Source organism: Notolepis coatsorum (genome assembly GCF_963971535.1).
Source record: "Notolepis coatsorum genome assembly, chromosome: 2".
In the NCBI taxonomy this organism is placed as follows: domain Eukaryota; kingdom Metazoa; phylum Chordata; class Actinopteri; order Aulopiformes; family Paralepididae; genus Notolepis; species Notolepis coatsorum.
The window spans coordinates 130,216,995-130,361,173 of record NC_140166.1 but is presented as its reverse complement, the minus strand read 5'-3'; the positions used below and the strand labels follow the sequence as shown (position 1 = coordinate 130,361,173).

Genomic DNA, 144,179 nt, shown 5'->3' with positions numbered 1-144,179 from the left:
CTAGCTATAATGCGTTAACGAAGGCCTGACTACACAGGCAGCTAACGTCTCAAGCAGAGCCACTATCAGTGTACTTACTAGTTATGTGCTTAAACGTCCGTTGTCCGGTTGAACACATGCATGGTAGATATACCTTGAGTTAGCTAGCCATTCAGGGGTAACTTAGGTCGCATTGTCTGTGTTGTCGCTGGCTAACACGAGCTAATACTGGTCTGCATCCCCTTAACAGTTGTGTGTATTGAGCCGTACTGTGTTGAACTTGTACCCATTCTGCAATCTGTTTTCAATCAATCAAAACACCCAAGGTAGTTCACATTGGTCTTGAAACCAATATTTCAAAGTACCATATAAATGTCTTGATTAATTGAAAATGGAGGACCCTTATGTAAACAAGACGAAAGTCTTTTTCTGGTCTTCATCCTCTTAGCAGTTTGTATTGAGCTGTACTGTTACTGTATTGTACCCATTCTGCAATCTGTTAATAAAGTTTTCAATCAATCAATGCATCCCCTTAACAATTGTGTGTATATTGAGCCGTACTGTATTGTACCAATTCTGCAATATGTTAAATACAGTTTTCATTCATATTGCAGCCTATTCCCAGAAGACAGAGTAATGTCACCTGAGCTCTGACCCCTGGACCCCCTCCGCCCCCGGACCCTGCTGTATGATTTGTGGCGAGGTCATGTCTGCTGTCAATATCACCAGAGGCATTCTGCACAGGCAGATCAGGGTGAGTCCTGGTGGTAACACTTCAACCTTGTAAACTGCACACAACTGCATGGGCTTTGAATCCTGGCTCTTGCTATGCTGTTGCATCTCCCTCATTCACTTTCTGTCTCCCTGATAAGTACATGGTTTGGATTATGGTTGATTGCTAACTGCCATCCAAAGAGAAATACATTTATTATTGTAGGCCTATATGCTTCCATGAAATGTATCCATCAAAATTAATCCATTATAAGAGATGGAATTTTGTGCATGTGACTTTGAGAGAAGGTGATTCTGCTGGTTTTCAGGCATTAATCAGGATTATGACTCGCTGCTAAAGCAACAGGCAACCACTGTCTCCGAGCCATTTATGTTAAAAACATGATCAGGTAGGGCGGCTACGTGGCGTAGTGGGCAAGGCGCTCGCCACAAATGCAGAGACGCTGGGCTCGCCTGCTCGAGCCCAGCGCTCCACATTGCTTTCAGTTTAGCTGGTCGTTCATACTAATACACATTGGCCGTATTAGGGGGTGGGAAACTGATGGGTGGGGATCGGGCGTTGTGGACATCGACTCCTACAGGTCGGTTGGTGCGCCTGCGCAGTGGAATCAGGAAGTGTCGGGGGCAGTGTGAGCCTCCCACGCGTTACTCCTCGCCACTGAGAGATCGAGCTGCGCAGGTGAAAAGATGCGACTGCTGTTACCTCAAGTACCGGAGGGGACTTGTGCTATGTATGACTTAGTCCACATTGCAGCCGGCTTGTGGGAGGCAAGAAACAGCGTTCGTGACAGGGGAGGGTTGAATTGGATGATATGAAATTGGGATGGGAGAAAAATATAGAAAATGGGAGAAAAAGTGGATTAAAAAAAAAATGTATCCATCAAAATTAATCCATTATAAGAGATGGAATTTTGTGCATGTGACTTTGAGAGAAGGTGATTCTGCTGGTTTTCAGGCATTAATCATGATTATGACTCGCTAAAGCAACAGGCAACCACTGTCTTCGAGCCATTTATGTTAAAAACATGATCAGGCACAGCGATGCAATAGGAGGTGTTTTTTTTATGTGGAGATGATGGAGGCTTTGATTGTTGTCATCAGGACAAGAAATCGTTGGCTTTCCAGAGGTCCTATCATGTGACTGACCCATTCATCAAGAGACTGGGACTGGAAGCTGAGCTTCAGGTAATTGGCAATTTTGCGTGTGTGTTTGAAAAAGAGAGGGAGAGAGAGAGAGAGACAAATAATGAGTGTGAGCGAGTGTTACTGTCTGTATCTGTGGCGAACATTTCTGACAATTGATATCACTTGTGTTAACAGGGTCATACCGGGTGTGTGAATTGCCTCGAGTGGAATGAGAGCGGAGAGTAAGTCTAGCTGAAACCAAGTTCCACTTTCATTGCCGAAGCTCTAGAATAAGGCCCATGTGCACAGGGCCTCTCGTTGTCTGGATATCTGGTTAAAGGTGGGGTAGGCAATTTCAGAGAAATGAGCTAAAGTGACCTTACATGTCCAGTTGAAATAGAACATAGCTCTGCATCACTTTCTCAACTCTCGGCAACTAAATGTTTCCACAGACTGCCAGAGGCACCAGCAGCTTTAATCAGAATTTCATGCTGAATCTTGGCAACCAATCGGATTGTTTTGGCCTACCAAGTAGTGTTCCCAGCCTTGCATCGTTGAAAAGTGCACATAGTGTGCAAAACCAGCTGCCGATCAGCTTTAAAATGTAAAACAAGTGCAAATTTGCAATTGCTGCGAACATGTAAGTGCATGCATCTGCACACACACACACAGGGGCATATGTTGTCCTTGCTCCATGATCAAGCTTTACATAAAGTTTGACCATGTTACCTGAATCCACTTGGACGTTATGCACCTTTTTGTTATAGGCCACTCCTCTTTTTTGTTATAGGCCACTCTCACTCCTCTTTTTTGTTATAAGCCACTCCCACTCCTTTTTGGTTATAGGCCACTCCCACTTCGGCATGACCAACCTTTCCACAAAACCTTGTGCAAATCTGTGAATACATTTGGAAGTTATGCGACTTTTTTTTACGATAGGCTTCTTCCATTGCCACTCCCATTGCCATCCCATTTAGCCAATTTGGCATGAACACACACACACACACGCACACACTGGACCTCCATGTTAAATTTCAGCCTCCTAGCCTAGCCGGGTGAAAACTGTGACCGCTAGAAGGTGGGGAATTTTGTCAACCGACCTATAGATCTATAAAGCTGCTGGTGCCTCTGGCGGTCTGTGGAAAACCTTAATATTATACCAAACCTTAGTATGATATTTAGGCTACGTTGACACTGCAGGCCTTAGTGTCAACGGATTACTGCAATGCGTTGTATATCGGCATTGACCAGTTGCTGCTTCGTCGCCTGCAACTGGTACAAAATGCGGCTGCCCGCCTGCTTTCCGGTACCAGGAAACGTGACCACATTACACCAGTTCTGGCTTCTCTCCACTGGCTCCCCGTCCGTTTCCGTATTGATTTTAAACTTTTACTGACTGTTTTTAAAGCACTACACAGGCTGGCTCCACTGTATCTAGCTGAGCTCCTACATCACCTCACCCCATCCAGAGCCTTAAGGTCTGCTGACCAGCTGCTGCTGGAGGTGCCTAGGACCAGGCTAAAAACCAGGGGAGATAGAGCCTTTGCTGCTGCTGCCCCCAGACTCTGGAACAGCCTCCCCCACATAAGATCTGCCCAGAGCCTAGAGGTTTTTAAATCCTTGCTCAAAACACATCTCTTCTCCCTGGCCTTTGACCAGAGCTAGCCCAGCATCTATACATGACGTCAGCTGTCACTCTGCATTTTTTATCAAACTTTCTTGTCTCTTTTATTGCACTTTGCCCTTGCTTTCCTATATGTACTGTACTCTACCTCTTTTCTAGTGTATTTTTATTGCATTGTATGTGTTTTTTATCATGTTGTGAAGCACTTTGGTTTGGCTGTTAGTCATTTGTAAACGTGCTATACAAATAAAACTGACTTGACTTGACTTGACTTAGTGCTCAATTCTGATTTATTGCTATTGTATAATGAATCAAGTGGATACAATAAGTGGACCAATACATGTCACACTAGAGAGTCTTCACATCATTCTCTCTCTTCCTGTTCAGTCTGCTGGCCTCGGGGTCAGACGACCAACATGCCATCATCTGGGACCCCTTCAAACACAAGAAGCTGACCACCATGCACACGGGCCACGCGGCCAACATCTTCTCCGTGAAGGTACGACGGTATTACCTGCTTAGCCCGGTCGTCGGGAGATGAAATAATATTAAATATATGAAATGTTTTTGTATTGAAGTCGTCGTTGTTTTGCGGGGCTACTGGGAGCTTGGTGCCTCTGGCGAGAGTTTGTATGGAACGCGCAAAAATGCTAATTAGCGTGCACGTGTTTATTTTTTGCTAGTATGGTCGTGAAATTGGTATTACATTTTGCTCTAAGTGGTATTATAGATTTTGATGACGGAAATCTATTACAATCCTTTTTTTAAATGGATTTGAATGACGGAAATCTATTAAAACCCTTTGCCTGTCTATAATTATGCCAATATCATGCTCATGTTATGCCTATGTCTATTTTGTGTCTATTTTGGGCTGCGATTCTTGTACGAAAGGTGCTAAACTAAATAAAAATTTTATTATTATTGAAAAGGTCTTAAATGAAACTTGTTGAAACCTGCGATAAACTATTCGGTTTCCGCCGCTTGTTCACCTCACCCCCCCCCCCCCCCCCCCCCCCCCCCGTCGCTCTCGTCCGCCCGTACAGTTTCTCCCCCACTCGGGAGACAGGATCCTGGTGACGGGCGCGGCGGACACGAAGGTCCACGTCCATGACGTGACGGCCAAGGAGACCATCCACATGTTCTCGGACCACGCCAACCGAGTGAAGCGGATCGCCACCGCCCCCATGTGGCCCAGCACCTTCTGGAGCGCCGCGGAGGACGGCACCATCAGGTCCGTGGGAGCGTTTAGAAGATTCTGTTTATCGTCGATGTATTAATCCCCTCGTGGATATTCAAGTGTCATGCATGGGGGGGGGGGGGGGGGGGGGGATAGAAGAAGAAGTCTTTATTCCTCTCATGCAGATTTTTTTTTAACACATGCGATGGGCGACCCACAGGAACACACACACTGCACTGAGTCGCTGATGAAATGTTCTCTGCACCTCCCATCCCGACGTCCTTCCCCCTCAAGGGCAGCCGGGAGCAGACGTCAGGGCTGCAGTGTGCGCCGCGCCCCGGGGACCAATCCAAGTGCTCCTGTCTGTCTTCGTCAGGGACGCGGCAGCGTTAGCGATCTGTTGTGCATGTTTTTCCATTGGGTTTATCTTATCGGGAGGGGGAAACCCTTGCGAGCACTGGGGAGAACATGCAAACAGAAAGGCCCGGGAGATACCCCCCACCTGGGTAACTGGCAACCTGGTCCCCAATCTGGAATTGAACCCAGGAGCTTCTAGCTGTGAGGCGACAGTGTTAACCACTACACCACCGTAGTAATAATAATAGAACAAAGTGCAAAGTAGTAATGATAACAGTAGCAGTAGTGAGTGTCGGGATGAAATCGGTAGTAATAGTGATGATGATGACACATGGTCCAAACCGTAGTAACACACACTGCACCAGAGTCCGTGCAGTGTTTATTATTAAGAGTCAGATAGTCCTTACAGTGTTTATTATTAACACATCCACCGCCATCCACGCTGTAAAGCGTTATTGCCCGCCATGCTTTGACCGCCAGATCTCGCTGTCCAGCGTTATTGAGATCAATATTTCATTTTTTTGCCATGGCATTCATAATTCATATATACACCTCCGACGCTGCAGCTGGACCCTACGGCTCAATACAACGACGGCTCAATACCGCCGCCTGGTGCATGGTCGGGCGAGTTACACTCGGAACAACAGGAAGTGGGGGCTGTGCGTCGATAAAATTCATCCGGCCATCAGACATTGTTGCAAGGCTCCCGACAGACACTATAGTACATATGGATCGCTTTATAAACTTAATAATCGATATGATTGTGGCGTTTATTGCGACATACAAACCGGAAATGGACCTAGGCGATCGACATCCTATACTTGGGATATTTCACGCCAGTCTCTTTGACACACTGTAAGAGGACACTGATGTTATTTTCAGCCCAATTGTTTATTCATTTCACTGCAAACCATCTGATCAATATATCACCCATACTACATAAAGCATTTACTGACGATCACGGAATTATAAACGACCCCCCCCCCCCCCCTTTCCTCCGCGCATGATGACGCATAACGTATATACGATCATATACAGTTGAATTTTTTAATATAGCGTGTCTAGGGAATAAACGGCAATCGATAATCTATATATGCGTTTAGGGCTATAACTCACGTTCTAGGAATTACTGCAGAAAACGATAAAAACATACTTATATTCTAGAAGGTATTTTTGTATGAATGAAAAAGTATAACGTTCCTACATCCTGAACGATAGATAATCGATGTTGAATGGGCCATAGTAATGTCAATTTAGCAATACAATTTAAAAAGTTATAGCCCTGGCGGTCAGGTGGCGTAGCGGAGATTGCGCTCGTCACCAACGCAGGAGATGCTGGGTTCGAGCCCAGCTCTCGACATTGCTACCAGCTTGGCTGGTCGTTCATACTAATACAATTGGCAGTATTAGGTGGTGGGGAAGCTGGCGGGTGGGAATCTGGCGTTGTGGACAGCGACGCCTACAGGTCAGGTCTCGGCGCTTGCTCAGCGAGGGCAGGACTTGGTGGAGATAGCGTGCCCTCCCACGCGTTACACTTCACCAATGAGAGTCCTCGCTGCCAAGTGAAAAGACGTCACTGGCAGTCGCCGCACGCATCGGAGGAAGCGTGCGGTCGGCTTCGGGACTCCCTTGTACCGACTCGTAGGAGAACATGCATACAGCAGCCAGGTAGGGGAGGGGGGGAAATTGGCACGGCGACTAAATTGGACGGGGAGAAGAACAGAAAATCGGAGAAAGGGAAATAAAAAATTAAAATAAAAAGTTATAGCCCTGCAAAGAAGGTGAACATCTCCATAGGCTTACAGTGGTGGCAGACTGGCTATATTGATGGATATAACCAATGGCAGGGAATGTGTTAAGAGTCCGATAGTTCTAACGGTGTTTATTATTAAGAGTCAATCGAGTTCTCTGCTTAATCAACTGACCCACTCATGACAGCTGACGCAAACCTATGTGCCATTACATTTTTACTGTCCTCATACTGTCTCTGTCCTCATACTGTCTCTGTCCTCATACTGTCTCTGTCCTCATACTGTCTCTGTCCTCATACTGTCTCTGTCCTCATACTGTCTCTGTCCTCATACTGTCTCTGTCCTCATACTGTCTGTCCTCATACTGTCTCTGTCCTCATACTGTCTCTGTCCTCATACTGTCTCTGTCCTCATACTGTCTGTCCTCATACTGTCTGTCCTCATACTGTCTCTGTCCTCATACTGTCTCTGTCCTCATACTGTCTCTGTCCTCATACTGTCTCTGCCACCGTGTGATCTCCCCTCCACAGGCAGTATGACCTGAGGGAGAGCAGTAAGCGCTCCCAGGTGCTCATCGACCTGACGGAGTTCTGTGGTCAGCTGGTGGAGGCCAAGTGTCTGGCTGTCAACCCCAGGGACAACAACTACCTGGCGGTAGGGGCCAACGGGCCCTTCGTACGCCTCTACGACATCCGCATGATCCACAACCACAGGTAACTGTTCCCAGGAGGTGTGCTGTGTTTTCCATCTCGTAGAGCTGAGTTCATCCTACTCCTGTTAAAGGCCTCATGAAATCAAAATAGATGTTTGTAATTTCCTGGAAAACGAAAAAGAAGACATTTAGAATGACATTTACAGCACATTGTAACTGAGCTAGCACTCTTTAACTAAATTGAACAACAAATGTTCAATGTTAGCTTGCTAGCTAACGTTACTAATGTTGCTAACATTAGCTTGCTAGCTAATGGGTAGACCGTAATGCACATTCAGCTACTATAAATGCCAATCAATATCCATGACGAGTCCCTCCCTAGCTTCCTGTTTTTACAAGAAAAACCTACAATATGTGGAAACAAATAGCATTCTGCTAGCCGTTTCATGGGGACTCTTAAGAGCCACGGATTACATTAGCTCTATTGACGAGCTTTGTGTGCGTTACTGAGGGTTAAGTCAAAACTTGTTCTAACTAATTATTGCAAGTTTGCATTGTGTTTCCGAAGGGATCAACGGAAAACTCAGAGTCTCCACAAAGGCTGATCCAGCCGAGCCTTCTGGAAAGCTCGACGAACACTCAGTGCTGCCACCACCGGTCGCCAATAAAACACATTGCTATCTCTGTTAACCTGTCGGGTCAAGGTGCTGATCTTATTGGCGATCTGTGGTGGATTTGAAAGGAGACTTCGGAGAGAATCTTCTTTTATACCGCATTTCAGCAGCAGCCTGTGTTTTCATTTTCACCCCACCAGCCTTTGTGGAGACTCCTCAGTGAGCTTTCTGTCGATCCCTTCAGAAACACAATACAAGATACAAGAGTTTTCACAGCATACAGGTATACAGTGAAATGCGGGGGGTCTTGCCCGCAACGATGTGCATAATACAATAGTAATAATATATAATAAGAATCCAACCAATTGAGCAACATTGTGCAATAAACAAGTAAACAAAGTAGGGCATATCGGTATCTGTACATGAGTTATTTACAGAGCATGGTAGGACATGCTAGGTCCTATGGTAGTGCAATACACTGTTAGCTACGGATGAGGCACTGGGTCTTTATGTACACACTGCTATACAATGCTATATTATACAATCTCAAGTTATACTATACTATTCTTAAAGTGACCTTTCCTTCTGTAAAGTGTCCATAAGTGTGAGCGTGTGCAGCATGAGTGTGTGTGTGCTCATGTTAAAGTGGCTGCTAGTGTGTGAGCGTGTACAGCAGGGGTCTCAAACTCGCGGCCCGCGGGCCAATTGCGGCCCGCTGGATGATATTTTGCGGCCCCCTACTTGACATCAAAGTGTAGTGTTAATGCGGCCCGCGCGCAACTTGTTGCCGAGTCGTTGCGCGAGTTGGGCGTTTTATTTATTTTATCACTTGTAGGCTACCATAGCGCAGGCTCATGGCAGCAACGTTAGTGGTTGAAACGTTATTCCGGAGTGATACCAAGTAGAAGGAAATATATCCTGTCATCAGTGCGTATAGCAGGTAACCTCGAAATTCTCTGCTATCTCCTCTGCACTGCTCCAACTGTCTGTGTCTGTCTACTGCTTTGGTCCAATCATATTCAGCGTCCCGTCAGCACCCCCCCCCCCCACCCACAGTCTGCGAATCAGAGCAGAGTAGGGCGGGTCTTCACGAAATGCGTGTTGTCTTTCAACGGGTCGGCGTCAGAGCGAGAGTTGACAGCGCATTTACAGGTAGTCTAATCTGCAGGTACTGTAGCGAGTAGCATAATTTTTACCAGCAGGCAGCTAGTAGAAAAATATGGCATGTTCAAAGATGGCTAGTAAAATAAAAGTCAACTGTGAAAATCGCTGCAATTCAAAGGTGAATGGACTGAAAAATATGCGTTCATCCTCCCTCCAACCAGCACAATGTGCCAAGAAACGGTAGCTCTTGTGAAGAGTGGCAATTTGAAACGCCAATACGAAACAAAACACAGTTATTTTGATGCAACCTTTCAGCACTAAGAACCACAAAAATAAATGGAATGAAATCATCATATAAGTATAAGTCTTTATTTGTCATCAGATTAACAGACACACACACATGCGATGGGCAACCCACAGGAACACACACACACATGCACTGAGTCGCTGACTAAATGTTCTCTGCACCTCCCATCCCGTCGTCCTTTATAGTATTACTTATTACTTTTGACTTCTTACGTTTAGTACTGTATTTTATTCATATTACTTTTTTTATCATGTCTATTTTTTTAATCTTGAATCTTTGATGATGATGAATGATTTTATTTCAGTCTTCTTTTACAAAGCATAGTAGTAGAATATTAAAATTAAAAAAAAAAAATGACCGAAAAGGTGTAGGCTGAAGCCGAGGCTTATAATTGCCTACCCTTTTTACATTACATTATTTACACACAAAAAATAATACAAAAAAGAAACATAATTCAGTAAATCATTTTGCAAAAACAAAAATATCAAGCTGCAAGCAGAATTATTGTTAAAGTTATGTCACAACGATAAAAAGCAACCAAGTGTCACTGCTCACTCAGTGGCATGGGTGTTGGCTAAACACAAGAAGCCATTCTCTGATGCATAAATAATAAAATAATGTATGACTGAAGTGATGGAGACCATGTTTGAAGGCAAACAAAAGCAAATCCTCCTCAGATAGCACAGCAACCAGAATAACTGAAATACTGGCTGTGATAGAAACAAAAAATGCACAGTGCATTTCCATAGCTGTGGATGAGTCCACTGACACCACTGAGAATGCTCAGTTGCTGGTGTTTTTGAGGTTTTATGATGAGGCAAAGGGGTAGTTTGTTGATGTATTAATACATATTTGGAATACTTGAAACCCTTTTTTTGTGGAATATTTGATGCGGCCCAGCCTCACCCAGACTCTACCTCCAGCGGCCCCCAGGTAAATTGAGTTTGAGACCCCTGGTGTACAGTGTGTGTGTTGTGTGTGTGCTCATGTGTGGAGAGTTCAGTGTTCAAGGCTCTGATGGCCTGGGGGAAGAAGCTGAGCCGAAGTCTCTCTGTCCTCGTTACTGGTGTTCGCAGGTGTTTGCCTGACCGCAGCAGCATGAACAGGCTGTTGTTGGGGTGGTGGGGGTTTTTCATTATCCTGCAGGCTCTGGATTTGCACCTCTTGTTGTATAGGACCTGCAGGGTTGGTAGTGCAATACCCGTGGTACGCTCGGCTGAGCGCACCACTCTCTGTAGGGCCTTCTTGTCCTGTGCCGTGCTGTTGCCATACCAGGCAGTGATGTTTCCAGTCAAGATGCTCTCTACAGCTTCGGAGTAGAAGGACTGGAGTATCTTCCCAACTTCCTTAACTGTCTCAGGTGGTAGAGGCGCTGCTTCACCTTTTTTACGACTGAGTCGATCAGCTTGTCCACCAGTCTGGTGGGGACTATGGTGTTGAACGCTGAGCTGTAGTCAATGAACAACAGTCTCGCATAGCCCCCCTTCTGGTGGTCCAGGTGAGAGAGGGTGCTGTGCAGTACTTGGGAGACCGCATCATCAGTGGACCTGTTTGGCCTGTATGCAAATTGCATAGGGTCCATATCACTGGGGAGGGAGGCACAAATGTGATCGATGCCAACTTGCAATCATTAGTTGGGACACGTTTTGACTTAAACCCTCAGAATCCACGGTGGTTCGTTATACAGGTGCATCTCAATAAATTAGAATATCAAGGAAAAGTTTATTTATTTCAGTAATTAAATTTAAAACATAATATTATATATTCATTACACACACAATGAAATATTTCAAGCCTTTGATGATTATGGCTTACAGCTAATGAAAACCCAAAATTCAGTATCTGAGAACATTCGAATATTACATAAGACCAATAAAAGAAAAAAAAAATATATAACAGAAATGTCTACTGAAAAGTATATGCACTCAATACTTGGTCAGGGCTCCTTTTGCATGAATCAATGCGGCGTGGCCTGAAGGCAACAGATATATTTCCTCAATATTCTAATTTATTGAGATGCACCTGTAGAGCTTTGTAGCTCGTCAATAGAGCCAGGACTACATGTACACATCACAGCGTCTCTATAAGTCTTCCAGCACAGATTGAGCTTTTATTTTGGTAACAGGGGGAAATGTATTTTGTTTTTCTCCGCCGTGCAGGAAGACCTTGAGTCAGAGTTCGTCGGCGGCGGTGCACACGTTCTGCGACAGGCGAAAGCCCATCCCGGACGGAGCGGGACAGTATTACGTCGCAGGTGTGTGTCTCGCTGTATCATCTCACTGTATCGTCTCGCTGTATCGTCTCGCTGTATCGTCTCGCTGTATCGTCTCGCTGTATCGTCTCGCTGCATCGTCTTGCTGTATCGTCTCGCTGCATCGTCTTGCTGTATCGTCTCGCTGTATTGTCTCACTGTATCATCTCACTGTATCGTCTTGCTGTATTGTCTCGCTGCATCGTCTTGCTGTATCGTCTCGCTGCATCGTCTCGCTGCATCGTCTTGCTGTATCGTCTCGCTGCATCGTCTCGCTGTATTGTCTCACTGTATCATCTCACTGTATCGTCTTGCTGTATTGTCTCACTGTATCGTCTCGCTGCATCGTCTTGCTGTATCGTCTCGCTGTATCGTCTCGCTGTATTGTCTCACTGTATCGTCTCGCTGCATCGTCTTGCTGTATCGTCTCGCTGTATCGTCTCGCTGTATCGTCTCACTGTATCGTCTCGCTGTATTGTCTTGCTGTATCGTCTCACTGTATCGTCTCGCTGTATCATCTCACTGTATCATCTTGCTGTATCGTCTTGCTGTATCGTCTTGCTGTATCGTCTTGCTGTATCGTCTTGCTGTATCGTCTCACTGTATCGTCTCGCTGTATGGTCTCACTGCATCGTCTCGCTGTATCGTCTCGCTGTATCGTCTTCATAGCTGTCAACATTGGCATGTGAAAAAACGTGAAATTTCTGTATACTGTATTGTGCCCATTCTGCAATCTGTTAAAGTTAGCAATCAATCAATGTATTACCATAGTGTCTTTATACCTTCATCACTGTAGGCTACATATTAATACTACAACTCAAGAAGAATCAAGAGGTTTATTTGTCACATACATACAGTGAAATGTGGGTGGTCACACCTGCATTTATTGTGCAAAAAAACTGGTTCCTATGTACACTACAATATACAATTGTAACTCTTAATGTATCTAAACTATACAATACCTCCTTCCTTTAAAGTGACATTTTGTTTAAAGTGATCTGTACTGTACATACATCTGATTAGTATTGTATATTACTATTGCACTTTACTGTTACATTTGCACTCTGGTTGGATGCCAAATGTCTTCGTTGTACTGTATAATGACAATACATTTTAATCTAATCTAATTTGATTTATCACTCTGGAATGGATGGGGGATACCACTTCATCCCCTGTGGGGGTCTCTTGCATCGTCGCACAATGAAAAAGGCTGAGCTTTACATTATGCTTGTAATGTCGTCATCGAACTCCACAGCTATGGCACCTGTTGAGCAAAAGAGTCCAGTGATTAGATTTGATTGTCTTTTATATTAGCAAAACAGTCTTATCTATAGATCCTTTTCACAGCAGCCATTTAACAGAAAGCAGGGTAAACCTAGGCGAGTATATTGTCTATTCAATAGTAACGTTAGCTGCTAGCTAGTCTGTGGCTAGTTAACAAAGCCACCAAATGGGGGAGGGGACCCTGATGTAAACAAGACGAAAGTATTTCTCTGGTCTGCATCCCCTTAACAATTGTGTGTATTGAGCCGTACTGTATTGTACCCATTCTGCAATCTGTTAATACAATTATCTGTTAAATCTGTTAAATAAAGTTTTCATTCATTCATCATCTTACCTTTGATGGCTTTGGTGGCTTTCGTTTTCCCAGCCGAGTACTTCTGAGCAGAGGCAGAGTCAGGGAACATATCTGCTACGCTCCGGTTGAAATCGTCGCAGAAACTGAAGGCCACGTTGGCTTTTGCACAAAGCATGGACATTTTAACTTCAGCTTTGGTGACTTGATCAACCTCTGATGTGTTTCTCGTCACGAACGTAGTAATACATTTCGTGCTAAACCCCTCCTTTATCCAGTCGCTCTTCTTCGGGTCGCAACCGTTTTCCGGTCTGACTTCCTGTGATAACGTTCTAATCTACACTGCTGCCACCTGTCGTCACGGAGGGGAATTGCAGCCATTGTGTAAAAATTAATAAACATTTTAAAAAACTTGAAAAATACGTGAACCGGGGAAGAGGGCGTGAAGAAGGTTGAAGGTCTCGCTGTATCGTCTCACTGTATACAGGGCTGTACGCTAAGCTTTTTCACTAGGGGCACACTTGCCCCTAAATGAGAAATTTAGGGGCACAGAATATTTTTTAGGGGCACATTTTTCAATAACAATTTTACCATTATATAGTGCAAAAAAATATGTTCCTCCTGCCTCATTACTGTGGTCCTTTTATTTAAAATTTAAGTGCATTTGTTTTCAGGTTTGTATCTTTTATAATGAACCAACTGAGAAAGTGTGTAAATCACTAATAGAACAAAAACAACCAACTGTGTGTGTGCACGCGCTTGTGTAGTGCTCCTTGAATGAGATCATCACAACACACACACACACACCATTGCATTAATCAGGACAAGAAACTGCATACATTTGTTTCACAATGAAAAGTGCTTTATAAATAAAATGAATTATTATTATTGTAAATAACCCCATGAAAGGTTTATTATTTTTATGGGTATTTACCTGCTTCATATTTGTGATGTTAGTGGTTTCAGGGTGTGCCTAAAGTGATCAATGTGTTGGGCCATTTATAGAGATCTATGCCAATTAATGTTTATGTACAGTATATCCGGGACTTTTTTTTATAAGAATTGAGAGGCCTACTACGGTATTTGTTATGTTACCTTTATTTTGAAAACCGTGTTGCGACGCAACCTTGTTTGCGCTTTTGACAGTGAAATGTTCAGTTCAACTTAGCTCGAAGGAAAGACTGTAATCAAAAAGGTTTAATTGACTCGTATGAGGCCATAGCTCTTACGGTAGGACTTTGATTGTTTATAGAAGATTAATGTAATACTATGCAAAACGAGAAATAAACAGTGATTTTACCAGCAGTAAGTTGCAAGCCACTTTCATACGGGGAACCGTGACAATTAGTATTATCTTATTTGCATATCGTCTCATTATTAGATAGATAGGTTGATACTTTATTGATCCCCGGAGGGAAATTTAAGTAGACAGTATTTCACGTCCTAACACCAGTGGGCTACTCACGGTTGAACGTTAGAAGTGTCCGTGTCAATCATCACTGCCAGGTCCGACTTAATTTCACCGGCTATGGTCTCTTATCATCTCTCCACATCGGACGTGGTTGTCATAAGATGGACTGATATCCGCTCCGTTGTTCTTGCAGAGCAAAATTAGTGGCTTAAACTTATTGAAAGGAAGTTGACATTCAGTTTCGATTCGAATGTTCGCTAGGAATTATGGGATTTGGTGTTGGATGTATGGACTCTACCAGACGGGGACATGGTATTTAATCGCACGATAGACTACAACTACCAAGTATATAGCGTGACCCACTTCACACGCAAATAATTTTTTTCCACACACGGGCTATCGCAGTAAATTCATTCATTGCCGACAGAATCAGAATCGGGTCTGTATTGCCAAGTAGTTATCACATACAAGGAATTTGATTTGGTCATTTTCGGTGCGACGTTGACGGGACAGACAATAACGGACAGATAATAAAATAAAAAGGTGGAATAAAATGGAATATAAACAAAATTAAAACAAGCACAATATAATATAATTATGAAATAAAATATGTGGTCAAGTATATACATTAATTTCAGGAGATGCTGGTATTGAGCCCAGCTCTCGCCGTTGCTACCGGCTTGGCCGGTCGTTCATACTAATACAATTGGCAGTATTAGAGGGTGGGAAAGCCAGTGGGTGGGGATTGGACGTTGTGGACAGCGACTCCTACAGGTCGGTTGGTGCGCCTGTACAGCAGAATCGAATCAGGAAGTATCGGGGGCAGCATGAGCCTCCCACGCCACTGAGAGATTGCGCTGTTCAGCTGAAAAGATGCGACAGCTGCCTCCTCGTGTACCGGAGGGGACACGTGATGCAAGGCTTGGTCCTCACTGCAGCCGACCAGTGGGAGGCATAGTCTAGCAACGTTTGAGACAGGGGAGGGGAGAATTGAAGGGAGAATTGGCGAGGCGAAATTGGGATGGGAGAAAAATAGAAAAATAAGGAGAAAAAGTGGATAAAAAAAAACCGATATACATACATTTTTATAAAAATAACAATACGTGGATTGTTGCTACAGTAAATGGATGCATTGCTACAATAAAGTCTGCCGTGGCTTTGGTGGAGTGACTTCCACCTAAAAAAAAAACAAAAACCTACCTTTTTAAACTAGCTTTTACATTTGTATTCTATTTTATTTAATCTATTTACCCAGTCAAGCTAGTAAGAACAAATTCTTATATACAAAAGCAGCCTGACCAAAAAGCAATGGCCTTTTGAGGGAGGCTGTAACAAAAACAGGTTATGTACATGCATACAAGTAAATAAAATACAAAATTACAGTAGCAATAGTATACAAGGACATTAACACTTTGGATGCCAGCGGCGCGTTTTGTCGTTAGTTCATGCTGCCAGTTGAGTGCCGGCAACGCTATATAGCGTTTGTTTGTCGTTTTTTTTATTTATTGGTGATTTGAATTCATATTTCATCAATCGAGCCTCACGCTAGTGTTGCAGAGTCTCTCTGAGCTCAATTGGGAAGATACCGCCCCCTATCGTCTCTCCCTGTGTAACTGCACCCCATTAGTTTAGACCAGGGGTTCTTTTTCAGCTCGAGACCCAAAAGAGAAATTTGGTGTTTCCCCGGGACCCAAACTTACAAAAATACATCATGAATTGCCATAACAGAGCGGTTAGGTGGCGCAGTGGGCAAGGCGCTCGCCACCAACGCAGGATATGCTGGGTTCGAGCCCAGCTCTCTGCGTTGCTACCAGCTTGGCTGGTCGTTCATACTAATACAATTGGCAGTATTAGGGGGTGGGAAGCTGATGGGTGGGGATCGGACGTTGTGGACAGTGACTCCTACAGGTCGGTTGGTGCGCCTGCGCAGTAGAATCAGGAAGCGACAGGGGCGGCGTGTCCCTCCCACGCAGACCCTCGCCGCTGAGAGATTGTGCTGTGCAGGTGAAAAGATGTGACGGCTGCCTCCTCGTGATGCAAGGCGTCGTCCACATTGCAGCCGGCTCGTGGGAGGCATAATCTAGCAACGTTCGAGACAGGGGAGGGTAGAATTGGACAATACGAAATTGGGGACGGGAGAAAAATAGAAAAATGGGGAGAAAAAGTAGATAAAATAAATGAATTGCCATAACATACATTTATAAACTACTGATAAAGAACACCACAAACTATGAATTTCAAATGTATATGAAATGTATTTATTTAATTATACAAGTACATCACAGCAATAATCAGAGTGTAATGTTAAGTTGCTCACCACCTCATAACATACAATTTTGTAACACTTTTAAATGAACAAACATGTTCTTCTATTTCTCACCCCTTTTTCAACTCTCCATTTCTTACCCCCTCCCTCAGTCCCATGAGAGGTATGTGGCTGGTTGAAGTGTTCAACCAGCAGATCTATTCTGGGCTTGGTTTTTGAAAGTGCTATTCTGAGGTCATGCTGAGCATTTAGTCTGTTTCTGTATTTGTTTTTCAGGTATGCTAGAGTAGAAAACCCAGATTCACATAAGTATGTGGTGCCAAACTGAATCAACACATCTACAGCTTTTTTATTAAAAAAAATATATATATTGAATATTAATTCTTTTGTTTTTTATTTTTTATTGGCGACCCAATAAAAACGGGTCCACGACCCATTTTGGGAAGCGCTGGTTTAGACTGATGAAGGGGGCGGGGCAGTTTCCTCATTTTACTTTTTCCGTCAAGCCAACTGAAGAGACCAAGTGATCGCCGGCCCTCAGCGTGGATTGTGTATTTCCAGCACCCAACGCTGAATCAATAAACGCGATCGATATGTGGAATGGCGATCAGGAATTGGAATAATCTTTTTGGGTAACATCTGATCTGAGGTAAGGAATCTATTTTACCAGTCTTGGGATAATCAGAGCTTTTTTCACAGATATATCAACGTGTGTGTGTGCGTGTGTGTGTGTGTGTGTGTGTGCGCGCGCGCGATCAATCAGGAAATGAGAGAATATACTTTTCAGATCGCTTCTATAGCGTGCATAAGTACACATATACTATCGATAATCTAGCGTTTATTTGAAAACGATTCATAAATAGGCCGAAAAATGACAACGTTTTTGTGTATGCCAGAATAGTCCAGGGCCCCGTTCCCCGTACCTGGCTAACTGAGTTAGCCGGATAATTTTCAGCATAGCTTGACTTAAGCCAGACATTTCCATTCCCCGACGTCGGATTTTCTAAATCGCCATGGTAACAGATCAGAAAGTTTGAACCTGATCGAGGGCAGGGTTAAGTTCAGTTAGCTGGATGAACCATGGCCACGCCCCCGCAAAGAAATGCCAGCTCGCTTCCTGAAATGATTCTCAGTCTAGATCTGCATTATTTAAGCATTACATCACGCGCAGGAGTGGTTTGTGACCAATAAACCATGCCTAGGGGTGGTCGTTAGGCCCGAGGCGCAGCCGAGGGTCGTTAGACCCCCCTAGGCATGGTTTATTGGTCACAAATCACGACTACAAGTGGTGTAAAGCTTTTATACAACTGCCAGATTCATCCAACCTTATTTCTATACAATAAACACACATTAATCGAAGATTTATTGAAAAAACCATCCGCCAGAAAAAGTAGTTCCCACAACTACAAAAAAGACAATTTGCCTCCATGTGGAAGCAGCTTGAAGTGCATCCAACCAAACTAACACATCCAACTGTGTATTATTGGAATGATTGAGAGAAGTTGCCTCATGTGGAAGCAGCTTGAAGTGCATCCAACCAACTAACACATCCAACTGTGTATTATTGGAATGATTGATTGAAAATTTTATTACCAGATGCAGAATGGGTACAATACAGTACGGCTCAATACACACAATTGTTAAGGGAATGCAGACCTACTTTCCATAGAACTTCATTCTTAGATGCTTCTATATAAAGTAGGTAAAACAAATTAAAACGTTTTCTTTGCCCTATAGGAAAAAAACGTTTTCTTCGCCCTATTTTTTTATTTATTTCTTTTAGCCTAAACTTAACCAGTTGGAAACCAGGGGTACAGTAATAAAATTAGCAATCAACCAATCAATCAATTCAATAGACCATGCTCACTTAAAACAGCGCTGCTTCTCTCTCAGTCTGACTCCCCCGCTGTTGCAGACAGGAGTGTGTGTGTGTGTGTGTGTGTGTGTGTGTGTGTGTTTGTGGGTACGCCAGCGTCGGACAGTGTGAGAGTGAACGCTGCAGTCAGTGGGAAGGAAGTAGAAATTTAAATCAATCAATTAATCAATCAATCAATCCGCGATTTTTCTTTTGTTCTAGATTGACTCAAGACCCATCAATTACATCATCCAACATTGTTTAAAGGACTAACACATTCCCCTTGACAGAATCGCTTCATATTTAGTCGTTATGGTGCTATCAACATATCCATTTGTTGTCCGCGATCTTGTTTTCTCCCGGAGTGAGCCGGGGAGTGATATGTGATTCAATTGTGGGCGGGTCCTGAGCCCAGGACCGTGGATTGTTGCCAATAAAGACGTGTAAATGGCCAATCAGAATCGAGAAATTTGCATGCCGTTGTATAAACCATTCTGAATTATGTTTTTGTGCTTCGTTTGAAATGTAAAATAATAGGTCTACCTAAAATGCTGATAATAAATCATATTCAGCCTATGAACTTACTTTGTCCTATATAATGCACGTCATATTTATACGGATACGGCGCTCGCGACACAGTTATTTTAATAACGGACTAAACGGATCATTGCAAATGTGAATCCCGCTGGGATATTTTTAATGAATGAAACCTATCGGGTGTTTGGCTCTGATTAGTTTAATATTCTTCGCTGTGTATTTGCTTAACGGAGCACCCGGATGCGTTTCATTCAAGCTGAAGCGTCTATGCGCGGATTGTGGATATGAATTATGAGGAATCTGAATCTGTGGAGTATTTAATTGTATCACTGTCACTGTGACAGTGTCACACGTTATTGTGATATTGTAACTGGGATTAAAATATATGAGGAGATGCGCTGTTTGATGGATTTGATGACGTGACGTGACTTGATAAATTGAATGAGCCTTTGACGTTTTTGATGAATGAATTTGAGAAAATGCATTTATCTTTTCAAGCACTGTTATCTGATGATGAACATGAGGTGTCACTGGTATAAACCAAAGGGTAATCAATTCAATGCATGTATGGATTAGGTCCGAAACAGATTAAAACCTGATTAATAGTGTTACTGCAAGCCTCCCTCCAAGCCTCTCTTTGGAAACCATGTATTTATATAGTACATAATACCTAAGCACATACAGTACAGATATCCTCATAATATAATTCGTATCAATTAGATATACTATTTGGGCTTGTTTTTATCCTTATTCTGAAAGAGTTGAACTAATTATTTTCGCTAGCAAGATCTCATTTGATTATTCATTCCATAAACCTACTGCCAGCAGGCACGTTTAAAGAAATATAATCTGATTGATTGGGGTAATGAGGGACTTAAAATTAGCATATAGATTATGCATTTAACTTGTCGTCGAGGCTATTGAGCCGTACTGCATTGTACCCATTCTGCAATCTGTTAATAAAGTTTTAAATCAATCAATCAATGCCGTTAGAAAATCAGGATTTCTGCGATCGACACCTGCTGTCTTTTCAGCTGAGGCGGCCGCGCGCAATTATCCTGAGTCTCAAGTCTGGTTCAAATGAACAAGACTGAATCCACCTTCGAGGAACAGGAAAATCCCGGATTCAAACATCGGGTTAATTGAATCTGGATAATGGGACTTTTGATCGACTTAGTTGAACCAGGTAAAAACGAGGGCTTTTCAAAATGCTATAAAACGGAAATGAACCGATTTAAAAAAAAAAAAAAAAAAAAAAAAAAAAAAAAAAAAATCCGTTTCGACAATGTTGACTGCAAACAAGTCATTGATAAGCGACGGGCAGATTAGACACAGCCATAATTTAAGACAGAGATTATGCGTTCACAACGCTATCATTGAAGTGGGTGCTGGCATTTAACCACGTTTTACCATGTTCACCAGTGGTAATCAAAGTGTTAATGAAATAAATTTCTATTTTTTACTTAAATATTTTATTATCGATTTTAGCTTTTTATTTGTAATTTTCTTTATCTCTCATCTTACCGTTATTAAATTTCTTTTTTTTATTGTTTACCGTCTCATTTTGCTATTCTTATTATTTATAAATTTTTATTATCCATGTTTTGTGTAAAACACTTTGAGCTGCAATCTGTATGAATGGTGCTATTATAAATAAAGTTATTATGATTATTAATCTGTGTTCTTTCTTCACCACAGGACATCTGCCGGTGAAGCTCCCCGACTACAACAACCGGCTGCGGGTCCTGGTGGCCACGTACGTCACCTTCAGCCCCGACGGCACAGAGCTGCTCGTTAACATGGGTGGGGAACAGGTGATGCTGCTCTGCTCGATGGGGGGGGTGGGGAACAGGTGATGCTGCTCTGCTCGATGGGGGGGGGGGGGTGGGGAACAGGTGATGCTGCTCTGCTCGATGGGGGGGGTGGGGCTACAAGTTCTCAGTGAGTCTCGGGGTATATATAGGGAGGTCAAGCGTTCTGCCTCGATAGAATCCAACGGGAGCTCTGTCCACAATGCTGTTCAGAAAAGACTGCTTTCGATTGGTCGAACAAACAACCACTCAGATTGTGGCCCTGTGGGCGTTTGTCGGTTGATGACCTGTCAAAATGGTGTCAGCATTTTTCATTCAAATGGCTACTCCCCTTTTAAATAGGAGCCAACAATGAGGTTTTTACATCCAAATGTTCCCCCGAGTCTTGACTACAACCGTGTGAAATTGGATTATTCTCTCTGTTTGGGACTTTTTGAGTTTTTAACCAAAAGGTGATGGGTGCGCCTTCACCTATTAGGAATTCATTGCAGCCAAAACGGCCTGAGCGTTCGCTCTATTTACAATCCTATCTGAGGCTCAAAAGGCTGTTTTCCATGATCAATTATAGTGGATTGAAGTAATTACAGGAAGTTGCAGTAAACAAAATGATTATTTCTTTATTTCGCCACTAAAAACAAAAGTTCTTTAACTTATTTTATGTTGTAGAACATCTCACAGAGGTGGAATATGCTCTTTATATAAGTATTGGGCTCTACCACTGATTAAAAAAAATATATATATATTTTTTTGATGACGGCAGAAAAACGCTTGACCTCCCTACTCTGGGTCTACAGTCTAACCATAGTTCCAATAGCTATGGATTTCACCTTGTCAAAAGATTATTAATTCCTTTTTGGTGCTTCCAGAAGTTCCGTCCTTTAGTTAGATAACTTCTTTTTTCTTTTGTTGTCTCTTTCTGTCCTCGTTTTGGCGGGGCCTATAGGTGTATCTATTTGATTTGACCTACAAACAAAAGCCATACACCTACCTGCTTCCAAAAAAGTGCCAATCGTCAACAGGTGTGACTGTCCTTACCTTTGTCAGACAAAGCTTATCAGTTGTTGGTGAAGCAATTCAAAGAGTGCGCAGGAGATTGCATCGGGACTCATGAAACCATGTGCCTCCCTGACAGATCCGGTTCAGAACGGGAAGACGACGACGACGACGACCAACGGAGTGTCGAACGGGATCCACCTGCCGGCCAGCCGTCTCCGCTCCGCAGAGGGCAAGATCTACTCTGGGTAAGATCTACTCTGGGTAAGATCTACTCCGGGTAACCACGACGATCCCCCCTTTCTACCCGACGTACATGTGTCCCATATCTAGAGATAGGATTTAGCATCTGAGTCATATCTATTAAGATAAGATATTCCTTTATTGATCCCCTTGGGGAAATGCAGGCATCATAGCTGGAGGGGGGAGGGGAGGTACAGGTAGTAGAAGACATGGGACAGGTCATAGAATTATAGTACAGTGGAGAAGTAAAGATAAAAATAGGCAGTGTAAACAATATTTAACTCTGGACATGCGCATATGGGCAAGTAAGCGGTGTAAAAATGTCAAGGTGCAAGATGAGGTTATGTATGCCCTCTGTTATATTTGCCCTACAATAAATATAGTTACAATATATATAATCTAAAAATGCTAAATATATGCTCTCATTTACAATACATTTATCATAGTCTGGATGTAATGAGTCTAAGTGGCAGAGTGCATTAACTTGTTCAGCGCCAGAGCTTAATCCGCGAGATGGCGCTAGTACGCCACCGCTGTAAGTCAATGGGGGATTGCGAGATTTGCGAGTGCTTAAAATATATCTTAAATTATAGCTATGGGTCTAATACACCTGTCGATTATCAGTGAGTTGCTTCCAGTCAACATGTACAAAATGGATAGTTTTTTCATCTGTACATTTCCGTTTTATAGCCTTTTGAATATGAGTATAGTTTGGGTGCTTCTGAGTAATTCCAGAGAAAGACGCGATAATAGCGTTTTAGTGGAATACACTAAACACTAGGTGTAACGGTACACAGAAGCCACGGTTCGGTACGTACCTCGGTATTGGGGTCACGGTTCGGTACGAGTTCGGTACAACAGGAAAAAAATATTTATAATAATTATTAACCTGTTAAGCCTTAAGGTCCACCCTGCTTTTCTTTATCATAAATCGATCAATAGAGACCGTATTAGATCCCCAATTATCATATCATGGGGTATCATTGGAAAGCCACACTGATTGGCTACAACCCTGTGCAAAGATTTTCGAGATCGCCAAATGATCGACGGAGCTAGAGCCCCGGGAGTCGGGGGTGGTAATGTGTACTTTTGCGTACTTTGGGGCACGCCTCACATATCGGCATGTAACTCGAGAACCGCTGAACGGATTTTGTCACCTGAAAGGGCAATCGACAGGCAACAAATAGGGCTTTAATTCTATCTATATATTGTATTAAAAGAAATGCACACCCGAGCCACTAGAGGTCGGCAAAGAATCGTCCACATGTGGGCCCTTGGATGTTAAGAGGTCAATGTTTTTAAATATATTTTTTTTGTAGCCAAGAGTAAAGACCATAACCCTATCAAAAACAGTAGTCAAAGTGTATATTTTCATTTTTACCGATGTTTTATATGATTTATCGGAAATAAAAATGTATCGGAATATGCTAATTATCGTAAAAAACGCAAGAAATGACTAAATCCAGATTCAACCCTGCCATTGGAAAGAGGAGCATTTTCTCTATCCATAGATGTACGATTTGGCCATAATAAGGTCAAGGTCAAGTTCAAGGTCAAATATGAATTTATAATTAAAGTCGATTATCATTAATTACTGTATCTACAAATCCTTCTGTTTAATCATCTTCCCGCGGTTCATTTGCTTAGATTTTTTGTACACATGATCTCAATAAGGTGGTGAATGAGCTCAGTGAGCATTTTCTCCTACCCGTATCAATTTTTGATCATCATCATCAAAATCATAAATCATAATTAATCATAATTAATTTATTCATTACAATTGAATAATTACTAGTAACAGACACAATATTTCTGACACTGGAAATACATACCCCCAGGTCCATAGATGTTCCTAGATACCAAGAACATGCTAATTGACCTTGCAGAAGTGGAGCAATCTTCCATTTACTTAGGCATGTACCTATTAACAGGTTAACACATTGGGCGCCAGGCATTGTGCCCATCATTATACCCAGTCTGCCAGCACTGTAACCCTATGGAGATGTTTACCTTCTTTGCAGGGCTATAACTTTTTAAATATTATTGCTATGGCCCATTCAACATTGATTATCTATCGTTCCGGATGTGGAAACGTTATATTTTTTCATTCATACATTGTTGTGTTAATACCTTCGAGAATATAAGTATGTTTTTAAGCTTTTCTGCTGTAATTCCAAAAACGCTAGTTATAGGCCCTGACGCGTATGATATATTATCGATTGGTGTTTCTTTCCTATACACGCTATATTAAAAAATTCAAATGTATATGATCGGTATACATTATGCTTCATGCGTGAAGGAAAGGGGCGGGGGGTCGTTTATAATTCCTTGATCGTCATTAACGGCTTTATTTAGTATGGGTTGATATATTGATCAGACTGATTGCAAACAAGGAAATGGACAATCGGGCTGAAAATAACGTTAGTGTCCTCTTACCGTTCGCCGATGAGACTGGAGGAAAAAGATCCCAATTATTGATCTCCTAGATCAATTTCCGGTTTGTATGGCGCAATAAACGCCGAAATCATATCGATTATTGCGTTTCGAAAGCGATCCAAATGCACTCTAGTGTTTGTCTGGAGCCACGTAACAAGATATGACTGCCGGAGGGATTTCCTCGATGCACCGACCGCCACTTCCGGTTTGACGTGAGTGTAACTCGCCCGACCATCCACCAGGCGGCGGTATTGAGGCGTTGCAATCTCAGACAGGGTGCCGCTGCAGTCCGGAGGGAGGCTGGATGAATTATGAATGCCATGGCGAAAAAATTAAATATTGATCCCAAAAACAATTTACGCCATTGTTGGCGTTCAACGCATGGCGGGCAATAACGACTTACGCAGATTATGGCGCACAATGTGTTAACACTATGGTCGCCAAAAACGCCTTACCACGTAATTTCCCGCCATGCTCATTCTGCCAAAGACGCCGTACCACGTCTTTGATAGCAATATTTCAAAAATCTGTGATCGCAATCATATTTCTCCCCCGGAGACTTGAGATCTACTGTTGATCCCCAACGGTTCAAGAGCGCCATCTGGTGGCCGATCGGCGGATCGCTCAAACCGGAAACAGGAAATGGAAGCTGGTGCTCATTCCAATTCGGTCCGATCACTCGCTAATAGTCCCAGGACTCGAGCTAGACACAATGGATAGCAATCCGTTACCAATAACTCGATAAACAACATGATTTGGACGTATATACTATTATACAACCTGGAGATGGATCGCATATTTCTACATCCCATAATAGGAATATTTCTGCTCCACGCTCATCGCCCAACGGCCCGAGGAAGCTACGGTTAGTTTCAGAGTTATTTTTTAACGTGTTCGATACAAACTGCTCTAATGATCATATCACCCACACTAGATGAATCATCTAACGTTGGCCACGGAATTATAAACGACCCCCCCCCCCCCATCCGGTCAACATCAGATGATAAGTAGTAACTTCTAGAAGCACGTCCATTTGAATTTTTTTTATCTCGTGCCGATTGCTATCAAACTGTATACAATCATCAATATAATGCATTTAGGGCTATAAATCACGTTCTGGAGAAAGCTGCAGAAAACGATAAAAACATACTTATACTTTAGACCGTATTTTAGTATGAATATGTGAATGAAAAAGTATAACGTTGCTACACCCTGAACAATAGATACTTGATGTTGAATGGGCCATAGTAATGTCAATTTAGCAATACAATTTAAAAATCTATAGCCCTGCAAAGAAGGGGAACTTCTCCATAGACAAATAGAGCTGGCGTGGGATGGTTTATTAAGAATATAAGCCTGGCGACCAAAGTGTTAATATAATATTTATTATTATGATTTATTTTTATTTTTTATATATATTATATTTATGATAATTATGATAATTATTATTATTAAATAGAATAATTTTCTATAGGAAAAGTATGTTTATTTTTTTTATTTGATCAGCTGTGCCTGTGAGTCCGGCAATGTATGTTTGTTGGTGTGTTTCTTTCCATTGGTTTCATTTGGTTAACATTATTGGGCGAACAAGAAAATGAAAGAAAACTGTAAAATTGTAATGACCCTGCAGCTGTTCCAATGTAAATGTGCCTTTCTCTGTGCACTTTCGCCCGCTCTGAAGTCGGACTTGTGTGCCCGGCCACGCACGCTGTTCTCGCACGGACCTCGCAAGTGCCTTCATGTGTGACTGGTGTGTTTGCGCTGTGAGGCGCATTCTTCGTATGGCTGCACATACCGCACCGTGACGGCCGTACCGTAAATTCGCGGGACGAATACACATACCGTTACACCCCTACTAAACACGTTGACATTTTTCGCCTGATTATCGAATCTTCCTGAAATCATCGCTAGATCATCATTATTTTATTTTTTTTAAACTTTGACCAGTCAGCTGGTTCTTTTAGCGTTTATCGCTTTTTTCTGGTCAAGCATGACCGACAGAAACAGGTTGAATGGGGTATAGATCGGGGGAAAGACACTCTGAGAAAATACGGCGAGTCCGGGAGTCGAACTCGTGTACCCCAGATCCGTGACGCGCACGGTTGTCCCCGACGCCGAAATAGCGTCCGAGGTACGCGGTGAGCTACTGGAGCTCCCCTAGATCATCATTATTATCCTTCCTCGTGCAAGCATGCAATGTGGTTTAGACCGGCGCCCGCCCCCCCCCCCCCCCCCGCTGCCATCAACGATCAAAAAAAATAAATTATCCACTTTTTTCTCCCCATTTTCTATTTTCCTCCCATCCCAATTTCGTATATCCAATTCTTCCCTCCCCTGTCTTTTTTTCTATCCACTTTTTCTCCCCATTTAAATTTTTTTTTCTCTGATCCCAATTTCGTATATCCAATTTCTACCCTCCCCTGTCTTGAACGTTGCTAGACTATGCCTCCCACAGGTCGGTTGTAGTGAGGACAGAAGCCTTGAATCACGTGTCCCCTCCGGTACACGAGGAGGCAGCCTGTCGCATCTTTTCACCGCAGCAGCTCGAACTCTCAGTGGCGAGGAGTAACGCGTGGGAGGCTCACGCTGCCCTCGTCACTTCCTGCTTCCGTCGCACTGGCGTCACCAAACCGACCTGTAGGAGTCGCTGTCCACAACGTCAAATCCCCACCCACCGGCTTTCCCACCCTCTTAACACTTGCCAATTGTGTTAGTATGAACGACCGGCCAGCCGGTAGCAACGCAGAGAGCTGGGCTCGAACCCAGGGTCTCCTGCGTTAGAGCAGGGGTTCCCAAACTTTTCAGGCCGGGACCCAGAAAATAAGGCGTCAGAGAGCCGCGGCCCATGCACATCGTCAGGCTTTTTTTTTTTTTTTTTTTTTTGCCAGGCGACCGATTTTTTTAGCCAAATATCACTTCAATCCTTAGTTAGTTCAAGTTAGTTATTCATTTATATGTGCTATTTATGAGAGGGCTAACTTGTTGCAAAATAATAATGATAATAATAATAGCCTCATTAAAATACTATTGTTGCTTCGGTTGTTTTCAGCGTTTTATGTGCATAATCTGTTATTTAGTTTGAAATGTTCGTTGAAATAAGTAGATTTTTCGTTTTTGTTTATTTATTAAGTTCATATAAAACCATATAGTCACATTTTAGAATACAATAGAATATAATTTTAGAATTCAACTAGAAACACTGTCCTGGCCTGCTTCTAAGTTCAGTGGCCTGACAAAAATTAAAAAAAAATATTAAAAAGAAAATAGTTTATTTTTTTTTATCATCTCGCGGCCCTCCCGTGGCTGCTCGCGGCCCACCTTTGGGTCGCAACCCCGACTTTGGGAACCACTGCGTTAGAGGAGCCCATCAACGATCAAATTTATATATAGTGTTCTTACCTTGTATCTGATGTAATGCAAAAAAAAAGAATCCAATTATCTGATCGCCATTCCAAATACTGCTCGTGGAGGTCCGCACCGTAATGACGGACGGGCAGGGTTACTGTTCATCATTGTATCTGCCCACCTCGCCTGAGTATCTAGACCCCGCCCGCACGGCTTGGATCGTCCGGAGGTATTTGCCCTTTTGCGAGTTCAGACCCATTCCCAACGATAACATCAGGCTGGATGGATGAAACCCGACTATACTTGTGATTGGCGCTCAAGCAATGGCGAGTTAACCAGACTATCATCGTGACTGGCGCTGAATGAGTTAACACTTTGAGTGCCGACAACGAGATTTCTCGTTAGTTCATGCCAACCGTTGAGTGCCAGAGAGACGAGAGATCTCGTTTTTGATTGTTATTTTTTTTATTATCGATTTCCATTCATTTTCAATCTAGCCTCACGTCACCAGTGGGGAGCTGTCTGAACTCGAACAGGGAAAATACCGCCCCCTATCGTCTCTCCAGATGGTACTGCACCCCTTTTGGATTGGATTGAATGAAACGCATGGAGAAAAAAAAGAGTCCTGCTTCCACATTTTACTTGTCAGACAAGTACCCGGAGACGATCCAAGTAATCACCCACCACCAGAACAGCGGAAAATGTGTGTTTCCAGTACCCAGCGTTGGATCAATAAACACGATCGATATTTGGAATGGCGATCAGGAATTGGAATAATCTTTTTGGAGAACATCTGATCTGAGGTAAGGAATCTATTTTACCAGTCTTGGGATAATCAGAGCTATTTTCACCTATATATCAGCGTGTGCCATATGTGTGTATGTGTGTGTGTCTGTGTGTGTGTGTGATCAGGAAATAAGATAATCGATTTTTATTTAATTTTATTTGAAAACTATTCATAAATAGGCTGAAAAATTACAACGTGTTTTGTGTATTCCAGTAAAGGGAGATTATCACAGAATCTTCTGAAATTTTCTGAAACTTTCAAGAAACGAGCGTTTTTCAAAATGGTATAAAACGGAAATGAAAAACAATCCGTTTCGAATCTTCCCGTCGCTTATTAATGACTAATTTTCCAGTCAACATTGTCGAAGCGGATTGTTTTTTTATCGGTTCATTTCCGTTTTATAGCATTTTGAAAAGCCCTCGTTTTCAAGGAAAATAAAAAAGATTCCGTGATTATAATGAGCTGGACAGGTGTGTAATGTGTGTGTGTGGTGACGTGAAAGCGTATCTGCCATGCGAGACTAGGCGAGAGGCTCTCGTGAAATCGGAAGTGTCCGCCTTTTTAACTCCTCCCCCGGCTTCACTCGGCTACTCATCTACTTTCGAGGCGAACCGAAATCCATCTCGAACACGCCTAAGGTTTCACTCGGCTGCGCTGCCTGGGTGCAGTGGGGCTGCTCTCACAGCCAATGACATGACATTACATAATTATGTTGCAAACTTCGTCTATCTATCAAGCAAACAATTATATAAATATTTATATGTAGTTTATAGAGACAAAGGCAGAATTCGACTTAATTAAGCACGTTTTATTAAGACATATTTTTATATGGGTCGGGACACTTTAAAAAAGCAGCACAATGAACATAAATCTGTCCGACAGTCTTAAATAACAAACGGCATTGCTTCGCTTCTTTGTCGACATGTCTGCTGCACATGTCCTTGTTGTTTTCAACACAGATAATCTCCACGTGCTTGTTGTAGAGAGGTGGAGTTGAGGCGCCGCTTACTTTCGTTTCATTGGAATGGAGGCGCAAGATTTTGGAGGAAAAAATTATAAATAAAAAAAAGTATTTAAAAAAAAGTAAAATTATAATTTTTTTTGACTTCGATTTTTTTTTATGTTCCAATCTTGTACCATCGAACGAAGCTTCGAAGTATTTAAGACAGCCCTAATTAATTGTAATTAATTATTGTATTTAGAATAAATTTATATAAATAATAGAATAATTGATATATTTTAAACCCAGTTTTTTCACCTCTACATCGTATATATTACTATTACACTTTACTGTTACATTTGCACTCTTTGGTTGGATGCCAAACTTATTTTCGTTGTACTGTACTTGTTCTGTATAATGACAATACATTTACTAAATCAGCATTTTGCTATGATACCCCTCTAGCTCATGGAATGAACTCCAATAGTCCTTAAAGCTTGAGATTCTCCCCTCTGTCCTTACTTGTCTTATTGTTATGATTTTATATTGTGTGTGATTTTATATGCTTTTTTTTTTTTTGCTTAATTCTGTATGTGCACTCGATGTGACTGTAAATGAGGGAAACCTCAGTTTAAATAAAGATTTGAAATGTAATTTGAATGTAATCTAATGTAATGTTGTGTGTTTCTCCTCAGTGCTGGTGACCTGCCCCCTCACCTGGAGAGGGTGAAGCAGCAGGCTAACGATGCGTTTGCACAGCAGCAATGGACGCAGGCCATCCAGCTGTACAGCTTAGGCATCCACCAGGCCGGCCGCAACGCCATGCTGTACGGGAACCGCGCCGCGGCCTACATGAAGCGCAAGTGGTAAGGCCTCGTCGCACCTCCTCCACCCCTGAACCAACATCTCCAGGGTATCTGCGGGGTATTAAAAAGTCTTAAATGGTAAATGGCTGCATTTATATAGCAGCTTTTATCCAAAGCGCGTTACAATTTGTTCCTCACATTTTCAATGCTACTTGTCCTTTCGGACAAGTTATGTTTTTGTAGGTTTTTATTGATTTTTGCTAACGGGCGGTCCGGTAGAGAGAGAGGCGGAATGGGAGACGGACCGGGGAAGACACATTCAGCAGAGATCAGCGGGTCCGGGAGTCGAACCCGGGTCGGCCGTGTTGCACCGTAGACGTGCTGTATGCTGTGCGCCACTCGGGCGCCCCTGTTCCTCACATTTTACCCATTCACTCACACATTCACACAGCGACGGCTGGAGGCGACCATGCAAGGTGCCAACCTGCTTAGAGTTGAATTGGTACCCAAACTCCTGTATCCAATAATAATAATAATAAATATATCTGATAGACGGGTACGCAGGACCCGTACTGTAATAAAGTTTTCAATCAATCAATCAAACGTCTAGAGGTTAAAAAGTGTCTTGCTCAAGGACACTTCGACACGCTGCCTGGGAATAGCGGGAATTGAACCGGGAACCTCTGGATTACCAGACTTCTCTACCTCCCGAGCCACTGTCGCCCCGAATTTAAGGCTTTAATAATAATAGGTATTAAAAAGTCTTGGGAACGGCACTCGGTAACTCACCTGACTTGGCATCAATCTATTAATCAAAGAAACTGATATTATTGTCTGAGCCTATAAAACACAAGTAAACAATCAGACTGGTTTTCTTACCGTCCCACAGTCAGCACTGGTAGAGTGAAGTCCCCCTAATCTGGTAGAGTGAAGTCCCCCTAATCTGGTAGAGTGAAGTCCCCCTAATCTGGTAGAGTGAAGTCCCCCTAATCTGGTAGAGTGAAGTCCCCCTAATCTGGTAGAGTGAAGTCCCCCTAATCTGGTAGAGTGAAGTCCCCCTAATCTGGTAGAGTGAAGTCCCCCTAATCTGGTAGAGTGAAGTCCCCCTAATCTGGTAGAGTGAAGTCCCCCTAATCTGGTAGAGTGAAGTCCCCCTAATCTGGTGGAGTGAAGTCCCCCTAATCTGGTGGAGTGAAGTCCCCCTAATCTGGTGGAGTGAAGTCCCCCTAATCTGGTAGAGTGAAGTCCCCCTAATCTGGTGGAGTGAAGTCCCCCTAATCTGGTGGAGTGAAGTCCCCCTAATCTGGTGGAGTGAAGTCCCCCTAATCTGGTGGAGTGAAGTCCCCCTAATCTGGTGGAGTGAAGTCCCCCTAATCTGGTGGAGTGAAGTCCCCCTATTCTGGTAGAGTGAAGTCCCCCTAATCTGGTAGAGTGAAGTCCCCCTAATCTGGTAGAGTGAAGTCCCCCTAATCTGGTAGAGTGAAGTCCCCCTAATCTGGTAGAGTGAAGTCCCCCTAATCTGGTAGAGTGAAGTCCCCCTAATCTGGTGGAGTGAAGTCCCCCTAATCTGGTGGAGTGAAGTCCCCCTAATCTGGTGGAGTGAAGTCCCCCTAATCTGGTGGAGTGAAGTCCCCCTAATCTGGTGGAGTGAAGTCCCCCTAATCTGGTGGAGTGAAGTCCCCCTAATCTGGTGGAGTGAAGTCCCCCTAATCTGGTGGAGTGAAGTCCCCCTAATCTGGTAGAGAAGTCCCCCTAATCTGGTAGAGTGAAGTCCCCCTAATCTGGTAGAGTGAAGTCCCCCTAATCTGGTAGAGTGAAGTCCCCCTAATCTGGTAGAGTGAAGTCCCCCTAATCTGGTGGAGTGAAGTCCCCCTAATCTGGTGGAGTGAAGTCCCCCTAATCTGGTAGAGTGAAGTCCCCCTAATCTGGTAGAGTGAAGTCCCCCTAATCTGGTAGAGTGAAGTCCCCCTAATCTGTTCTCTGAATAGATTTCTTACAGGGTATCTGCAGGCTATTAAAAAGTCTTAAAGTCCTAAATTCATAATTCTCAATTTAACCTGTTCCACCGTGGAATATTTTCGCCTAAAATATATACCGTACTTTTCGGACTATAAGCCACGGCTTTTCCCCCCATTTTTCGACCCTGCGGCTTATATAACGGTGCGGCTTATATGTGGACAACCCGAAAATCGAAATATAGCTTTTTTTTACTGCATTGAAATGTTATTTATCTGTTCCCTTATTTACTTAATACAACTTGTAAATGAGTTAATTCTTGTTATTTGTCCGACAGTATTGTGTCCCAATGGGAGTCATTCTCTGTAGAGGTGGGAACTTAAAGCTCAATATAAGAACGGCTATGCACCACCACCCACAGAATCGAGAAAGAGCAATCAATCTGTCAATCCTTTCTGTGTCCGGGCCGGGTGAGGTTTCCCGTGTTGAGTCAAATTAAGCCGCAGGCTCCACTCCTTACATATGGTAATTAAACATTAAAACACATGCGGCTTATAGTCCAGTGCTTTTTATATATGTACACATCATTCAATTTAGCTGCTGCGGCTTATAGTCAGGTGCGGCTTATAGTGCGAGAAGTACGGTACATAGGTAAATGGAATATTGCTCCACTTCTCCCAGTCAATTTGCATATTCTTGGTATCTAGGGACATCTATGGACCTCAGGGAATGTATTCACAGTGTCAGAAATATTGTATCTATTACTAGGCTTGCTTAAATTGTGATGAAACAAAGGAGAATTTGAATTATGATTTTTCTTTGCTTCTTTGACAGTGAATAACACCATGATAATAATGACCAAACATAAAAAAAACTGCCACTGATGCCGGGCTGTTGGAGATTAAATAATGTTAGATATATGGCGGCTACGTGGTGTAGTGGGCAAGGCACTCGCCACGAAATGCTGGAGATGCTGGGCTCGTCAGTTCGAGCCCAGCGCTCCACATTTGCTTTCAGTTTAGCTGGTCGTCCGTACTAATACACATTGGCCGTATTAGGGGGTGGGAAACTGATGGGTGGGGATCGGGCGTTGTGGACAGCGACTCCTACAGGTCGGTTGGTGCGCCTGCGCAGTAGAATCGGGAAGTGTCGGGGGCAGCGTGAGCCTCCCACGAGTTACTCCTCGCCACTGAGAGATCGAGCTGCGCAGGTGAAAGATGTGACTGCTGTTACCTCAAGTACCGGAGGGGACTTGTGCTATGTATGACTTAGTCCACATTGCAGCCGGCTTGTGGGAGGCAAGAAACAGCGTCCGTGACAGGGGAGGGTTGAATTGGATGATACGAAATTGGGATGGGAGAAAATATAGAAAATGGGAGAAAAAGTGGATCAAAAAAAATAATGTTAGATATATGAAATGTTTTGCAGGGGTACCGGGAGCTTTGCGTCTGGCGAGAGCTTGTATGGAACGTGCAAGAATTTTTATTTGTGCACAAGTGCAGCCACCATTTCAGTGTCGCTATGTGTTTTTTTGCTATGGTTGTGAAATTGTTATTTAATGTTTCTCTAAGTGGTGTTAAAAAGATCTTAAAGTCTTAAATTGAACTTTTGAAATGGTATTTCTTTATTTAATTTCAAACCTTTATTTCAACTTGTAAGACACTGAGCTCACTGAGGCTCATTTACAGCGACGACAAGCTTGCAAAACAAGACCGTTTATCAGCAATTTCTTTTTTTTTATCTACTTTATCTCCCCATTTTCTATTTTTCTCCCATCCCAATTTCGTATTATCCAATTCTACCCTCCCCTCCCGTCTCGAACGTTGTTAGACCATGCCTCCCACTGGTCGGCTGCAATGTGAACCAAGCCTTGCATCACGTGTCCCCGAGGTCGGTACACGAGGAGGCAGCCGTCGCATCTTTTCACCTGCGCGATCTCTCAGCGTCAAGGAGTAACACGTGGGAGGTTCACGCTGCCCCCGTTGCTTCCTGATTCTGCTGTACAGGCGCACCAACCGACCTGTAGGAGTCGCTGTCCACAACGTCCGATCCCCACCCACCAGCTTCCCACCCCCTAATACTGCCAATTGTATTAGTATGAACGACCAGCCAAGCCGGAAGCAACGCCGAGAGCTGGGCTCGAACCAAGCATCTCCTGCGTTAGTGGCGAGCGCCTTGCCCACTGCGCCACTTAGCCGCCCAGTTTATCAGCAATTTCATACATACCGGTATAGACACACCTAGTATAATGGATAATGTATATCATGCCAGTTAGGGTACCTTATGTATACCTTTATGTATACTGTTTACATTAGTTACTCATAATATGTATTCAGATTCTAATTCTTTATTGCCCATATATATTAATTTGTAACGTATAATATAACTAATAGGGCATAAGAGACCCTCATCTGCACCTTTGATTACACTGGTTACTTTCTCATATTCTTACATTCAGAGTTAATTAGATTGTTTACACTGTTTATTTGTATCTTTATTATCATTTCATTGCCTTTATTTATGTCTCTACTATTACCCTGCCCATACCTGTACCCCCCCTCCCCTGTGCTGCTACGACGCCCACATTTCCCCCGAGGTGATCAATAAAGGAATGATCTTATCCAATCTTTTTTTTTTATATATATTATCTTTTTCCTCCTTTTTTCCGTTTTTCTCCCATCCCAATGTTTAGTCGTTATGCCAATTCCCAATCCCCTTCCTGGTCGTTGCGCACTCTACCCCCTACCGTCGGTCCGCGAGGGCGGAGACTATCGCATGCTTCCTCCGACACATGTGTACCCAGCCCACCGCTTCTTTTCACCTGGCAGCGCGGACTCTCACTGGGGGAGTGTAACGTGTGGAAGGTCACACTACCTCCCCCAGATCCTTCCCTTGCTGTGCAGGCACCCCGACCGAACTGTAGGAGTCGCTGTTTACAACGACCAGGACCCACCCTCGCCGGGTTTCCCACCCTCTAACACTAAGCCAATTGTGTCAGTATGGACGGTCGGCCAACCCGGAAGCACCACAGCTGGATTCGATCCCACTGTCTCTGTGGTGGTAGACAGACGCTTAGTCCGCTGCACTACCCGGCCGCCCGATCCTATCCAATCTTAAAGGGAGTTTTGTTTGTATGAAACCCCCCAGGGACGGCGACCACTATGACGCTCTGAGGGACTGCCTGAAGGCCCTGACCCTCAACCCAGGGCACCTGAAGGCTCACTTCAGGCTCGCCCGCTGCCTGTTTGAGCTCAAGTACGTCCCAGAGGCTCTGGAATGTCTGGACGACTTCAAAGGGAAGTTCCCCGAGCAGGCCCACAGTAGTGCCTGCGACGCCTTGGACAAAGACATCAAGGCCGCCCTCTGCTCCAAGACGGAGTCAGGTAGGAGAATGCTGTCCAGGTGGCTGTAGAGTGGCTGATATTCCATACATCACAGGGATGGGCATCGATTTTTTCGATTATATTCAAATAGTCGTTAAATTAAAAAAGATTTTAAACATATTTTCACCTTGTTTTTACCAGCAACTACACTGTGTAGTGCATTGAGAGTGGACCCTATTAAGTGTTACACCGCTGAACGGCATGCTGGGTACAGGTAGCTAGCTAGCCAGGTAGCATAACAGTCTGTTAACGGCTGAGGGAACCGAAAAGAAAGATGAAGAAAGAGAGACCGGAAATGTTAGATTGTAGCAACGTTTTGTACGTTTGCCGTGTTGTTTCACTGTTTCGGTGATGTAGCGTTCAGAATGAATGCTTTTGTTCCCGCAAATACGCTAGCTTGGTCCGCTAGCGTTAGCAGTTAGCAATGACAGCAGCCAGCTAACTCGCTTGTTGGATTATCTCACGTTCACTATTAAGTAAAAACAAAGCCATAGGGTAATGTGGAAGCACAGACATTTCAAGTATCAACGATCTAACTTCCAGAATTAATGCTTTTGTTCCTGGAAATAACGTTAGCCTAGGGATGGGAATTGAAAACCGGTTCCCGTTGGGAGCCGGTTCCTAATTGTCCGATTCCTGGAATCGCATGCCTCCGTGACTATCGATTCCTCTTATCGCTGCCAGGTTTTTTCGACAGTTGCGCATTTTAAAACAATAACGTTAGCGCCAGCATGCAGCCATAGAGCAGACTATTTGATTCCTCTTGTTTCTATGTGCAGTGAAAACTACTCCAATGCTTTAGAACCTAGTCATTAATTTAATTCGGTGTAACCTAAAGTTAGCCGCGGAGCTAACACTAGCTAACGCTAGCTAACACACAGCGACAGCTCGGGTAGAAAAAGGGTGGGGGCGAGCGGGGACCGGGGAGGGGAGCCGTCTCTGTGTGTGTGTGCACGCGCTGGTCTTCTGAAAGACCAGAGACGGAGAAGTCAGAGGAATAACGACCTGTTGAATGCAACTACGGTTCAATAGATTAAATTAGTTTAAGATATTGAACTGTAGTTGCATTCAACAGATCATTATTCAATAGATTAAATTAGTTTAAGAATAAAAAAATTCAAAAAATAAATAAATTAGTTTAACCGATTCGGGGCCAACCACGTATATACACGTGATTGGGCGCCATCCTTTGAAGGCCAACCACGTAAACTCGTTTTTGCTTTTATTCCATTTTAATATCCTACTCAATGTCACGGAGCTGTATTTTGGCTGGAAAAGGCATATTGGGACTCCGAAAGTGCAGTACCGGCCAGATCCTGGTATTGGCGCTGTCTCGAGAATGCAGTTTCTCCTGTTGCAGACCGGGTGTCACTTTTTTTCCGCTCCGGGTTAGCTTTTCTGTTAGCCTAAAGCTATGGCCTCACCAGATCGCCTGGAATACTTTTTGCGACGCCGAATTCAGTATGCAGTAAAGGAATATAGCATCAGCCAATGGACATATCGATCTACCAGATGGCGATCAAATAACTGGGAAATTCTTTTTGGAATCCAACCGGCCACAGGTAAGAGCGATTTGACGTCAATTTCAGCCTGATCGGGCCTTGTTCTCATAGCCATCCACCGGTCAGTGTATGATGTTGCAATAACGAATGCCGTTATTGGTAATCAATAATCAGAAACGACTTCCCCTGCCCCCCCCCTCCCCCCTTTCATGCATTCATGGTGGAACATGATACCGATCATATGCATTTAGATTTTTAACTCTAGCTTGTGTAGGGCCGAAACGCCATCGATTTAACGTTATTAGCTTAGCGCCCTATAACTAGCTTTGCAGGAATTCCGATATAAAGTTCATATTTACGACACTATAAAACGGGAACGTATTGATGAAAAAATTATTTCTTTATGGCATATTGAAGGGAAGGTTTATACTGTCAATTGACAATGACAATGAACACATAGCAATAATATAAAATATAGATTTAGCTCTACAAACAACCTCACGCACAGTGAAAACTTGTAATGAAAAGCTGACCTCATAGAGTGGGGCCCGTCTAATCCCAATAGCCGGGAATGTGTTAAGAGAATCTCAAATACATTATTTAATTTAAGTGTATAGTTAATTTCTTCTTTTTACAGTTTTTGTATTTTTTTGACATGGGGGCTCAACAATAAATGACAAATCAGAAATGTCAAGTTGCATGTTGTTATTCTAACCAGCTTAGTTCTGTTGCATTTCCAATTTATTTATTTAAATTATAAATTAATCAGGGATTGATAAGGGTCAATTAAGAACAAATTCTTGGGCCTCTCAAAGGGTAACAGGGAAAGGGGACAAAATAATAAAATAAAATAGAAAAGAGACCGACAACGATACATACATGACAGAGGTAAAGGAGATAATCAAAACACATCAAACAAACAACCGAATATAATTACAAGATATGTAATACATGAAGCAGAATAGACACATTACAGTTAAAAGACTTGATGACAGTTGCCGGTGTCTGTAAACAACTTTGCATCTCATTTTTACTGCTGGGAGCAGCAAACTGGAAGGAGTTTTATCCAAAGGAAGTGTTTACACTGGGAACATCTAGACGTGATGGCCTACTTTTGTAAATAAGAACCCAAAATAAGTTGAAATGAGATGAGTGTGTTTACACCCTCACCATGTTTGTGATTAACACTTTGACTGCCGGGACCCGTCTTTAGACGTCTTTGCTGGCCATGCTAAAGTTGCCGGAGGACGCGTTACGTCGTCCTTATATCAATATTTAAAAAATCTGCGATCGGATTCATATGTCCCCTCCGCTGGCCTGAGATCCACCAGCAGGACCCACTGAGCTCTCTGGCGGTTCAGGAGCGCCATCTGGTGGCCGATCGGCGCAATCGCCAAACAGGATGTTGAATAGAGGTTGTCCTAGACGACCGTAGTACTTCCGGGCGCTCGCTATAGGTCATGGGATGGGACTCTGGCTCGTCACGCTACACGGTGATCGATTGGCAATAACTCGATAAACAACATGATTTGGACGTATATACCATTATACAAGCTGGAGATGGACCGGGTAAAAATATATCCCATAATGATAAGATTTCTACTCGACGATGATCGCCCAACGGCGCGCGGAGACTGGGGTGAGTTTCAGCGTGTAACGTTACCGTCTTCGATACTAACTGCTATTATCAACATTTGACCCACATTAGATGATTGGTATAACGCTGCCCACGGAATTATAAACGCCCCCTCGCCCATCCGGTCAACATCAGATGACGTGTAGTAACTTCTAGAAGTACGTCTAGTTGGAATTTTTTATATCACGCTGATTGCCATCAAACTGTATTTCATCATCAATATAATGCATTTGGGGCTATATATCACGTTCTGGAGAAAGCTGCAGAAAGAGATGAGAACATACTTATACATTAGACCATACTTTACTATGAATATGTGAATGAAAAAGTTTAACGTTGCTACACAATGAACAATACATATAGGACTTTGAATGGGCCCTAATAATGGCAATGTAGCAATAGAATTTAAAAAGTTATAGCCCTGCAAAGAAGGGGACTTTCTCCATAGACAAATAGCGCTGGCAATCTATGGTATATATGGTATAATTTAACCTTAGGCAGCCAAAGTGTTAACGGAAGTGTTCATGTGATTGTTGCAGCTGTGTTTACCATCCAGGGAACAAAATTAACTTTATGACTTACCAGCCATTTGGCTGGTAGATTTTAAAAACTACCAGCCAGGCAGTTTTTTTACCAGCCAAAAATTATAAATAGCTTTTTAGTATATCGCCATGTGTTATTATTACTATATAATACTCTCATATGCTATTTTCAATTAATATCATAAACAACATAAGGAATATCAACATAATTTTGAGTGGACTGAAGGAATGAGTCAGCGTTAATAGTTTTAAATGCAAATAATTTATTGAAACATAGAAGTGGGATCGGGAGGGACACACACACTGTTTCAACTCACCACCCCCGCATCATATTGTAGTCTAGTCTGTCTTCAAACTTCCACTCCTCTCAAAACTTTTTTATATTTGAATATCAACATTATCTGTCCATCCTCAGTAATCCTCAGTTTACTATAATATACTCCTGACTGACTTCATCGTCTTTCCAAACGCACGCACACACAGAGAAAGGGAGAGTGCCCCCCCCCCCATTTCCCTTTACCCAGTCCACACTGTCTGCTGTTCTCTATGGCTCTGCCTCTGATCAGGATTAGCTTGTTAGCTTACGCTAACGTAACGTTCATTTCGGGCGATGTGGGCATAAAGGAATGGCGACGATGCAAAGCGTGTTAGATTAATTTGACCCGTTGTGAGAGAAAAAAAACACCACAGACTTATTTCGGGTCGCAAAATAGGGGCACTGCTGTGTAGCGCTGCTCGGCTTTAATGCGAGCAGAAGCACGGACTGGGGCGGATATGACTCGCGGAGTTGCCACGGGTTTTTTCAAAATAAGAGTATCATATGAACCGAACGTTGGTAGCTGCTGGAGCCATAGATATTATGACTGGAGCTGTGCCTGGGGGCGGAAATGAGACCCGCACAGGATTTTCAAAATAAGAGTATCGACCTCTCATTGTTAGTCGCCAAACCTTAAATCTGCCCGCCATTGGCGGTTGGCGGGTACTTATTTTGTTCCCTGTTACCATCCCTGTCCCACCGTGTTGCAACTTGTTTTCGGTTGGTATTTATTTATTTTATTTATTTTTTACTCCCGGCCCTTTTTTGAGGGCACTCCATCGACCTCTCCTCTTCGGAGGACAAATTTATAATTTATTTACAGTGCAAAATGATTTTTTTTTGTAGAATAAGAGATTTTGACATTTCATTGCCCTCAGGGGGGGGGGGGGGGGGGCACGTCACTGTATCAATAGTCTATGAACGCTACGCAAAGTGGGCGGTGGGTGCATTGTCGGCACAATTTGGAAATGCATGAACACACAAACCGCTGAGTCTATAATACTAAGCGCGCTTTCAACGTTTTCGCGGTACGCTCTCACAGCTGACCGGTGTTGTCTTCCTGCAACTATCTGTCCGAACTCCTGCACCGCCACACCCCCCACCGATCCCTCAGATCAGCTGACCAGCTGCTACTGGTGGTGCCTAGAACTAGGCTCAAGACTAGGGGAGACAGAGCTTTCTCCACCGCAGTGCCTAGATTGTGGAACAGCCTCCCCCTCAGCGTACGGACCGCCCAGACCGCTAGACCCCTGGCCCTTCTATCCTCTTTGTTTTACTGTGTCCTACCTGTTTTTATTACTTTCATTGCTTTACTATGTTTTTAATCTTATATCTTGCATCATATTATTTTGTTTTTATTACTTTCATTGCTTTATTATGTTTTTAATCTTATATCTTGCATCACATTATTTTGTTTTTATCAACCTGCCTGTGAAGCACTTTGGTGCCAGCTGCCGCTGCCTGGAAATGTGCTATATAAATAAAATTGACTTGACTTGACTTGCAACAGCTCCAGCCTCGCGGGTTTTCCGGGTCTTTTGGGTCAAAGTGTGTAGAAGAGTTCAAACAGGAGCTTTCTCAGGAGGACCCTGTCGTTGGACAGTGGTCACAGCGAACACCCTTTCCAGGGTATCTGTGGGCTATTAAAAAGTATTAAATTCTCAATTTAAGGTCTTAACACTTTCGCGGCCACTGGTATCGGTCTAATCTATACGGCCAGTTTATCATAACAACCTTTCATTGTAGAGCTAAATCTATACTTTATATTATTGCTATCTGTCCATTGTCATTGTCAATTGACACTATAAACCGTCCCTTCAATATGCCTTAAAGAAATAATTTTTTCATCAATACGTTCCCATTTTATAGCGTCGTGAATATGAACTATATACCGGAATGTTCTGGGGTAATTCCTGGAAGGCGAGATACAGAGCGCTAAGCTAATAACGTTAAATCGAATGGCTTTTCGGCTATAGACAAGCTAGAGCTAAAAATCAAAATGCATTTTATCTGTATCATGGTCCACCATGAATGCATGCAAGGGGGGGGCGCGGGACGTCTTTTCTGATTATTGATTACCAATAACGGCATTAGCCTCAGTAGCCTCATTCGCTGACCAGGTGGTTGGCCATCAAAGCAAGGCCCGATCGGGCTGTAATTTACGTGAAAAAGCTCTTACCGTGGGCCGGTTGGATCCCAAACAGGATTTCCCAGTTATCGATCGCCATCTGGTAGATCAATATGTCCATTGGCTGATGCTATATTCCTTTACTGCATACTGAATTCAGCGTCTCAAAAAGTGTTCCAAGCTACATGCTACAGGCATAGCTTTAGGCTAACAGAAAAGTCCACCCATGATAAACATTTAAAAAAAAACACTGGTCTGTAACGGGGAACACTGCATTATCGAGACAGCGCCCCTACGAGGATCTGGCCGCTAATGCACTTTTCCGAATTCCAAGAGTAGGGTAAACCTGCAGTGCCGCTCGGTGACATTGAGTAGGATATTACAATGGAATAAAAGCCAAAACAACCTTACCACGTGTATATATACGTGGTTGGCCCTCAAGCGTTGGATCCGAAACACGTATATATACGTGGTTGGCCACAAATGTGTTAAAAGGTATTCAAAAGTCTTAAATTGGATTTGCACAGGTATTAAATTTTTTTTGGGGGGGGGGGGCAGTCTGGAAATTAAATAACATTAAATATGAAATGTTTTTGTATTCAAGTCGTCGTTCTTTGCGCGGCTACTGGAGCTTGGTGCGTCTGGCGAGAGCTTGTATGAAGAATTTAAATCGGTGCTCAAGTGCAGCCGCCAGTTCAGTGGAATTGCTATTGAGTTTTGCTCTAAGTGGTATTAAAAAGTCTTTAAAAAGTCTTAAATGTAACTTGTTGAAACCTTTCTGTGTTCTTCCACCAACTCCTTATATATATATAACTCAGCGTGTCTCTATTTCTGTGTCTCTGACCCGACAGAAGACAAGAAGGCCAACAGCTCCATCCGCTTCCACTCGTTCAGCAGGAAGGAGTCAATCCCAGAGGACGAGGTGATCTTGAGGGAGCGCAGCTTCGACTACAAACACCGCTACTGCGGCCACTGCAACACCACCACCGACATCAAGGAGGCCAACTTCTTTGGGAGGTCAGTGAAGCGCCGGGTCGAGGTACCGCGCCGTGCCATGAGGGGGCGGTGCTGCTACACAGCAACTCGAGGGAGGGAGATAGAGAGAGAGAGAGGGAGATTGATTGTTTGAAAACTTTAATTAACAGATTACAGAATGGGTACAGTACAGTACAGCTAAATACACACAATTGTTAAGGGGATGCAGACCAGAGAAAGACTTTCGTCTTGTTTACATCAGGGTCCCCCATTTTCAATTCATAATGCAGAGGGAGGTAGTGAAGCCCATGGGGGCAATTTGTTGTGATTTCGGGCTATACATTTGATTTGATTTAGGGAGGGGAGAGCGAGAGATAAGTACAGTATAGTCTACATGACACAAGTGTATTATTTTGTAATCTGACCCCTTCTTCCTACAGTAATCTGTCTCCTTCTTCCTACAGTAATCTCTCCTTCCTACAGTAATCTGTCTCCGTCTTCCTACAGTAATCTGTCTCCTTCTTCCTACAGTAATCTGTCTCCTTCTTCCTACAGTAATCTGTCTCCTTCTTCCTACAGTAATCTGTCTCCTTCTTCCTACAGTAATCTGTCTCCTTATTCCTACAGTAATCTGACCCCTTCTTCCTACAGTAATCTGTCTCCTTCTTCCTACAGTAATCAGTCTCCTTCTTCCTACAGTAATCTGTCTCCTTCTTCCTACAGTAATCTGTCTCCTTCTTCCTACAGTAATCTGTCTCCTTATTCCTACAGTAATCTGACCCCTTCTTCCTACAGTAATCTGTCTCCTTCTTCCTACAGTAATCAGTCTCCTTCTTCCTACAGTAATCTGTCTCCTTATTCCTACAGTAATCTGACCCCTTCTTCCTACAGTAATCTGTCTCCTTCTTCCTACAGTAATCAGTCTCCTTCTTCCTACAGTAATCTGTCTTCTTCCTACAGTAATCTGTCCCCTTCTTCCTACAGTAATCTCTCCTTCCTACAGTAATCTGTCTCCGTCTTCCTACAGTAATCTCTCCTTCCTACAGTAATCTGTCTCCGTCTTCCTACAGTAATCTGTCTCCTTCTTCATACAGTAATCTGTCTCCTTCCTACAGTAATCTGTCTCCTTCTCCCTACAGTAATCTGTCTCCTTCCTACAGTAATCAGTCTCCTTCTTCCTACAGTAATCTGTCTCCTTCTCCCTACAGTAATCTGTCTCCTTCCTACAGTAATCTGTCTCCTTCTCCCTACAGTAATCTGTCTCCTTCTCCCTACAGTAATCTGTCTCCTTCCTACAGTAATCTGTCTCCTTCCTACAGTAATCTCTCCCCTTCTTCCTACAGTAATCTCTCCCCTTCTCCCTACAGTAATCAGTCTCCTTCTCCCTACAGTAATCTGTCTCCTTCTCCCTACAGTAATCTGTCTCCTTCCTACAGTAATCTGTCTCCTTCTTCTTCCCACAGTAAAGCCCAGTACATCGTCAGCGGCTCAGACGACGGCTCCTTCTTCATCTGGGAGAAGGAGACGACTAACCTGGTGAGGATCCTCCAGGGGGACGAGTCCATCGTCAACTGCCTGCAGCCCCACCCCAGCCACTGCTTCCTGGCCACCAGCGGCATCGACCCCGTGGTCCGGCTCTGGAGCCCCAGACCAGAGGTGAACAATATCTATTTCTCTTTTTTTTTTTTTTTTTTTTAATAATAATAATAACTTTGTTTTGTATAGCGCCTTTCATAAAACCCATGGTCACTTTACATAGGGCGAAAACAACAATAACAAGTTCAAGTTCAAGTTTCTTTATTAGTTGTCATACAGAAGTACAGAATACTTTTATAGACGGGGTACATTTTCAGAAAATCATAACCCTGAAGGCATTTTGTGTTTATTTTTGGTACACAACATTTCTAGGGGTATTAAGGTGTGCTGAATCCAACCCTGCTGTATATCAAGCTCAAACATGTCAGATAAGGCCTCAAAATTGAGAAATCCAACATGGCCGCCAGCGCCAGGCTGAAATCTATTTAAGTGCATATCTTTTTGAGTAAACAAGGTAGAAACATGGATGAAATGTGTTTTTATATGTTTGCATACATGAGGAATTTAAAATCATATCCTGATTTTTAGATCAGTTGTGAAAATGTTGCTTGAAACTCATATTTATAGCAGAAACTGTGGTCGTTATTGATGCATAACTCATCAACCAAAGAAAAGCAGGATGATCCCAGGTCATGGATTTATTCATCAAACTCTTTTCTCTTGAATTTTTTATCAACATGCCATTTATGCAAATTAGATAGGCCTTAATATGCGTACAGTAGCTTAGGTACAGTAATTTATTGTCAGTCATCATCAATCGTATTCAGGCTGGTGTCGCAGGTGTCTTGCAGTTGCATGATTCATCCAATGCCACTTTTCCTGAATAGAATAGAATAGATTATAATTGTAGCTGAGGGGTACAATTCCCTGACTGTATTGTTAGATATGATATTTAATACCACTACCTCATGTACTTTAACTTCTGGCCACCCAGTACAAGATATAAGTATGATGAACACTTTCCCACCTGATGAAACGAACCAACACAAATGGACCAAATCGAATATTTAATACAGCAAAGGGTGTACACAATATTCACTTAATTACATTTATGATTTGAAATGTTAAGTATGCACTTTTATGGCAAATGAGTATTCGTAGGTAAATCAACATTGAATGTCCAATCTCTGGTTGCGCAGGGAGTAAGTATACAACCTGGAATATTTAGGAAACGATAGCGATAGTACTTAAATAATTATAGCTGGATACACTAAGGGGGGGGGGGGGTCCCGCTGGTTGTAAGACAGTAGGAGGGGGGGGTTAGAGAAGTCGCTGGCGGTATCCCATATGGCCGACGGTGTCTTGGGAGAATCCAAAGTCTTAGACCCAGTGCCCACAGAACCTCGGGCCGTAGACGAACACAGCTGGACCCTCTGTGGAACGGTATCTGCCGGTCCACAACGAAGAGACGTGGTGCGACCTCACGTGTAGAGCGCCGCCTCACCTGTAGTCCTCTCCGGGGGGTAATTCCAACACTCGACAGTGTTGGCCTTTATCCATGGAATAATCAAAGCACATAAAGCATAATCCAAGAGCCGTGGAAGGCTCGCCGTCGTCGGGTAGAGTAATCCAATATACAGGTCCAGTCGCTCTTGACCCGGAGCTCCTCGGATGCAATCACCACTAGGGGTCTGACCAGCCTGGATAAGCGTCCAGATAACGTCAGGAACGATGGGGGTACTGATAACTGTAGAACTCGAACCGAACGACCGAACGATGAAATAGACTATTATTAGCTTAATAGAATACGTCCAACTCGACGGTATGGTGCCAAACTATGACCATTCAACTATTAATCTACACGATATCTCAATGCCTATTCTGGGCCAAGTAGGCCCTACTACACCGCACGTGCTTCGTGAGGAGGCTTTTGCGTCTGTCACTCTGTTGGAGGGTAAAGAACTGGACTAAAAGAAAGTTCTACTTTACGAGCGTCATATATATATGCGCTATGAACAAATAGTACCACACGTATTTCGCCCGGCATATTACTGCGCGGAACCGGGGGCTGCCTCGACATGTTAGGCGGCACGATTGAACTTGAACCTAGGGGGTATGGCAACCTGGCGCCAGGTTCTAGTCCAATGGTAGAATGAAACTATTATGGGCTGTTTAGTAGAAACGGGGATATTCAATGCATATTGTACAAGGAATATACAGGGGATATCAAACGATATACAAATACAATTAAATATATATATATAAATAAATATACATATTCGGTTTAATCTGATCCTTCACAACAATAATATAATACAATAAACATTTTATTTTACCATATCAATATAAGTGAATGTTCAAGTTTCTTTATTAGTTGTCATACAGCATACATAATACTTTGCATGAAATGTTTCTTTCTGTGTTGCTCCTGAGAGTGCTAGATAATAACAAGATAGTATAAAATAAGTATAAAATAGAAAGTCAAGAAGTCAAGTACGTAAACAAGTGTAAACAACAAAATTGTTCAGTGTATCTATATATACAGTATGTACAGCTGGTACAAAAATGGTGAGGTATAGCTTAGCTTGTGGTGCCACCTTGTAGTGGTGAGGTGCAATAAGGAATGAGAATGATGTGCAATTTCCTTACCAATAATATAAATATAAATATAAAATGTAAAGTGTGTCTAAAGTGGTAAAGTGGGTGCTACAGTGTGTTGTTTATTTAAGTGAGTGTATGTGCGCTGTGGGTGTGTTGATGGTTTGCTTATTGTTCATTGTTCATTCATTGAGCATCCTGATGGCCTGGGGATAGAAGCTCCTTCTGAGTCTCTCTGTGCTTGCCATGAGACTCCGGTATCGCTTGCCTGACCACAGCAGTTCAAAGAGGCAGTTGTTTGAGTGGCTGGAGTCTTTGATTATTCTCTTAGCCTTGCCCATGCACCGCTTGTTGTAAATGTCTTGGAGAGTGGGAAGCCCACCTTCAATTGTGCGTTCGGCTGAACGGGCCACTCTCTGTAGTCTGCTGCGGTCTTGTGCAGTGCTATTCCCAAACCAGGAGGTGATATTGCCAGTCAGGATGCTCTCTATTGTGCACAAGTAGAAGTTCTTGAGGATCTTCTGACTCACGTTGAACTTCCTTAAGCGCCTAAGGAAGTAGAGGCGTTGTCGTGCCTTCTTGATAAGACTGTCAATGTGTGTGGTCCATGTCAAGTCCTCGGATATGTGGACTCCGAGGTACTTAAAACTGTTCACTCTCTCAACCGGTGCCCCGTCGATGCTGAGGGGGCTGTAGTCCCTGACCCCGACCTCCTAAAGTCCACAATCATCTCCTTTGTTTTGCTGAAGTTCAGGGAGAGGCTGTTCTCTTGACACCATCCCCCTAGAACCTTAACCTCTTCCAGGTAGGCCCTCTCGTCGTTTGCAGAGATCAGGCCCACCACTACTGTGTCGTCAGCTAATTTGATGATTGTGTTGTTGTTCCGCTGTGCCACACAGTCATGTGTGTACAGGGAGTGGAGGAGGGGACTCAGGACACAGCCCTGGGGGGCCCCTATGTTGAGAGTGATGGATGAGGAGGTGCAGTTGCCTGCTCTCACCACCTGGGGTCTGCCCGTCAGGAAGTCCAAGACCCACTGGCAGAGGTCATAGTTCAAGCCCAGGTCCCTGAGCTTGGCTATGAGTTTGGAGGGGACTATGGTATTGAATGCTGAGCTGTAGTCGATGAATAGCATTCTCACATAGTTTTCCTGCCTCTTGTCCAGGTGTGATGCTGCTGTGTGCAGCACATGGGCTATGGCGTCCTCCGTGGACCTGTTGGGGTGGTATGCAAATTGCAGGGGGTCCAGGTTGATGGGGAGGGAGGAACAGATGTAGCCCTTCACTAGCTTCTCAAAGCACTTCATGGCTATGGAGGTGAGAGCTACAGGGCGGTAGTCGTTGAGGCAAGCAGGCTTGGATTTTTTGGGTACAGGGATAATGGTGGACTTCTTCAGACAGGTGGGGATGACAGCCTGTTCTAATGACAGGTTAAATATGTCAGTGAATACCGGGGCCAGTTGGTCGACACAGACTTTTAGGACGCGGCCGGGGATACCGTCCGGTCCTGCTGCCTTCCTGATATTCACTTTCTTAAACGTCCTCCTCACCTCATGTTCTGTTATCCTGAACACTGAGTCTCCATCAGCAGTGCCCCCCCCCCTCCATTGCAGTGGTTTGTAGGCTGGTGCTGTTATTCCCAGCCTCAAACCTCTCATAGAAGGTATTGAGATCATTTGCCAGTTGGATGTCACTGTTCAGTTTGAGGGAGGTGCCTTTGTAATCTGTCATCGTTCTGAGCCCCTGCCACATAGCTCTAGAGTCAGCCTGTTCATATTGAAGTTCAATTTTATCCCTGTAGCGCCTTTTTGCTTCTATTACTGTCCTCCTAACATTGTATCTCACCACCTTGTGGTCATTCATGTTGCCTGTCACAAGCCTGGCATTGTATGCTGAGGTGCGCGCCTTCAGAGCTTCGCGGACGGATTTGTCTACCCAGGGCTTTTGGTTTGGGTAAACTCTAATTGTGGTAGCGGGGATTGTTGTAGTACAAACAAAGTCCAGCACTGTTTCCGTGTAGTCATCGCGGAACACCCCCAGTGTGTACATTCTAGTGCAGCTTGGAGCGTCTCCTCCGACGCCACCGTCCAGCGCTTCACCTCTCGCGATACTACGTCCTGATCAGGGGTGCAGTCGTAATATGGGCGGAGGCCAAACGGTATCCTCTTATTATGCAAAGTCTAGGCACTTATCACACGTTTGACCGCGGTTGCCCAGCACTGCACCACTGGTCCTGATGGCCTGGGGATTAGGGATGGGTATCGTTAGGATTTTATCGATACTACTACTCTTATCGATACTGCTTAACGGTTCGGTACTTTATCGATACTCTTATCGGTTCTTTTAGATTATTATTTAAATATATTTAAATTTTAAAAAAAATTATAAATTATTATTTGAACGGCTTAAGGCTATATCTGTACTTGATATTTGTTTGTTGTGTTGCATATTTGAAATAAACTTCAATCAAATCAAACCCCCGGCCCCCTCTTAAAAAACAAAAACCTGTGTTTAACCTGGCCATCTATAAAACATCATGCTAAAACTGTGAAACAAATGTCCTACTCCCCTAAAGAAAGAAATACATAGCAAACATGACTCAGTTATGCAATAGTGCTGCTGCTTTTTATTTTGTTAAAATCTTTTAGTTAATAAGACTACAAAATGACTACAACAATTTCACGACGTTTTCCTGTCCACGCCGGAAGTGCATCGGATACCTACCTTAACGTTACATTTTCAACAACAGAACAGATTGTTGCTAATTAAACACTTCATGGAAACGGAGTAACGTTAACGCTATGTCGAGTTCATACGTGTAGTGTAGTATGAACTCGGCGAGTCGGCATAACGTTAACGTTAGTCAGTTTCAGTGTTGCTGGATGTACACTCCATTAGCTCCGTAGCTAACGTAGCTAGCCACGTTAACGTTAAATGTTCAACAACAGAACAGATTGCTGCTAATTAAACACTTCATGGAAACGGATTAACGTTATCGCTATGTCGAGTTCATAAGTGTAGTGTAGTATGAACTCGGCATAACGTTAACGTTAGAGTGTACCATCCAGCAACACTGAAACTGACTACTAGCTCCGTAGCTAACGTAGCTAGCCACGGACAGGCACCTCCAGTCCCTACCCGTGTATGTGTGAGTGGCTCGCGACAAGTGTGTGTAATGGCTTGCTGCGGCTCGCTTCTCGTGCAGAGACAGAGAGAGGATCGTTCGCAACTTTTAAATAATAATAATAATAATAATAATAATTTCTCTAGAGTATCGATAGCAGTACCGAGGACGTCGGAGCTTATAAATACTCCGGTATTTTCTAATATAGTACCGGTTCCCGTTCAAAACCGGGGTCCGGGGGGCATCCCTACTGGGGATAGAAGCTTCTTCTGAGTCTTTCTGTGCTTGCCATGAGACTCCGGTATCGCTTGCCTGACCGCAGCAGTTCAAAGAGGCAGTTGTTTGGGTGGCTGGAGTCTTTGATAATTCTCTTAGCCTTACCCATGCACCGCTTGTTGTAAATGTTCTGGAGAGTGGGAAGCCCCCCTCCAATTGTGCGTTCGGCTGAACGGGCCACTCTGTCTGTAGTCTGCTACGGTCTTGTGCGGTGCTATTCCCAAACCAGGAGGTGATATTGCCAAACATGGTAGACAGACACACAACATTAAATGTAGGAAGTTAGGGGTCAAAGGTCATGTTGAAGAGGTGAGTTTTGAGGAGTTTTTTGAAGGAGTTCAGAGTTGGGGTAAATGGTAAATAGTGCATTTATATAGCAGCTTTTATCCAAATCGCTTTACAATTTGTTCCTCAAATAAATTTTTAGCCATTCATTCACACCGACGGTGGATGCAAGGAGCCAACCTGCTCATAGGGAGCTGTTAGGGGTTAAGTGTCTTCTTGCTCAAGGACACTTCGACACGTTGGCCGGGAGGAGCGGGAATCGAACCGACGACTGCTCTATCTCCCGAGCCACTGTCGCTCTGTGTGGTCGTTATAGGCTTTAACAAGATATCAGTGATTTATTGGATCGAAGATTTCTTTTGAAGTCGGGATTAAAAGATCTTAAGCCTCTGATTGGGGTGGCGTTTTACAACTAACTAACTTTGGATAGTTGTAAAAAAAAATCACAAATAAGAATCAGAATAAAAATACAGTCAAAGATATACATTCTAAAATATGTATATACATTCTAAAATATACAGCCAAAAATATACAGTGATGTACAGTCAAATGTACAGTACACATTTAAAATGTAGATGTAATATGTCCAGGGAGCACTGTGCTGAGAATAGACGGCCAATCAACACCGTCTTCGGGGGAGTAGGAGACGAGGCTAGCGTTCCAAAATATATACATACCGTAATTCCTCTAATAGTAACCGGGTCTCAAATACAAGCCGGGTCTCTATTAATGGCCGGGTGCGCTCTTGAGCTAAGCAATTATAAGCCGGCCTCCTAATACAAGCCGGGTTACTAATATACTGGGCTGCATACTGAGCTAGTTACTTGATTTCACTTTGAAAACGTTGAAATGACCAGTGACCACCTGTAATTGCACTGTTTACTATTTCATACAGTACTTGGTTGGTTTCAATAAATGAACCCAGTACATTTTACTGGGTTCAAACTGACACAAAATGTTGATTTATTCATTATGATCGGTTTGAAAATTAGAAATATAGGCCTCTCTCTTATACATGCCTCCTCCTAATACAAGCCTGGTATCCGCTACAGTTGAAACAAATACAAGCCGGGGTTACTATTAGAGGAATTACGGTATATGAATATACCCAACGTTTAGATTGGATAAATTACAGATAGTCGTTTTAAAGGAACACGGCAACATTATTGTAAATGTGCTTAACGTCTTCTCCAGAGTCAGACGGGAAGATTGATACCAATTTCCTCTCTGTGCGCCGTTCAGTGATTAGCACAGACGAATGGAGCTTTAAGCTCGGCTAGTGGTCCGTGTACCACTTCCATTAATTTGTGCTAAGCTAGGCTAGCTTGCAGCCGGATGGCTCTCTACTGAATGCACAGAGAGAAAATAAGATGAGATATTATTTTGTTGATCCCCTTGAGTAGGGCTGGGCGACATAACTATAACGATAAATATCGCGATATATTTTAATAATCGATAATATCGAATATCGGAAAAAATGTTTTTTTTTTTTTTTTGTGACCTGCAACAGGGCAGTTTTAAAACCAGAGACAGTGGACAGACTTGTCTTTTTTGCCTGCAACTTAAAGTAATGGCTTTGCTTGTCCAAATGACAATACTGACCAAATTGAGATTTCTTTTTCTTTTTTTAAACTTAAATTTTTAGAGATTTCTTTTTCTCTTGTCCATTTATTTAGTTTGCTTTCTAATGTAAAATACAGTTTTGAAACAGTCTGTACACAGTAGGCTATGTGTGCTAGCAGAGCTAGTCTCCAGTCACGAGTCACGGTGCACATGTGCGGTGGTTTGTCCACCAAAAAAGCGCCAAAAGATCGAAAATAAACTAGCAGAGCCAGATCTGTTCAACTCCCCTGGAGCCACAGCCAGCAGAGAAGCCGGTTTACTTTAGTTTTTAAACCAGCTGCAGCCTGAGAACTGGAGTGTGAGGGGCTGTAACACTAAAGATGGCGGCAACGACAAAGAATTGCTGCAAAATAAACATACATCTGTTGTTAATTTTTTTTTTTTTTTTTTAATACTTATAACAATTCAATAATTATCGATATAGAGAAATATGATAACATTATCATATCGTTATCGCGATATGATTTTTTTCCATATCACCCAGCCCTACCCTTGAGGAAGGTCGGGTGTCATAGCAGCATGGGGGAGGGGGGAGGGGAGCTACAGAAGAAGAAAGACATGGGCAATACAATTAGATGTGAATATGAGAAAAAATAAACGGTGTAAACAATATAATTAACTCTGAATATAAAAATGATAAAAATAAATAAAGGTGCAGATGAGGGTATATTATACGTTACAATAAACATAGGCAATAAAGAATTTGAATATGAATTTGAAATTGGTATCCATCTTCTTGTCTGGAGAAGGCGGTGAGCGCATTTCCCATCACGTCAGCACGTTCCTTTAAGGCAGCGCAACATCAGGACACGTTACATCTGTGATTTTAAAGTGACGTTGTCCCTCCTCTCTCTCTCTCTCTCTCTCTCTCTCTCTCTCTCTCGGCCCGCAGACGGACATGGAGAACGGCCGCGTGGTGGAGGACATGGAGGGCGCGGCCCAGGCCAACCAGCGGCGCATGAACGCCGACCCGCTGGAGGTCATGCTGCTCAACATGGGCTACCGCATCACGGGCCTGAGCGGCCACGGGCCCGAGGGCTCCGACGACGAGGACAGCTCGGAGGGGCAAGTGCAGTGCCGACCCAGCTAGGCCCCTCCAGACATTCTACGCAGGGGGGGGGGCAGGAAGCGAGGCACTCTCCTGTGTGTGTGTGTGTGTGTGTGTGTGTGTGTGTGTGCGCGCGGAGGGGAAAGCACCGTAGATATTCTGTTTCAATGTTAATTCTCCCTTTGTCTAAACGAAAGCAACATTGATCGAGTGAATGTCATGTCACACATCTCTGCACTATGCACCACCCTCCCTCCCCCCGCCCCCCATCCTGAGAGAGAGAGAGAGAGAGAGAGGGAGAGAGAGAGAGGAGCGGAGGCCACCTTGGATGTCTCCCCATCCACACTGGGGGGGGAATAAGAAGCCCTCTCTCTCACCCCTTCAAAACACCGACGCCTCGGCCTCCCTCCACCCGCGAGGTCGGGGTGCACATTTTGAAAACGAAGAGGAGAGCACCTTCCACCTCACTTGCCCCAACCACCCCCGATCTCTCACTAAGAAGAGGGTGCGGAGCACTTACGGCATACCTCCTGGGGTACGTGTTGGGAGAGGCGCGGCCCCCTCGGTCGGGCGACCTATTTTCAGGTCCCCCCCCTCCCTCCCCCCCCCCACACGATCACGGCGGGTCGAGCCGCGGACCCGGAGTCCCCTTTTCCAGCCGGGAGCAGCGAGAGACCCACGGGCGCCGGGCCCGTCTCCAGAACGGCCGCAGAACCCGAGTCATTGATTCTGAGTTGGACTTTAAATCGTATTCTTAAGTTGTTGGTCAGAGGAGGTCACAGGAAGTCTCGAAAAGATAATTAGAGCTCTGTAAAAAAAAAAAAAAAAAAACGTTTATTGAAAGTGTTACCCAAAATGAATGTGTTGATAAGATTCTTTCTTTTTTTCTTCTTCTAAATACCCCGTCACAACAACAAGTCTTTCATTTCATGAAATTCGAGTGGCCAAGGATTAACGTTGCATTTGTTTTCTTTGATTAAGTACTTCTGGGGGTCTTGTACTTCTTTTAGCGAGGGGTAGAGTTTGGCGTACTGTTTACCATTAAGTACGGCGGGGAGCTGTACCGCATGCAGTGTGTCGTGGCTCCCTCGTCGACGCCGCTTCTCGGGGAGACGAGGGACTCTCTCTACGACCTGCTGCCTGGCCTATAGGCACAGCGGTACCGGTTTTGAGAATGCCGCTTTGGTATGAAAATCAACGTCTATACGGGCGTTGAAAGAAAGAGAGAGGTTCGCTCCGCCACACAGACATGTCTTAGGGGGCGTAGACGCTATGTTTGATAGTATTCGGTAACTAGGAACATGTGAACACTTGGGGCTCCCCCCCCGGGGTAAACAGAAAGGGTTGGGAACTTTCCAATCCTGGTAGAGGCGTGGAACCCGACGCTAGTCCTCCACTAGTCCTCCGCTGCAGTCGGAAGGAGTCCCGCTTAACGAGGTCTATCTGGCCGCTGTCGTGGGCAAACGAGGAGCCGTCGACCCTGTTCACGCGACTGCTGTTTTGCTCTTATGTCATGCTCAGTTTGGGATTCCCGAAAGGTCACGGTTCTGATAAAAACATTGGGAAATCATTGATGTTACTGTTCCTCTACGAAAAGTAACATAAGAGATGAGAGCGAAACGGAGATGGGATTGACGTCCGTTTTGCTCTTGTGTCGTGCTCAGTTTGGGATTCCTTTTTAAGAATTTCGGAATCCCAACCTGAGCATGACATAAGAGCAAAACGGCTGCCGTGTGAATATGGTCTCGCCCCAAAGCAACAGATAACCCCCAAAAAAAATGCAAAATATGTAAAAGAATGAGTCCTCTGTTTAACACTAGGCTTCCATGTGCTCTTTTGCTGTTTAAGATAATTTGAAATTCTGTTTATTTTTTCTTTGAGGAATCCTGTGATAAAAGTTTGCTGCAAAATAAAAATAAAAGAAGAAATATTGTCGAACACCTTATTGTCTATATTTCCACTCTTTGGTTATTTCACTTTTGTCTATGTCCTATGGTGTCGATACGGCCCGTCTGGCGCGTTCAGGTGGCCCCCTGCCTCGCCTAGGCACGACTAATCTGGCCTGTGATACAAATCAAACGCACCTCGGTCTCGCTGCGCGGCGATACAAATGTCTCGACTTTTCAAGCGAACGCACGGAGCGTTATCTGCACCTGTATCATGTTTTTATTTAATAGAAAATGCATCTGGATCGTGGACCATTGGAGGAGGACTTCAGTTGTACCAATGTTTTTATTTACTTTCTCTTTTAAAAGCTGGTCAGTCATCCGTTTTCACTCGACTCAAGCCGTGGTATTATTCGGTTGCATCCAATATGTTACTTTATCAAGTGGATTATTGCTAATTCATCATACCTACTCTAAAATCAAATGCGTGGAAATTATTGTTTTTGTGGTAGAAAGACGTGTTGGTTTGTGTGTGTGTGTGTGTGTGTTCCACTTAGTTCAAGGAGTATTTTTACTCAAGTACTGTACTTAAGTCGGTACACCAGTTACTAGTTACTTTGAAGAAAAAAGATTTTGCATAGAAAACATGGCAGAAATGTATGAAGATTATATACTTTCTCATTTGAAGCCTGTCAACTTCAAAATGATATAATCATAGCAGCATAACTGGACCACATACCACTTTGACATAACCTTTAACCAGAGCAGCATAACTGGACCACATACCACTTTAACACAACCTATAGAGGTCAATGGATCGCGGCTTGAACGCTCCCAAACACTGGAATACACAAACGTGTAGAATGCATACTTTTACTTTAGATACTTAAGTACATTCGTTAGCAAATACTTTTATACTTTTACTTTTTTTTTTTTTTTATACAGTTTTTCTTTATTTTCCCTTTTCAACATGAAACGACAATACAATACAATAACAATACTAATAAACAAGACATCACAGGACAATAACAGTAATAATAATAATAATAATAATAATAATAACAACAATGACAAGACCATCAGTTAAATCAGAATAATGAAAAATAAAATAGTCATGTATAAATTAAATATATAAATTAATAAGAATATATATATATATATACACACATACATATAATTAGGGATGTCCGATATTATCGGCCGACCGATATTATCGGCCGATATCGGCAGTAAAATGTGATATCGGAAAATATCTATCGGTTTAAAAAAAATAAAAAACAATAACAATATTTGTTATATATATATCCAGTGAAATTATTAGTTACCTGAAATTATTCAGTTTTTTGGACGGGGAAACCCTGCATATATCGGTATCGGTTGATATCGGTATCGGAAATTAAGAGTTGGACAATATCGGAATATCGTTATCGGTAAAAAAGCCAATATCGAGCATCCCTAATATATATACATATATATGCATATACCCACATGTATGTACCATAAGGCGAGATTACTTGAGCACCCGTCATCTCCAGTATCGACAACCAAGGTCCCCACCCCGTGAGGATCCCAAATCCGGCGCCCCAGCGAGCCAGAGCATCATGCCTCTGTAACACTCCGACTCACCAAGACCTCGAATCAGGGGCCCCCACCAGTCCGAGACCGCGTCTTGTTTGCTTTTCTCATATTCAGAGTTAATGATATTGTTTACACTGTTCATTTTTTCTCATATGTATTTTTAAATAAACAATAATAAATAATAACAACAATGACAACAACAACATCATTGTTATACAACAGACAGGCCTCTTACGCGTCTGTTGTACAACTTCTTCCACTAGGGAAACCCACCTCCAAAAAATACACAACCGGGGATAGACATCCCAAGACCCCCGGCCCCCACCCCTCCCCCAACCAAACAGCAAAACCACCAATCGACACGGCCAGCGACAGCATGCGGATATATTCACATACCGCCACTAGCCGTATCAATCAACAGCCCCTCTGCTCAATCGAGAAAACAGCGGAGACCAAAGGTCCCGGAACATCCACCCCCGGCCGCGCTCCTCCAAGGTCAATCTCTCCAATGGAAGAAGCTGGGATATCTGATCTTGAAACATCTCAAAAGTGGGCGAAGAGTCATTTTTCCAAAACAGGAGAATACATTTCTTGGCAAAGTATGTTATAACAATCAGCAGTCTATATTTTTTTGGATCCATCTGGATCTCTGGTAATTCAATACTTTTACTTAACTAGAATTTTGAATGGAGGACTTTTACCAGTGTACTATTTTATCTGGTATCTCTAAAGGAACTGTGTACTTCTTCCACCACTGCACCTTTTTTTTAGTTTTTATTATGTGTCCGGCCTGTGAAAGCACCTGTATTTTTCTTTTTGCCCCCTTGGTAATTGAGTTTGACACCTGTATAGCAAACAGCTTTGACTTAACACCACAGAGCTGCGATTTATGCAACAACACACAAACGTGGGGAACACCAATCCATTCAGTAGTCTCACTAACTAGGTTAGCGAGAGACGCGGTGGACGAGGAGGAGGAGGAGGAGGAATGCCCAGGCTACCGTGCATGGACTCCCATATAGTTCCCCCATCCATTTATCCACGTCCTTGGCTCCTGCTGACTGTTTTGCTTTAGAATGTGTGCATAGTACATCACCAGAAGACGCCGCCCGCGTGGTGGGCGGAGCTGTGGCGAACGCGTGGCCTATATGCATTAATGAGGTGACCCAGCTTCCAGGAGCCGTATATATAGGGGTCACGGTGATGAAGCATGTGGCTAAAGCCTGTCAACGGTAGGCCGCGTCGGCCCATAACTCTGCATTCTGACAGGGCGGCTACGTGGCGTAGTGGGCAAGGCGCTCGCCACGAATGCGGAGACGCTGGGCTCGCCTGTTCGAGCCCAGCGCTCCACATTGCTTTCAGTTTAGCTGGTCGTCCGTACTAATACACATTGGCCGTATTAGGGGGTGGGAAACTGATGGGTGGGGATCGGGCGTTGTGGACAGCGACTCCTACAGGTCGGTTGGTGCGCCTGCGCAGTAGAATCAGGAAGCGTCGGGGGCAGCGTGAGCCTCCCACGCGTTACTCCTCGCCACTGAGATCGAGCTGCGCAGGTGAAAAGATGCGACTGCTGTTACCTCAAGTACCGGAGGGGACTTGTGCTATGTATGACTTAGTCCACATTGCAGCCGGCTTGTGGGAGGCAAGAAACAGCGTTCGTGACAGGGAGGGTTGAATTGGACGATACGAAATTGGGATGGGAGAAAATATAGAAAATGGGAGAAAGGTGTGGTCATGTTTGTTTATGTGTTTGTTTAAAAAATAAGAAAATAAGAAAATACAAAAAAAAACAAATGGGAGAAAAAGTGGATAAAAAAAAACTGCATTCTGACGACGGAGGCCTCGCGCGGATGTTTGTGCTGTTCTCTTTCCTCCAACACGGCTGCCTGCCTGTAACCGTTGGCAACCAGCAATTCTTTGCAGTGGTGAGACAGTAGGTAAAACACTGGGAAAGCATTGATGCTCCACTATGACCTGTTTACAAGATCCTGTAATAAGACGGCAAATTGTCTTATTGTCATAACTGCCCCACACTAATCATAATCATAACTTCCTACCTCATACTATAGTCTACCCATACAACTCTGATGGCATGTAAAATAGTGCTGTATATATACATTTATATTTACCATATATATATATATATATATATATATATGAATATACCTGCATATAATCCTTCTATATACCTACTTATACACCTGCATATAACTCATAACTGTACAATAATGATGTACATACCTTAGATTTTTCTTTTTTTTGCATATCTATATCCACATCTGTCTGTACATACAGAAACCTTTTTACATATCTGTACTATACTATATATCTGTACATATCTCTTACCTACTATTCTTTTTTTTTTATCCACTTTTTCTCCCATTTTCTATTTTTTCTCCCATCCCAATTTCGTATCATCCAATTCAACCCTCCCCTGTCACGAACGCTGTTTCTTGCCTCCCACAAGCCGGCTGCAATGTGGACTAAGTCATACATAGCACAAGTCCCCTCCGGTACTTGAGGTAACAGCAGTCGCATCTTTTCACCTGCGCAGCTCGGTCTCAGTGGCGAGGAGTAACGCGTGGGAGGCTCACGCTGCCCCCGACACTTCCTGATTCTACTGCGCAGGCGCACCAACCGACCTGTAGGAGTCGCTGTCCACAACGCCCGATCCCCACCCATCAGTTTCCCACCCCCTAATACGGCCAATGTGTATTAGTATGAACGACCAGCTAAACTGAAAGCAATGTGGAGCGCTGGGCTCGAACAGGCAAGCCCAGCGTCTCCGTCATTTGTGGCGAGCGCCTTGCCCACTACGCCACGTAGCCGCCCATCTCTTACCTACTCTTACTAGTTATGCTTGATTGAAAATTGTATTAACAGATTGCAGAATGGGTACAGTACAGTACAGCTCAATACACAATTGTTAAGGGGATGCAGACCAGAGAAAGACTTCCGTCTTGTTTCCATCAGGGTCCCCCATTTTCAATTCATCATAACATATATGACATACATCTAGACATTTATGACATACCAGATCTACAAATACAGTACTGTTTGTGATACAAAAAAAGAGTCTAAAAAAGAGTAGGCCTATATACATTTGAGAGGGAAGAAACTGTACATTGGAGGAGGTTGGGTAGGTGGGGTGGGTAGGTGGGGCAACTGTACATTGGGGGGGGGGGGGGGGGGGGCGTTGGGTAGGCGGGGGTGGGGGGGTGGTGGTGGAGGGGAATTGTACATTGGAGGGGGTTGGGTTTGGACATTTACAGGGGCCCCCCAGTGCTGGGCCCTTGGAATCATCCTAAGCTACCCCCCCCCCCCCCCCCCCCCAGCTACGCCCCTGGGGGTGGGGGTGTTGGGTAGGAGGGGTGGGTGGGGGACACTGTACAACTGTACAAGCAAAACTGTACATTGGAATATTGACGAAACCATACTTGGTCATTTACTGTACATTGGAGGGGGTTGGGTTAGGACATTTACAGGGGCCAGTTTCGAATTGCAGTCTCCCGTAGGTGTTCTTTGAGAGTGGTTTTGAAAGTGGGTAGTGATTCACATTCCTTTACAGCTGTGGGTAGGGCGTTCCACATTGATGTGGCATAATTGAGAAACGTGTTTAGTCCCTTGTTTGAGCCGAATCTGGGTTTAACATGATTTGTGGAGCTCCCTCTGGTGTTGTGGTCGTGGTATTCACTGACCGAACATGCTCAGTCGAATAAGATTAACTTTTAGCTCAACTTTGACAATCGCTATTTTAATTTTGATAATGTACAGGATCATATGAATGTAGATAATGTACAGGATCATATGAATGTAGATAATGTACAGGATCATATGAATGTAGATAATGTACAGGATCATATGAATGTAGATAATGTACAGGATCATATGAATGAAGATAATGTACAGGATCATATGAATGAAACGCATAAAACAGCTCGAAAAAATACGTGGATTATCTGCTCATGAATGAATGAAAACTTTATTAACAGATTGCAGAATGGGTACAATACAGTACGGCTCAATACATACAATTGTTAAGGGGGTGCAGACCAGAGAAAGACTTTCGTCTTGTTTACATCAGGGTCCCCCATTTTCAATTCATAGTGACATTTATGACATACACAACATACATGACATCATGACATTTATGGCATAGGGACATACATGACATACAGGTATATAGTACTGTTACATTTGTGACATATACGATATACAAATAGGGAGAGAGGGAGAACTCTGAGGCTCTGAATCTGCGTTTTGTGAACATTACAGAGGAGGGCCGCGAGGGTAGAGAGACGTCACCCATCTTATGTCTCAACTGATTCCTGAGCTTCTGGGGAGAAAGAACTTCCCGGAGCCCCTGGCCATTGCACCCCTAACCCTAACCCCAGACAGCGGCACAGCCTCATTACACCCTCCAGGTACCAGGATAGAGCCAGGATCAGGAGTCTTGCCAGAGAAAAGAAGGAGTTGCTTTACATGGGACATCGCGTCTATATTTCCCCGACTACAGTAAGGCAATGCATGACAAACACCGTAGTTTCATCATCACTGTAAAGAAGAAACTGCAGGGATGGGGGTTCGAGTCGCCCTGCGTGGCAGCACACCTGAAGTGAAGACTGAGGGCAAATGGAAGAAGTCCAACTCTCACGAGGAGGCAGAGGCCGTCTGGATGCCATCATCAGTGAACTCTTCCTTGAATTCCACAGGATAAACTACACTACCTAACTATTCCAATAGCAATGCTGGTTTAAGTATAGATATCCTCCCTCCAATTAGCAGCAATTAGCTTCTCAAATATCCGTTTACATGTTTAAGGAAAAATATGAAACGGTCATGAATTACCATTGAAATCCAATAGCGTTAAATGAAAATGACTTAGAGTTGAAAACGGTGCTGAAGTGTGCAGGTGGGAGGAGCTCTGAGACTAGTTCTGAGTCCATTTATGAACCACATGAGAGAAAAGCTAGAGGTCACACAGGCTTAAGACAGCTGCCTGCTGTTTATTCTTTTGACTGTTTCTTTCTTTTCTTCTTGATGTTTTTATTATTTGTATATGTTGTTGTTTAAAAGAAGACTTGCTGAATCTATAATAAATGGTTAATAAAAAAACATTTGAAACAATAACTTCTTTGAGCAAGGTACATCAATATTTTGTAAAAATGTAAAAAAGAGAATATGAAAATATTTAGTTTCAGTGTAACATAAGTAACCTTCAAACTGACTATAGGGCTTAAACCACTACAGCTTGTATTCAACATCCTTATATTTAATGGTTATCGTGTGCAGTATCACAATTAATAAAACGATAACACATCATTCACCAGGCCAATATACAGATTACAAAACATACATTCAAAACCAAAAATAGTACATTTATAAACCAATGAGCTTCTAGATAGACACTAGAAAGATATGCAGCCAGTATGAGCTTCTAGAGAGACAGTAGGATCTATCAAATATCAAATATCCACACGGGTCCTTCTGGGTTTAGATTTATTTAGTAAGAATAAAAGAACAAAAGACAAAATGCACAATATTCAATGAATGGTGATTCTTCCTAAGAGAAGAGACAGACCCAAATCACACAGTAAAGACAAAAATAATCAAATACAAAGGTTGCATATTGTTGTCCAACAGTCCAACCTACCCACTACCCAGAGTATGAAAATAAAGAGTTTGACTTCCCCACATGCAAAGGAACAGAGGTATTGAAGATGGGAATCAAATATGTGAATATGCAAATATCCAATCAGACAAACTTTACCCCGGTAGGCTATAAACTGTGTCCCTCAGAACGATAGAGTGACTGAGTGAATGTAACTCCTAATAACCTCATCTTTCACAACTCAGCATCTTCAAGATCAATTTAAATCCAAAACCCTGGGTAGAGGAGCCGTGAATGTCACTGATCTCTACTTCAGCTCACAAAACTCAGCAGCCTCCCCAACGTCTAACCCAAGTCCAGGATAGAGAGGCTGAGTGAATGTGGTGTAGACTCTGTGCAGGAAGGTCATGGTGTCAGAGACGCTGTAGAAGGACAGAGTCCCTGCCCTGTGATCCAGGTACACTCCTAGTCTGGAGGACATGGGGCCCGGTACTGTTATGCTCTTGTTCTTGTGTTTGAAGATGTAATCACTTTGTCTGCACTCTAAAGCCCAGGATTTGGAATTTAATCCAAATACACAGTCCTTCCAGGTGCCTGTTCTACTAATGTCTTTGTAGGAGGCTGCTACAGAAACCCCTTCACTCCACTCCACCTCCCAGTAACAGCGTCCGGTCAGACCTTCTCTACCCAGAACCTGAGACCATCCAATAAATCGTTCTGGGCGATAAGGATATGACTGATCTTGCTGCATCCGTGTTGCTTTTCTGTTCCTCTCAGACAAAGACAGACTTGTGTTTGTTGTGTTTGGGTCCAGTGTGATCTGAGAGGAATATTGTAAGAAGTCAGCTCTGGTCTTGTGCTCTGGTGGCAGTAAAACATTAATAACTGCATTCACTGGTGTTGAGATTCTGGGCCACTGCTCTTTCAGAACGTCCTCTAGTTTGTCTCTCAGTTCAGATACGACCTCAGTCATATCTGCAAAGTACAGGAGAGGAAGGACACCGATGCTGGGTAAGTCTGTAGACTCACTGGGACTGGAGAGGGAGGGGTAACTCTGTAGAAAGTGGATGTGGTCCTCTGTGTGTGAGAGCTGCTCCAGCTCAGTGTCTCTCCTCCTCAGGTCCGCTATCTCCTGCTCCAGTCTCTTCTGCAGTTCTTCAGCCTGAGTCACTGTGGTCCCCTGTTGGGCTCTGATGACCTTCTTCAGCTCAGAGCGTCTCGTCTGCAAGGAGCGTATCAGCTCAGTAAATATTCTCCCACTGTCCCACACTGCTTTATCAGCAGAGCGATTGAGAGAATCAACAGCCTGTTGGGCCTCTTTGAGTTGCTTCTCTCTCTCCTGGACTCTCTGGTGGACCTTCTGCTGACTCATGCCAAGCTCTTTCTCTCTCTCCGTCCTTTCTGCTGCAGCTGAGACTGTATCATGGCCTTTATGTTCATCCATGGAACACAAATAACAGATGCACTGCTGATCAGTACGACAGAAAACATCCAGAATCCTGTCATGAAGAGAGCAGGGGTTCTCCTGAAGCCGTGTGGAGGCTTTGACCAGCTTGTGTTTCTTTAACGGAGCTACAGTATGATGAGGCTGGAGGTGAGTTTCACAGAAAGAGGTCAGACATACCAGGCAGGACTCGAGGGCTTTCCGCTTTCTCCCAGTGCAGAAATCACAGGCCACATCTGCAGGTCCAGCATAACAGTGATCAGGAGGAGCAGCTTGGGGTCCTGTCTTCATTAGTTGTTCTATCACTTGAGCTATTATATTGTTTTTCTTCAGAACAGGCCTCGGAGTAAAAGTCTCCCTGCACTGGGGACATGTGTAGATCCCCCTCTGATCATCGTGATCCCAGCAGTCTTTAATACAGCCCATACAGTAGCTGTGTCCACAGGGAATAGTTACCGGATCCTTCAGTAGATCCTGACAGATACAACAGCAGAACTGGTCCCGGGACAGATCAACTCCTTGCTGCGCCATTTTATTCTACAAAGACAAAGACAAGAGTGAACTCTGACCGTGTGGGTGGGAGCCGCTTCCTGGTTGTAGAGTGAACTCTGACCGTGTGGGTGGGAGGTGCTTCCTGCTTATAGCTCTGGTTATAGCTGTCCAGGGGAGGAGTCGCTTTAAAGAGACAGTGTCTACTTACTGTGATTCATAGATAGAAGATGTTTTAAATAGTTCAGGACTTTCTCTCGTCATCAACTACCTCTCATTTGTTTACTTTGTCAAGTAAAACCACTAAAACTCATAAGCACAAAGAGACAATGGATATGGTATACATACATACATACATACTCTCTCTCTCTCTCTCTCTCTCTCTCTCTCTCTCTCTCTCTCTCTCTCTCTCTGATTGATTGAAAACTTTATTTAACAGATTGCAGAATGGGTACAATACAGTACGGCTCAATACACACAATTGTTAAGGGGATGCAGACCAGAGAAAGACTTTTGTCTTGTTTACATCAGGGTCCCCCATTTTCAATTCATCATAACATAAATTTATGACATACCAGATCTACAAATATACAGTACTGTTTATGAGTACAAAAATAGTCTAAAAATAGAGTATATACATTTGAGGGGGAAGAAACTGTACATTAGAGGAGGTTGGGGGGGGTCTCTCTTTCCTTTACACTTCTCTCTCTCTCTTGCTCTCTCTCTCCCTCATTATGAAATGATAATGCAATGAAAACCTATAAAACCCATGATTACAGTTGTTAAAAGGATATCTAGAGAATAACTTGATGTTACCAAATATGCATTAGTAAATAGGTACAGTACATAGGTACGTTTAGCAATTATGCCACAACAATGTGGAACGGCCTACCCACAGCCGGGAAATAATGTGAATCCCTGCCCTCCTTCAAAACCGCTCTCAAAGAGCACCTACGGTGGCTGCAATTCCAAAATGGCCCCGGTAAATGTCCAAACCCCCCCAGGCCCCCACCTCCAAAGTACAGTTTCTTCCCCCTCTAATGTATATATTTTGTATGATCTCTTTCTCTTAAACAATACTGTATATTTGTATATCTTGTATGTAATAATGTCTGGATGAAACAGTACTGTATATCTGTGTGTCATGTATGTCATAAATGTACGAGGATAATTGTGTGTTGTTAGATGTATGATAATTGTGTGTTGTTAGATGTATGAGGATAATTGTGTTGTTAGATGTATGAAGATAATTGTGTGTTGTTAGATGTATGATAATTGTGTGTTGTTAGATGTATGAAGATAATTGTGTGTTGTTAGATGTATGGGGGTGGGAAACTGATGGGTGGGGATCGGGCGTTGTGGACAGCGACTCCTACAGGTCGGTTGGTGCGCCTGCGCAGTAGAATCAGGAAGTGTCTGGGGCAGCGTGAGCCTCCCACGCGTTACTCCTCGCCACTGAGAGATCGAGCTGCGCAGGTGAAAAGATGCGACTGCTGTTACCTCAAGTACTGGAGGGGACTTGTGCTATGTATGGGAGGCAAGAAACAGCGTTCGTGACAGGGGAGGGTTGAATTGGATGATACGAAATTGGGATGGGAGAAAATATAGAAAATGGGAGAAAAAGTGGATAAAAAAAAAAGATGTATGAAGATAATTGTGTGATGTTAGATGTATGAAGATAATTGTGTGTTGTTAGATGTATGAGGATAATTGTGTGATGTTAGATGTAAGATAATTGTGTGTTGTTAGATGTATGAGGATAATTGTTTGATGTTAGATGTATGAGGACAAGTGTGTGTTTAATTGTTTTACTTACACATGTTGGTTTCTGTTGGTATTGAGTGATGTTGAGGAAAAAAATTGGGCCCCCCCCCCCCCCAGTGCTGGGCCCTTGGAATCATCTTAAGCTACGCCCCTGAGTACACATGTATATATCTTATCCAGGTTTAATCACCTGTACATTGTATATTACTATTGCACTTTAATGTTACATTTGCACTCTGGTTGGACACTTATTTTCGTTGTACTGTAGGCCTACTTGGGTTGTATAATGACAATACATTTTAATCTGATCTCATCTAAATTTCACAAGTACGGTAAACCTATGTATGCATCAAAATAAGTGATGGCACAAAAAAGTTGCAGCCGTTACACATCAAGGGATGTAATTTATACATCTAAATGTGACATTCGCCTATATACAAGTTGTGGTGTATAACTGGTTTATAAATGCACGCTGTTCTAAACGTGGGGTTGTAAACCGAAGCCGAAGCTATCCACATACCGTGGAGTTCAGCGACTATGGAAACAAAGGAGTGACAGAAGTATTTGAATTTGAGCAGACACCGAATTTATAGCTTTGAAAATAATTACTTTGAAAACATGTATCTGCATTTTTTCACAGACAACGAATTTATAGCGAATTACTTTGAAAATCATGTATCTGATTTTGCTCCGAATGTACCTATGTGAAATAAAAATGCGACACTACTCAGGAATTTTGAGTAGCCTCCAGCTGCAGCGGTTAGTTTACGTTCGTCGCGCTTGTCTATGACGTCACCGGCTGTGATGGCGGAGGAGACAGACCAGACAGACGACATAGATATCAACAACATGATGAATTATCACGGGGGGTTCGACAAATTGGACCGAAAAAATTGCCGCTACCCCTATTGCGTAGTTTGGACACCGATCCCTATTCTCTCGTGAGTATGGTCTGGCTTTCTATCTTGCTAGCTAGCTAGCTACTGTGTCACCCTTTTGTTTTTGGCAAGTACTCAAGGCGTTTCTCTCCTGGTGCACCTGCAGGTGGCTGCTCCCTTTCGTCGGCCACATGGGGATATGTACCTCTTCAGGAGTCATTCGAGATTTCGCAGGATCATACTTTGTCTCTGTGAGTAACGTTAACAGTATGTATAATAACCTTCTTACTGTCTTTTACTATTATGTACCTTACTACTATTGTAGTAGCTAGTAAGGGGCTACACAACCCTGACTGTATTTAAATGATGAGCTTGACAACTACTAATTATTAATTAACCAGATATTAAATATACACAAAATGGCGGACACTCTATTAACTGTGAGGGGACAGTGATACCAAGTTCAATAATCACTTTAATGTTTTTTTTATCCACTTTTTCTCCCATTTTCTATATTTTCTCCCATCCCAATTTCGTATCATCCAATTCAACCCTCCCCTGTCACGGACGCTGTTTCTTGCCTCCCACAAGCCGGCTGCAATGTGGACTAAGTCATACATAGCACAAGTCCCCTCCGGTACTTGAGGTAACAGCAGTCGCATTTTTTCACCTGCGCAGCTCGATCTCTCAGTGGCGAGGAGTAACGCGTGGGAGGCTCACACTGCCCCCGACACTTCCTGATTCTACTGCGCAAGCGCACCAACCGACCTGTAGGAGTCGCTGTCCACAACGCCCGATCCCCACCCATCAGTTTCCCACCCCCTAATACGGCCAATGTGTATTAGTATGAACGACCAGCTAAACTGAAAGCAATGTGGAGCGCTGGGCTCGAACAGGCAAGCCCAGCGTCTCCGTCATTGATTGATTGATTGATTGAAAACTTTATTAACAGATTGCAGAATGGGTACAGTACAGTACAGCTCAATACACACAATTGTTAAGGGGATGCAGACCAGAGAGACTTTCGTCTTGTTTACATCAGGGTCCCCCATTTTCAATTCATCAGGACATACATGACATACAGATAGTCAGTACTGCTACATCTATACATTTATGACATACCAGATTTGCAAATACAGTACTGTTTGTGATACAGAAGGAGTCAAGAAAAGGGAGTATATACATTTGACGTAGAAACTGTACATTGGAGGAGGTTGGGTGGGGGGGGGGGTTGGGTACTTTGGGATATTGACAACCATACTGGGTAATTTACATTGGAGGTGGTTGGGGGGGGGGGGGGGGCACACTGTATAACCAAGTAAAACTGTACATTGAGGGGGGGGGGGGGGAGGAGACACTGTACAAACAAACAAAATTGTACATTGGACTATTGACAAAACCATACATTCGTGGCGAGCGCCTTGCCCACTACGCCACGTAGCCGCCCCATAATCACTTTAATGTTTAACATAAACACAAATATAATATGTAACACAGATTTCCCTTTACTAATATAATTTCAATGCAACAATGTCCGAATTAATTATAGTTCCTAAACTACTGGTACCAGGTCGTTGGAGCTCTGAATGGAGGGGGACGGAGTGAATAGCAAGGGGGGGAGTGAGAGAAGGATGGAGACGATGTTCTGCAGACCAGCGTGGTATAATCCTGTCGTCGCTGGATAGGGGGTCTCGTACGGACCTGGTTCCTGTATTCCAAACGCCCGATGGCAGGTTTAATAGCTAATATTCCAAACGCCCGATGGCATGGTCACTAGCTAGTTAGCTAGTTAGCCCTTTCTGTCTGTAGTCCGTAGTAGTTGGTTGAATCCAGAACGCAGCTGGGTTCAGCCCAAAGTCTCTCCACGATCCTTTATTATTTGCCCGTCGGCAAATCTATAGAAGTTATTATTAATTCACTTCTCCCAAGCCTATGTCACTCTGCCGTTTCCAATGGTGGCTCGACAATATTGTTGTTACATCTAACTAGCCGACCAGCTCTCTTGTAAGATACGTTGTGGTCTGTTTACAACTGCGCCAACGCACGCTCCCACGCACTATGCCCAGGCATGTCCTGAACACGCGCATGCGCTCACACTGTCTACAGGTGCATGCGCGCGCGCCTACGGCACGATGAATTAGGGGTGGACGGTATAAACGGTATACGGTATAAACGGTATGAATTTGCTCTACGGTATGGATTTTGCCTATACCGTGTAACCGGTAGTGCAGCTCTAAAATAGCAATGACGTCATGTAACCACAGCGCGACTATTTCACTCGCATTTGCCCCTAAAAATAGATAGAATTAGTCATAGATAATAGATATGTGCGAACTGGAAAAAGTTATTTAGGAGGCTTCGCGCAGTGGGCGTGCCAGCCCCTCCCGCACGCATGTAAACACGGGTCTACTAGTAGTGTCTAGTCTAGTGGGACGGGACGTCTCCCTGAGCTAACGTTAGCTTAGCTACCGTTACAAAATGACCCAGTCAACTATTCACTTTTAGTTTAATACATGATGAGGCATTGTCTAACCGAACGGTATCTAGTCGGCCAGCTAACGATAGCTCCTGACATCAACAAACGCTCCATCAAGTCTAGTAGAGAGTAGACGTGTATGATAGCTCCGTTAGCCGTTAGCTCACGCTAACACAAGTTAGTTCACCGTTCAAAACGAAATGTCCCATTGAACTAAATAATTCACTGAGGCGTTGTATTAACGTTATATATCCGGCTAGCAGTAGCTACAGATAGCTCCTGATATCAATGTCTTATAACACTGATTCGATGCGTATTCGAGCTGAGGGCTTGTGAATGTGATTTAACGTTATACCAATACTAGGGCCCAGCTGCAGCGCCGGTGAATCCTGGCCGTAGCTCGAGGCTACTCGAGTATAGGTCCAGCTGCAGCTCCGGAGAATCCTGGCCGTAGCTAGAGGCTACTAATGTACACACAGACAGTGGAGCTTGTTGCGTGGTGGCGATGTCTCGCAGATAATACAAGTACAAGTCTAATTATATAATATATATATTTTATATAAAAAAAAAAAAAAAAAAAAAATTATATAAAATTAAAAAAAAAATTTAATCAAAAACGATGATACCGTGATATATACCGTTACCGTCTATGCTTCAAATTATACCGTGATATAAATTTTAGACCATACCGTCCACCCCTACGATGAATGGAACATATGAAAAGAGGCAAATGATAAAATACTGTTAGGTAAATAGACGACGTGAAATATATATCTTATACAAATAAACAATATATAAGGTATACAAATAATAAACGTGGACTTTATGTGTTAATCTGGACCTTCAGAACAACTATTCTACTATACCTTTACTACTACTTATCATGCTAATATAATGTCTGCACTCAAGAGTGTAACACTCAAGTTCAACACTATTTGACAAACAATGCCACTGACCCTTAGCTGCCAAAGTTATACCCCTCCTGCTGACTTGTTCACAATTTGTAAAATCGCTTTGGATAAAAGCATCAGCTAAATGACTAAATGTAGATGCAGCCAGGCTCTGTCTTCTATGCAGCCAGGCTCTGTTGATGCAGCCAGGCTCTCTCGATGCAGCCTGGCTCTGTCGAGTGTCGATGCAGCCAGGCTCTGTTGATGCAGCCAGGCTCTCTCAATGCAGCCTGGCTCTGTCGAGTGTCGATGCAGCCAGGCTCTCTCGATGCAGCCTGGCTCTGTCGAGTGTCGATGCAGCCAGGCTCTGTTGATGCAGCCTGGCTCTGTCGATGCAGCCAGGCTCTGTCGAGTGTCGATGCAGCCAGGCTCTGTTGATGCAGCCTGGCTCTGTCGATGCAGCCTGGCTCTGTTGATGCAGCCTGGCTCTGTCGATGCAGCCTGGCTCTGTCGATGCAGCCTGGCTCTGTCGATGCAGCCTGGCTCTGTCGATGCAGCCAGGCTCTGTTGATGCAGCCAGGCTCTGTCGATGCAGCCTGACTCTGTCGATGCAGCCTGGCTCTGTCGATGCAGGCTCTGTCGATGCAGCCAGGCTCTGTCGAGTGTCGATGCAGCCTGGCTCTGTTGATGCAGCCAGGTTCTGTTGATGCAGCCAGGCTCTGTTGATGCAGCCTGGCTTTGTCGATGTAGCCAGGCTCTGTCGATGTAGCCAGGCTCTGTCGATGTAGCCAGGCTCTGTCGATGTAGCCAGGCTCTGTCGATGTAGCCAGGCTCTGTCGATGCAGACAGGCTCTGTCGATGCAGGCTCTGTCGATGCAGCCAGGCTCTGTTGATGCAGCCAGGCTCTGTTGATGCAGCCAGGCTCTGTTGATGCAGCCAGGCTCTGTCGATGCAGCCTGGCTCTGTCGATGCAGCCAGGCTCTGTCGATGCAGCCAGGCTCTGTTGATGCAGCCTGGCTCTGTCGATGCAGCCTGGCTCTGTCGATGCAGCCAGGTTCTGTCGATGCAGCCAGGCTCTGTCGATGCAGCCAGGCTCTGTCGTTGCAGACAGGCTCTGTCGATGCAGACAGGCTCTGTCGATGCAGGCTCTGTCGATGCAGCCAGGCTCTGTCGATGCAGCCAGGCTCTGTCGATGCAGCCAGGCTCTGTCGATGCAGCCAGGCTCTGTCGATGCAGCCAGGCTCTGTCGATGCAGCCAGGCTCTGTCGATGCAGCCTGGCTCTGTCGATGCAGCCAGGCTCTGTCGATGCAGCCAGGCTCTGTCGATGCAGCCTGGCTCTGTCGATGCAGCCTGGCTCTGTCGATGCAGCCAGGTTCTGTCGATGCAGCCAGGCTCTGTCGATGCAGCCAGGCTCTGTCGATGCAGCCAGGCTCTGTCGATGCAGCCAGGCTCTGTCGATGCAGCCAGGCTCTGTCGATGCAGCCAGGCTCTGTCGTTGCAGACAGGCTCTGTCGATGCAGACAGGCTCTGTCGATGCAGGCTCTGTTGATGCAGCCAGGCTCTGTCGATGCAGCCAGGCTCTGTCGATGCAGCCAGGCTCTGTCGTTGCAGACAGGCTCTGTCGATGCAGGCTCTGTTGATGCAGCCAGGCTCTGTCGATGCAGCCAGGCTCTGTCGATGCAGCCAGGCTCTGTCGATGCAGCCAGGCTCTGTCGATGCAGCCAGCCACTGGCCCAGCTCATCAAAACCTGGGAGGCCAATGTTTATGGATCCCCATTATTAGTCATTTCCAACTATTCTTCCTGGGGTCCACACAAAAGACAAAATAAAATATAACCATCACATTACAATTATCAATAAAAACGATTGAAATGAAAAGAAATCTACGTGTATATATAATAATAATAATAAAACAAAGAATATAGGAAGTTCTCTCACCAGAATAACATTTTATGCTGCTTTTCTTTATCATAAATCGATCAATAGAGACCGTATTAGATCCCCAATTATCATATCATGGGGTATCATTGGAAAGCCACCCTCATTGGCTACAACCCTGTGCAAAGATTTTCGAGATCGCCAAATGATTGACGGAACTAGAGCCCCGGGAGTCGGGGTGGTAATGTGTACTTTTGCGTACTTTGGGGCACGCCTCACATATCGGCATGTAACTCGAGAACCGCTGAACGCATTTTGTCACCTGAAAGGGCAATCGACAGGCAACAAAAGTGGCTTTAATTCTATCTATATATTGTATTAAAAGAAATGCACACCCGAGCCACTAGAGGTCGGCAAAGAATCGTCCACATGTGGGCCCTTGGATGTTAAGAGGTTAATGTTTTTAAATATATATTTTTTTGTAGCAAAGAGTAAAGTCCATAACCCTATCAAAAACAGTAGTCAAAGTGTATATTTTAATTTTACCGATGTTTTATACGATTTATCGGAAATACGAATTTATCGGAAAATGTTAATTATCGTAAAAACCGCACGGAAATGACTAAATCCAGATTCAACCCTGCCATTGGAAAGAGGAGCAAGTTCATTTGCATTTCACTCCTAAATTAATCCATACAAATTGGATAAAAAAATTGTAAAACATTACCAGGGCTGTACAGTGCGACACAATGTCGTGGTGCTATGAAGCCGCCCTAATAATAATTGCTGTTCTTAATATCTTTTTAAAACTGATCTTACTTGTAATCTGGGTTAAACACAGTGGTAGTCTGTTCCAGTTTGACATAGTTCTATACATTACAGTTTTCTTTAAAGCATTGGTTTTAGGTTAAGGGTAACGTGGAGCATTTTGTAAAAGCATGTCTTGTGTCATAATGACGTCTATCGTTTGTGTGTCTTATCTGTGTGTACAAGTATGTAGGACTAGGTTCTGGCACAAATGTTTGCATTAATATAAAAAAATATCCTTGTTTTTCAGGAGGACAACATGGGTTTCGGTCGACCAACAAAGTAAGTTGATAATTCACGTTTTTACTAGGTCACAGGGGGCGACAGTTGTCAGGGGGTAGAGCGGTTGTCTGGTAATCAGAAGGTTTGATTCCCGCTCCTCCCGGGCAGCGTGTCGAGGTGTCCTTGAGCAAGACACTTAACCCCTAATTGCTCCCGATGAGCAGGTCGGCACCTTGCATGGTTGCCTCTGCTGTCGGTGTGTGAATGTGTGAGTGAATGGGTAAAATGTGAGGAACAAAAATTGTAAAGCGCTTTGAATAAAAGCTGTTATATAAATGCACCATAATAATACATTTTATTTGTAGTGCACTTTTCGTTCACTAAGATCCCAAAGTGCTACAGGGTTGAAACATAGTTACAAACATAGTATAAGCAGAAAAGTAAAAACAAGAAATGTAAGAAAACACAAGAAATAGATTGTATCACAATTTAACATTTAGGTGGGTGATCATATATCAAATCCTACAATTGAATTAAAGCATATAGATTTGTAAAAAAGCAGCACTTTCCACAGGTATTGGAAGCTGGATGTGGACAAGGTGTGTGGGAACGGTCCTGCAGCGTGGGACAAGGCGGTGCACGATGCGTCCGAGGAGTACAAGAGCAGACCGGTAGGACATCTTATTGACAGGACAGGTCATACTGGCAGAGATAGTTTACAAATATAGCCTACATGTTTCTAGATCTTAATTAATACATTTCTAGTTTGGGATTCACAATTTTACTGTCGGTGTATATTACTGTATATTTTTCAGACTGTATATTCAATTTAAATATTTTGAATGTATATACATATCTTAGAATGTATATCGAAGCTGGATGCAATCCTACCTGGAGGGGAGAGAGCAGATGGTGGAGGTAAACGGTACCCTACCCCCCCCCCCCCCCCCTCACAGTGAGCTGTGGTGTTCCACAAGGAAGCATACTAGGACCGCTACTGTTCCTAATTTATGCAAATGACATGTCGTCAGCTTGTGACTGCAACTTGTTCCTGTTTGCGGACGACTCAGCCCTGCTGGTCTCTGACAAGAACAAGTTACAGGTTGAGAGAACCCTCAGCTCGTAACTAGGCAGAATCTGCATATGGCTCGCTGATAACAAACTATCATTACACATGGGCAAAACAGAGTCCATTCTCTTTGGTTCAAATAACAAACTCAGCAAGACCGACGACTTCTCAGTTACAGTGGGTGACAATATTGTCACAAGGAAAGAAGATATTACCTACCTGGGTTCCATCCTAGAGGCAAATCTTTCCTGTGACAAAATGGCATCCAATGTAATAAAAAAAGTCAACCAACAAACACGATTCTTGTACCGGATCTCCTCACTGGTAAACAAGAATAAGTTCAAGTTCTTTAATAGTTGTCATACAGAAGTACAGAATACTTTCATACAAAATGCTTCTTACTGTTACGCTCCAGAGACTGTGCTAGACAAGATAGTATCAAATAACATAATAACATACCCTGAGAAGACTCTGGCAGGAGCACTCATTCAAGGGTACTACGACTATGCTTGCACCTCATGGTACCAAAGCACCTCAAAGGCGCTAAAAACAAAATTACAAACATCTCAAAACAAACTAGTCAGACTACTGCTTGACCTGACTCCTAGAACCCACCTCACCCCTGCCCACTTTGACAACCTAGGATGGCTTAGAGTAGACGACAGAGTACAGCAACTTGCAATGGGCCTGGTCTACAAGATACACTACACGACCAAGGTACCCATGTACATGTCAAAATACTTCCCAAAGGTCAGTGAATACCACGATCACAACACCAGAGGGCGCTCCACAAATCATGTTAAACCCAGATTTGGCTCAAACAAGGGACTAAACACGTTTCGCAATTATGTAGGGCTGACCTTCGAAGTTTTTTTTGGCAATCGAAGCTTCGGGCCGAGCTTCGATTTTAATTGGAAGCTTCAGAAGGATATACATTTTTTATTTTATTTTTTTATCTTATGTTGTGGGACTTGTACAGCACTTTGGTAAACTTTGTTGTTTTTAAATGTGCTCTATAAATAATGTGGATTGGATTAATTAATTAAGTAGCCCCTTTCGTGACTGTGACGCAGCCAACAAGGTTTCACTCGGCTGTGTGATTTAATTCAAGGTGGATCGCTGTTGTCGTTTGAACAACTTCAGATTTCATGGGAACTACCAATCCCCCAAATCAAGAATGTTTAACACTTTGACTGCCGGGAAACGCTGTACAGCGTCATTCCCGGCCATGCTCAAGTTGCCGGAGGACGCTGTACAGCGTCCTTATATCAATATTTCAAAAATCTGCGATCGGATTCATATTTCCCCTCCGCTGGCCTGAGATCCACCAGGAGGACCCACTGAGCTCTCTGGCGGTTCAGGAGCGCCATCTGGTGGCCGATCGGCGCAATCGCCAAACAGGAAGTGCTATGGAGGTTGTGCTGGTCGGCCATATTACTTCCGGGCACTCTGTTTGGCTCCCGGGACTCGATCTCGACACAATACATAGCGATCGATTGCCAATAACTCGATAAACAACATGATTTGGACATATATACTATTATACAAGCTGGAAATGGACCCGATATTTCTACATACCATAATAGGTAAATGACTGTTCCACGCTCATCGCCCAACGGCGCGAGGAGGATACGGTAAGATTCAGCGTTATTTTTGATCGTATTCCATATAAACTGTTATGATGAACATATCACCCACACTAGATGAATGATATAACGCTGCCCACGGAATTATAAACGATCCCCCGCCCATCCGGTCATCATCAGATCATACGTAGATCATTCTAGAAGTACGTCCAATTGAAATTTTTTATATCGCCCCGATTGCCATCAAACTGTATTTCATCATCAATATAATGCATTTGGGGCTATATATCACGTTCTGGAGAAAGCTGCAGAAAGAGATGAAAACATACTTATACATTAGACCATACTTTACTATGAATATGTGAATGAAAAAGTTTAACGTTGCTACACAATGAACAATACATATAGGACTTTGAATGGGCCCTAATAATGGCAATGTAGCAATAGAATTAAAAAAGTTATAGCCCTGCAAAGAAGGGGAATTTCTCCATAGACAAATAGCGCTGGCAATCCACAGTCATTTTCCGGATTTCTGGCCGGCACCCATAGTGTTAAGATGAATGAAGTAAGATTTTGATTATTTGAAATATGGCCTGTGTAGACTAAACTATGCACAGAATTATGTCAGTCTACAAGGTCCGGATTCTACATGGTCCGGCAATGTAGACCTTGTAGACTCCACTACAGACCAATTATCAGTGAATGTTCATGCATTTTTAAGAAGGGCTACTTCCACAAAAAAACAAAGAACTCACCAAAACATCTCAGTAGCACCTTATCTAAATGTTCTATTTCATATATTCATATTTATTTATGTATTGCATGTATTTCTACATTTTATTTCCTATTTTGTTTATTCATCCCAGTATCTTTCTTTCTTATGTGTGGAATTCTACAAGGCATGTAGGTGTATATGTGTTTGAGGATGATATCCTTGATGATAAAATAAAGTGTGGATTGGCTCCTCCTCCTTTGTCCGGTTTCATCAACCTCAAGTCTGCCTCAACCAGGAACACTAGAGGTGCGGCAAGGGGGGACTGTACAATCCCTTTCAAAAAAAGTGTATTTGGCCAGGCAGTCTCGTACAGAGCATCCCACCAATGGAACTCAATTCCTCAAACAATTAGAGTGTCCACATCATACCATTCATTCAAGTGCAGGGTTAGGGAATGGCTCATTGAAAACCAGAACTGTCAACACTGAGGTGTCTGTGTGTGTGTGTGTGTGGATATGGTGCGTCTGTGTATGTCTGGGTCTCTTAATATGTCATGATGTGCTCTGTCCTTGTGTCCATGACTGTATTGTGACCTGTATCCCTACTATGTCTATGTGCTTTTGTTGTGTTTTTATTCTAATGTTATTTATCTTGATTTTATTCTGTTTTTATTGCTAACCATTTTTTTTACACAGGATTTTAGCCTGTACCTTCTGGCAGGGGGACTGCCAATGGAAATTAGCCCTTTGGCTAAAATTGGGTGCATTTACATCTGTAAAATGTTTTATTATGTACACTGTCCCCCTTGAACAAATAAAGTAAACATAAACCTAAACAGGCAATAGTGATGATATAATTTGGGCAGTGCTGAGCTGGGTTACTTTCCTCCAGTGTATTTGTCCCCCGGCCCCACCCAATGGCCCCATGCACACACACACACACACACACACACACTTTTTTTTATCGCTTTTCTGGTCAAGCATGACCGACAGAAACAGGTTGAAATGGGATGTAGAGCAGGGGAAGACATTCTGAGAAATGACGGCGGGTCCGGGAATCGAACTCGTGTCCCCCAGATCCGTGACGAGCACGGTTTTCCCCGATGCAGAAATAGCGCCGAGATATGCGGTGAGCTACGGGAGCTCCCTTCACACACACACATTTTAATACTTTATTTGGTTCCACAAATTATATTACATAAACAGGGAATCAAATGTATCGGGGCCAAGCAGCACTGAACACTTAAGGGACACATAGCACCTCCTTCTCCACGTGGCTAAGCTGCCAATAATAGCTGAGACAGAGCAATATTTGGCAATTTGTTTGGCTTTTCTTTTAGACATTGCAGCAATTCTCAGACCGGTCATAGTGCATTTGTGTACATGGCCAAGACTTCCGAACACAAGTACACTATATCTACACCTATACCCAAGGTCAGCCATCACACTGAGCAGTGGTTGGTATTTGATATACTTGTCCCGGAAGGCCTGGTCCATGTACAGATCAAAGGCACAGCCTACTTCTATGACCAGCACCTCTCCGTGGCTGGTGTCAACAAAAACAACGTCCGGTGTATTTGGTATGTTAGCAAAAACATCGTTGGTAAGGCCAAACCACTCTGGTTTCACTCTGGCATGTTTGTACATTGCTGCACTAGATGGTGATATGTTCCGTACCACATCAGACACAATGTCCACAATACGGTCATGATGAGCGATGTACAGGTGTTTGTATGCATTACATCCGTTTGTTATGTGTGCAATGGATTCTAGGTGTTGTGAATCCTGATGGTTTAGACAGAATGGACTGAGTTTGAGGATACCAAGTGCACAGATTGTATTGAGTGGGTAATATCTGCAGTCTTGCTTTGATGTTAAATTTTAAAACATCCTCACCAACAGCGGCGTTCTTATACACTGAGTGTGAGACTGAGTGGTCAGCAAACTCCAAACAAGCTAGCTTTCCCTGTAGTCTGAGTCCACACCAGTGCTGCCTGATCTCAGACTGCTTCATGCTAAGCAGAACCCTCCTTGCAGAGTCTCTGTGCAGTTCGACAGTCTCTTCACACACACACACACACACACACACACACACACACACACACACACACACACACACACACACACATCGAAGTAAATAAAATACAAAAATTGAAAAAAATATAATATTTTTTATTTTATTTTAAACTTTTTTTTATGTTCGAAGCTTGTGCCATCGAACGAAGCTTCGAAGTATTTAAGACAGCCCTACAATTATGCCACATCAATGTGGAACGCCCTACCCAAAGCTGTAAAGGAATGTGAATCACTACCCACTTTCAAAAACACGCAAAAAACACCTACAGGAGACTGCAATTCGAAACTGGCCCCTGTAAATGTCCTAACACAACCCCCCCAATGTACAGTAAATGACCAAGTATGGTCTTGTCAATATTCCAATGTACAGTTTTGCTTGTTCAGTTGTACAGTGTCCCCCACCCACCCCTCCTACCCAACCCCCCCCCCCCCCCCACCCACCCAACCACCTCCAATGTACAGTCCCCCCCACCCCCCCCACCTACCCAACCTCCTCCAATGTACAGTTTCTACGTCAAATGTATATACTCTCTTTTCTGGACTCTTTTCGTATCACAAACAGTACTGTATTTGCACATCTGGTATGTCATAAATGTATAGATGTAGCAGTACTGTCTATCTGTATGTCATGTATGTCATATATGTTATGATGAATTGAAAATGGGGGACCCTGATGTAAACAAGATGAAAGTCTTTCTCTGGTCTGCATCCCCTTAACAATTGTATGTATATAGCTGTACTGTACCCATTCTGCAATCTGTTAATAAAGTTTTCAATCAATCAATCGAAAGGTTATCCTATAACCTAGTTATATGAATACTGGCAGAGCGTCTCGCTCTTTGCCATTATGAGATATCTCTTATCTCTTATCACCTACTGTGCTCACGAACAACTGCACAATTGCACTCACATGCACGTGACCAGGCCACGCCCCCGGGTCCTACTATATGACACCGGACATGGTCACACTCTACCTTCCTCAGAAAAAGTTTCCAACACTGAAAACCCAACCAAGGGACCTCAGGGCGCTAAGAGCGAGACGCTCTGCCAGTATTCATATAACTAGGTTATAGGATAACCTTTAGTTATATTATCATACTCGCTCTTTGCCATTATGAGATATGGGACAGAGCAGACGCGTGACCTGACAAGTGTACCCCCTGAGGGCCCGTAAGCCCCACTACCAGGGAGGAGGGGAGTCCCGTCCACCCGCCCGTCATAACGAAGGGGGGGAGGCAGTCAACTCCACCAAAGTGCGAAAAAAGGGGGAACCAGAGACCCCTGAAAAACGCACAGCACAGGCGAGACCACGTGTGACACATCACCCCGTGGCACACACCTACACACCCCTGCTAGCCCACCAAAGGCGGGACGCAGGAGAGGTCCCAGACCTCAGAACCGCCTGGGAGACAGAACCCCCAGTCATGTCCACCAGGGAAAACTTAACGAAGGGACCCGGGGAGGACCAGGAGACCGCAGCACAGATGTCCTCCACCGAGGCCCCCCCTAACAGGGCAGCAGCCCGAGGGGGGACCTGTCCAGCCAACGTGCAGCAAAAGGCAACGCCCCCGCACAACCAATGTGACAGGTGCTGCTTGGACAGCGCCTCACCCGCGCAAGGGCCACCGTAACAAACAAACGGTTGAACGGAAGCCCTGAGAGCCAGAGTCCTGAGGTAAACCCCCAGTGCACTGACAGGACACGACAGGTGAAGGCCCGCCTCCAACTCACTAGCGTGAGGAGGCGTACGAGCGCCTGAACCACAATATCCCTGGAGCGAAAGAGCTCCGGATATTCTTTGGCACGAAGACTGGATTAGGCCTCAGAGTCGCACCGCTATCGGCCGAATAGACAGGCACTCAGGCCGCACCGAGAGAGCACACAGCTCACCCACGCGTCTAGCGGAGGTGATGGCCAAAAAGAACGCTGTCTTCAAGACAGCAGATCCAATGGCGCCTGCTCGAGAGGCTCAAACGGGGCCTCCGACAACCGGCCCAGGACCAGTTGGAGGTTCCACTCGGAGACAGAGAACGTTCCACAGGCTTGAGACGCCGAGCGCCAAGCAGGAATGTTCCACGAGAGGGTGGCTGAACAATGTTCCGCCCCCACACTCGACCATACGCCACTCCTCAGCGTAAGCCGCGGTAGAGGACGGAGCGCGCGCGCCGCAGGTACCGGATAGCATCAACCACAGAATAGTCAAGACGCATCCCCACCAGATTCACACCGTCAGCAGCCAAGCCTAGAGGCTGCCCCAGAACAGGAGGCAGAATAGAGTTTTGCGTGCCTGAGAGAGGGCCCGCGGTGACCACACAGCTGAGCCCCGGCCCGGCGCGACCAGGACCAAGTCCCGCGCTCCCGACGTACCCGCCCCAACAGCTGAGCTCAGGTGTAAGGGGGGGAATGCGTACAGAATCCCGGACAACCACGGAATCGGTCCCAGACCTGCCTGTCTGGACCTAGTCCCCACTTGTCAGGGTGAGGACCGCCCCGCGACATCACACCTGCACCCACATTCTCCCTGCCGGGGATGTGGAGAGCCCTCAGGCAGAGCAGATGGAGAACGCCCATAGCCAGAGCCCGACCGCTGCCCGGTGCAGACAGGGGGAGCACACTCCACCCTGTCTGACAATATACAACGCTGACGTCGTGTTGTCAGTCCTGACCAAAACATGCTTGCCCACCACAAGGTGGTCGAGCCGTTTGAGGACCAGAAGGACTGCCTTCAATTCCAACACATTGAATGTAGCACAGACCGGGCAGCATGGTCTTGCCAGCTGCCCCCTACTGCGTTGGCCCGACACGTCACCCCCCCCCCCCCCCCCCCCCCATCCCATGAGGGAGGCGTCGGTGAAGACCGTGCCCACGGGGACCCCGCAGGTGAGGGCACCAGACCCTCTCCAGAAGACATGGGACCCCTCCCCAGTACTGACATGGGAACCTTCAGCCGCTTCCACATGTCTCACACCGGGTCCATTTCCATACTGGAAAAAACCCACCTCTGTATCCTCCTCATGAAGAGGAGGCCAAGAGGGACCCCAGCAGCAGGCGTATCACGGACAGCGCCGTAACCATCCTAGGACGGAACCTCCCAAGCGCGCCGAGAACCCAACCACTCGCCGCCGCTCCGAGAGGGATGCCCATATAGACCTTGAGCTTAGAAAAAGTACTCCACCCGTTGACTGGGAAGAGGAGAACTCTACTTCCAGTCTACAGCAAAACCCAGGCTATGAGACCTGGCGATCTACCCTGACCGGCCAAAGGACCAGAACGTCGTCCAGGGCAGAATACAATTCGTAACCCCTGACGACGCAGAGGCCCCAGCGCGGTCTCCACGCACTTGGTGAAGATGCCGGGAGCCAGGGAGTAGCCGAACGGCAGCCTCTGGTACCCGTACGCTAAGCCCTGCAAAGGAAGCGTAGGTAAGCCCTAGGATGGAAGATCGGGATGCGAACACGCATCCTACAGGTCTATGGAGGTGAACCAGTCCCCCACCTGACAGCGTCTAACAGGCGGGAGACGGTCAACATTCTGAACCTTCCATGGGACAGGTCCAGTATGGGTCTGACACCCCCCGACCCCCCCCCCCCCGATTTCTCGGGCACGCATTGCGTCCTCCTTTGGGACCACGACGATGGCTTGCTTCGCCAACAGAGATTAGATCTCGTCGGCCAGAGCTGTCACTGCTGTTGACCCTGACAATAGGGTCTGTACCAAACCTGAAAACGGAGGGTGGGGTTGTGCAAACTGCAAGACAAGTCCCCGCCTCAGCGTTCTCTCCATCCACCTCGACATATGGCACTGCTGTAGCCATATGTGATGATAATCCCAAGCGCACCCGCCGCCACTTGGCGCTGGTCCACCAGGAACCGTAGATAGGCGGCCCGGTCCCACCCGCTGTGCGTTGCCAACCCTGGACTCTCCAACCGCGCGAGCAGGGCGTCTCGTGGAGCTGGGATATCGCACCCTGACACTACCAACGAGGCAATTGCACCCAAGGGGGGACCCCGACAGAAAGGGCCGGTTTGATACGGGGGAAGCTGACATCACACTGGGTGACAAAAGCTCCCCCAATGAACACCTCCCCGACATGGATTGCTGAGGAACTGTTCTACAGCTGGACATGCAAGGCGTGAGGTTCCCACACTGCCCGATAGGGTGGGTTCCTACACACCGTAGCCCTGCAGTGATATTACTACCACCCAAATCACGCGCGCCTGACTGACCACCGCCGGTCTTCCGGCCGTGGGAGGCACTAACGTGATACCCAGCCTGGCGGGGCTGGGGGAACTCGCGATGCGACCCCCTGGGCCTCGAGTTCCCCCGCTGACAACCTTCGTCGTTGACAGACACAACACCAGGCTCACCAAACACAGACGCAGAACGTGTGGCGTGGGAGCCGCTTGACAGCACAGCATTCTCACGGACAGACCCAGGTCTAGCCAGCAACTGGGTGTCAGCCCCTGTCCCCATGAGGTATAGGCTTTAACAGCCCACCAGCCACCTGCCGGGCCGACTCGCCTCATGGCGTCGGCCGGGCGGGACACCGTTCCACCATGTCAGAGGCAAAGGACTGATGCCACCTGCTTCACAAGCACGGAGCACCAGTGGTGGCTGCAGACAAAAGACTACTACTAGTGAAGCACTAGTGGGAATGCAGCAACCTCCACTGTGGTGTGCACCCATGAAGGGGTAAATTAATAAATGAACGAAAACTCCACTAACACACTGCAGAATGGGCTAGCCCATACACACACTTGTTTTTTTTTAATCCACTTTTTCTCCCATTTTCTATATTTTCTCCCATCCCAATTTCGTATCATCCAATTCAACCCTCCCTCTGGATCAATAAAGTACTTATTCTATTCTATTCTAATATACCCTTGTTAGTTGTTACCTCTGCCAAGGAGGTTATGTTTGGGCCTCTGTTTGCTGTTGTTTGTCTGTCTGTCTGTCTGTCTGACTGAACGAGATATCTTGAAATGTAATGGCTGGATTGCTGTGGAATTTGTTGTGCACATGCATGGCCCCAAGAGTGGACTACACGATAGTTTTGTCTTGCATGATGGATGTCAGATTAGGTTATCATAGCATTATGAAATCCTGCTGTGTCTCGGCAGGGAAATGTGTCGGTCATGACGAGATCTGTGTGAATTTGTGTATTCTGACGAAGACACCCTTTCCTCTAGTGCCACCATCAGGTCAAGCCGCTTCTCATTCACTTACATTCAGTGGCTACGCTAAAATCTAACACGCAGCCAGATGGCTTTCTACTGAACGCACAGAGAGGAAACTGGTATCTATCTTGTGGTATCTATAATGTATCTATAATGTGGTATCTATAATGTATATAATGTGGTATCTATAATGTATCTAATGTTTGATATCTATAATGTATCTATAATGTGGTATCTAATGTATCTGTAATGTATCTATAATGTATATCTTGTGGTATCTATAATGTATCTATCTTGTGGTATCTATAATGTGGTATCTATAATGTGGTATCTATAATGTATCTGTAATGTATCTATAATGTATATCTTGTGGTATCTATAATGTATCTATCTTGTGGTATCTATAATGTATCTTTCTTGTTGTATCTATAATGTATCTATTGTGGTATCCATAATGTGGTATATATCTTGTGGTATCTATAATGTATCTATAATGTGGTATATATAATGTATCTATAATGTGGTATCTATAATGTATCTGCAATGTATATAATGTATCTATAATGTGGTATCTAATGTGGTATCTGTAATGTATCTATAATGTATCTATCTGCGCCGCCCCCTATCTCCCTATCTATCTGCGCCGCCCCCTATCTCCCTGTCTCCGGCTGTCCCTGAGCAATGACCGGAGTGTTGAATGTCCCGTGACTAAGACGGGGAGGACGTGACCCTCTTTGCGCCGCCCCTGTGCCTCAAATAGATCCGCTATCAGCTCTATCTTCAATCTTTCAAAATGTTCAGTCGCTATCGCTATCAGCTCTATCTTTAATCTTTCAAAATGTTCAGTTGCTATTGCATGCACTCATCTGTGTTTCACTACACACTTGAGTGCATGCTTACCAACTGTTAAGTCTGCAACACTACTATCACAGACATCTAAGAAGGGAGATCCCCGGGGAGCTCCAGTAGCTCACCGCGTATCTCGGCGCTATTTCGGCGTCGGGGACAACCGTGCGCGTCACGGATCTGGGGTACACGAGTTCGACTCCCGGACTCGCCGTATTTTCTCAGTGTCTTCCCCTGATCTATATCCCATTCAACCTGTTTCTGTCGGTCATGCTTGACCAGAAAAAGCGATAAACGCTAAAAAAATGAAGTAAAAAAAAAAGAAGGGAGATCCCCCCTTGAATGGCCCTTCTAAGGTTTCTCTCCTCCACACTGCCTGTGGAGCTTTTTTCCCTATTGTTAGGTTTTAGTGAGTTTTTCCTTACCTTCGCGTGGGGTATGTCTGGGAGTGCTTGCATTCTTTCATTTATTTGCATTTATCTTAAATTTTTTTTGGACCTTATGGTGTTCTTGTTTTGTTCTTGACTTATTGTTATGTTTTCTTCGTGACTTGTTTAAAGAAGACCTGTACGGCCCATGGGGACATTAACGTGTGTTGTCGGGCCTTATAAATAAATTTGATTTGATTTGATTATCTTGTGGTGTCTATAATGTATCTGTAATGTATCTAATGTATCTATAATGTATAATGTGGTATCTATAATGTGGTATCTAATGTGGTATCTGTAATGTATCCATCTTGTGGTATCTATAATGTATCTGTAATGTATCTATAATGTGGTATCTGTAATGTATCTATAATGTGGTATCTGTAATGTATCTAATGTGGTATCTGTAATGTATCTATAATGTGGTATCTATTATGTCTGTGTTCCTGTCACTCCTTCAGCACAACCTGTGCTGTGATAACTGCCACTCCCACGTTGCCATGGCGCTCAACCTGATGCACTACGACAACCGCACCTCCTGGAACATGCTGAACCTCTGTCTGCTGTCTCTCATCCATGGAAAGCACATTAGGTAAGCTGTCTCCCATCCATGGAAAGCACCTTAGGTAAGCGTTTTAGATTTAGACACCTCTGGAAGGCTCAACGGTTAGTTCCAGCGTCCCAGAACCACCCCCTCCATGCTAGCTCCCACTTTCTCCATGATATCCACACGCCGAACCTCCCTATGTTATCCTATGTCAAAATACAATTCCTGATACCAATATCACACATGAAACGGCAACGACAGACAAGAAGAGGAATACTCTTACACTTTGTTTACTTTGGCCCCCAGCTGACATTATTTCTCCTCAACCAAATCCGCTGACTTCCTTACGATGCTTCTTCCGACATCTCATTTACCGCTTTTCTCAAACTCCGCCCACAAATCCCCAACTCTTCCAGTAATGATGAAGTCGATCGTGCTATAAATCCTCTGCATCCTACTTCCACCGGACAAACCCTAGCTTTCCATCCTCGCTGTTCAGTTTCTGCTGCCAAGTCTGCATCTCTTTCCTTTCGTACGCCTCCTCCACTGAATAAAATATATTAATAAGAAAATATTTGATTAGAATAGATTCAAATTTATTGTCATCATACAGTAATTTTAGTGGTCGATCGATATGGGTTTTTCAATGACCGATGTCGATATTTAGAGAGCAGGAAGGCCGATGGCCAATATTAGATTAGATTCAAATGTATTGACATCATACAGCACAAGTAAAGTACAACGAAAAGAAGTTTGGCATCCAACCAGAGTGCAAATGTAGCAGTAAAGTGCAATAGTAATATACAATGTACAGGTGATTAACCTGGATATGAAATATATAAATGAGTACTACAGAGTATAGTGCTAATCAGATGTATGTACATAGTTGTAGTATTAATATGTACAGTGATACAGGTATAAATACAATATGGTAATAAGTCATACTGACCAGCAGCGTAACTAGTAAGAGATATGTACAGATATAGATAAATTAGTACTACTGAGTAAATAGTGCTAATCAGATGTTTGTACAGAGTTTGTCGACAAATATATATCTTTTTTAACTCTGCCGTAGGAGAAATACAGTATGCTTTCTGACGATATTGAATGAAATGCGTTAAAATCTGAAACTCTGTGGTATTCGTTATGTATATGTTTAGGATCCCCATTAGTTGTTCTTCCTGGGGTCCACACAAAAGATACAATAAAATATAACCATCACATGATGAACATTCACACAGTTGCAAATATCGATAAAAAAATAAAGAAAAGAATATAGGAAGTTCTCTCACCAGAATAACATTGTATGCCTAAGGTAAGCAGTAAGCACCACAATCAAACCAGCTTCGTAGCAAAACCTGCGCAGCTCACTGACGGAACAGATCCCTGTGACTAACGTGAAGAAGCATGCGGTTCCGAGAACAGATCCCCGTGACTAACGTGAAGAAGCATGCGGTTCCGAGAACAGATCCCCGTGACTAACGTGAAGAAGCATGCGGTTCCGAGAACAGATCCCCGTGACTAACGTGAAGAAGCATGCGGTTCCGAGAACAGATCCCCGTGACTAACGTGAAGAAGCATGCGGTTCCGAGAACAGATCCCCGTGACTAACGTGAAGAAGCATGCGGTTCCGAGAACAGATCCCCGTGACTAACGTGAAGAAGCATGCGGTTCCGAGAACAGATCCCCGTGACTAACGTGAAGAAGCATGCGGTTCCGAGAACAGATCCCCGTGACTAACGTGAAGAAGCGTGCGGTTCCGAGAACAGATCCCCGTGACTAACGTGAAGAAGCGTGCGGTTCCGAGAACAGATCCCCGTGACTAACGTGAAGAAGCGTGCGGTTCCGAGAACAGATCCCCGTGACTAACGTGAAGAAGCGTGCGGTTCCGAGAACAGATCCCTGTGACTAACGTGAAGAAGCGTGCGGTTCCGAGAACAGATCCCCGTGACTAACGTGAAGAAGCATGCGGTTCCGAGAACAGATCCCCGTGACTAACGTGAAGAAGCATGCGGTTCCGAGAACAGATCCCTGTGACTAACGTGAAGAAGCATGCGGTTCCGAGAACAGATCCCCGTGACTAACGTGAAGAAGCATGCGGTTCCGAGAACAGATCCCCGTGACTAACGTGAAGAAGCATGCGGTTCCGAGAACAGATCCCTGTGACTAACGTGAAGAAGCATGCGGTTCCGAGAACAGATCCCCGTGACTAACGTGAAGAAGCATGCGGTTCCGAGGGACCCCCTCATCAGTCTCTGCTGACCCCGGTGAGCACTGTCGTCTGTTTGTGCTGCCTGCGCGTTCCGGTCCCACGGCACCGTGTCTTTAAACAGCAGGGAGCTCTGTGATTCATCATCATGCCAGGAGCGCCCCCTCCTCGTCACCCCTGGAGGTCACCTCTCTACTGGGGCAGTAAAGACACAGACTGGGGCAGAGCCACAGGAGTGGGTTGGCTGCGGGATGCCGTCCCGTGTCCTTGGCCCTGTCCCTGTCCCTGTAGATGATTAATAGCGGTCGACCGATATGACCGCTGTTTATTCTTCTCATATTTTTATATTCTTATTTTATTTTATTGCCTATATATATATATATATATATATGTCGTCATTCTATTACCCTGCCCATACCTGTACCTCCCTCCCCCCTACTATGACGGTCGGCCAAATTTCCCCAAGGGGATCAATAAAGGAATATCTTATCTTATATTTAGAGAACAGGGTGGCCGACGGCCGATATATAATGCAGATGTTTTTTTTTAGGGCTGTCAGTTTATCGCGCTAATTAGATAAATTTATTACACAGCAAATGATCGCATTATGAAAATTAACAAAAAATTCATAATAAAAAAAGAAATATATATATATATATTTGTTTAATAATTATTATTTTAATCTCATTCATTCCATAAGAACATAGAATACACATTTACAGACTTTTTTTTTTAAATGGTCCATTTGCATGTTCTTGGTATCTGATTCTAGGGACATCTATGGATCTCGGGGAATGTATTCCCAGTGTCAGAAATACTGTGTCTGTTACTAGGCTTGAGTAAATTGTAATTAACCAAATGAGAATATCAATAAAACATTTTTTTATCTTTGACTGAATAACACCATGCTAAAATTGACCAGACCTGAAAAATCTAAGCAAATTAATAAATGGAAGATGTGATTAAAATGTGATTAATTAGATTAATTAATTACAAATCCTGTAATTAATTAGATTAATCTTTTGAATCGCCTGACAGCACTAGTTTATTTTTATGATTTTTTATTCATTCTAATGAAGTAGAATTATGCTGTATATTTCAGAACATGGCTAGTATTTAAGGGGAGTGGGGTACAGTGCGTCATTCAACTGCATTACAACATAATATATATTTAGCGCTAGTAACGGTTTTAGATTAGATTCGTTGGCATTTAGGACAGGAGCAACGTGTCAACATTCAAGCTCAAGCTCTTTATTGTCAAATACTCAACAATACAGGGACATTGCAGGTAATGACATTTTTGTGTTTCAAGCTCAGACTCAATAGTGCAGAGTCAATTATTTACAGAAAGTGTTGTGTATATAGCGTATAGTATATGCGTATAGTGTATGTGCATGTTAATGTCACCTGGTGCAGTGCATTGTGTGTGTATTTAGAAAAGATGATGGTAACTGAGGACATTTAGGCAAACGTTGCATGAGAGAAGCACAAGGCTCAAAACTATTTCCCAACCTTCGTCAAAATTGTCCCGAAGCATGTTTTGTGAACCCTGTAAGCTAACGTACTGGTAGCTTGTTGAAGGTTTGCTAAAGTTATTTGTGTTTTCTCGCTAAAAGACCGGAATCAATCTAATCGACAGTAAACATTGCTTATGTTATTAACCCTTTTCTCGACAATGACGTGTTAAGACGTCATTCCTCGCCATGCGTAATCTGCCAATGACGTTTTACAGCGTCTTTGAGATCAATATTTCAAATTTCTGTCATGGTATTCATATTTCACCCACGGATCCTTGACTGGTGCTGTAGGACTCCGCTCAACTCTCCAACGCTTCAACACCGCCACCTGGTGGCCGATCGGCGAGTTACAACCGGATGTTGATAATTGTGACGCCGGTGTGTCTCCCTATTCCCTGGACTCCATCTTGACACACTGGATAATCGATCCGTTGCCATAACTCAATAAACAACATTATTTGGACTTATATAGTATTATACAACCTGGAAATGGATCGCATAGATCAACATCCCATAATAGCGATCTTTTTGCTCCACTCTCATCGCCCAACGCTACGAGGAGACTGGGGTGAGTTTCAGCGTTTTTCTTTACCATTTTCGATACAAACTGCTCTGATCAATATATCACCCATACTACATAAATCATTTAACGTCGGTCATTGAATTATAAACGACCCCCCACCCCTCCGGTCACCAGCAGATGATGAGTCATGACGTTTAGGACCTTGTACAATTGAAATTTTTAATCTGGCATCAATCGCTATCAAACTGCATTTGATGATCTAATATATGCATAAATGGCTATAACTCACGTTCTATGAAATACAGCAGAAAACGATAAAAACATATTTATACTCTAGACAGTATTTTTGTATGAATGTGTGAATGAAAAAGTAAAAGGTTCCTACATCCTGAACGATAGCTAATCGATGTTGAATGGGCCATAGTAATGTCAATTTAGCAATACAATTTAAAAAGTTATAGCCCTGCAAAGTAGGTGAACATCTCCATAGACAAATAGAGCTGGCAGACTGGCTACAAGGATGGATATAAGCGTGGCAGAGAAAGGGTTAAGAGTGGCCAATTCAATTATTGAGCTTTGAAAGCTAGAAATGTAAACCTAGCTTAGACTGGCAGAATTGAGACGAGCCGGAGCGCTAGCTAGCATCTCTCCACAGCAGCCACACGGGCTGGTGGACGGATGTGTCACCAGACATGTCTTGTTCCTCAGCCTCGTGAACTCATGCAGATCATCTCAAATATCAAATCAAAACAAATGTATTTGTTTAGCCCGAAATCACAACGAATTTCCCCCATGGGTTTCATAGATCAAGAAGAAACATCACAATAGATCCACAACAAAAAACACCATAAAATCCACAATTTTGCAACACCCACAGATTTTCCCCAATGAAGATGAGGAACGACTCCCTGAAACCTAGCAATAGGAAAATAAACTTGGGGAGAAACCTCAGATGGGCAGCGATATATGGTGTTGCTATAGATGATAGAGGGATAGAGAATAGAACAAGCTAGGGCTGACCCCGATTAGTCGAATAGTTGACTAATCGATCGAAAGGAGCCGTAGTCGACTGCCAACCTCTTAGTCGAATGCAAAGAAATATATATTATATCTATTTATTTTTGTATCATTCTTTCCAAAAGCAAAGAGGCCTAGAAGCGTGGCTAACGCTAATGGCGTGCATACGATTGATTGAAAATTGTATTAACAGATTGCAGAATGGGTACAGTACAGCTCAATATACACACAATTGTTAACACTTTGGTTGCCACTTGTTAACATGGTAAAACGTGGTTGGATGCCAGCACCCACTTCAATGATAGCGTTGTGAACGCATAATCTCCGTCTTAAATTATGGCTATGTGTCTAATCTGCCCGTCGTCAATGACTTGTTTGCAGTCAACATTGTCGAAACGGATTGTTGTTTAATCGGTTAATTTCCGTTTTATAGCATTTTGAAAAGCCCTCGTTTTTCAGGAAAATATATAGATTCTGTGATAAACGGCATTTACTGGAATATTCTGGCATACACAAAAAACTGTAATTTTTCGGCCTATTTATTAATCGTTTTCAAATAAACGCTAGATTATCGATAGTATATGTGTACTTATGCACGCTATAGAAGCTATCTGAAAAATATATTCTCATTTCCTGATCAACGCGTGCACACACACACACACACGCTGATATATAGGTCAAAACAGATCCGATTACCCCAAGACTGGTCAAATAAATTGCTTACCTCAGATCAGATGTTCTCCAAAAAGATTATTCCAATTCCTGATCGCCATTCCAAATATCGATCGCATTTATTGATTCAGCGTTGGGTACTGTAAATATGTATTCCACACGTTTTCCGGCTTGGTGATCACTTGGGTCTCTTCAGATGCCTCGCCTGAGAAGTAACATGAGGAGGCTGAACCCCCCCCCATCAGTCTAAACCAATGGGGTGCAGTTACACAGGGAGAGACGATAGGGGGCGGTATTTTCCCAATGGAGCTCAGAGAGAGTCTGCAACACTAGCGTGAGGCTCGATTGATGAAATATGAATTCAAATCGCTAATAAAAAAAAAATACGACAAACAAACGCTATATAGCGTTGCTGGCATTCAACTGGCGGCATGAACTAACGACAAAACGCGTCTGTGGCACTCAAAGTGTTAAGGGGATGCAGACCAGAGAAAGACTTTCGTCTTGTTTACATCAGGGTCCCCCATTTTCAATTCATCATAATAGAGTCTAACTGCCTAAGAAAACAGGCACAGAGGCACTGAAAGAGGATTTCACCCATCTAATGAACACACTAGACTAGACAAATATCAAGATGTATCCATCCATGATAAAAAAATATATATAAAAAATATATATATTTGATTATTATTATTATTATAAAAAAATTTGCATGGGGGGGGGGGGGTTGCATCCTTAGTCGAGGTCAGCCCTGGAACAAGCTAATAATTGGTATGCATATATACATGAAATATAAACACATATACATACATAAATAGTAGCAATAGTATCTGTATTTTATTTTTATTCTTTTTTAAACAAACACATAAACAAACATGACAACACACGATAAGATATACAAGCATTAATTGTCAGAGCACATCCAATGAAATCACATTTTAGTTAATTGTCTTATATAAGATATACCCCTAATACCTGTTATCTAAAAACCTACACACATATGCTCCAGCTCGCACCCCCCCCCTCCCGGACCCCACCTTGGGAAGTACCTCCATTATCCCTCGCACCTAACCAGACACTACCAGTAGCAATAGTATCTAAAGTATATACGAATATTTTAAATTCAAATAATAATGGAACTAAGAACAAAAAACCATAGGAATACAAGCGCTGGTATGAAAAATAAGATGGCTCAAGATCACTCTCCCCAGGGGGCAGGAGAACCACTCAGATCCAGTAGAAGTAGAGCGGCACGGTTAGACGCTGTGGGTCAACTGAGGACGGCGTAGAGCAGATCCACCGCGCCTGTGGTGCTCAGATCCAGTTTGAGGTAGAACAGCCTCTGCAAGCGACACTGTTGGCCACAACGAAACAATTTAATTTAGTTCAAACCTTTATTTCAACTCATAAGACACTGATGTTACCCTCATTTACAGCAACGACGAACTTACAAAACAAGACAGTTTATCAGAAGTTTCATACATATAGACACAATAACTAAGCTAAGACAGTTACAAGTCAATGGGGAGCGACAACGCCTCTCTCGTGGACAAACTCAACTCTTTCTACGCTCTTGTTTGGTGTAGACAGTGGCGCCGCTAGCTCAACGGCTAGTGACGTCACTGGCGCGCCGGCTGTTGTGGAGGGGGGGGCGGGGACGCTCTCTCGTTGTCGGAACACAGTGTGAGAAGAGCATTTATGCAGGTGAACACCAGGAAAGCGGCTGGCCCAGATGGTATAACAGGACGCATACTTAAGTCCTGTGCCAACCAGCTAGCCCCTGTGTTCACCGCCATATTTAATCAATCCCTGGCGGAGTCAGTGGTCCCTGCCTGCTTCAAGATGTCTACCATCATCCCTGTACCGAAGAAACCCTCCCCAACATGTCTCAATGATTACAGACCGGTGGCACTCACCTCTGTGGCCATGAAATGTTTCGAGAGGCTGGTCAAGGATCACATTTGTGCCTCCCTCCCCAGTGATATGGACCCTATGCAATTTGCATACAGGACAAACAGGTCCACTGAAGACGCGGTCTCCCAAGTACTGCACAGCACCCTCTCTCACCTTGACCGCCAAAAGGGGGGCTATGTGAGACTGTTGTTCATTGACTACAGCTCAGCGTTCAACACCATAGTCCCCACCAGACTGGTGGACAAGCTGATCGAGCTGGGTCTGAGCTCCGCTCTGAGCGCCTGGGTACTGGACTTTCTGAGTGAAAGACCCCAGGCGGTCAGGGTGGGGGGTCAGACCTCCAACACCATCACCCTGAGCATCGGGTCCCCCCAGGGCTGTGTTCTGAGCCCCCTGCTGTACTCACTCTACACACACGATTGTGTGGCCAAGTTCAGCTCCAACTCCATAGTGAAGTTTGCAGACGACACGGTGGTGGTGGGGCTGATCTCGGACAACGACGAGAAGGCCTACCGGGAGGAGGTTGAGGTAGGAGAGGACAGCAGGAGACACACACCACTGAGGATAAACGGGACTACCGTGGACAGGGTGAGCAGCTTTAAGTACCTGGGGGTCCACATCTCAGAGGATCTGACATGGTCAACACACATAGACTCAGTCGTAAAAAAGGCGAAGCAGCGCCTCTACCACCTGAGACAGTTAAGGAAGTTCAGAGTATCTGGGAAGATACTCCATTCCTTCTACTCCAGAGCTGTAGAGAGCATCTTGACTGGAAACATCACTGCCTGGTATTGAAACAGCACGGCACAGGACAAGAAGGCCCTACAGAGAGTGGTGCGCTCAGCCGAGCGTACCACGGGTATTGCACTACCTCCCCTGCAGGTTCTATACAACAAGAGGTGCAAATCCAGAGCCTGCAGAATAATGAAAGACCCTCACCACCCCAACAACAGCCTGTTCCAGCTGCTGAGGTCAGGCAGACGCCTGCGAACCCCAGCTACTAGGACAGAGAGGCTTCGGCTCAGCTTCTTCCCCCAGGCCATCAGAGCCTTGAACACTGAGTGCCACAGAACACTGAACTCTCCACACACAAGCACACATGAGCACACACACGACACGCACGCTGTACACGCTCGCACACTAGCAGCCACTTTAACATGAGCAAGCACACACTCATGCTGCACACGCCCACACTTATGGCCACAAAGGAAAGGTCACTTTAAAAATAGTATAGTAACAGTAGTGATGCACGATATATCGGCCGCCGATATAATATCGGCCGATATGGCCGTTTTTTTACACATCGGTATCGGTCCGATATCAAGATAGGGCCGATATAAAAAAAAAAAAAAAAAACATTTTTCTAATATTTTTTTTTTTATTATTATTTATCTTTTTTTTCTCCTTTTTACATGTTTTGGCGTTAAATAGTTTCAAAATATCAGTCATTTCTGAAAATAAGTTACAAAAGTAAAAAAAATTATGCGTTTTGGAAAATAGCTCTTTATTTGATTATCATAAAAAAGTGTTTTCTATACAGAGATATCGACATCGGTAAATATCGGTATCGGCCAGAACAGCAATATTAATATCGGTTATCGGTATCGGCCACAATTTTCACATCGGTGCATCACTAAGTAACAGTAACAGTGTATTGCACTACTATTGTACAAATACCGATATGCCCTACTATGTTACCTGTTTATTGCACAATGTTGTTTTATTGGATTCTATTATGTTGTACTACTGTATTGCACATCGTTGCGGGCAAGACCACCCGCATTTCATTGTATACTTGTATGCCGTGACAAATAAAACTCTTGACTTGACTTGAAGTCGACACACAGTGGTCGGAGGTCATACTTTTAAATGCAGAAAGAGAAGGAAGAACCTTCAGCTTCAGAGTCAGCTGGAGGGCGTTCCAGGTGTTGGAAGCATCAAAGGAAAAAGCAGTTTTTCCTAGTTCAGAGCAAACTGGAGGAACCCTAAGAACCAACCAGTCATTTGAACGTGTAGAATAGGTTCCAATATTCCATTCCAACGGTGATGTGATGTAAAGAGGGAAGTTTACCAATATGGGCTTTAAAAATAAACAACTAATCTATCTCATGTGGGCGGGAAAAGGTAGATTAATCGGCCGACTGATTAGTCCATCCAAAAAATAATAATAAATTAATTAATTATAATTTCTTCTTTAAATTTTTTTTTATGTCACTAAGTCATAAGGACGTAGAATAAACATTTACAGATTTTTTTTTAAATATCCATTTGCATGTTCTTGGTATCTGAATCTAGGGACATCTATGGATCTCAGAGAATGTATTCCCAGTGTCCGAAATATTGTCTGTTACTAGGATTGAGTAAATTGTAATGAACCAAAGGAGAATATCAATTATATAAAAAAATATATATATTATCTTTGACTGTGAATAACACTGCTAAAATTTACCAGACCTGAAAAATCTAAGCAAATTAATAAAGGGAAGATGATTAAACAGAAGGTTTTGTCGATACAGTACTGAATTCTGCCATATCTTTTATAATGTAAATTTCTCCACCATTTTTCATCATATTGCAACACCGTTTTTGCTAGACATTCACAGAAAGGTAGAGAAACTAAATGCGTTCTGTTTATGGCAATAACCTTCAGGTTTGTGGGAGATAATCCCAAAAAATAAGAAATAGAAAAGTAAATCCAGAAGTCAGATGATTGACGAGGCTGGCGTGAGCTGGGTAGGGTAGTTTTTCGAAATTCAAAAGCCCAGAGTCTCTTCCTTCAAAAGACTACACTCACTTTTGGCTGCTCCACTTCCTCCGGTCAATATGCGCCGGTTTCCGACTCAATGCCCTGAGATTTCTATAATCTTATATTTCACTAATAAGTTAATAACAGTTAAAATCATTGGTAAACAAACGTAATGCTGAAAATATACACTTTTACTGTATATCTCGGACTTAAGAGGTTAACCCTGTGAGGCCCAAATTAAAAAGACATTAGCAACTTCAGAGGCCAGAGGGTGGGACATAATAAACACATGAAGGGTGCCGTGACTGAAAAAAAGGTTGAGAAACGCTGGTATATTGTGTGGCTCTTTGTGGTACCACAGTAATTTTTGTGGCTCTTAGTCTCTGACTGGTTGGCCACCCCTGGATTAGTCGGTCTAATGTTCTATGAGTACAACAGGAGAATGTGGTTTTACCTCTCTGCCTCGAGTAAAAGTCAATTTGAATGATTGCACTGACTCCCCCCTCTCCCTCTCTCTCTCTCAGCTGTGCGGCCTTCCTGAAGACCTGGCTGCCCTTCCTCATGCTCACCGGTGTCATCGTCACCTTCCTCCTGACATTCAACCTGCAGTAATCCCTCAGGACACGAGAGAGAGGCGGTGCAGAGAAAACGCCTCCCGGACCTCCTCCTACACTCACAACACTCTTATCGGCCGACGGGCCGGGCGATCTCTTCCGTTTGGCCGGGACACCTCTTCATACATATAGAGGCCGCAGGACCCCATCGTGATCGTCGGTGATGGGAGGATCGTGGCGGGGGCGAGGCGGGGGCGAGGCCCTGCTCCTTGTGGCTCGTTTAGGAACCCTGTAATAACATTTATTTCACGCTCAATCAGGAAAGCAGTTTGAACGTGATTCCCTTGTTGACAGTCCCGAAGAATATCTTTATTTTCTTAATTTGCTCGAGTGTAAAAAGCACTTCCTAAAAGAATTTTTTTTTTTTTTAAAGACAATGCTAGCTTTTTTCCCCCCCACAAGGGTTTAGTGGTTTACTTGCTTTGGCCAGTGGTTTACTTGCTTTGACACTTTGTTCTGCATATTTCTATGTTGTTTGTCTACATTATGTTGTTTATTTATTTATTGGTTATTAATTCTGTGCTGATTGAACACGACCATAGGATTCAAGTAGGAATAGGACCTCGGGAATCCATGAATGCGCGTAGGTTGACAACAGGCCAATGACCTGAATTCTTGAATATTTCTCAAATCGGTCAACAACAAGTATTTTAATCATTTGTTTCCACGATTGTCCATTGGAATCAGTATTGAGGAACGCACAATGTCGATACTACACAAAGCCTCGCCTAGGCTTGAGACTGGTAATCAGCCCTCTGGCACCAGTATACAATAACCTCGTATTGTAGTTAATATACCTATGCAGCAAATATCTTGGTTACAATAAGACTATGCTAGCTAAGCAGTATTGTGTTTATAGTTGAAGTATTTACAATGTTTGCTATTTGGCCAAACAAGACAGCTAGTCCTGGCAGAAAGCCTTCTCTCTTTCTCACTACACTATTCTACACAACCAAGGAGAGAATCCTAACCAGGAGGCCATGTGTTCATTTAGCACAAAATTAAGAATTCCTTAATACTATGGCTGGACAACATATCGATGTTTGTCATTCGTCTATGCTATCAACATTGTGGGATGTTTTTGTATTGTGAACAATAGTAATATAATTCATGTAAACAAATTATATAAAGGAAATATGAAGTGAGATTTCTTACAAGATTATATCTGAAAGATTTGCAGATGTTCAGATTGATACTGAATCACACTAACTGACATCCAATATGAGGATCAACTGGGTTATCCAATGTGTGATTTTCCATACCTGAGAAGATATAATATATATCATGATATTTATTTTTTGTCAATATCAATCAGCCAGCCCTACTTCACACTAAGGAGCAATATGTTGAAGTTTTACAGGGTGTCTGCAGGGTATTCAATTTAAAGTATTAAAGTATTAAATTAATAATTCTCAATTTAAGGCCTTAAAAGGTCTTTAATCGAAGATAAAATTGTGGTTTTATCTCCAATATCCCCTATCATCTTCGGTATGCACACGTGAATATTTTATACAATGATACAATATGAATTTTAATTTGGGATGTATTCTATCCAATGCCACTTTTTTTTTTATTCACACCGGTGTAGATCAAAGACGAGGCTGTGCCGGGCCACTGTACCTTTAAGACGGGACCACTGTGCCGTGCTCGTCCGCTGTACCTTTAAGACGGGACCGCTGTGCCGTGCTTGTCCGCTGTACCTTTAAGACGGGACCGCTGTGCCGTGCTCGTCCGCTGTACCTTTAAGACGGGACCGCTGTGCCGTGCTCGTCCGCTGTACCTTTAAGACGGGACCGCTGTGCCGTGCTCGTCCGCTGTACCTTTAAGAGAAGCTCACACACCTATTCCACCACGAGATTCTGTGTGATATGAAGTACCATGGCTTTTTGCCCGAGCGGTTATTCTCAGAGTAGAGCAGGTGAGAGGATGGACGCCGAAGCGATCTCTGCCCCACGGTAGCATGTGATTAATTTGCGAGAACAAAGGATGTATGCATCATAAAGCAAGGTCTCAGAAACAGATTCAGACTTGTTTATGCGCATGGATTCCAGAATCTCTGCATCTCATGCATATTATGCAGATTTTTTTCTTTTTTTTTTACCAAAAAAAATCAACCTTGTTATTATTAATAGGCGATAGTTTTAGATATGTGCATTTTTGCAATCCGTGTATTTCTGGGTGTGTTGCTTTGTGCACCGTGCCGGTGTTTGGCGTGTCCTTTTGGCTGCGAGTGTTTTGCCGCCACGCGCACAGTGAAATGTGTCTCCCAGGACCTGCGCACGGTGCCACAAGGTATCCCTGGATACGCGAGGACCGTCATCATCACAGGGAACCGTATATACCGACTTGGACCCGACTCATTTACAGAACTGGAGAATGTCACCGACATCACTTTAGGCAATAATGGGTGAGGATGTCATTACCGTGTCGTTGATGTCTGTTCATTGATAAAAAGTACATCTTGATTATAATTTGGACCATAGTGAGATATTAGAAGTGTCATTACCCTGATCTGTATCTGAATAAATAAATCATCATGCGCATGTGTGTAGATGTGGATTTATTCTCATCAGTTTACCTCAATGCTGTGAATATCGACACAGGAATTAAACAGGCGTTAAGTATTTATGTCTAGCTGTAATCTAAACAGAGTAATAAGTAGAAATAGTCTGAGAGCAGACTTTACAGTGTCAAACCAGCGACAGTGGCTCAGGAGGTAGAGCAGTCGTCTGGTAATCCGGAGATTCCCGGTTCGATTTCCCGCTCCTCCCGGGCAGCGTGTCGAAGTGTCCTTGAGCAAAAGACACTTAACCCCTAACTTAAGGGTCGGCACCTTGCATGGTCGCCTCTGCCGTCGGTGTGTGAACGGGTGAATGTGAGGAACTAAATTGTAAAGCGCTTTGGATAAAAGCTGCTGTATAAACGCACCGTCTACCGTCTCCCCAGGATCACAGAGGTGGCGTCCCACAGTTTCTCCTCCCTGTCCGACCTGCGCCTCCTGGACCTGAGCGGCAACCAGCTGGCACTGATACACCCGGAGGCCTTCAGCATCCCGGGGAGCCCCCTCCGGGAGCTCAACCTGAGCCGCTCGCTGTACAACTCCACCTCCCTGACGGACCTCGCCACCGCCCTGCGCTGGGGCCATCTCGGGGGGCTCCTCCGCCTGGACCTGTCGGGCAACCGGCTGGCGCTGCTGCCCCCGGGCCTGCTCTCCCACCTGCCCGCCCTGCGCCACCTCCACCTGGCCGACAACTCCCTGGGGGTCGTCCACAACGGCACCTTCTCCGGCCCGGAGCGCCTGGAGGCGCTGGACCTCAGCCGCAACGCCTTCCGGACGCTGGGTGCCGACGCCCTGGGGGAGCTGGGGAGGCTCGGGCCCGCCGCCCACCTTCTGCTGGGTCAGAACCCCTACCACTGCTCCTGCGAGATCCGTGACTTCGCAGCGTGGCTGAACGGCTCCCAGGCGGCCAGGGCGGAGGACACGGAGGCCGTGAGATGCGCGTCCCCGCGGGCGCTGCACGACAGCCTGCTGCGGGGGCTCGGGGTCGAGGCCATCGGCTGCGACGTCGTTCCCGTCCGGAGAGAGGAGGAGGAGGAGGCGGCGGACAACAACGTCTCCCTGCACACGTCCTACGTGTTCCTGGGGCTGGTGCTCGGGTTGGTCGGCATGGTCTTCCTCCTGGTGGTCTATCTCAACCGCGGCAGGATGAAGAAGTCCATCATCGACATCAGAGACGGCTGCCGGGACGTGCTGGAGGGGTACCACTACCGCTACGAGCTGGACTCGGACCCTCGTCGGGCACAGCTCTCCGCCGGCAGAGCACAAGGGAACGTCGGTTTGGGAACGGGCCCCCCGGCGGGGACGCCCTCCGACACCTGTGTCGCTCGGATGCCTTCCGACGACATGCAGCTTGAACGGGGTGACGACCCCCTGAGCTTGTGAACTTACGACCCCTTGCGACGAACTGACAAATATGATGTGTAATACATGTGTACATTTACACTGTTAGTCCATTTTTATGTGTGTGCATTTCCTGACTCGTCATAACGGATGGAGGAAGCATACAGTCTGATGTTTGACACAACGAGTGCCTTTCTATTCCTGAGGCACTGCAGTGTTCTATCCATCCTTAAAGGAACACGCCAACTTTTTGGGAAATTCGCTTATTTTTTGCCATCTACCCTGGAGTTAGACAAGCAGATACATACCCTTTTCTTTTTTTTTTTTATCCACTTTTTCTCCCATTTTCTATATTTTCTCCCATCCCAATTTCGTATCATCCAATTCAACCCTCCCCTGTCACGAACGCTGTTTCTTGCCTCCCACAAGCCAGCTGCAATGTGGACTAAGTCATACATAGCACAAGTCCCCTCCGGTACTTGAGGTAACAGCAGTCGCATCTTTTCACCTGCGCAGCTCGATCTCTCAGTGGCGAGGAGTAACGCGTGGGAGGCTCACGCTGCCCCCGACACTTCCTAATTCTACTGCGCAGGCGCACCAACCGACCTGTAGGAGTCGCTGTCCACAACGCCCGATCCCCACCCATCAGTTTCCCACCCCCTAATACGGCCAATGTGTATTAGTACGGACGACCAGCTAAACTGAAAGCAAATGTGGAGCGCTGGGCTCGAACTGACGAGCCCAGCGTCTCCAGCATTTCGTGGCGAGCGCCTTGCCCACTACGCCACGTAGCCGCCCCATACATACTCTTTTCTTCTCTGTGCATGCATTAGGCTTAGGGAACAGCCGCACCGTTAGCCTAGCTTAACTGGAAGTAGGTGTGCCAGTGTAGCCTAGTTCCCAACAGTCACGAAATACACTCCAAATACAACTCCCAAACTTTTCTCTAAACACGTTGTGACCTGTGTATTTACCAAGTGGAGAAATAATTTTTTTTTTTTTATAAATTCGTTTTCTAGGGGCGGCTAGGTGGCGCAGTGGGCAAGGCGCTCGCCACCAACGCAGGAGATGCTGGGTTCGAACCCAGCTCTCTGCGTTGCTACCAGCTTGGCTGGTCGTTCATACTAATACAATTGGCAGTATTAGGGGGTGGGAAGCTGGTGGGTGGGGATTGGACGTTGTGGACAGCGACTCTTACAGGTCGGTTGGTGCGCCTGCGCAGTAGAATCAGGAAGCGACGGGGGCCGCGTGTCCCTCTCACGCAGACCCTCGCAGCTGAGAGATCACGCTGTGCAGGTGAAAAGATGCGACGGCTGCCTCCTCGAGTACCGGAGGGGACACGTGATGCAAGGCTTCGTCCACATTGCAGCCGGCTTGTGGGAGGCATGGCCTAACAACGTTCGAGACAGGGGAGGGTGGAATTGGACAATACGAAATTGGGGAAGGGAGAAAAATAGAAAAATGGGGAGAAAAAGTTGATAAAAAAAATAAAAATCGTTTTCTAAGCAGATATATACTCAAGACATATTTTGCAGAACCACTGCTGCCTGGGTGCAGTGATTTCATCACCTCAAAAGCCCTGTTTAAAAGAAAATCAACAGGGCGTTTGAGGTGATGAAATCACTGTTTCTGAGTATATATCTGCTTTCTTTTTTTCTCCACGTGGTAAATACACAGGTCACAACATGTTTACACAAGGAAAGTGTTGGAGTGTATTGGGGGTGACTGTTGGGAACTAGGCTACACAGGCACACCTCCCCACCGTTTGTATATTTCTCTCCCACCCACCCACCCACTCCTAATGTACAGTCTCCTCCCCACCGTATGTATATATTCTCTCCCCACCGTATGTATATTTCTCTCCCACCCCCTCCTAATGTACAGTCTCCTCCCCATCATATGTATATACTCTCTGTCAGGATCTATGTGTAACAGTACTGTATATTTGCATATCATATATGTCACACAGTACTATATACCTGTATGTCATGTATGTCCCTATGCCATAAATGTCATGATGTCATGTATGTTGTGTATGTCATAAATGTCACTATGAATTGAAAATGGGGGACCCTGATGTAAACAAGACAAACGTCTTTCTCTGGTCTGCATCCCCTTAACAATTGTGTGTATTGAGCCGTACTGTATTGTACCCATTCTGCAATCTGTTAAATAAAGTTTTCATTCATTCACCTACTTCCAGTGTATGGCGCTAAGCTAGACACTAATGGTGCGGATGTTCCCTAAGCCTAATGCATGCACAGAGAAGAAAGGGTATGTATCTGCTTGTCTAACTCCAGGGTAGATGGCAAATAAGCAAATTTCCCAAAAAGTTGGCGTGTTCCTTTAGCGGGGCCTCGGCTATGGATGCTGTTCAATTATACAGTGGACTTTTTGTATTGGACGTTGGACAGCTGCATTTGAGAGCCCCCCCCCCCCCCCCCTCAGTTGCAGTTCTCTACTCTCACAGAACTCTTTTCTCTGCATACTCCAGATAAGAAGAGTGAAGAAATGGGACACAGATGTTCACTTCATGGCATGGATAACGCATGCCGGGACTGGAAGCAGTCTTTAATCTACTAAAGAGCAAGACCCAGTCGATGTTTAGTAGAGACTGTGCTTTGGTGAATTGAATGTACCAAAATCCAAATACATGAGTTGGATGTACATGTATCTTTACAGTGCATGTGATTTGGAATGTAATGTGTAAATGTTAATTTTCACAGGTTTTAAAGGTGCAGTATGTACTTTTGGGGGATATGTTTTTAACTCGGAATTGTGGAAAAATGGTATATGAACATATACATTGCAATAAACTATGCTCAGGGAATAACTGGGTCCTTGGGACACTGAGAAGTTACCATTTTACTGTTTTTTACAGTTGCAGGGCCAGACATTTTGTTTACAAATATATTTACTATTCAAAGAAGCATAATGGCGTCTGTTTGATTTACAGTGCTGCAACATGTAAACAATGATATCTCTCAAAACTACATAGTGCAGATTTAAATATCAGTCAGATTGATATCAGATTGTATCGATGACTCATTGAATTAGCTCATGCGCATATCATTTAAACGGTCGATATTCAATAAAAAATATTGCTGAATTCCATTTTCTGGCATTTCTATTTAGTTGTAATTACCGAGAAACTACACCTCATTAGGCAATAGTCTCATATGGCTCAACTGATGGGCCTACTATTCCCATTCTGCAGCGGGGAGGTGATTAAGTGTTTCTATAGATGGGAAATGGGACAGAATGAAATATCTTGATTGGAAACGCACCTGCTGGCTCCCCAGCTGTTCGTTCTCTCTCTCTCCCCTCTTCTCTTCTCCCCTCCTCCCTCTCTCTCTCCCTCTTTCGCTCGCTCACTCTCTTTTGCTCTCTCCCCCCTCCCTCTCTTTCTTTTGCTCTCTCCCCTCCTCGGACCCATCCTCTCTCTCTGTCTCTCCCCTCCTCTCCTCCCTCTCTCTCCCTCTCTCTCTCTCTATCCATCTCTCTCTCTCTCAGAGATGAATGAGAATGCCCTCTACTGGCTTTGCCCTAACAATTCACAGCAGCACCTCGAAAATTATTGCCATTTACTGTCACAGCCATACAGAGAGACCACCGGTTTGAATATGAATTATGAAAAATAAAGTGCACGCATACAAGAAATAAGGCGTGGGAGGAGGGTCCACAGAACAACGCCGAATCACGAACATCCATTTTGCTCCCAACATGATTTTTACAGGAGTGGGGAATATAGGACCCGGGGAACTGGAACATAGGACCCTTTTTATCGCTACCGGGGAACATAGGACCCGGGTAACATAGGATTTTTTTTTTTATCGCTACCGGGGAACATAGGATTTTTTTTTAATCGCTACCGGGGAACATAGGAAATTTTTTATCGCTACCGGGGAGCGATGTTTGCGAAGACGCTTTCTGATTGGCTAGCCGCGTACAGCGAAGACCCTCTCTGATTGGTTTAGCGCCGAAGGGTCTCTTCCGCCTTGTACATATATATTCTCTGCTTCAAAGTGGTTATGCTTTGGCCCTCTTTCGAAGTGGGTTATGCTTAGAGTTAGGGTTAAGGTTAGGGTTAAGGTTAGGGTTAGGGAATGTTGAAATATGACACGTATTATATCACGTAAATATTATAGCAGAGACATTCTCTTTGGTTCCCTTAGATTCTCTCTCTCTGGCCCAGCCAGACCACTCACAGATTCTTATCAGTGACCTGCTGACCCTTGGTTCCGTCCCTCTCACACACAAGCATACACACACACATACACACAGGACAGATACACACACACCAGATACACACACACTTACACATAGGACAAGCACACATATCCACACTCTCAAAGCACACACACATACAAACCTACACACACATCTCCCCCCCACACACACACACACATACATACACCCTCGCTCTCAACGCGCACACAGTGACTCCATTGGTGAGAGATCCCACCAGACTATAGCCGGACCAAATAATTCAACTCATTATGACAGAATGCCACAAGCCAACTAATATACGACCAGGTCAATCACTGGTCACATACTCTAGTCTCCATTAGTCACAGATCGTTATCATAGAGTCACACACACACAAAATGCGCACATAAGTGTGCGTACCACGCACTCGTGCACGGCAGACATACAGGCGGACCAATACACACAGACACACAACGTGCACTCAGGACAGAGACCACATACACACTGGACTATGGGATCGCTAATAAAACACTCGAATAGGGAAGGAGGGGGACTTCTTCTTCACTTTTTCTGCTTTGACTTCTACTGGACACTGATTGGACGGACTGACTGGACTCCACGGACGAGACTGCTGGACTGACCCACAAAGACTTGACTGTTTTTTCTTTCTTTTATACTCGACCGGCTGGTTGTAACAATCTAGATTTCAATTGTACCTTGCTATATTCACCACTTTGCTTATTCACTTTTATATTACATTGCTTGTTAACTTTTTATAATAAATACCTTCAAAAGTGTTTCATCTCTTATATCTTTAACACTTTGGCTGCCTAAGGTTAAATTCATGATATACCATAGATTGCCAGCGCTATTTGTCTATGGAGAAAGTCCCCTTCTTTGCAGGGCTATAACTTTTTAAATTCTATTGCTACATTGCCATTATTAGGGCCCATTCAAAGTCCTATATGTATTGTTCATTGTGTAGCAACGTTAAACTTTTTCATTCACATATTCATAGTAAAGTATGGTCTAATGTATAAGTATGTTTTCATCTCTTTCTGCAGCTTTCTCCAGAACGTGATATATAGCCCCAAATGCATTATATTGATGATGAAATACAGTTTGATGGCAATCAGCGCGATATAAAAAATTCCAACTAGACGTACTTCTAGAAGTTACTACACGTCATCTGATGTTGACCGGATGGGCGAGGGGGCGTTTATAATTCCGTGGGCAGCGTTATACCAATCATCTAATGTGGGTCAAATGTTGATAATAGTAGTTAGTATCGAAGACGGTAACGTTACACGCTGAAACTCACCCCAGTCTCCGCGCGCCGTTGGGCGATCATCGTAGAGTAGAAATCTTATCATTATGGGATATATTTTTACCCGGTCCATCTCCAGCTTGTATAATGGTATATACGTCCAAATCATGTTGTTTATCGAGTTATTGCCAATCGATCACCGTGTAGCGTGACGAGCCAGAGTCCCATGACCTATAGCGAGCGCCCGGAAGTACTACGGACGTCTAGGACAACCTCTATGCAACATCCTGTTTGGCGATTGCGCCGATCGGCCACCAGATGGCGCTCCTGAACCGCCAGAGAGCTCAGTGGGTCCTGCTGGTGGATCTCAGGCCAGCGGAGGGGACATATGAATCCGATCGCAGATTTTTGAAATATTGATATAAGGACGACGTAACGCGTCCTCCGGCAACTTTAGCATGGCCAGCAAAGACGTCTAAAGACGGTTCCCGGCAGTCAAAGTGTTAAGTATCTTTTACAACTTTCACGATTGAGTCTAAAACGTGACAGGAACAACATATCAATTGTTGAATATGCGGAAGAGACCTTTCGGCGCTAAACCAATCAGAGAGGGTCTTCGCTGTACGCGGCTAGCCAATCAGAGAGCGTCTTCGCAAACATAGGCTACGGAAAAGAATCACGCCCATTCCCCCCGCGTGTTGCTTTATGACAGGTCATGAGTGCAAGAATGTGACAATTTGACCATGTGACCGCGGCAACGCGGGAGAGCGGCAGTGCGGAAATAGGCTGTCTCTAAGACAAACTCTAACCTTAACCAGCTCCTTAACAGCGCCTAAACTTAACCGTTCTAACCTTAACCAACTCCGAAACAATGCCTAACCTTAACCTTAACCTTAACCATGCCTAACCTTAACCATAGAAAGAATATTGCCATTCTCTTTGACAAACTCTAACCTTAACCAGCTCCTTAACAGCGCCTAAACTTAACCGTTCTAACCTTAACCAACTCCGAAACAATGCCTAACCTTAACCTTAACCTTAACCATGCCTAACCTTAACCGGCGAAAGAATACACGTTAAAAAAAAATCACGTTAAAAAAAAAAATTCATGGGATTAGAACTCGTCAACAACGAACCGCAGGGCCGCAGGACCGCTGCTATGCCAGGTGAGCTGAAGCGCCGAATGAAAATCATGGCGGATTCCTGCGGCGGTTACCTAATTCCGCTCGCGCTCTGCCGCTCCGCTCGCTCTGCCGCTCCGCTCGCTCTGCCGCTCCGCTCGCTCTGCCGCTCTGCTCTGCGGTTGCCGCGCCTGCCGCGGGGCATGGCGCAGCCAATCAGGGAAAACGCGGAAGCAAAAGCAGCACTCATGACATGTCATTAAGCAATAGGCTTCCCCCCCTCTTCTCCAATAAGTTCATATCCGGGTTGTGTGACGTCATGTCTCACCTGTGGGTGGGTGGGTGTAGAAGAACCTGTAGCCGCAGGTAACGACCAGGCAGCAGACCAGCAGAGACACCAGGGAACACGACACTGGAGTTTACCCCAAAAGGAGAACGACTCGAACGAGCAGATAGTCGCTCTTTGAAACTGACTTTCTTTTCAACTTTTCAGCAAGACGAGGAGAGTAAACACCTGGGAACGCGCCGTGTTAACCCCTTCTTCACCCCCTGTGCACATTTCATTCCGCCTGGATTCTTTTTTTGTATTTTTTTGGGCTGTGGTACAATTATCAAAGAATGTCCTAGGAGTAAGTGCTTTTGCCCTCCCCCCTTTGTTACTCAATATTTCAATATCTGGCAGTTATTTAACATTACTGTATATGATAAGTGTGTATTAGAGCGAGAGCAGAAGCCCCCCCCCACACACACACACTGAGACTTCCGTGGTATATTATTATTATCGCCAAACCAGCAAGTTACCTGGAATAATAAAAACGACCCAAACTACTTCCTCATATGCGGTAAGTCTTCGTTTAAAAAGGCGTTCGTTGTTGTTGCGGTGACGTTTTGGACACTTGTTGTCCTCCAGATGTAGGTCAAACAATAGATCTATCTGTGGGCGCGACTAGTCGACCAAGTCGTCGTCGGGCCATCAGGGCTCCTCTCTCTCTGTACAGTATTTACATCCATTCTCTCAGAACAAGGACATTGGGACAAATGTGTTTTCATAGTACAACTCCCAATCTTTTTTTCAAAGCTGATCCCACACATTAAGACTGGAAAACCCCTGTGACTGCACCATTTAAAACCTGTGTTTTATGTTTATGTTTCTTACACTACTAACTGTTTTCACTGTGCATTCATTGTAAACAGCGGTTTGTGATGAATCTGATATCAGTAATTTACGTTTTAGTAATTTAGCTGAACGCTTTTATCCAAAGCCACTTACAAATTCTGTACGACAAGTCAGCAGGAAGGGTACAACTCTTTCAGCCGAGTGTTAAAACTGGGGTGCTGCAGTGTTGAGTCTGTGCATATTAGTAGAGACATATTTGTATAGTAGCCTACTATACTATTATGTAGGCTACTATTAGTAGGTAGTAATATAGACAAGGAAGATGATTTATTGGAAGAGTGCATGATGGTAGAAGACGGTTTAGTTTTTTCTCTTTGATTTCACATTATTGTCATTTTAAGTTTGACTGACGTTTCTTTTTTTGAAGGGGCCCCAAGTTGACCCCAAACTTTGGAACGCCTGCCCTAGGCCTAATGTCGATACAAGAGTTAAAAACACCTCTGAGGTTTTAAGGCCCCTTCTCATGTTTCCCGTGCGCCTGTCTCCCCGCCAGGCCCCGGGCACCTTGAGCCATGCCTGGCCACAGCACAGGGGCTCACCAGTCGTCCCGCCACCACAAGAAGCACACCTCCAGCAGCGCCCGAGCGGATGGCTACCGACACGACCGCACCATATCCCGGGACAGCACGGCCAGCCAGGAGTCCCACAAGGACCACCACCACCACGGGGAGCAGCATGCGCCGGAGCACCACCACGCCGACCACCCCCGGCACCAGGAGGCCAAGCACGGCCGCCGGGGAGGAGGCCACCAGCAGCGTAACGTCGCCAACGGCCGCGGCTCGGAGACGCTGGGCTTCATCCCCGGCTCGGCGGACAACGCGCCCAGCGGCCGGCGCTCCTGCGGCTCCTGCGCCTCCATGGGCTGGAGCGGCTGCAAGGCCTTGATCTGCTGCGTCCTCACCTGCGGCTTCTACGGCAGCCGGGAGCCCTGCCTGCCCGTCAACGAGAGCTCCACGGACCACCCCTCCAAGGCGGGCAGCGAGGGCCACGTGTCCAACGGCATGATGGCCCTGTCCAACCCCACCTGCGGCGTGCCCGTGGAGGCCAGGCCGCCGTCCAAGCCCTCCAAGCTGCCCGCCAGCGACAGCTTCCGCTACCAGGACGTGCGGATCGCGGGCAAGACGGTGTCCATATTCCCGACGCAGCAGCAGGCGAGCCACGTGACCCGCGCGTCGCGCGCCACCACCACCAACCCCACCGGCACGGGCACACAGCGGCCGGTCAGCAACACCAGCCTGTACTCCCGCGAGGAGCTGGACCTGGACGACCTGAGCGACGCGGGCACCGACATTGACTCGCTCATCACCAAGAAGCTGCTGGAGCTGTACGCCCTGCACCAGATCGACCAGCTGGCCAAGTGCACGTCGGACTCGTCGTTCTCCAGGAAGACCAACGAGATCAGCGAGCTCATCTACAGCATCGCCCAGGACTACAACCTGGAGGAGCAGGAGGCCGAGTGCAAGCTGGTGCACGGCGTCATCCGCATCAGCACGCGCAAGGGCAAGCGGAGCAAGGGGGGTCCCCCCCCGGCCCCCCTGCAGCAGGCGCCCCCGCCAGGCCAGCGGGCCAACGGGAGGAGCGACGGCACCCTCCCCGACAGCGGCAACGAGACCATGACCAACACGTTCATGAGCAGCGACAGTGAGTATTAGGGATGGGTACCGAATTCGGTACTTTTAAAGGTGCTTACCGAAACACGTCGGTACTACCGAGTATCGATTCACATTTTTTTTTATGTCAACGTTCACACGCACAATATACGCTTACCTAGGATTTGACTTGATTCAACAACAAAGCAGTCGGGGCGATGGCAAGCCGAAAACGGTCGAAAGTGTGGTTATTTGAATTTTTTTTTTTACAACTGAGGTAGGTAGATTACATTTTTAGAGACTAAAGTACAGAAAAAAGGTACCGTTGGGTACCGTTATCGATTCACAGGTACCGGTACCGTATCGGTTCAAATGTGAACAGTACCCGTCCCTAGTGAGTATATATATGGACTCTTTCAAATCAAATCAAATGTATTTGTAAAGCCCCGAAATCACAAGTTAACACATTGGGCGCCAATAACGTCGTACAACGTTTTTCAAGGTCATGCTAATTCTGCCAAACCACGGCGTACGACGTTATTGATATCATATTTCATTTTTTCGCCATGGTATTCATAATTCCCTCACCCAGCCTCGGCTGATACAGTGGGAGCCTGCACAACTCTGCAACCAGGGCACGAAATTAACTTTTTTACTCACCGGCCAGTGGCGGGTAGATTCTTCATATTTCTTACCTGCCAACTTTTTTTTGATTAAAAAAAAACAATAATTATTATTTTATATAATTTCTTTTTTAATAAAATATATATATTATATAATCATACTTGTAGTTGTATTATCTGCGAGACATCGCCACCTCGCTGTCTGCAAACAGCTCCACTGTCTGTGTGTATACTCGAGTGGCCTCCAGCTCCAGCAAGGATTCTCCGACGCTGCAGCTGGACCCTAAACTCTACATTCAGCATGAAAGGATTCTCCTGCGCTGCAGCTAGACCCTATTCAGCAGCCCTCATGCGATGTAAGCCAGGGGCTCGAATACGCATGTTGTAGGACATTGATGTCAGGAGCTATCTGTAGCTACTGCTGGATGGCGTTGGGACAACGCCTCTGAACTATTTAGTTTACTGGGACATTTCGTAGTGACTAGTGAGCTAACGTGGGCTAACATGAGCTACCTAGCCAACGGAGGTATTATGCACTGGACACTTGCTGGAGCAGTTGTTGATGTCGGGAGCTATCAGTAGCTAGCCGGCTGGATAACGTTACACAATGCCTCATGTATTAAACTAAAAGTGAATAGTTGACTGGGTCATTTTGTAACAGTAGCTAACATTAGCTCACGGAGGTCCCTCTGACTAGACTAACGTCAGTCACGGTGACTGTCCGAGGCAATGACCTCTGTTTACATGCAGCAGCATACAGAAACAGGTGCGGGAGGGGTAGGAGCAGCAATGCGCTGCGTGTCTGTGCTGAGACAGCGAGTGAGAACTCCGCTCACAATTGGATCATGATTTTCGGTTTTCACATGACTATTTGATTGCACGCCACACGGCGGGCAGACCTCTCAGTGGGAGTCGCCAAATGTAAAAACTAATCGCCAATGGCGCTTGGCGGGCTCTAGTTTCGCCCCCTGTCTGCAACGCTTCAATACTGCTGCCTGGTGGATGATCGGCGAGTTGCAACCGGAAATGGATCTCTGGTGATCTCCGTGCATCTGGAAAATGCGTCCGGCACTCGCATATTGTTGCGGGACTCGGCAACAAATGGCAGTTGATAATCTATATATGCGTTTATGCCTATAACTCACGTTCTAGGAATTACTGCAGAAAACGATAAAAACATATTTATATTCTAGACGGTATTTTCGTATGAATCTATGAATGAAAAAGTACAACGTTCCTACATCCTGAACGATAGATAATCGATGTTGAATGGGCCATAGTAATGTCAATTTAGCAATACAATTAAAAAAGCTATAGCCCTGCAAAGAAGGTAAACATCTCCATAGGCTTAGAGTGGTGGCAGAGAGTGGTATGAGACGGGCAAACTCCGTGGCAGTTAATGTGTTAATGTCCCCATGGGCCGGACAAGTCTTCTTTAAACAAGTCGAAAAGAAACATCACAATAAATCAAGAACAAAAGAAAATGTATTTATGAAATCCAAAATAAATGTCAAATAAATAAATGCAACACTCCCAGACATACCCCAGCGAAGGTAAGGGAAAACTCACTAAAAACCTAGCAATAGGAAAAAAGCACAACAGGCAATGTGGAGGAGCGAAACCTTAGAAGGGCCGTTCAAGGGGGGGATCCCCCATCTTGGATGTCGGTGATAATAGTGTTGCTATGGATGATCGATGGAGAATAAAACAGATGAATAGTTGGTATGTATGTCGTAATAAAACACAATGCGTACAGTGTACAGCACCGCAAAGATGTCAGGTACATTAGATTCAGATTTAGATTAGATTCACATTTTATTTGCAGGATGTGCAATACCAGATATTACTTATGGAAAGTATTGTGCCTAGTTAAGATTAAATTCAAATGTATTGTCGTCATATGGCACAAGTACAGTACAACGAAAATAAGTTTGGCGTCCAACCAGATGTTACCAACCAAATGTAACAGTAAAATGCAATAGTAATATACAATATACAGGTGATTAAACCGGGTATAAAATATAGAAATTGTTACTACTGGGTATAGTTAATTTGATCGGTAGTAATTACAAGGGCTGCTTGATTATGCCAAAAATCATAATCACGATTATTTTGATTGATATTGAAATTGCGATTATTAAACACGGTTATTCATTGATTTGAGAACATTGATTTTTGCTTCCTTCGCGACCGAGGCTGCCTTCCTGTCGTCTTGTACAAGTTAGCGAAGACGTTTTAAAACAACTGAAGAGATGTGCCAGTTTCCATAACCTTTGGGGGGGGGGGGGGGGGGGGGAGCAACGCGGCATGTGGTGCAATACGTTTCATCTCGATCGTCTTGTCTTCGTGATCGTGGGAAGACAAAAACCGCAATTGAAATTTAATCTTGATGAATTGCCCCGCCCTAGTAATTAATACTACAGTGTTATCCAGTAGGAAGGAATAATGGAATGACAACCTGCGTCTTAAGACTCCAAACATGCCGATCATGTCACCCGTCTGCTGATAATGAGTCATGTTGTCTTGTGGAACAACATGAACGGGTCAACCATGTTGTTTTCTTCGCTTTGGTGTATTTTTTTACATTTATTTTTTGGGTGTGTACAGTGATTATCATGTACAGTGATAAAGGTATAAAGACACTATGGTAGGCGGCTACGTGACGTAGTGGGCAAGGCGCTCGCCACGAATGACGGAGACGCTGGGCTTGCCTGTTCGAGCCCAGCGCTCCACATTTGCTTTCAGTTTAGCTGGTCGTTCATACTAATACACATTGGCCGTATTAGGGGGTGGGAAACTGATGGGTGGGGATCGGGCGTTGTGGACAGCGACTCCTACAGGTCGGTTGGTGCGCCTGCGCAGTAGAATCAGGAAGTGTCAGGGGCAGCGTGAGCCTCCCACGCGTTACTCCTCGCCACTGAGAGATCGAGCTGCGCAGGTGAAAAGATGCGACTGCTGTTACCTCAAGTACCGGAGGGGACTTGTGCTATGTATGACTTAGTCCACATTGCAGCCGGCTTGTGGGAGACAAGAAACAGCGTTCGTGACAGGGGAGGGTTGAATTGGATGATACGAAATTGGGATGGGAAAAAAATATAGAAAATGGGAGAAAAAGTGGATAAAAAAAAAAGACACTATGGTAGTAAGTCATACTGGCCAGCAGCGTAACTAGTAAGAGTAGTATATGTACAGAGATGCAGTATAGATACAGTAAAGGACTATGTGCAGGTAAGTACAGACGGTGTGGATAGATGATTGACTATTGATTGAATCCCTGCTGCGTTCAATGTTTGTTTACTTTAACTCCGTCGTCTGTCCCTGCAACAGTGCCGGAGGTCAAGGTGTCGGAGCAGACGTCGTCTGACGAGCTGGCGAGAAAAATGAGACACTACAGTGGGAGAAGTAAGTAACACCTGTGAGCTGAGCGCAGAACGTGTTCAGACAACTGAGTGGTCAATAATCCAGAACCTGTTGAGACAACTGAGTGGTCAATAATCCAGAACCTGTTGAGACGACTCAAAGTGGTCAATAATCCAGAACCTGTTGAGACAACTGAGTGGTCAATAATCCAGAACCTGTTGAGACAACTGAGTGGTCAATAATCCAGAACCTGTTGAGACAACTGAGTGGTCAATAATCCAGAACCTGTTGAGACAACTGAGTGGTCAATAATCCAGAACCTGTTGAGACAACTGAGTGGTCAATAATCCAGAACCTGTTGAGACAACTGAGTGGTCAATAATCTAGAAAGTGTTTAGACAACTGAGTGGTCAATAATCTAGAAAATGTTTAGACAACTGAGTGGTCAATAATCCAGAACCTTTTGAGACAACTGAGTGGTCAATAATCCAGAACCTGTTGAGACAACTGAGTGGTCAATAATCCAGAACCTGTTGAGACAACTGAGTGGTCAATAATCCAGAACCTGTTGAGACAACTGAGTGGTCAATAATCTAGAAAGTGTTTAGACAACTGAGTGGTCAATAATCTAGAAAGTGTTTAGACAACTGAGTGGTCAATAATCCAGAACCTTTTGAGACAACTGAGTGGTCAATAATCCAGAACCTGTTGAGACAACTGAGTGGTCAATAATCCAGAACCTGTTGAGACAACTGAGTGGTCAATAATCCAGAACCTGTTGAGACAACTGAGTGGTCAATAATCTAGAACCTGTTGAGACGACTGAGTGGTCAATAATCTAGAAAGTGTTCAGACAACTGAGTGGTCAATAATCTAGAAAGTGTTTAGACAACTGAGTGGTCAATAATCCAGAACCTGTTCAGACAACTTGAGTGGTCAATAATCTAGAAAGTGTTCAGACAACTGAGTGGTCAATAATCTAGAACCTTTTGAGACGACTCAAAGTGGTCAATAATCTAGAAAGTGTTCAGACAACTGAGTGGTCAATAATCCAGAACCTTTTTGAGGCGACTCAAAGTGGTCAATAATCTAGAAAGTGTTCAGACAACTGAGTGGTCAATAATCCAGAACATGTTCAGGCAACTGAGTGGTCAATAATCCAGAACATGTTCAAACAATTGAGTGGTCAATAGGGCTGACCCGTATTAGTCGAAAGGAGCCGTAGTCGACTAGCCAACCTCTTAGTCGAATACAAAAAAAAAATTATATATATTTTTTATCATTCTTTCCAAAAGAAAAGAGGCCTAGAAGCGTGGCTAACGCTAATGGCACGCATACCAGAGGCTAACTGCCTACGAAAACAGGCACAGAGGCACTGAAAGAGGATTTCACCCATCTAATGAACACACTAGACTAGACAAATATCAAGATGTATCCATCAGTGGACCAATTGCATGCTTTTGCAGAGGACAAGAAGCCTTCAGTCGACTCCTTCAGACATTAACCACCCCCCACAGCCCAAATGGAATGATAAAAAAAAGAAAAATAATATATATATATATATATTTTTTATACTTTTTTTTTTCTTTTTTTTTTACCAATAGTCGACTAACAGCAAATTTTGGCCAATCATAGTCGACCATCCAAATCCTTAGTCGGGGACAGCCCTAGTGGTCAATAATCCAGAACATGTTCAAACAACTGAATGGTCAATAATCCAGAACATGTTCAGGCAATTGAGTGGTCAATAATCCAGAACATGTTCAGACAACCGAGTGGTCAATAATCCAGAACCTGTTCAGACAACCGAGTGTTCAATAATCCAGAATGTGTTCAGGCAATTCATAGGGGTCACTAAAGTGGCTTTGTGCAAGAGTTTGACTAGATCTGACAATGGTTTGTATTTAAAAGAAACACATCTGTAACTATCTTGATAAGAGATGTTCACTGTTGGAACAGGGTATCTGCAGGGTATTAAAAAGTCTTTCAAAAAGTATTCAATTAATAATTCTCAAGTTTAAAGCCTTAAAATGTATTAAAAAGTCTTAAATCTAATTTGCACAGGTATTACATTTTTTTGGGGGGGGGGGACTGTCGGGAGATACTAGTATTAAACATATGAAATGTTTTTGTATTCAAGTCGGGGCTTCCAGGAGCTAGGTGTGTCTGCGGATGGCTTGTATTGCCGATAGCTTGTGTGAGACTGAGAATTTAAATTGGCCGCGCAAGTGCAGCCGCCAGTTCAGAATCAGAAAGGTCTTTATTGCCAAGTCGTTTTACACGCACAAGGAATTTGATTTGGTCCTTTGGTGCGACATTAACGGACAGACAATTACGGTAGAATAAAATAAAAGGTATAATAAAATTAAATGGAATATAAACTAAGTTAAGATAGAGGCACAATAGAATATAATTATAAAATAGGCCAGGGCTGAACAATTGTGCAGTGTCGCATGGTCGTGAAATTGGTATTAAAAAGGTCTTAAAGGGGACATGCATTATAAATGCCTTTTTTTCTGTGTTTAGCATGGTTTTATAGTAATACAGGTTAGTATCAATGGGTCTGTGTCTCTAATTACCATATTGACTCATCAGTCTAGTCTCGAGTTCACGAGATCCTCCCCCACTCAACTAAACTGTTCTGATTTGACCGTTTCTGTGACGTTAATATAGCACTGATTTGCATAAATAACGCCCCCTCTATGGTTGACAGCGACAGCAAACAGAGCAGGCAGATAGTGTAACCCGACACTTCCTCAGAGCGAGGCAGACAACGAGTGAGGGAGAGGGAGGGAGGGAGGAGCTTCTGTCGGGGTTAACGAACCGCGCAAGAGGAGAGCAGTAGCGCATACTCATTTACACACAACCTGGGCTGGACCTTGCGCGGGGCAGCAGCATTAGCACATACTCATTTACACAGTGCTTACAGTGCACGAGGTCTACCTCCACAGCGTTATCCTACAGTACCCACACTCGCCACCAGGCCTACCTCCACAGCGTTATCCTACAGTACCCACTCACCACGAGGTCTACCTCCACAGCGTTATCCTACAGTACCCACTCACCACCAGGTCCACCTCCACAGCGTTATCCTACAGTACCCACTCACCACGAGGTCTACCTCCACAGCGTTATCCTACAGTACCCACTCACCACGAGGTCTACCTCCACAGCGTTATCCTACAGTACCCACTCACCACCAGGTCTACCTCCACAGCGTTATCCTACAGTCCCCACTCACCACGAGGCCTACCTCCACAGCGTTATCCTACAGTCCCCACTCACCACGAGGCCTACCTCCACAGCGTTATCCTACAGTACCCACTCACCACCAGGTCTACCTCCACAGCGTTATCCTACAGTACCCACTCACCACCAGGTCTACCTCCACAGCGTTATCCTACAGTACCCACTATCACCACCAGGCCTACCTCCACAGCGTTATCCTACAGTACCCACTCACCACGAGGTCTACCTCCACAGCGTTATCCTACAGTACCCACTCACCACCAGGTCTACCTCCACAGCGTTATCCTACAGTACCCACTCACCACCAGGTCTACCTCGGCTGCAGGCCCTGTTCTCACCTCCCCTCTCGCTCACCAGTGGCATACCGGCCTTTTTGAAGTGACACCCTGAGAATAATAGCCCCCGCCCCCCCCCCGCGCCAGAGAGCCAAGGGATCGAATCTCAGTAAATACACGGCACATCATGTCCCCCGCGGTGCATTATGTAATTTAGTGAGCGGCTCGGGTTGCAGGTGGTTTACTGCGCATCGGACCCTGTTGTTGTTGTTCAGCGGCGGGGCTGTCGGAGGGGAGGCGGGGGTGTCACGTTGCATGCGTTCTGAATGGAGGAGTTGCACCATTATTATCTTCTCGCTGCTTTGACATCTTGGCCTGGGTATGTGTGGGATTAGAATCTCGTTGCAGCGTCGCGTCCGGTGGTTCCTTTTGCTTTCTACGTAGAAATACTACGATAGAATAGTGCTCTTGTAAAAGTAGAGACATATTTGCTGTTGAATGTACTTAACTTAAGTCTTAAGTATGAAACGTATGCATTCTATATGGTGTTTGTGTGTTCCAGTCCTTGGAAGCATTCAACCCTCGAGCCGTTGACCTCTAAAGGTCGTGTTAAAGTGGTATGTGGTCCAGTTATGCTGCTCTCTGATTGAACTCAACTCTCCTTGAAGTTGACGGACTTCAAATTGGAAAGTAATTAGAAGTTATCTTCCAACATTTTTGCCACGTTTTCAATGCAAGATCTTTTTCTCAAAAGTAACTGGTAACCGATGGGTTCAGAAGAATATAGTGGAATAAAAGTACAAAGTTCCCTAAAATGAAAAAGCCTCGAAATTGTACTTAAGTACAGCGACATAATAATAATCTACATAATAATACTTTATTTGTATAGCACCTTTCATACAAGAATCGCAGCCCAGAGTGCTTCACAGCAGCAAAATTGACATAAATGGAGACATAGGCATAAAATGAGCATATAATTTACAGAATTAGCATAAAACGGTGCAATAGTGCAGTGCACAGTGGCTCTGGAGGTAGAGTAGTCGTCTTGTAATCCGGAGGTTCCCGTTTCGATTCCCAATCCTCCCGGGCAGCGTGTCGAAGTGTCCTTGAGCAAGACACTTAACCCCTAACTGCTCCCGATGAGCAGGTCGGCACCTTGCATGGTCGCCTCCGCCGTCGGTGTGTGAATGTGTGCGTGAATGGGTAAAATCTGAGGAACAAATTGTAAATCGCTTTGGAAAAAAGTTGCTATATAGCTCTCAGTCCATAGCTCTCATTACAGCACATGGTCCATTCAACTCAACATGATCTATCGTATTTATTGCCCAGTGTCTCGTTTTAAATACTTGTTATATTCAGATTCCTTACATTGTCACGTCATTCAGTACCTTACAGCAAAAAAGAGTGGATTTCACTTCGTTGTGGTTCCTCGACCGTAGCGGCATCCGATATAGAATAAACTAAAATTAAATAGCATTGAATAGAATAAGATAAAATAACAGCAAGATGACTATATACAATTCTAACAAAGTGTGCCGATAACAGGATGCGCGGTATGCAGATATTACACTATATAAAATATAATAACAAAATGGAAGTTGTACAGTTCCAACAAGAACATACGCAAGTGTGTAATGAGCAATGGGCAAAAATGCAATGTAAAATACAATATGGGGGGGGGGGGGGGCAGAGAGGAGGAGGAGGGGGGCTGTCGATGGGCTCTGTTGATGAGTCTGATGGCTTGGGGGGGAAAACTGTTGTACTTGTATGTAAAAAGGTGTTATTTCCCTCGACAGCCTACTCCAGCACCGCCACGGCCTACTCTCCCTATCACCACGAGACGGAGACGAACTCGTCGGGGGCCCCCCTGCTGGACGTGCTCTGACGGGCCGGGCCGGAACCACGACGAGGGCCCGTGATGACGACGACGTAGCCGGCTAGGAGGGAGACACGTTCATCCTTCTCCTCCTCGTACTCTCCTCTGGTTTTAAGGACCGATAATGTTACAGAGCTCGGAGCACCTTGTCTTTTTTTTTAACGTGGACCGTCATAGCCCTCTCTTCTTTCGTGGTTCTGCTCGTGTCGTTTTCATATCGCCGTGTCCTTCAGATCCACGTGGCCCCCCCCTGTGTGAGTCAGACTCGACGCCCAACGTGGAGAGAGGGAACAGAGATGGGAGTGGTGTCCAGCCTGCCCCCCCCCCCCCCCGGTGTCTCCAGCTAATTAGTCCCCTTCTGCGCAAACATACAGGAGAAGAGGAGAAGGTATTTTTAGATGAGGGCAAAGCAATGGACTTTTCTTTGTTCTTTTTGTTAATGAATTTGCATGCTGTGTTGCAAGTTGTTTTTATACTATCACTCCATTCTGTAAAAAAGAGACGTAAATGCTCCACGCCATTTTAACTCGGGCCGTAAGAAGATAGAGGCTGACCCTAAAACAGAACCGTCCCTGTGTGGTGTGTGTGTATGTATGTATGTGTGCGTGCGCGTCAGTGACTGTTTCACTCAAATTCTGTCGCTATGGACCAATGTGGACCCAATTGTATTTCAATGTTAGTTATTGCGTTAGCAAACTTCGCAACGGGAAATAAACTCGGCCCTTTTTTTTTTTTTTTTTTTTTTTTTTTTTTTTTTTTTTTAAATGTTATTGTTGTCACTTTGAAACCGTCTGTCGGCTGAGTGTCGGCGACCCCTGCGTCTTACCAGCAGGTCGGACCTGTATTTCTCTTTCAGTATGCAAGTGTAACTTCTAAGCCATATTTCGTTGTACATATATATTTTTTAAGTCGGTGTTGCTTCCTGGGGTGTTGAACCATTCGGTAACTTTTTTTTTTATTCAATGTAAAGTTTTATTTTTACCAAAATAAAAAAAAGAAAAGAATGCATATAGTTCCTCGCCCTATTCTTGCCATCTTGGATGTGTACCAGGTCGATCGTCCATTTACGCGATATGTAAATATTTTAAGAATTGTTTGATACTATTGTAATGAGGTCAAGATTCGGTCGTCCCTGGTTTAACCTCCTAAACCAAATGTACTGTGTTGCTATGGTGCAGTAATGGTAGCGTAACGTAATATCATATGTATCTGAATATACCTGCATATAACCCCTCATGTACTTGCTGTACACCAGCACATAACCCTTAGCTCTAGCCTCTGTATGATGGCATGTACAATAATGCTGTACTGTATACCACAGGTGTATATCCTCACCTGTCTGTACTTACCTGCACAAAGTACTTTACTTATCTATATCTGTACATATTCTACTCTTACTAGTTACACTGCTGGCCAGTAGTAGTCATACTGTCTCCGTTTATATAATACAACGCTGTACATACTGATTGGCACTACACTCTAGTACTAATGTATATCCAGTTTAATCACATGTACATTGTATATTACACTGTTGCATTTACTGTTTCTGGTTGGATGCCATCCCTCTTTTCGTTGTACTGTACTTGTGCTGTATGATGACGATACATTTTAATCTAATGTAATGGTGTTTTCAACACGAGCAATGCCTGCGGTCTTCGACCAAATTCCAGGCTCTTGACCTTACCCGGCCTACACCTAGTCTCTTTGTTTTTTTCTCTCTCTCTCTCTCTCTCTCTCTCTCTCTGTCAATTCAATTCAAACAGTCAGGTGACTGTCACTCACTGTCCCTCAGTCTATCGCAGGCAGCAACATATGCTGCTGCTAGCTCACAGCTTGTTGAGTCCTCCCCTAGTAGGACTGGTAGTTTTTCTGTATCTGGTAGTGCGAGAAAGCCTTTTTTTATTAATTCAAATTTTTTAAAATGCGTTTCTCTGATATATTTATATTTTTCCCATTTGGTGAGGAAGTGCCACTCAGTTTCAGGCTCATTGAGGGTGCAATGACAGCACAGCCTTTGCTCTGCAGGAAGCCAGGTTTTCCTGTGTCTCTGTCTCTCTGTCTGTATCTCTCTCGCTGTTCTGTCGAGCTCGTCTCTCTTAAGTCACTGTTGTATCAGAGGCCTTAGTTTTCCGCCCTCAGCGAAAGGAAGAACCCGTTTGTCTGGTTCTCACAAAAGAAAGGAAATAAAACCCTGGCGTTTGTCTGTCATCCGTTACAGGGCAAAGACGCGCTGGTGAAAAATCAACCTGCTTTTTCTTTAGAAGCTTTTATCACAATTGTCCCGAAGTCGCCAGTGAATAGAATAGAAGCATTTAATTTGTATTTTATTTTTATTTTTTACAATTTTTTTTGTGATCTGTGCAGCAGCCTGTCGCAAGATACCCTGTATAACCCCCATTCCTCTGGCACTGCATTCCTGTTTTACCTGTATGAGGTGTCGTGGAGCGGCTTACTGTTTCACAAATAACGCACCACAGGCAAAGATGCATCACGGTGGCTTGTAGTTGTTCCACAGCAAATGTCTCAAAGAATGTTGCCATATTAGTTTATTTCAATGGGGGGGGGGGGGGGGGGGGTGAAAACAAAATAGGTATTCCTTAAACCTACTTGTTTTGCGTTCAAGAATCGTATGTTGTTTTAAGAATAATTTAGCTTGTAATACAGTGTGTCAACAATGTTTATCTAGTTTTTGTTTTACATAGACCGGACGGAATTCACTTGCACTGTGACTGTTTTAAACGTCTACTACTATTCTTGTTCAGCCTGTTCACTAATCTCCCTGCTGCGTCCGGATCGAGATCTGCAAATTGAGTAACCGTAGGACTTCCAATCACCACCACTAGAGGGAGACAAAGTACCACTGGAGCAAAAAACAACAACATTGGCCTGTCATTATACAGAACAAGTACAGTACAATGCAAATAAGTTTGGCATCCAACCAGAGTGCAAATGTAACAGTAGTGCAATAGTAATATACAATGTACGGGTGATTAAACGGGTATTAAAATATATAAATTAGTACTACTGAGTATAGTTCTTATCAGATGTGTACAGAGTTGTAGTAGTATTATGTACAGTGATACAGGTATGAAGACACAGGTATCTACAGATGTAAAAAGGATTATATGCAGGTATACAGACGGATATGGATAGATATACTGTAGATATATATGGTAAGAATAATACGGTATACACAGCATTATTGTACATACTATCATACAGAGTTATATGTGTTTGCAGGTGTATAAGTAGATATATAAAATGATTATATGCAGGTATATTCAGACAGGTAAATGTAAATATATAACTATTGCAATAGCTCTTAACCTTTTTTTTGTGTCACAGACCCTCAAATGTATTAGAATGCAGACCAACATTTGAATGAATGAATGAAAACTTTATTTAACAGATTGCAGAATGGGTACAATACAGTACGGCTCAATACACACAATTGTTAAGGGGATGCAGACCAGAGAAAGACGTTTGTCTTGTTTACATCAAGGTCCCCCATTTTCAATTCATAGACATTTATGGCATAGGGACATAAAGGTATTTAGTACTGATACATTTGTGACATAAACGGTATTCAAATATACAGCACTGTTACCTATAGATCCTGACAGAGTATATACATATGATGGGGAGGGGACTGTACATTAGGCGGGGGTGGGTGGGTGGGAGAGAAATATACATACGGCGGGGAGAGAATATATACATGCGGTGGGGAGGAGACTGTCTATTAGGAGGTGGTGGGGGTTTGGGCATTTACGGTGGCCAGTTTCGAATGGCAGCCTCCGTAGGTGCTCTTTAAGAGCGGTTTTGAATGTGGGTAGGGATTCACATTCCTTTACAGCTTTGGGTAGGGCGTTCCACATTGTTGTGGCATAATTGCGAAACGTGTTTAGTCCCTTGTTTGAGCCGAATCTGGGTTTAACATGATTTGTTGAGCTTCCTCTGGTGTAGTGGTTGTGGTATTCACTGACCTTTGTACACCGACATGTACATGGGTACCTTAGTCGTATAGTGTATCTTGTAGACCAGGCCCATTGCAAGTTGCTGTACTCTGTCGTCTACTCTAAGCCATCCTAGGTTGTCAAAGTGGGCAGGGGTGAGGTGGGTTCTGGGGGTAAGGTCAAGTAGTAGTCTGACCAGTTTGTTTTGTGATGTTTGTAGTCTTGTTTTTAGCGCCTTTGAGGTGCTTTGGTACCATGAGGTGCAAGCATAGTCGTAGTACCCTTGTATGAGTGCTCCTGCCAGAGTCTTCAGGGTATTCTTGTTTACCAGAGAGGAGATCCGGTACAAGAATCTAGTTCGTTGGTTGACTTTTTTTATTACATTGGATGCCATTTTGTCACAGGAAAGATTTGTCTCTAGGATGGAACCCAGGTAGGTAATTTCGTCTTTCCTTGTGACAATATTGTCACCCACTGTAACTGAGAAGCCGTCGGTCTTGCTGAGTTTGTTATTTGAACCGAAGAGAATGGAGTCGTCCGCAAACAGGAACAAGTTGCAGTCACAGGCTGACGACATGTCATTTGCATAAATTAGGAACAGTAGCGGTCCTAGTATGCTTCCTTGTGGAACACCACAGCTCACTGTGAGGGGGGGGGGGATAGAGTACCGTTTACCTCTACCATCTGTTCTCTCCCCTCCCCTTTGATAAGACTTCTGTTAGTATGCACAGATTTCTATAGCTGAGATACCAGTGGAGAATGTTAACCCTATGATCAGAATAGTATATTCTATAATATACAGAGATACTGATATCATATGAGACTCGAGATCTTGAGGAATCCAAAGGTACCAGGCAGCCATGTCATGGCAGCTCACTTACAAAAGGGGTAGATCTTACAAATGTAAGCTATTTTAAGCTTGTTTAAATAATAATAATAATAATAATAATAATAATAATAATAATAATAATAATTAATAATAATAATAATAATAATAATAATAATAATAATAATAATAATAATAATAATAATGCATTAAATTTATATTGCACTCTACATTTGGACACCAAATCTCAGAGTGCTTACAGGGTAAAACATAAGACTTTAAAAACATAGGCCAAAAACAAGGCATAAAAACATAGAAAAAAGGGATAAAACACAAGGCAAAAAGGTTCAAACTAAGAGAAGGCTTTCATGAAGAGGTATGTTTTAAGTCCTCTTTTAAAGGAAGCAGTGGTCTGTGGTGCTGTGAGGTGGTCAGGGAGGGCATTCCACAGGCGAGGAACCGTCTAGCTGCAGAAGCCCTGGTCGCCCATGGTGAATGAATGAAAACTTTATTAACAGATTGCAGAATGGGTACAATACAGTACAGCTCAATACATACAATTTGTAAGGGGATGCAGACCAGAGAAAGACTTTCATCTTGTTTACATCAGGGTCCCCCATTTTCAATTCATAGTGCGGAGCTTGGTCCTGGGGGGTAGGTTACGTGGAGGGTTCGCTCTAACTCTCTCTCTCTCTCTGTCTCTCTATCACTGTCTGTGTGTCTCTCTCTCTCTCTGCCTCTCTCTCACTCCCTCTCTGTCTCTCTATCACTGTCTGTGTCTCTCTCTGTCTCTCTCTCTCAATCTATCTGCCTGTCTATCTCGCTCTCTCTCTCTCTACCACAATGCCTGTCATGCTCTCTCTCTTTCAATTCAATTCAATTCAATTCAATTTAATTCAAGTGGCTTTATTGGCATGACGCAGCTTGTACATGTTGCCAAAGCAAATGGTTGATAACATAAGCATGGATTACAAAACACATATTAATGTCATAGTACATACAAAAATGTTCATCATAAAATAGAACATAAAATATTACGGCATAAACATGTCAGGTCACATCAAACAAGAGGTGGACGCAGGCAAATACTGCGGCATGGTCATGCTGGACCTACAAAAGGCCTTTGACACGGTCAATCACTCCATTCTGATTGACAAGCTAAAAGCAATTGGTTTTGATAGTCTATCAGTGAGCTGGATGCAATCCTACCTTGAGGGGAGGGAACAGATGGTGGAGGTAAACGGTACCCTATCCCCCCCCCTCACAGTGAGCTGTGGTGTTCCACAAGGAAGCATACTAGGACCGCTACTGTTCCTAATTTATGCAAATGACATGTCGTCAGCTTGTGACTGCAACTTGTTCCTGTTTGCGGACGACTCAGCCCTGCTGGTCTCTGACAAGAACAAGTTACAGGTTGAAAAAACCCTCAGCTCGGAACTAGGCAGAATCTGCATATGGCTCGCTGATAACAAACTATCATTACACATGGGCAAAACAGAGTCCATTCTCTTCGGTTCAAATAACAAACTCAGCAAGACCGACGGCTTCTCAGTTACAGTGGGTGACAATATTGTAACAAGGAAAGATGAAATTACCTACCTGGGTTCCATCCTAGAGGCTAATCTCTCCTGTGACAAAATGGCATCCAATGTAATAAAAAAAGTCAACCAACGAACTCGATTCTTGTACCGGATCTCCTCTCTGGTAAACAAGAATACCCTGAAGACTCTGGCAGGAGCACTCATTCAGGGGTACTACGACTATGCTTGCACCTCATGGTACCAAAGCACCTCAAAGGCGCTAAAAACAAAATTACAAACATCTCAAAACAAACTGGTCAGACTACTGCTTGACCTTACTCCTAGAACCCACCTCACCCCTGCCCACTTTGACAACCTAGGATGGCTTAGAGTAGACAACAGAGTACAGCAACTTGCAATGGGCCTGGTCTACAAGATACACTACACGACCAAGGTACCCATGTACATGTCAAAATACTTCCCAAAGGTCAGTGAATACCACGATCACAACACCAGAGGGAGCTCCACAAATCATGTTAAACCCAGATTCGGCTCAAATAAGGGACTAAACACGTTTCGCAATTATGCCACATCAATGTGGAACGCCCTACCCAAAGCTGTAAAGGAATGTGGATCACTACCCACTTTCAAAACCTCTCTCAAGGGACACCTACGGGAGACTGCAATTCAACACTGGCCCCTGTAAATATCCTAACCCAACCCCCTCCAATGTACAGTCATTTACCTAGTATGGTTTTGTCAATAGTCCAATGTACAATTTTGTTTGTTTGTACAGTGTCTCCCCCCCCCCCCCCCCCCCTCAATGTACAGTGTTGCTTGTTTATACAGTGTGCCCCCCCCCCCCCAACCACCTCCAATGTAAATTACCCAGTATGGTTGTCAATATCCCAACGTACCCAACCCCCCCCCACCCAACCTCCTCCAATGTACAGTTTCTATGTCAAATGTATATACTCCCTTTTCTTGACTCCTTCTGTATCACAAACAGTACTGTATTTGCAAATCTGGTATGTCATAAATGTATAGATGTAGCAGTACTGACTATCTGTATGTCATGTATGTCATATATGTCCTGATGAATTGAAAATGGGGGACCCTGATGTAAACAAGACGAAAGTCTTTCTCTGGTCTGCATCCCCTTAACAATTGTGTGTATTGAGCTGTACTGATTGATTGATTGATTGATTGATTGAAAACTTTATTAACAGATTGCAGAATGGGTACAATACAGTACAGCTCAATACACACAATTGTTAAGGGGATGCAGACCAGAGAAAGACTTTCGTGGTTGGGGGGGGGGGGGGCACACTGTATAAACAAGTAAAACTGTACATTGAGGGGGGGGGGGGGGGGAGACACTGTACACACAAACAAAATTGTACATTGGACTATTGACAAAACCATACTAGGTAAATGACTGTACATTGGAGGGGGTTGGGTTAGGATATTTACATGGGCCAGTGTTGAATTGCAGTCTCCCGTAGGTGTCCCTTGAGAGAGGTTTTGAAAGTGGGTAGTGATCCACATTACTTTACAGCTTTGGGTACGGCGTTCCACATTGATGTGGCATAATTGCGAAACGTGTTTAGTCCCTTATTTGAGCCGAATCTGGGTTTAACATGATTTGTGGAGCTCCCTCTGGTGTTGTGATCGTGGTATTCACTGACCTTTGGGAAGTATTTTGACATGTACATGGGTACCTTGGTCGTGTAGTGTATCTTGTAGACCAGGCCCATTGCAAGTTGCTGTACTCTGTCGTCTACTCTAAGCCATCCTAGGTTGTCAAAGTGGGCAGGGGTGAGGTGGGTTCTAGGAGTAAGGTCAAGCAGTAGTCTGACCAGTTTGTTTTGAGATGTTTGTAATTTTGTTTTTAGCGCGTTTGAGGTGCTTTGGTACCATGAGGTGCAAGCATAGTCGTAGTACCCCTGAATGAGTGCTCCTGCCAGAGTCTTCAGGGTATTCTTGTTTACCAGAGAGGAGATCCGGTACAAGAATCGAGTTCGTTGGTTGACTTTTTTTATTACATTGGATGCCACATTGTAGTTTGTTATCAGCGAGCCATATGCAGATTCTGCCTAGTTCCGAGCTGAGGGTTTTTTCAACCTGTAACTTGTTCTTGTCAGAGACCAGCAGGGCTGAGTCGTCCGCAAACAGGAACAAGTTGCAGTACTGTATTGTACCCATTCTGCAATCTGTTAATAAAGTTTTCAATCAATCAATCAATCAATCAGGTGACTGTCACTCACTGTCCCTCAGTCTATGGCAGGCAGCAACATGCCTCTCTGTCTCTCTATCACTGTCTGTGTCTCTCTCTGTCTCTCTCGATCTATCTGCCTCTCTATCTGTCTATCTCGCTCTCTTTTTAAATAAGAACAACATTCTATTTGTTCACTTGCTTTAATAGGCGAAATGACAATAATCAAACAAGTCATGAGCCGGGGGAAACGTGTGTCTGTTTACATCATAGCAGTAGTCTAACTACTTCCCTTTCCGGTGCGTGCACCAATATGTAACCGGAGTGCAATATTCCCTATCTCCTCCCGAGTCTTTAACACGACAATAAAGGCTAAAATAAAACAATCCTAGAATAGTAACACTGCAACAGCAAACAGTAAACAGCAGTCAAGTGCACCAGTTGCGAACCAACAAGTATAGCATACAACATGAGCACCACCCACGTAAAGTCAGTCCATAGAAAAGTCACTGTGCCAGGCGGGCACGCAGGTCGCCCTGGCAGACCGGCGTAATCCCAATGCCAGCGGCGGCGGCGACGCGACAACGTCCGGCGGCGGAGACAGAGCCACCGGGGCCACGGGGGCCGGCAACGGGTCCCGAGCCGGTGTTACCGGCGGGGCAGAGGTGGGCCGTGTCCAGCGCTGAGGAGAGCTTGCCGACGGCGGTGCAGGTGGCAGGCCGGACCAAGGCCCCGTCACGGGCAACCCAGAGCTGCGTGTGAGGCCAGGCAGCCGAGGAATGACGACGGGGACTGGCGCGGCGACGCGGATTGACAAATCATCATAGATCGATCGGGGCGGAAGCCGGTCATCGCGAACCGGGCAGAACTTGCGCAGGAATCTCCTGTTCCGAAGCGTGACCCTGCCGGAGCCGTCAATCTTGACCACATACTGATCGTGCTGACGCACCTCCACGACGCAGCCCGTCCTGTCCCACTTGTTGGGGTGGAGCCCTGTCTGGTTCTGCACACGGACCAAGTCCCCCACTACGAGCGGAGGGAGGCGTTTAGTGTGCTCTGCCCAGGTGCTCGCTGTGCGGATGTGGCGTTTGCGGAGGGCCTCCTCCCTCGCTGTCAGCGTCTCGCGCCAAGTCTCATGCGGCCTGTATTTTCCGGGGGCAATCGGGATGAAATCACGTATCGGGCGGCCGAACACGCACATGGCCGGGGAAATCTTCGTGTCTGGGTCAGGCGTATTGCGGTATTGCAGAATCGCCCTCTGCACAGCATCGGTGTCGAGGTCGCCCTTCGGGCCAGTGTTGTCGGTGATCAGCCGTTTCATGGTCTTCACCCCAATCTCCGCACGGCAGTTGCTGTGGGGGAACGCCACTGATGAGAGGCGGTGGTGGACGCCCCATCTTCGCAGGAAAGACCTGGTCTCGGCAGAGGTGAACTCAGGCCCCCCGTCTGACGAGAGCTCTTCAGGCGTCCCGTATGTCGCAAAGGCGCGACGTAAGTGGCATATGAGGTCTGGAGCGCCGCCTGATGTCCTTGAGACAATCGGCCAGTTCGAGTAACGGTCCACCGTCACGAGGTAGTGTACCCCCCTGTGCATGAAAAAGTCAGAACACACCGCCTGAAATGGGTAAACGGCGGGGATGGGCGGGGTCGGTGGGGCCCCAGGTTGCGAGGGCGCCATTCGGTGGCACTGCTCGCAGCTGTTCCGAGCGGCGCTGATGTCGGCTGACATGCCCGGCCAGAACACAGAGGATTCCGCGCGAGCCGTCATCATCGAGACGCCCTGGTGTGCAGCATGGAGGGCGCTCAGTACCTCACCTCGTAGTGAAGGCGGTATGATCACCCTGTCCTTGAACAGGACCACCCCGTCAGTGGATGTGATGTCCTCACGGTACTGGTGGAAGCCGCAAATCGCCTCCGGCATCCCGACCCTTGACTCAGGAAAGTCATCAGCCACCATCTCCTCCAACGCGCGCATATCGTCGTCGCTGCTAGTGGCATCCCTGACACGATCCCATGTCACAGACCGTAATGACTCCAGCCCCGCGGCGCACCACGTCAGGTCACCATCCTCAATGTCGCTGTCGTCCTCCGGCTCAGCTCGGCGCAGGAGAGACAGCACGTCGGTGTGCATGCTGGGCGAGAGGTGGGTCACCTCGGCGGCGCTGTCGTCTGGAAGGTTCATGAGTGACGGCCGCGAGGTGCCGACCGGCCTGCGGGACATGGCATCTGCCGCCTTGTTCTTCATGCCCGGGACATGGACGATGCGGAAGCGATACCGCAGGGTCTTCTCCTTGAGGTTCCTGAGGCGGGGGTTGGGTATGTTGTCAAGTGCTCTGTCCGCAAGGAGTTTCAGTAGCGGCTTGTGATCGACTGCCACAATCAAGTTCTCGCAGCCCAGTACGAAGTAGCGCGCCTTGTCTAGGGCGTCTGCAACCGCGAGGGCCTCGCCCTCCACAGGCGCGTATCTGGACTCCGCTGCGTGCGTGAACCTGCTGCCGACTAGGGTGATCTTCCACCCGTCGGTGCAGCAGAAAGGTCTAACTGGTGTGCACAGGCAGTGCTTCTGAAACAACCAAAATCCGATGCCTTCCTTCGACCAGTCTGTGGCAAGGCATGTCGGCCTGGCCTTGTCGAAGATGCGGACACCGCGCTCGATCTCCTGGACAATCATGTCCTTCGACTCGCAGAATATCTCCTCCAACTCTGGGGACCACTCGAAGCGCGCTCCGCTCTGCAGGAGTGTCCGGAACGGCAGCATACGTTTGGCCATACTGAAGGCGTAGGCCACTTGGTTGACAAGCCCAAACCATGATCTGACGTCAGTGATGTTGCGTGGACGTGGAAAGTCGTGGATCGCCTCCAGGTAGCGGCCGCACGGTCGTACACTGTCCATGGTGATCGTGAAGCCCGCAAAGTCTACCGTGGACGCGCCGAAGACGAACTTCTCCGGGTTGAGGATGATCCCGTTCCTGCCGCACACATCCAGCCATTCTATCGCCTGGAAGTAACTCTCCTCGATCGTGTCAGCCCACAGCAGTGTGTCATCCACGCATTTGGTTTTGTTACCAATGTCCGCAACCACCTCGTCGTACCGTCGTGAGTAACCATCCCCCGATGCCATGTACCCCTGCGGGGCCGAGAGGTATCGGTAGCGCCCCCACGGAGTGATGAACGTTGTCTTGTGGCGGTCATCTCTGTGCAGTGGGACGCTGTGATAGCCGTTCCACGCGTCGAACACGGTTTTCCGTTTCCCGCTCGGCACGCGTCTTGCTTGGTGGAATGGGGACTGCGTGTGGTGGGTTTCGCGGAACGCATGCTTGTTGAGTGCCTGGAAATCAACTGTGCGTCGCGGTTTGCCGTTCTTCTTCGCACAGATCACCATGCGGTGACACCACGTCACCGGTGTACCAACAGGTACCTCTTCCAACACCCCAAGGCGAACGTCCTGGTCGAGGGCCGCCTTCACCTCATCCTGCCAGTGTATGGCTACGGGGATGGGGGTGTGATGGGCGACCGGCGTCGCGTTCTCGTCGAGCATGAGACGGAGCGGCGGGCCAGACATTCTTGGTAGGGGCTGGTGGGGGCATGTATTGAATGTGCTTTGAGCGTATGCCTTGAGTAGGTGCTCGCGTAGGGCCTCCCTGTTAGCTTCCGTCGCCGGCATGGGGAGCGTGGTCGACCTAGTTGGCGGCTCCGCACGCTGCGGGCAGTCGCATAGTCCTGAGGTCGCCAGATTCACCTCCCCAAGTGTTGGGAAACTGTCGGAGATCATACCCAGATCCACGCAGGCTGAGCGGGAGAGGAATATGCGATCGGACGAGTCCGTCACATACGCGATTTGGCGCGTCTCCAACCTCCGAGCATCGTTGCTGTCACCGGAGAATCTGACCACCGCGGCGCCGAGTATCCGAATGCCTTCGTTGTTCGCCGCCTTCATGGTCATGGACACGGGAATGAGGTCTTCCGTACTCAGGCCCATTCGTTGTGCTACCTTTATCCCGATCAGGCAGCTCTGGCACCCCGTGTCGGCCATGGCGGGCAGGGTTACCGTGCGGGTGCGTTTCGGGAGGTCGAAGCCCAGTGCTCTGTAATCCTCACGCTTGGCAGTGAGGGAGAGGTTAATGTAGGGCTGCGGGTTGGATGTGCGCTTCATCCACTTGTCACACATATCGTCGTATAGGTGGTGAGCGAGGGGGAGCGTGTGTAGCTGGTCGCCCGCGCTGGCCACGGTGAGCGTGCATAGCTCGACAAAGGCTGCCGTCTGCTCGTCGGACACCTCGTTTGTCCTCTCGAACGGGGGCTTATCCGACCGACCACCCAGGCAGACCTTCTCAAGGTGGTTTTGGCGGCCACATTTCCGGCACGTCTTGCCATATCCGGGGCACTCATCGCGCCTGGCGCGCCACGGGGGCGTTTTGCCGTGGCCCATCCCGCCACAGTAAACGCACGTTCCTTCAGGCTTGGCCTTCGGTGTCTCAGGCCTGGTAGCCCCTCTGGTGCGGAGATCCTGCTGTTTCCCCCGACGGTATGAGCTACTGACCATATCCGTGCTCTGGGGGTCGAGTAGGCGCGACGCTGAGCGCTTCCCAGACTCCTTTGCTTCAATGTATTCTATCATGTCCCTTAACGGAATATTCTGGTTCCTTTCACCAAGCAGGTCGAGCTGTATTTCCTGGTCCGCGATGCCGCGGGCGATCACGTCACGTAGTATTTCCTCTGTGAAGTCGTTGACTTGATTGCACCCTGTACAGTTCATCTCGTATTTGCATGTGTCCGCCTGCCCTTTCAAGCGGGCGTGGAACGACCGGATGGGCTCCTCGTGTCCCTGTCGCATGTTAGACAGGGCCACTCGGGCTACCATGATATTCTCCGCGCGGACGGCGAGCGTCTTCATGGCCGCGAGGACATCTCTCTCATCACTGTCCACCAGGCTCCTGCCCGCCGAGCGAGTGAGGTCCTTCCTCAGATCCTCCTCGCAGCACTCTAGAAGCTGTGTGACAACATCGGGTCCGACGAGTTTGGTGCCCCTCTTGTACTCGCCCCAGCGGGTTATAAAGTATGACCAAGTCTCTGCTGTCCCGGCAAGCGCTATAGAGGGGCGCCTGAGCTTCTCCATTTTGGTATTAGCCCTCGGCGTCCTGGAGGCTGCAGCATGTTCCGTTGCATGTAGGTTTAGCATAGCCACTACCACTGCTACCTCCTCATGTTCAGCTACATATTCACAACCCTCGACAGGGCATTCAACTTGCACAGACGTCATTGGCACTGTATTCCCAGTAGCTCCACGAAATTAGCAAAGTAGATTTATCTACCAGTTTTGTCCTGCAGGTGGCACCGTTTGTATACAGATTCCCGGGTGGCGTTAGTTGCCGACTTCTCCGTGATCTGTTTGTGTATATACAGATTCCCGGGTGGCATTATTTACTGCCGTCTCCGTCCGTGATCTGTTCGTGTACAATACATGTGTCCTCCTTCTTGCTGGCAGTCTTCACTTGGCTGAGCTAATTTGTTTGATTATAAATAAGAACAACATTCTATTTGTTCACTTGCTTTAATAGGCGAAATGACAATAATCAAACAAGTCATGAGCCGGGGGAAACGTGTGTCTGTTTACATCATAGCAGTAGTCTAACTACTTCCCTTTCCGGTGCGTGCACCAATATGTAACCGGAGTGCAATATTCCTCTCTCTCTCTCTCTCTCTCTCTCTCTCTCTCTCTCTCTCTGTGCGCATGCGTGTGAGTGGAGCGGAGATCGGAGTTTGGTGAGAGTGACTGCGTGTGAGTGAGTTTCTAACTTTTTTCTATCTGTGTTGTGTTTAATGTTATGAATTAGAGTGTTATTTATTTATTGGTAGGTTGCTATTGTAGTGTTATTGGTTTCAAACAGAGGTTGGTTAATCTCGGCGCCTGTCGGCCAGCGCGCGCTGGTTGGAATAGGCCGCTGAAATGGAGGCTCCTATTCTAAAGGGGCATGTTACACACAGTGTTTTTGTGCTAGTTTTTATACGTTTTTGAATACGTTTCATGTCCCTTTTACACAGAAATGCGTTTTTTGGTGGATACGTTGTGGCCCTGGCTGAAACGCTAAATTGTGTTTGCGTTTTTGAGCAGCGCCAAAAACTCGCCGACAACAGTCGTGTAGCCTTCACGGAGCCGTTGTTGCGAAAACGCCCATGCGCAGTAGATACCATCTGCGTGCCCTCCGGTGACAACAGAGTTTGTGTGTGTGGGTGTGTGTGTGTGTGTGTGTTTGGGACAGAGCTCCCAGCTCCGTGTCCCTGTGTCCCAAATAGCTGCAGCTACCATGTGTTGTCAAGTTATTGTTATAAGGACCCCAGTCCAAGCTACAACAGTCTGCATTCCCTTAACAATTGTTTGTATTGAGCCGTATTGTATTGTACCCATTATGCAATATGTTAAATAAAGTTTACATCCATTCATTCTGCTAGCATTACCACTGGCTAACATGAGCTAGCATTAGCTATCAGACCCTGTTAGCTCAAAGCTCCTCTTTCAACTTAACAAGCATTAAACAAAATGGCCCAGTCATCTATTCACCTTTGTTTAATACACACAGCGTTGTCTCTAATGTTATCTAACTACTGATAGCTCCCGATATCATCAGTTTGGTGCTGGCTAACTAGCGTGAGCTAACGTTAGCTTCTAGCCACAATGCTATACTGTTATAATGGCATACTCCATTGACGTTAGCATGCAGCTAACAATGTAGCTACCGATCTGTTTTTAGACTAAACTATCCGCTCTTGGTGGTCACTTGTGTTGATGTTAGTTTTGTTTCATCAACAAATGACAGGCAGAACACACAGTGAATGTATCCGTTTTGTTTATTGCACTTTTATTAGGCTTTGCTGAAAAAGAATGGCTGCATTGGGTAAATATGCAAGATGGTGGCGCCTATGCCCGCCTTGTTAACATTTCTTTGCAGGAACTTCCAGGAAGTGTATTGGCACATTCAAGTTCTGATTGGTTGAAATTGCCTTCATGTTCGCCACCTACTGCCACCTACTGCTTTGGCAGTGTACTACATCACTGTGCCCAGGTGACAAAAACGAAAGTGTGACTCAAGGCTGCCACGTTGCGGCGAAACTCATCTGACAATGAAACGAAAATGAAACGAAAGGTGTAACCGCCGCCTAAGCAGGAGACATGGTTTTAAACTTGCAGTTGGAGCTGATGTGTCAGTAGAAGATTGTAGTTTAGCTGTGGGTAAAAGTTAATCAGCAGGAGACAAGTCAAAACAAGGAGAGTAGGAAAACAGTAGATAGTGATGGAGTTTTGATGGATGAGGCTTTCAAAGTCCCTAGTGCTACTAAAAGAAAAGGAAAAGAAAATGATAAAGAGGGCTGTTCTCAGGCAAAGAAAACAGTAAACAAGGTCAGGGAACCGGAGGAGCAGTCAGATTCTGAGTCAGTTGACTGTCACTCTAGTATGGAGGACGAAGGAGAGGAAGAGGAAGAGGATGACCAAAGTGAAGGCAGTCAGAGCTTGTCTGAATCACAAAAAAAGTGAAGTGAAGGGGAAGAAAAAATATGATGTAAAAAGGGTTCAACATTTCTTGAGAGTAACAAAGAACAAGAAGTATGAAATTGAAGATTATTTCTCTGATAAAGAGGCTATTTTTTCTTCTGTCAACTCACAGTTGAGAAGCAGAAAGAAGGGAGGCTATACTGAAAAGGAGGGGTTCAGACTGAAGAAAATAATACAGAATATAAAAAAAGGAATGCTCAATGATGGTGAAACAAAGGTCTAGGACAGGCTGGTTCCTGTGTGTTTTTTCTTGTTTTGTTTTTCTCATATCAACACTCATGAGTGAGTTCAGGGTTTCCACACTTAACCTAAATGGAGCCAGAGATGTGAGGAAAAGAATGAGTCTGTTTGAACTTGTTAGGTTGAAGAACATCAATATAATGTTAGTTCAGGAAACACACAGTGATACCTTGAATGAGACTGACTGGAAGAGAGAATGGGATGGAGATGTTGTGCTAAGTCATTTGAGTAGGAATAGTGGCGGGGTGGCACTACTCTTCTCCAGGAATTTTCTGCCAACATCGTATAAGGTAGAGGAAATAGTGAAGGGCAGATTGATGGTGATCAGAGCCAAATATGAGAGTTTTAATATTATATTTATAAATGTATATGCTCCAAATTTAGGACCTGCCAGAGTTCAGTTTTTAAGTGAACTCAGTGTGGTTTTAAGCCAGTGTGAACCTGATGATGTTTTATTTTTAGGAGGGGATTTTAATTGTACAGAAAATGATCAGCTGGACAGGAATCATTGTGAACCTCATGGCCCTTCAAAGAGAGCCATACAAAAGATGATAGAGGCTCACAGTTTGAGTGATGTATGGAGAGGAATACATGGGAAAAACAGACAGTACACTTGGGTCCAGAGCAGGGAGAATATCATTTATTTGGCCAGGTTGGACAGATTTTACTGCTTCAAACACCATCTCAGCATTTTTAAAGAATGCAGAATAATCCCTGTGGGTTTTTCTGACCACTCTATGGTGTGTTGTAGTGTTTTTATTTCAAAAGTAAAACATAAATCTGCATACTGGCATTTTAACACTGCATTGCTATTAGATGTTAATTTTAAAGAGTCTTTTGTATTTTTTTGGAAAGTTTTTAAAACAAGAAAAAATTATTTTGAATCATTAAAGCAGTGGTGGGATTGTGGCAAAGTGGAGATAAGGCAGTTGTGTCAACAGTACACTCTCAACGTTTCTCGTGACATTGCCAAATCTATGAGAGATTTGGAGACTGAAATAGTGGAGATGCAGCTTGCTGCAGGACAGGGGCGTTTTTAGGGTTAGAAAACATTGGGGGCTTCAGCCCAGGGGGGTGGAGGGGGGGGGTCACCCCCCCCCCCCTTTTTTTTTTTTTAAGCACAGAAATACGCAATTTTAGATTAATTAGAGATGAATACTGAATAACTAGAATCATTAGAGGTTCTCAAAGTGAGGTCCAGGTCCATGAGAGGGATATGGGCAGTCCCTAGAAAATTCAAAGTTAACAGGACCAAATCATCAGTTTCTTATTTATTTATTTATTTAGCCAGATAAAACATTGATCTGGTCCAAGAAGCCCCAACAGGAGTACAAATATACATATATACACATATATATACATATAATATATATACATATACTGTACATACATACACATATACACCAATAACAAAATAAAAACACAGTTAATTGTAGATACACAATCAGGTTTAAGCACTATAAAAATGCAGCAGGTGAGTTCACCTGTCTTCAACCAAAATGGAAGGAGAGTGAAGTACTGTACACAGAGAACGTGAAAATATACAATACATTCACCAAACACTACACAAGACAACCAATGATGCAGACTGATGAAAATATACATTTTCTCCCATTTTCCCAAATCAGTCAACATGGAGAATCACAACAAAAAATTATCTTGCCAGATCCAGCTAGGCAAAGAGATAATGTCTAGTATTTTCTGTTTACATTTTTTCAAAAAAAAATTGTGTTACTGTAATTTTAACCTGTACTGGATACAGTATTTTATGTTTGTCTGATATTTGCTGAGCTTACAGTGTTATGCACATAGTAGCATGAAAACTGGGACATGTATTGTTGTGATTCTCCATGTTGAAATGTTGACTGATTTGGTTATATGGAGAGAAAATGTTATTTTTTTCATCAGTCTGCATCATTGATTTGGGTATATGTAGATAAATAAATTATATTTTCATCAGTCTACAGCATTGGTCTTGTGTAGTGTTTGGTGAATTTATTGTATATTTGCACATTATCTGCGTACTTCACTTACAGTACTCTAATCACTGAGAAGTAGAATTGCTAAATGTGTTTTAGGTTAAGCACAGCAGTGTGTGTAACTGGTTCAAACAGAATTAAGTCATTATGTAACGTGTGTTTCATATGGTAACAAAATTAGTGTATGGTTTTGACAAGTGTTTAATTTAGCAAAGGATCTGAGGTGTTCTGATAATTGTGTGTGTGGTTGTGCTAATTGTGTGTTTTGAAACACCGGGCCCCGTTTTCAAAATCATGCTTAGGCAATCGAAAAAAAACTATTGTGTGTTTCATTATATACATATGTTTCAGTCTTCTCATTAAAAAAATATTCGATGTTTGGGTCTTTTCCTGCCTTTGGTCCGGTTTGCATTCACATCTCAAATGAACCGCAGCAGGGTTCACTTGCAAGAGTGAATGAGCTTTCACACCACCCCAAACCAACCGGACTATCCGAGGTTCGATTAAAGCTTATTATAGGACACTGGACATGGGTATGGATGGCTCCAGGTGCTGCTGCGTTAAAGTGCACATCTTCAATATCTGTACTATTTAAAAGCACAGTGCAGGACACATTCAAAGGTTATCGCACATCAGAGATGGCAGTGGACATGTATGACAGGACAAAGGCCATATGTAATGGCCTTTGGATTGAGGAACATACTACCAGCCAAAGGAGGAAGCAGAAAAGGATGGACGAGTATGTAGTTGAGTCATCTTGTGGCACAAGCTCAGACCTCAGCTCAGGAGATCAGCTGAGACAGAGACTGTTCTATCCAGTCGTCGACAGAATGCTGCAAGAGCTTGAGAGCAGGTTCTCATGAGTTGGATAACAATTTATGAGAGGCATACAGGCATGTTATCCAGCCTCAGACCAGTTTCTCTCAGTGGAATTGCTGCAACCCCTCGCCACACATTACAATATCCAACTATTGCCAGAGGAGATCACAGTTGCAAAGTGTTTCCTGGTCAGGACAGGCAGAGATGCAGTCCCTACTATCCAAAGTGTCTTTTCCCTCCTGGATGATAATAATAATAATAATGCATTTGATTTATAAGGCGCCTTTCAGGACACTAAAAAAAAAGTCCACAAATCGGTGAATGAAAGAATTATAGGATCAAATGAAAACTACTTACTAAAAATGTTTAAAAGTACTAAAAACCAAAAAAAATACCAAACACTAACAAACATTCAGCACAGACAATGGGGATGCTGACAAAAAAAAAAAAAAAAAAAAAAAGCATGTGTAATGTAAATGTAAATTTTTTTTTTTTTTTTTTTTTTTTTTTTAGATCCGGGGCTAGGAGAAAAACATCCGGGGCTAAAGCCCCGGAAGCCCAGGGCTAACGACGCCACTGCTGCAGGATCCACAGGAAACAGAGGTTGTGTTGAGAATCTCAGTACTAAAAAAGCCATACTGGCAGATATGTTGGGCACTAAAGTGCAGGGGGCGCTGGTTCGGTCCCGTTTTCAGAGCGCTGCTTTAATGGACTCTCCGTCAAAGTATTTTTTTAGTCTTGAAAAGAAAAACGGACAAAGCAGGTTATTTCATGCTATGCGCTCAGCCACAGGACAGCTGTTGACTGAAGACAATGCGATCCGGCAGAGAGCTGTGGAGTTTTATTCTCACTTGTTTGAAAGTGAATATGTTGAAAATGAAGAGGTGTTTGACTCCTTTTGCAATGGGCTGCCCAGAGTCTCAAAAGAGACCAACACAGAGCTGGAGGGTCCTCTAACTGCAGAGGAAGTGGGCGTGGCATTGCAGGGCATGAAGGGAGGGAAGGCCCCTGGGATCGATGGACTCCCACCAGAGTTTTATAGAGCGTTCTGGACTGAGCTGGAAGAGGATATTTTGGATGTTTTTAATGAAAGTTTTAAAGACTCCTTTTTGCCTCAGAGCTGCAGGAGGGCAGTTCTGGCTCTGCTGCCAAAGAAAGGTGATCTTCAGGAGATAAAGAATTGGCGTCCTGTGGCGCTCCTATGCTCGGATTACAAGCTGCTGTCTAAAGCTCTGGCCAATAGACTGAGGAAGGTGATGGACCAGGTCGTCCACAAAACACAAACATACTGTGTGCCCGGCAGGTCTATTGTTGACAATGTGTCACTGATTCGGGATCTTTTGGAAGTCTCTGATTCATTAGGCATAAATGTTGGTCTGGTATCTTTGGATCAAGAAAAGGCATTTGACCGGGTTGAGCACCGTTACCTGTGGAAGGTCTTAGAGAGGTTCGGCCTCAGCCCTGGTTTCATTGCTAAGATTATGGTTTTGTATGAGAACGCTGAGAGTGTGCTGAAAATTAATGGTGGATTGTGTAAACCTTTTAAAACCACTCGGGGCATACGGCAAGGATGTTCGATGTCTGGCATGCTTTACACACTTGCTATTGAACCAATGCTGCACAATATTCGTTCACGTATTGATGGGATGTTTTTACCTGATTTTAATGCATATTTTAATTTGTCTGCATATGTTTTCATTTTTCATTTCAAACCTTTATTTATACTCGTGAAAGCACTGAGGTTTCCCTCATTTACAGTGATGACGAGTTAACAAAGGACACAAATATCATAACAGTTAATAATTACAATGAATTACAATTACTACAATGATGGATTAAAAACAATTACATGATTCAGTACATAGGTCAAGTGCAATGCCTTTAAACTCCATGAATGACGGGAATGTTCCGAGCTTTAGAGTCTATGTGGATGATATTATTGTCATTATAAGGAGTCAGGAGGATGTAAACAGGTTAGGCTGTATTGTTGAAACTTTTGGTAGAATCTCAACTGCAAAAGTAAATTGGGAAAAGAGCGAGGCATTAGCAGTTGGGAGTTGGTCTGTAGGTCTCCCTAAGCTGCCAGGAGGTTTAAGCTGGAAGAGGGGAGGTCTAAAATACTTGGGTGTATTTAGGAGATGACCAGACTGTAAAGCTGAATTGGGAGGGAATGGTGGAGAAGGTGGAGGGGAGTTTGGCAAAGTGGCGGTGGCTTTTACCGCATATGTCATACAGAGGAAGAGTATTGATAATTAATAACTTGGTGGCATCAAAACTTTGGCACAAATTACAATGTATGGAGCCCCCTGCTGGGCTATTATCAAAAATACAGTCCATCATGGTAAATTTCTTCTGGGATAGTTTGCATTGGGTCCCACAGAGTGTGCTCTACCTGCCGAAAGAGGAGGGAGGGGCAGGGACTGATTCACTTGGAGAGTAGGAAAGCGGCTTTCAGGTTACAATTCATCCAGCGCTATATTGCAGGAAGGGATGAGGATGTGGTATGGAAACCGGTAATGAGCACCATTTTAAGGAGAATACAAGGTTTGAAATTTGATGTGTCTTTGTTTTTGTTGGATTGTCATTTTATACGTTTATGTGATTTGACTCCATTTTATCAAGGACTTTTTAAAACATGGATGCTGTTTAAATGGAGCAGAACGGAACCCACAAGTTCACTGTTTTGGCTATTAGAGGAGCCTTTAATCTATGGGGCCCGATTGGACATTCAGAATGAAAGCAGGATTGGTCTCACCCAGCGTTTAGTTTCAGCTGGGGCAGTAAAGCTGAAACAAATAGTGGATGCAGCGGGGCCCGGACTTTGTAACACAGAAGAAGTGTCCTCTCTGATGGGTCTGAGGTCGGGTCGCCAAACCAGGAACTTTTTGAATGCGTGGTCTGAAAGACTGAGTAATCAGGAGTGGGACATGTTACGGGAATATCTAAGTGGAACAGACATTCCTGATGCAAGAGATCCTTTTCCTGAACTGAGTCCCCAAATAGATCAAACTGGACTGATGGGACCTTTGTTGGATTACAAAAATGATGGATCTACAGACTTGTACATGTTGAGTGGGAAGGCAATGTATAAATACTGTGTGCACGCTCTAAACAAAAAAATGCTGAGTGGGAAAACAGACACTGTGTGGAGAGAGAAACTAAATGTGCAGGAGGAATGTAAACCAGTGTGGAGGGTGTTATATAAAGCACCACTGAACAAGAGGTCAGGAGACTTGCAGTGGCGGATACTGAAGGGAGCAGTGGCAGTCAATAGTTTTGTCTCCAAGTTAAATCCAACAGTATCTAACAAATGTCCTTTTTGTCATGAACCAGAGTCTATTTTCCATTGTTTCTTGGAGTGTAAAAGAATTGAAGTACTTTTTGAGGTTGTAGAATCTGTGTTTGTCAAATGTGGGGAGAGTTGGAGTAAAACTGCTTTTATTTTTGGTGCTGGTTATAAAAGGACAAATGCAATGAAATGGGAGCTGTTGGGGAGCTCCCGTAGCTCACCGCATATCTCGGCGGCATTTTCTGCATCGGGGAAAACTGTGCTCGTCGCGGATATGGGGGACACGAGTTCGATTCCCGGACCCGCCGTCATTTCTCAGAATGTCTTCCCCTGCTCTACATCCCATTTCAACCTGTTTCTGTCGGTCATGCTTGACCAGAAAAGCAATAAACGCTAAAAAATAAAGTTTTAAAAAAAGAAATGGGAGCTGTTGAATTTTGTAGTGGGACAGGCAAAATTGTCAATTTACAAAAGTCGGATAAATCAAATTGAATATGGTTCAGGTGGGGAGTTGTTGCCATTGTTTAAGGCTTTGGTACGAGCTCGAATTACAGTAGATTTTCGGTTTTATTTACTCATGACTGATTTTGAGTTTTTTTTGACGCGTTGGTGCTTCAATGAAGCTCTTTGTTCGGTTGTTGATAAGCAGCTCTGTTTTAACCCCTTGTTTCTGTGAGGATTTAAATAGTGTATGTATGAATATGTTTGATTGACAAATGATAAAATGTCCTTTTATTTATTGGAAATAAAGGTTCTTAAAAATCAAAATCTCTCTCTCTCTCTACCACAATGCCTGTCATGCTCTCTCTCTCTCTCTCTCTATGCCTCTCTCTCTCTCACTCCCTCTCTGTCTCTATCACCGTCAGTGTCTCTCTCTGTCTCTCTCTCAATCTATCTGCCTCTCTCTCTCTCTCTCTCTCTCTCTACCACAATGCCTGTCATGCTCTCTCTCTCTCTTTCTCTCTATCTACCACAATGCCTTTCATGCTCTCTCTGTGTCTCTCTCTCTATCTGTCTATCTCGCTCTCTTTTTCTCTCTTTTTCTCTCTCTCTCTCTCTCTCTCTCTCTCTCTCTCTCTCTCTCTCTCTCTCTCTCTCTCTCTCGCTCTCTCTCTCTCTACCACAATGCATGTCATGCTTTTTCTCTCTCTCTCTCTGTCTCTCTCTCTCACTCCCTCTCTGTCTCTCTACCACTGTCTGTGTCTTTCTCTCTTTTTCTCTCTCTCTCTCTCTCTAACTCTCACACACACACACACACACACACACACACACACACACACACATATGTGATATATATATTCATATCCATATGTTCAACTATATTCTCATTGGCCTAACCTCTGAAATTGTGAAACTATTGCCGACTTTTGTGGGTGCTCCCTGGAGCCCGCGCTGACAGCCACCAGCCTGCCGTTTGTGCTTTGACACCGACGCCTGCAACTGTCCTTAAACTGTCCTCCAACAGTCCCTAAAGCTTGAGATTCTCCCCTCTCTCTGTTGCGTTTAAAACATTGATCTCCAGCCGTTTGTATATCAAGTTGTACGTGTATTAATTGATTCGTTATCCTTGCTTTTTGCCTCATCTTATTGTCTTGTTATGATTTTATATGCTTTTTTTTAATGCTCATTTCTGTACGTACACTCAACGTGACTGTAAACGAGGGGAAACCGCCGTTGCCTTTCGAGTTTAAACTTTAAATAAAGGTATTAATTAAATTAAAATGTTGTTTTCGGGTTCCTAAAGCAGACCCACCGCTCTCTCGAGTACCAACACTCGGATGTGAAGTCCGATGCTTGCTGCACTCTCATATACGCGGCATATCTGTGTGACATGTGTGTTTGTCTGATAAGAAAGCCTTCCTGACTTCAGCACGGGCTGCCTGCTCGAGGGTGATTCACCTGGGTGTCATTGACTCCAAGCTGTGAGGGGGGAGGAGGGGTCGGGGTGACGACGGTG

The 144,179-nt window shown here is 44.6% G+C and overlaps 4 protein-coding genes and 1 pseudogene across 6 annotated transcripts in view; 4 read left to right on the top strand and 1 right to left on the bottom strand.

The window, feature by feature from the left end:
* Nucleotides 1-55,528, top strand: part of wdtc1 (WD and tetratricopeptide repeats 1) — a 55,757-nt gene extending 229 nt beyond the window's left edge. The window contains exons 2-16 of the mRNA XM_084307977.1: nucleotides 594-733; nucleotides 1,813-1,896; nucleotides 2,032-2,078; nucleotides 3,848-3,959; nucleotides 4,504-4,691; nucleotides 7,276-7,458; nucleotides 11,582-11,676; nucleotides 21,017-21,132; nucleotides 22,073-22,148; nucleotides 22,262-22,370; nucleotides 30,569-30,739; nucleotides 35,783-36,018; nucleotides 42,994-43,159; nucleotides 44,581-44,773; nucleotides 53,451-55,528. Coding sequence (XP_084164103.1) covers nucleotides 668-733; nucleotides 1,813-1,896; nucleotides 2,032-2,078; nucleotides 3,848-3,959; nucleotides 4,504-4,691; nucleotides 7,276-7,458; nucleotides 11,582-11,676; nucleotides 21,017-21,132; nucleotides 22,073-22,148; nucleotides 22,262-22,370; nucleotides 30,569-30,739; nucleotides 35,783-36,018; nucleotides 42,994-43,159; nucleotides 44,581-44,773; nucleotides 53,451-53,648 — 2,040 coding nt within the window. The 5' untranslated portion in view covers nucleotides 594-667 and the 3' untranslated portion in view covers nucleotides 53,649-55,528. The remainder of the gene's footprint in view (nucleotides 1-593; nucleotides 734-1,812; nucleotides 1,897-2,031; nucleotides 2,079-3,847; nucleotides 3,960-4,503; nucleotides 4,692-7,275; nucleotides 7,459-11,581; nucleotides 11,677-21,016; nucleotides 21,133-22,072; nucleotides 22,149-22,261; nucleotides 22,371-30,568; nucleotides 30,740-35,782; nucleotides 36,019-42,993; nucleotides 43,160-44,580; nucleotides 44,774-53,450) is intronic.
* Nucleotides 55,529-62,353: 6,825 nt separating this feature from the next.
* LOC311223519 (tripartite motif-containing protein 16-like) lies at nucleotides 62,354-64,656 on the bottom strand (the record flags this gene model as incomplete). Its single annotated transcript, XM_084308300.1, has 1 exon — nucleotides 62,354-64,656. One exon carries the CDS (start codon nucleotides 64,654-64,656, stop codon nucleotides 62,989-62,991), a length of 1,668 nt encoding a protein of 555 aa, XP_084164426.1. The 3' UTR covers nucleotides 62,354-62,988.
* Nucleotides 64,657-67,182: 2,526 nt separating this feature from the next.
* Nucleotides 67,183-99,282, top strand: LOC311223264 (transmembrane protein 222-like; the record flags this gene model as incomplete). Its single annotated transcript, XM_084308049.1, has 6 exons — nucleotides 67,183-67,319; nucleotides 67,423-67,507; nucleotides 73,559-73,590; nucleotides 74,105-74,201; nucleotides 85,888-86,018; nucleotides 97,096-99,282. The coding sequence occupies 6 exons, from the start codon at nucleotides 67,183-67,185 to the stop codon at nucleotides 97,181-97,183; spliced, it is 570 nt and encodes a 189-aa protein (XP_084164175.1). The 3' UTR covers nucleotides 97,184-99,282.
* A 31-nt stretch (nucleotides 99,283-99,313) lies between these two features.
* On the top strand, nucleotides 99,314-101,120 carry LOC311223518 (trophoblast glycoprotein-like; annotated as a pseudogene). Its single transcript has 2 exons — nucleotides 99,314-99,592; nucleotides 100,132-101,120. The product of its transcript is annotated as a trophoblast glycoprotein-like (transcript).
* Nucleotides 101,121-108,026: 6,906 nt separating this feature from the next.
* kdf1a (keratinocyte differentiation factor 1a) lies at nucleotides 108,027-120,824 on the top strand. 2 transcript variants are annotated; one of them, XM_084308046.1, is made up of 4 exons: nucleotides 108,027-108,312; nucleotides 109,354-110,501; nucleotides 114,400-114,474; nucleotides 119,753-120,824. In XM_084308046.1, exons 2-4 carry the CDS (start codon nucleotides 109,373-109,375, stop codon nucleotides 119,839-119,841), a joined length of 1,293 nt encoding a protein of 430 aa, XP_084164172.1. In that variant the 5' UTR covers nucleotides 108,027-108,312; nucleotides 109,354-109,372; the 3' UTR covers nucleotides 119,842-120,824. The 2 variants fall into 2 exon arrangements, with proteins under 2 accessions (XP_084164172.1, XP_084164173.1); XM_084308047.1 differs by having other exon boundaries at nucleotides 108,027-108,525.
* Nucleotides 120,825-144,179: the final 23,355 nt, after the last annotated feature.

What these genes read in the sequence shown, in the direction of transcription:
- kdf1a (XM_084308046.1), top strand. Translation starts at nt 109,373, where the DNA reads ATGCCTGGCCACAGCACAGGGGCTCACCAGTCGTCCCGCCACCACAAG. An exon ending in CACGTTCATGAGCAGCGACA is followed by an intron (nt 110,502 to 114,399) that starts GTGAGTATTAGG and finishes TCCCTGCAACAG; the next exon opens with TGCCGGAGGTCAAGGTGTCG. An exon ending in GAGACACTACAGTGGGAGAA is followed by an intron (nt 114,475 to 119,752) that starts GTAAGTAACACC and finishes TTCCCTCGACAG; the next exon opens with CCTACTCCAGCACCGCCACG.